General features: G+C 43.7%; 4 protein-coding genes and 2 long non-coding RNA genes across 21 annotated transcripts in view; 4 read left to right on the top strand and 2 right to left on the bottom strand.

Moving 5' to 3' along the window:
- Positions 1-8,108, top strand: part of BRD9 (bromodomain containing 9) — a 19,180-nt gene extending 11,072 nt beyond the window's left edge. For all 6 annotated transcript variants that reach the window (XM_081166396.1, XM_081166397.1, XM_081166395.1 and 3 more), the window contains exons 10-17: positions 496-591; positions 1,220-1,352; positions 1,708-1,819; positions 3,877-3,915; positions 4,365-4,436; positions 6,184-6,286; positions 6,426-6,593; positions 7,269-8,108. In XM_081166396.1, the coding sequence (XP_081022522.1) occupies positions 496-591; positions 1,220-1,352; positions 1,708-1,819; positions 3,877-3,915; positions 4,365-4,436; positions 6,184-6,286; positions 6,426-6,593; positions 7,269-7,366 (821 nt within the window). In that variant the 3' untranslated portion in view covers positions 7,367-8,108. The remainder of the gene's footprint in view (positions 1-495; positions 592-1,219; positions 1,353-1,707; positions 1,820-3,876; positions 3,916-4,364; positions 4,437-6,183; positions 6,287-6,425; positions 6,594-7,268) is intronic.
- Positions 8,109-9,329: 1,221 nt separating this feature from the next.
- Positions 9,330-40,914, top strand: LOC308571224 (palmitoyltransferase ZDHHC11-like). Of its 9 annotated transcripts, none has more exons than XM_081166773.1 (11): positions 15,779-16,997; positions 18,039-18,162; positions 19,680-19,786; positions 26,250-26,462; positions 29,121-29,299; positions 30,910-31,011; positions 35,572-35,696; positions 36,832-36,987; positions 37,236-37,357; positions 38,190-38,242; positions 39,568-40,914. In XM_081166773.1, exons 3-11 carry the CDS (start codon positions 19,769-19,771, stop codon positions 39,581-39,583), a joined length of 984 nt encoding a protein of 327 aa, XP_081022899.1. In that variant the 5' UTR covers positions 15,779-16,997; positions 18,039-18,162; positions 19,680-19,768; the 3' UTR covers positions 39,584-40,914. The 9 variants fall into 9 exon arrangements, with proteins under 9 accessions (XP_081022904.1, XP_081022901.1, XP_081022905.1 ...); XM_081166771.1 differs by lacking the exon at positions 15,779-16,997 and adding an exon at positions 17,393-17,460; XM_081166778.1 differs by lacking the exons at positions 15,779-16,997; positions 18,039-18,162 and adding an exon at positions 9,330-9,531.
- LOC308571434 lies at positions 17,131-19,091 on the bottom strand. Its single transcript, XR_014001429.1, has 2 exons — positions 18,983-19,091; positions 17,131-17,496 (listed from the first exon to the last, which is right to left on the bottom strand). It is a non-coding gene; the product is annotated as an uncharacterized lncRNA (long non-coding RNA).
- Positions 40,915-63,045: 22,131 nt separating the features above from the next.
- TPPP (tubulin polymerization promoting protein) lies at positions 63,046-97,523 on the top strand. The gene is made up of 3 exons (XM_081167294.1): positions 63,046-63,397; positions 87,386-87,536; positions 92,578-97,523. Exons 1-3 carry the CDS (start codon positions 63,087-63,089, stop codon positions 92,770-92,772), a joined length of 657 nt encoding a protein of 218 aa, XP_081023420.1. The 5' UTR covers positions 63,046-63,086; the 3' UTR covers positions 92,773-97,523.
- A 7,582-nt stretch (positions 97,524-105,105) lies between these two features.
- On the bottom strand, positions 105,106-131,009 carry CEP72 (centrosomal protein 72). Of its 3 annotated transcripts, none has more exons than XM_081167283.1 (15): positions 130,759-131,009; positions 129,037-129,164; positions 127,361-127,553; positions 123,942-124,056; positions 120,457-120,635; positions 119,057-119,160; positions 118,066-118,117; positions 117,188-117,397; positions 115,161-115,225; positions 112,961-113,090; positions 111,740-111,939; positions 109,022-109,148; positions 107,579-107,690; positions 106,523-106,696; positions 105,106-105,384 (listed from the first exon to the last, which is right to left on the bottom strand). In XM_081167283.1, the coding sequence occupies exons 1-14, from the start codon at positions 130,829-130,831 to the stop codon at positions 106,555-106,557; spliced, it is 1,830 nt and encodes a 609-aa protein (XP_081023409.1). In that variant the 5' UTR covers positions 130,832-131,009; the 3' UTR covers positions 105,106-105,384; positions 106,523-106,554. The 3 variants fall into 3 exon arrangements, with proteins under 3 accessions (XP_081023409.1, XP_081023410.1, XP_081023408.1); XM_081167284.1 differs by having other exon boundaries at positions 105,106-105,379; XM_081167282.1 differs by lacking the exon at positions 105,106-105,384 and having other exon boundaries at positions 105,923-106,696; positions 130,759-131,008.
- An 841-nt stretch (positions 131,010-131,850) lies between these two features.
- On the top strand, positions 131,851-140,195 carry LOC308572382. Its single transcript, XR_014001749.1, has 3 exons — positions 131,851-131,876; positions 133,033-133,075; positions 140,109-140,195. It is a non-coding gene; the product is annotated as an uncharacterized lncRNA (long non-coding RNA).
- Positions 140,196-142,737: the final 2,542 nt, after the last annotated feature.

Raw genomic sequence — 142,737 nt, 5'->3', positions numbered from 1 at the left:
CCTCTCCCTGTTTGCTGGTCCCTGCTCCACAGCCAAATACACTAGAGGCTGAAATTGCAATAAAGTCCAGAGGCCTGCATGTATTGTAGTGGAATGACGCCATCTCATGCCTTACTATTACTCAGTTGAAGAAAAAAATGCACATCAGTGAGGAACTTGACTTGTGTTTGTCTGCTTATACAGTGTATGGACTAAAATACATCATAAATGCTGAGTGTGATAAAAAAAAATCCATACTCAGGAATATTATCTATATGTGTTCCTGATGTTGATTTTAGTGGTTTGTAAAATGTGTTGAAGGGACTTTAAGATCCATGCCAAATCAACCATGTGGTTCATGATGCCTTGGGCATGTCTCATATAATAAAATGGATTATTATCTTAGTTATAATTATTATTTTGTGTTTTTCATTGCCTTTTGAACATTGTGTCCTAAAAGGCAGGATAGAAATTAGTTACATAAATAAATGTAATGCACATTTCCTTTTAATACAGAGGAGGAAACCCATCCGGTGGATCTGAGTTCTTTGTCAAGCAAGTTATTACCTGGTTTCACAGCCCTGGGCTTCAAAGATGAAAGAAGGCACAAAGGTAGTTAAGGCAACTAAATATCGTGTCTTCAGGATTAATCATTTGTCCTCATATTAAACCATTCATTCAGAACCGAATAGTATTAAGAAGGTGATTTCAGTTAACTAGTTGTTTTCGGAACTTGATTAGTTGACTGTATATCTAAACCAAACAAGTAAAAAAAAATCATGTTGGGAGAAGTAATTGGCCATGTTTGGACACTCATACTTCGGTTTAACCAGAAGTCTCTAATTAAATGTAGTTCCTTGTTTTCTCTGAACCAGGAGAATATTAAACCACTTTTTTTTTCTAAGATCTTGGCTTGTTCTGAAGCTGGAAACCATAGTTTTCCAGCTGAGGCTTAATAGAAAACCATGGTTAATTTAGAGGCTTCCTGGTTTGCCTCCTCACACTGCAAAGGGAAGAGTGAAGACAAACAAATAAGTTTGTTTGTATCTCAGTTTAATACACCAATATATAATTGTCAAAGCTGGGTGATTATTACAATTCTGTTTGTGGTGTCTGATTCACACGTGCATTATCAAGAGATGTACATGGATCTGTAAACAAATCCTAAGAAATGCAGTTTGGTTTGGGAGGGGACGAGGTTGAGAAGAGGATTTTAAACACATTTTTCTTATATTTCCAGTCACGTTCCTTTCAAATGCTAATACAGCACTTTCGATGCAGCACCATTCTATCTTCCATGATCTGAAAGCAGATGAAATGGAACTGCTGTATTCAGCATATGGAGATGAAACTGGGATCCAGTGTGCCCTAAGGTAAAGAAGTCGTGCACATTGAACTCTTATATAGTTATATTAATTGCTTGTTTACTTTTGTCTGTCATCCATATCATACTCTCTTTCCATCTTGGTGCAACAGACCACAACACCAGCACAGAAGCTTAAGATTAGGATATACAAAGAAGAACAATAGTTCACATGGAAGCAAGAATAAATGGCATACAAAAATTCGTAGCTTCAAATTCCATCAGGGTGACAACTTTTTTGAAGAACCACGGAAGACAGCTTTTCAAAACCAAAATGTGTTTTGCTTTTTGCAGTGCTTATGTTTAATTTACAAATATATATGCAGCCGACTGAATTGTCACAACTTATGTCACAAATCTTCTAGTTTGCAGGAATTTGTGAAGGATTCTGGAATTTACAGCAAAAAAATAGTGGATGACTTGTTGGATCAAATCACTGGTGGAGATCATTCCAAAATTATTTATCAGCTAAAGCAGGTAGGTCTGCATTATGCAGAAATGCAATTAACACTGTTCGTGTGGGATCAGTAGTTTCCCCTTCAAAGTATTTTTATTAAAATCTTCAAATTATGTGCAGTAGAATTGGTCAGTGGCAGCACCTGAAACCCATAAAGCCTTTTCTGGAACCCATGAATATGGCTACACTGTTTGAACACCTTACACAAATCCTTGTCTTGACAAACAATCCCCTTCAGATCTAGCATAGAGAGGCTATAAAATAATAAAAGTGGCAGGGTTGATTAGTTGTACTTCTTCCTTGCAAACAAGGAACTGCAAGCCAAGGGAGTCCTCTATGCCTGTCCTTTTTCTTCCTAATTCTATCACCTGAGACAGGTGTGGGGCTGGAAGGAAAGAGAGAAAAGATGAATATCTTATCATAAAACAGAGTTGCATTTAATGAAGCACATTTTTTCAGTCATGTGGAGTGCCTTTAATTGGTAAAAACATTGCAACCATATATATTGTCTACAAACTCCAAAGGTTCAGCAGGCCTCTCCCTGTTCAGAATGCCTTTCTTAATTCCTGGCTAACAGTGATACATACCTTTTCTACAGTAACCAAGGCATCACAACCAAATGTGACTTGCATATTGGTTTTGTTGCTTAGCTTTAATAATGGAATAATCCTGTCTTTTCAGTTGGTGCTGGGCTTAGAGCAGTCCTTCACTCCCATGGGTTTGGTCTAGTTCTGACATGTCCATTCCAGTCTCCCCTTTTTTTTTCTTTGTGTCTCTCTGTTTCTCAGAGGCTCATGGGATAATAGAAACCATACGGTGAACATCAGCAAAAAGTGTTTGAAATTATTTATTAAAAATTACTTCTTCACCTTGCTGACTTAGCCTACTGCATTCTTCTTCAGCTGATGCAAGTTCGAGCACCTTAATTCAACAAGCTCATAACGGAGCAGAATGATCCGCAGAGCAACCTAAACAATTAAACTCTGCCATTTTGTGCCGGGAGCAGTCCCCATCAGCATAAAAAACTGCATCCAAAGACTGCTTGGCAGTGTATGATAGGGGCTCTGGCTGGTGGAAAACTCCTGAGCCCAGCAGAGCCTACAAGCACTGTCTCTGCCACACAGTCCCCACTTCCTACCATGGTTGGGGAACCCTCCAGAGCAGATTGGGGGGTTGGGAAGTAGCAGAAAAAGAATTTCCCTTGCATATGCTGGCATGACACTGGATCTCACCCATAACTGCTTCCTGATGGACACTGATCGCTGGAAAGGAGGGGTATAAACACTTCAAATAAACTAAAGAACAATAACAGAACAATAACAAGCAGAGGCTTGACAACCATATGTCAGGAGTGCTCTGATGGTGTTTCCTGCTTGGCAGGGGGTTGGACTCGATGGCCCTTGTGGTCTCTTCCAACTCTATGATTCTATGGTTCTGTGAACATTGCTCTCTGTTTTGTTTGAAGATCCTCAAAGCTTGTTGTGTTTAAGAAAAAAAAAGTTGGTCTGTATTAGTCCACACTCAAAAGAAGCAAGGTTTTGTCCCTATCTTCTTTCTTCACTGTCCCATATTTCTAGTTTGAAAGTAAATCCAAATTATGACTGATTCAATAGAAACACTGTTTATTCTGCAGATGTCTCTCTCATTGGCCTGGTTTGCACATTGCATTAAACCACTGTTTAACGTGCTGGTGTACACAGCTCAGTTGTTCCCATGCCACTTCTTCCTTGCGTCTTCGACATCACAGACAAAACAAGCCAGAATCTGGTTTGTTGGGTTGACCAAACCCCAAGGCTCATGGTTTGTTTCATGCGGGAAAACCCGCCAGCAGTAACCAAGGTTTGTTCTTCAGTTCTCGTGGTTGGTTTGAAGAAAACAAACCTGGGTGCAGGCAGCAATGCAAGGCAGACTCTGGCTTGTTTTGTCCACATTGTGGCAAGAAGATTGGTGTAGAAGAGTCATGGGAACTTTTGAGCATCATGCACCAGCTCACTGCTTGGTCACATAAAGCTATTAGTGTGCTTTACTCAAAAAAAGAAACAGGAAAAATGAACCATTTTAATATTCTGGTTTTCAGAGGAGAAACATTCCAGTGAAGCCACCAGATGAAGTCAAAGTAAGTCCTATTACATTTTATTTTTAACCAGCCTTCATATTCATATGTAATAGTGTGCTTTTTCTTGGAAACCGCCCTGGGAATATGATTGAAATATGCTTTAGTTGATATTCCTGCGTTGCATGGGATTAGACTGAGTGCATTACAATTCTCTAATTCTACAGTAAATACAGAAATAAGAACAGTGTGTTCCATAAATCATAGAATCACTATAATTTAGATATTTCAGAAACCTCAAGATTTGTTTAAATTGGGTTTTCTGTACTATTTTCTGTTTCCTTTCATTTTGTATTTATTTGTTTTTAAGTACCAAAGGAAAAAATAATCCATATTGAAAACTTACATTTTCTTCTTCTTACTTCATTGGCGGTGTAAAATAAAAGATGTCAAATGGAAAATGAATACAGATTGTAAATTACCAACAATCTGAATGTGCTTTGATGTTTAAGGTTCCACCAGTCCTCATAAAAGAAGAACACAAATTGCGCAATACTTGCCCAGATGCCTCCAAGCAGAGTATGGTAAGATTTCTTGTTTAGTCTGTGCCTTTTAAATGGCCTAGTGAACCACCAGACCACAGGCCTAATCCAGCCCCTGCCCCTCCCCCAGCTTTTTTATGGCTGTACCAAATTTGGCAGTGTGGGATCTGCAGGGATACGTGGTTGGAGAAGTTGATCAGACGAAGGTGGCGGGCCGGCTGCAGCCGCATCCGTGGTGTTGTCCCTGTCTGCTGCAACTTCTGCCTCTGTCCTGCTGCGCCCTTGTTCCTTTGGGCAGATTAAGGTTTCATTGGAAAACTCTGGTAACACCGTAAGGGCTTGCGTTTGATCAGAGCTATGCTTCTCCTGCCTCTCCCCTTATTGCTTCCTGTAAGTTAGCATGCAGCTGAACAGCCTGAAATGTTCACATCCAAATCTTGGGGAGCATTGTTAGATCTTTACATCAGTTTGTGGGTGATCTTTAAAAAGCCACTTGACGTGGTTGTTGCTGTCACAATTAAGTAATTGTTTATCGTGAGTATTACAAACCATGCAAAAAGGCATTAGTAAATCATGTTAGGAGAGGGTGCTCTGCTTATTAACTTATTTGACCTTTATCACAATATTAATTTTCATTCATTATGATGACTGCTAACTGGAGGATAGGGGTGGCAGGTAACACCCAGAATACACAGATGCCTACTAAATTAAGCTAACTGGCAAAAATATAACCTCACCTGCTTTTTGGGCTTGCACACTTTTGGCATTTGAGTTTGTCATGAAGAAATGCAGCCTTGAACTCTAGAATGTTGGCCATTATGAATTGTGGTTAGTTTTGCTTCAAGCAAACCACCATGATAAGCCGAGGTTCATTCTTGGGTTTCCAATTATGCTTTGTTTGAGCAAAACAAAGCACGATCCCTCGTTCAGATCTAACGCTAAGCCCAGAGATCATAGTTGGTTTCCTCCTAGCCCTTGCAGGAAGGAGTAAAGCAGCTGCAGTTCAGAGAGTCACAGTGAATGGTTTCCTGTGATGGGAATGCAGCCTACTGGATCAGGCCAGCCAGATGCTTAGGGAAAGCTCACAAACAGGACTGAGCACAACCACCACTCTCTCCACCTGTGATTCCCAGCCATCAGCATTCAGAAGCAGACTTCTTTGCATCCTCTTGTCTAATCCTCTTTCAAAGCCATCCAAGATGGTGGCCATCACTACGTCTTGTGGGAGTAAAACCCGTAGTTTAACTATGCACTGTCTGAGCACTTTCTTTTGCCTGTCTTGAATCTTTCAGTATTCAGCTTCCTTGGATGTTAACATACTCTAGTGTCATGAGAGAGGAAGAAACACTTTTCTCTGCCCTCTTTCTCTAAACTAAAAAGCCCCCAATGTTGTAACAGTTCATCATAGATGAGACGTTCCATCCCCTTCATCATTTTAGTTGTCCTTTTCTGAATCTTTCCGAGTTCTACAACCTCCTTTTTGATGTGAGGATAATCCTAGGAGTTCCTTCTTAAACCAGTAAACAATGGAATTGGGTGATAGCAGTGAATCCTTTTTGGAATGCTGCCAGGATTAAATGTAAAAATTAAGATTTTCTCCTTCATGCAGTACACGTTTTCAACATGGTCACCAGTGTTTGTCCATTTGACTTTCCAGTGAAAGTCATGAAGGGTGCGCTTAGCGTTGCTTGATAATGTGCTTCTACTGGAGAGGGGAGTCATGTCTGTAGCAGCCATATTTAACAGTTACTCATGTTGTGTAGCTGTCATTTTTCTCTTCTTTTTCCAGGTTGGGGAAGCCATTGGAGACAATACTAGTTCCGTTTTGGATTTTTTGTCTATGAAGCCATATTCAGACGTGTCCCTTGATATATCCATGTTGAGTTCATTGGGTAAGCATGTTCTTAGAGTAGTTCAGTGTTGAAAGTATGATTCAGTAGTGTATGATATGTAGTTTGGTCCACTAATCAATTTTTTTTCTAGGCCTAATCTAACATGGTTTTGCCACAGATGATGTGTTGTTGTTCTCAGGTAAAGTAAAGAAGGAGCTTGATCATGAGGACAATCATTTACACTTGGATGAAACCACCAAATTACTGCAGGACCTTCATGAGGCTCAGGCTGACAGAGTAGGATCCAGACCGTCCTCTAACCTCAGCTCCCTCTCCAATGCTTCTGAAAGGGATCAACACCACCTAGGTAAATCTGGTTGAACAACGTGAGGTCCTGAGCCTTCTCAGTCCCACTTAAAATTGAATAGTTTGTGAGATGCCCAAGATACTGACTGCATTGACAGTATTCACAATCACATAATTACAGTGGTGATGAGATTGCCCCATAAGGTCTTGGGAGGGCAGGATGCAAATACAAATAGGTTGATAGATAGGACCATTGCTGTGATTTATTTCTATTTAAAATCCTGTTTGAATACATTTGACCTTTCAATGACTATTAGAAATTAAACAGCCGCAAAAACCTAAGTAAAAACTATTTGCAGTATAAAACTGCCCCAAAGCAATTTTACAAAGATGGATTTCATGTTATGAGAACGTGAAATTCACACATGTTTTCGTTCCAAGTCTCAGGGCCACCGCAGGAAGTGTCTGCTCATACCCAACATCAATCACACTTCTAATAGAAGGGACTAAGTAGATAGGCCGGGTGCGGGGTTTTGCCACAAATGTAATGAAAAGTTGACGTTTCTAAAATCATTGATGGAGAACATGATTAAAAACCACCAACTATAATCATTTACCTATTTAAGTGAACTCGGTTAACTTGCATAAAATTGCACTGTGAATATATTTCCTGAGTGTATGGAACTGTTCAAACTTGTTAATTTATCCTTTCTGGCCCTCTCCTTGTTTTCCACAGGAAGCCCTTCTCACTTAAGTGTAGGAGAACAACAAGATATGGTCCATGACCCCTATGAATTTCTTCAGTCTCCAGAACCTACAAATGCCAATAATTAATCTTGCATATATTGTATTTATTTTGTGCTTTTTATACTGTGTAAACAATTTATGTAGTTTTGTCGAATAGCATGCATTTCTATTTGCCCTTTTTATTTTGTATGAAGATTGCTAAATAATAATGCTCGTGCATATTTGTAAATATTACTTGGGTTTATATATCATGGTATTTGGACCATTTCAAACGGTATTTTAGGTGTGTACAATAGATCTGAAGAAGCAATCTCAAATTACGTATTTAAGATACCTTATTTATATTTTAAAAAATGCTAACCAGCTGTTTATCATGCTGTCAATCGTTTAAAATTTTTTATTTAGTGTGCCGCTATGGCCGTATAGGAGGAACATTTTTTCCAGTGGTGATACAGTGTTAGTCACAGAGACCTATTAATACCAAGGTGGCTCTGCTCTATGACTGACTTTAGATATTACCCAGACATTTCAGAACCGTGGTTGTCTTTCTATTTTCTCCTTCTCTTCCTCCAGTTGCTCACTGCAAAGATGGCCACATTAAAAGTTATATACAGTCCAGATCCTCAATAGTAATATTGAAGATTTACAGCTTAAAAAGTTCAGCCCTTGCCAAATTATCTAGATTTTTAACACGTTTTAAATTTTAAATGAAGAATTTGAAATTTGACACTAAATGACTTTTTTAAAACAATTTATATTATGGATAAACTAGAATCATTTTGTTGTTCATTAACAATATTGTAAATATGAATAAAACTCATCAATGCAATTGTGCTCTGGTGTTCTTGGTACTTAGTTCTCCAGTTCTTCATTAACTTGAAATTTGGTGTACCAGAAACAGACCTGCCTATAGCTCTCTTTACACTTTACACATGGAAAATATAGTGTGGTGAAAGTGATCAACTAGAGTTGTGGACTATGGGGGGAGAAAGTCTCTCCACTGCAGCAGTTCTGTCCAGTACACCAACAGCAGCGAGAAAAGGAGCAGCAAAACTTTGGGATGGGGCTAAATATACAGCCCTGCAGTCCCTTTCGCTGCTTGTCCTCTACACATGAGTAACGAGTGAAGAGAACTAAAAATTAAAAATTGCTTTAAAACTTTGACCATGTGAAGTCCTATAGCAAATCTGTTTTCTGCTTGTGGTGATCCCGATTTTCTAGGCTAATGCTGTGTCACAAAATGTTCCCAAACAATTACCAAGCTCAGGGGAGCACCAACAACAGAACTTGTTAGTTTAGCATTTGACTAGGGTTAATACATCGAACAGCTTTGAGAGCTAATTCAAGACTCCCTTTTGTGCTGTGTTTCTAGGTATAGGTCTGGGCTTTAAAGGACTCTAAGCAAGTTTTCTGCAGATTGCTGTTTGTTCAAATTAATTGCTGTTTGTTCGAAGTAAAATGTGGGTTTTCTGGGAGAAAGTACTGGAACCAAAACAAAAACAAAACCCTGCTCAGAAACAGCTTTTAAAGCATGGACCTGTGCCTGGAAAACATGGTACAAAAGGAAGTCTGGATAAGGCCTAAATGATGAAATTCCGGCTTGAGGGCAGGCTGAGGAAGAAGCTGTCAGAGAAAACAACCAATGTGGTTAAAAGAGGCAGGGTAGCATTAAGGGTGAAAATAAGCAAAGGGGAAGGAAACTGGACTCCAGGAAATCTTAGTGCACATGAAACAGAAATAAGAATGCAGGGGATGGGGAGGGTGGGATCACAGTGCCAAGAGGACTTTGCTAGGGCCTGAATTTCACATATTTATTTGAACTAACCTACCAGTAAGGAACTGTTACTTTTCTTTTGGTGGCACAACTACTCCGTGCAGAATTGTAAAGTGACGCCTACACATCACACAATGGCAACAGAATGCATGGACAATTGCTTCAGTTGAAAAGTTGACCAAAAGAGTGCACGCTTTGGACTGCACATGTGACATGGATGGTTTAATTGAAATATGATGACCTTTTACTATATATGATTTTCTTTTTTTAAATGCATTTATTATTATTTTTATGAAAAGTAAAGCAGCTATAAGCCTGAACTTTATTACAAAACAAAGACTGTTGGCAACAGGGTCCCCACTCACGTAACAAACAGGCGACGGAGGAGAACCCAGAACAAAAGAAGATTCTTACATTTATACCTTTTAATTTCCATACAGAACAATGAAAATGAGACGTCAGACGAGGGATTAAACAGGTAAGTGGTAAGTCGAAAGAGGCAAATCCCTGATAATCGTTGTTTGACGACACTTGGTTCGTGTTATTGTTTGGCAGGCAGCGTACACCAAGGTGGAGTAAGCAGGGGCGGAGCGGTGGGTGCGGGCCGCCCCATGCGGCATCGTGGGGGTGGGAAGCACAGCCCGTCCCCTGGAGATCCCGGCCCCTTCCCCAAAACAACACCCCCAGTGCGGACCGGCACTGCAGGGTCCCCTCTCCCCCCAAGCAGCCCACCCTCCTACGCTCCCCACTGCTGCCCCAAATCTCAGCTGACTTCGTGTCAGCATCCCCAAGCCCTCACTCCCAGTGGCGTAGTAAGGTCAGGTGGTACAACAACAGTGAATGCAAGAGAATGGGCCACTGGGGGGGGGGAGAGAAGCCCCACAGCGCCAACCCGCACCAAAGGTGCCACCCTGGGGAGGGGAGCGGTCGACCCCTCCCCCCCCAGCTCCAGCGCCCGCCTGCTTCGCCTTGCCCAGTCCATGGAGAGGCGGCCAGCTGCGAGCGCCCCTGGATCACTCCCAGCTCCGCCGGCCGGCACCCACCATCCCTGTCCTGGGGGCACCCAGAGGGCTAGTGGCAGGGGAAGTAGAGGCGTTTCCTCATCCTCAAAGTGCCTCTGGATGCACGCAGCTGCTGTGTTGGCGAATCCTCAGCCGCATGCCGAACAGCCTCCTCTCTGCTTGCACCCTGCTGGTGCTGGGTTCTGGTGGTGGCGCTTTTTTGAAGACCTTCCAGACGCAGGAGACGAGGGAACGGGGGCCAAGGCGCAAGGGGGTCTTCTGAATATTCTTTTTCACACTGGCCTCATTCACTCTGGGCTCCAGGTCTTCTTTGTTGTCGCCAGACGGGGGCCACAGACCCTTTGCAGCATCTGCAAGTGAATTATTGTGGGGTGGCCTTTGGCTGCTATTATCTTCTGGGATGCCAGGCTGCTCTTGTGGAAACCCCATTTTCTCTTTCTTTTCCTGCAGCTGCTTCGCCTCCTGGGTCGTGGGGCAGAGAGCTCTGGTCTTCTTCATCTGCCCATTGAAGGTGTTCTTTTCTTTTTTTCTTTTTGCACTTTCATGCTTGGAGGTCTGCTGGGGGGTACTTCTCCTGGCATCCCCAGCAGCCTCCATGCTGTCAGTGTCACAAACTTAGATGGCCTTCTTCCCTCGGCTGGGCAGAGGGTGCTGGTTCTGCAGCTGGGACTTCAGCTCCCCTCCTGTGGCCGTCTCCTTCTCCAAGCCCCCTTGATTTCCCCTCTTTTGGGGGTCCCTTCCGGCCCACGTTGGCTGCTGTGAGAGGCGACGGAGGCCTGTGGTGGGGTCCCTGCCCCTTTCTGGGGGGATCTTCTTCCTGCCTGGTTGGGGGTCCCCACTCTCTCTGTCCTCCGGGCACCCGGGGGGCTGGTAGCCGGGGAACTCCTCATCGGTCCCATAGCTGGGGAAGTAGCCTGTGGAGGTGCCTGAGCCACTCAGGGGCGTTTCCTCATCATGGTCATTGCCCAGGTAGTAAGCCTTGTGATCTGCTGCGGCACTTTCCGGGCGCTCTGGCTCGGTAGTGTCAGAAGGGAGGCCCTCATTCACTCTGGGCTCCGGGTGTTCTTCTTTGTTGACACCAGACGGGGGCCACAGCTCCTCTGCAGGTGAATTATTGTGGGGCGGCCCTTGGCTGCTATTATCATCGGAATGGTGCCAGGCTACTTTTGAGCTTTAATGAGCTCACAACTGAGGCAGACTGGGAACACAGAGAGAAAATGGCTGCCACTTATAAGGAGAATGAGTCACATGTCAGAGCGACTCAGCAGTTGGGCCTGAATAACTTGACTAGGTCCAAATGATGTGCAGTCCCAGCACTTCCCAAGCCTGCTTTGCTGCTTCTGCTCTCATGGGTCTTTGTCCCATGACAGCTCTTGTCGAGACCCCTCTTCTTCTTCCTTTTCCTGCAGCCATTCAGGACTTAGTAGATCTGTACAACGTGGCCTCGGGTCTCCTTGCTTTCGCCTTCCTCCTCCGGAGGCTGCCTGTTGGTCCTCTCGCCATTTCCCCAGCCATTAATCTTTTTTTTTTTAAAAAAAAATTATTAAATTTTTTTGAAATATAACAGTAAAAATGAAAAAGAAAAAAGAAAAATACAAAATAAAAACAGTTAAAAACGTACATTTTTTCTTTTACTTATTTTCTTTTAGCTTATTTCCCGGACCTCCTCATACCTCCCTTTTTTGTATTCCACTTCAATTTTTTGGTTCAGCAAATCCTTACCATTAGATTTTAACCCATTTATAACCCTTTTTTCATATTCTCTTAAATCATTACAGCTGGAAACCCCTTAGGTGCTATCCAACATCATTCTATCATTCATTAATTTTACAATATTTCTGTAGATAGTCTTTAAATTTCTTCCAGTCTTCTTCCACCGACTCTTCTCCCTGGTCTCGGATTCTGCCAGTCATTTCTGCCTCCCCAGCCATTAATCTTCAGACTTTGCTGATTGTCACTCCCGCTTTCTCGCTGTCTAATATTGTCGTGATTTTTAAAATAAATTTAGGCACCAGTTTTCCCGATTCTGTCGCGGCTAAGCCACCCAAGGGCTGTTGAGCCAAGGCTGGGAATCAACTGCCAAGTGAGGTTGGGATTCTGCGTTGATGTCATAGACTGGTTCCGATCAGGCCATTTCCTCTAAGGGGGGGACCTGTTTCCCCTGAGGGTGACCGCTGAACACACCACCCAAGAGAAAAAGGAGAAAAGCAGAGAAGTCTTTTAGTTCTGTAGCAAGAAAGAATGAGTGCCAGGAGTTTTCTTTCCCCTGCCCTCCTCCACTGCAACACCTTTTCATCATCATCATCATTAAAGTTTTCTTGGTTTACAAAGGTATGCGCAATGTATCTTTTTTTCAAGTTACCTTTTCCATAGGTCAGTTTCATTTGTTGAGACATTAGGGTTAAGGGGGGAAGAGGTGGAGGGGGCCATGGGGGGTGGGGTCAGGAAGCGAGGTTTCTATTTTGCTTCATGTATGTGTGGGGTTTTGTGTCAGCATCACTTGTGTGGGTTCTCTTTACTATTTGTGTTCCTTTGGTGGTGAGAGAGGTTGGGGTTGGCCTAGGGTGCGGTTGCTTGTTTGTGATTGGCTGTGGTGAACTTTGTTTTCGTGGGGTGGGGTGGGTGTTTTTGAATCGGGTTAAGCCATATTGATTTGCATGCTGTTGGCGCTGTGGCATTTGCCCAATCTTTGGGGATACGTTTGTACTGGGGGGGAGAAAGGGTTAATAGGTTGACCAGTAAGAAAGCCATTTTTGTCTGTTAGCTCATTGGTTCTTTTGTGGTGGGGGGAGATAGAGGAGGGACAGGGACAAGACTGAGAGGGAATAGAGTGACAGCGTTTTGAATATACAGTGGTGCCTCGCAAGACGAAAAGAATCCGTTCTGTGATTCTCTTCGTCTAGCGGTTTTTTCGTCTTGCGAAGCAAGCCCATTGACGGAGTAGCGGATTAGCGCTATTAGCGGCTTTTAGCGGCTTATCTGCTGATCGGATCAGCTGATAAGCGGCTTAGCGGCTTAGAAAGGGGGGGAAGGGAAAAAAACCCGCAGGAACTCGCAAGACATTGTCGTCTTGCGAAGCAAGCCCATAGGAGATTCGTTTTGCGAAGCACCTCCAAAACGGAAAACTCTTTCGTCTAGCGAGTTTTCCGTTTTGCGAGGCATTCGTCCTGCGGGGCACCACTGTATTTTAGAACTTGTTTGTGTTTGAAATAAACTTTAATCTTCATTGTTAACTCTGCCTGACTGAGACTCAATACTTCACCGGGGAACCCTGGGGTTTTTTCCACAAAATTGCTGTAAGCGGAAGGATAAAATAGTGGTGTACAGGTCAATAGTCCGTGAAAGGACCGGGGTCTCTGTGCGAAGGCCACAGGCGGGTTCTTGTCATTGTCTTGTTGGGCTGTGCATGTGATAAAGGGGAGCCATACCGGGGTGAAGGTATCTTCTTCTATTTGTTCCTGTGTCAGTTTCAGTTTATTGGTTAATTATTCTAGTCGGGCTGTTTCCCATACTATTTGGTACCATTGGTTCATGTTTACTCCTGACAGGTCTCTCCAGTGTCTGGCTATAATGCTTTTGGCTGCTGAAAGTAGGCGGGTTATGAGTTCTTTGTGATGTGAATGGGCATTATTGTCTTGGAATATGTTTAGTAGAGCCAGTTCTGGGGTGGTTCCTAATACTTGCTTAATTATTTGACATATTTTAATAATAATAATAATAATAATAATAATAATAATAATAATAATAATAATAACAACAACAACAACAACAACAACAACAACAACAACAACAACAATAATAATAATTTATTTATACCCCAGCCACTCTGGGCAGTTTCCAACAAAACATTAAAATACAGTAATCCATCAAACATTAAAAGCATCCCTAAACAGGACTGCCTTCAGATGTCTTCTAAAAGTCTGGTAGTTGTTGTTCTCTTTGACATCTGGTAGGAGGACGTTCCACAGGGCAGGTGCCACTACCGAGAAGGCCCTCTGCCTGGTTCCCTGTAACTTGGCTTCTCGCATGACTGTTGTCCAGAATAGTTGGATTTTGGGGCATTCCTACCACATGTGGAGGTATGTGCCCGTGGAGGTGCACCCTCTCCAGCATTTTGGTGAGGTTCCTGGGCATATTAGCACTAATTTCCTTGGTGTTAGTTGCCACCTGTAGGTGAGTTTCAGAGAGTTCTCTCCTTCTCGTTGATATGGATTTAAAGGAGGGTTTAGACCACATTCCAGTCCACTGAATGGAGTTAATCTCATAGCCTATGTCATCTTCCCATTTTTTTTTATTATGTCTAGGGGGGTTGTGGGGTTTTGGAGTAATATTTTGTATATTGCAGATACCATCCCTTTGCCATGTCCCTTTGTTGTTAGGAGGTTTTCGAAGGTTGTCAGGGGCCTAGTTGCTGTCGATTTTACTACTGGGTTGTTTAAGAGGACATGTAATTGGTGGTGTGTTAACCAGGGCAATTGGGTGTCCTCTAGTTTGTCTTGCATTTCTTGTGTTGACAAGGGTTTGTTATTTTTATAAAAGTCTGTTAGGTGATATAGGCCTTTGGTTTGCCAGGTTTTTATTTGGAGGTTTTGTGTTGCGTGATGGAATAATGGGTGGTATGTGGATTAGTGGGGATGGTGTTGGGGACACTTTGCCTATTTCTGTTTTCCATGCTTTGAGCGTGGTCTGTGTGTACCTGGTGAGTGTTGTGGGAATTTTCCTTAGTTTGTTTGGAAGGAATGGGTATGCTGTGGTGCAGGTATTTTCAATTGTGTCCCTCTCTAGGTATATCCATTGTTTTGTCTCATCTTCTAGTATATATGGGATTATGTGGTGCATTTGGTTGGTAATGTAATATGCTTCTATGTTGGGGATTCCCCATCCTCCATCTGAGGAGGGGAGATGCAGATATTTGGGGCTTATTCTTGGTTTTTTGTGTGAGAAGATAAATAAGTGTAGTTTTTTCTGCCATTTTCAGAGTTGGGTTGGGGGATCCAGATTGGGAGGGTTTGGAATAGGTAGGTTAGTTTTGGGAGGGTGATCATTTTGATCATGGCTATTTTGTCTGAGAGTGAAGTTCGTGTTGTTCTGTCTCTTTAGGTCTTTGTTAATTTGCCCCCACAAGGGGTTGCAGTTGTTCTCTAGAGCTTCCACTTTGGAGGTTAGATCGTTGATTAATATCTGCAGGGGAGCCGCTGTGGCCTTCAGTATTTCTGCTAATCTCATTTCCATTTCCCTCAGATCTCGTTTCGTTGTTGGGTGGTCATCATCTTGAAGGGGTGCTGTGGTCTCAGCGCTGTTTGCCATCTCCCTGGTTGGTGTCACCTCGCTCTCCCATATGGTCTTGGCTTGGGATCTGCTTGGCGTCCTTTTGGAGTGGGGTGTGTTATGGTTGGGAGTTGTGCTGATGATGGTTCCTGGGTGTTGTTGGGTTGCTGAGCTGGACAGGCATTGTTGACTGATGGCTTTTACAGAGCGTTGGAATTAGGTGGTCATTTTTGTTGCATCTGGGCTGTGTTTTAAGGGCTTCTCTGGGGTTTTCCTAGATGCCTCAGTGGCGTTATCGAAGCAGGGAATAGACAAGTAGACAGACAAGTGGACTAACATACAATCAGTTAATATAAAAGGGGTAACAGGCTGAGATGTAAGAGACCGGGGGTGGGGCCAGGGGGAAGATGGGGGGGGGTTATTTGTGGATATCCCTGTGATGTATATGATTTTCTAATGGACTTTCTAATTATTAGCATCCGCCAAATTCACAAATGATAAACTGATCATCTGTTCTGGGAGGAAAGGAGAAGGGAAGGGGAACAGGAGAAGTTATGTGCTGTGTTTATAATCTGCTGAAAACCAATAAAAGTTAACACAGTATAGATGTGACATTTTAAATGCAACCTGGTACTGTACATACCAACCTGTCTTCAGTACAGAATTGCATGAAGGATTATTAGATGGGGGGAAAGTCCTGGATCTGCAGTTGTTGACATGGGAATTATTTATTACTTTTTTGTAAATTATCTTTATTGAGTTTTCTTACACTTAGAAAATTGAACCCCGTCACACATTGAGTAGCAAACAATTATAAATCACAATAACTGATTCCAAAATACAGTGCTACCTTGGGTTACATACGCTTCAGGTTACATACGCTTCAGGTTACAGACTCCGCTAACCCAAAAATATTACCTCGGGTTAAGAACTTTGCTTCAGGATGAGAACAGAAATCGTGCTCCAGCGGCACAGCAGCAGCAGGAGGCCCCATTAGCTAAAGTGGTGCTTCAGGTTAAGAACAGTTTCAGGTTAAGAACAGACCTCCGGAATGAATTAAGTACTTAACCCGAGGTACCGCTGTATAACCATAGGGCTGTGAGTTTGTAGAGACGCCTAGCCTTTTAGCAACAGGTTGTGGAAAGTGAACCGTTTCTATTCCTGGAAAAGTGGAAGGGCACATGTTTTAAGTGTTGCGCTGTTAAGGTTTGTGTAGTTTGCTGCCTTCCCAGCTGTGTGATGTCATTTAGCCCAAAGTCAAACATTATGAAGTCAGCAGTGAGGTCAATGCACTCTCAGTGGGAGGTGACCTTTCCAGTGCCTTTGATTTCCATTTCATTTCTGTGGGACACAGCAAAGTAATCGCGATATTGGAGGAAAAAGGAATAAAGGCACAACGGAGAGAAAAGTGACCCAAGAGGACATAGCAGAAGAGAATGATATAACCAAAGCTCCGATAGATATCTTAAAGTGGCGTTTTGTGATTAACTTGTGGAGCTCAGTGAAAAATACCGCCTGTCTGTGTTTGAGGAAGGGAATCTCTCTAAATAAAAGTGAAGGAAATTAGTATTTCTAATTTCTAAATTCTATTAGTATGGCTGGGAATCAGAGGACTGGCGGTTCACTTCTTTGCTTAGGAAAATGCCATAATGTGGTAAGAAGCACAGTTAAAAGTGCTACTTTGCTGTAGGCACTTTTTATTCTCAAGGTAACTGTAGAGATTTTTGAAATAGCAAGTGGTCTATAAACGCTTTTAAGTAAAAACAAATACCGTATTTTCCTCAATCTAATTTTGAAAGATCTTCGTTTTTGTTAATGCAAAATAACTGCCATGTAGTCAAGGTGCCCAAAGTGTCGCACTCCTTCATTTTGAAAAATACCAGTATTCCCAAGTTATGAGGAAACAGCAAGGTTTGCAGGACTAGGTGCGGTGTAAAGATTGAGGAGGTTTTTAATAGGTCACAAAATGTCCTGACCTTAACACCTTAAGTTATTCAGGTAACCCGGTCCCTTGTCAGTTGGTTGCCAAGGCGACCACTCCAGTTTTCACAGCTCCAACATTCCAAAAAGAGGCAGACACGGCCCGTCCGGACCAGATGGAGGTCTTCCAGTCACAGGTTGTTTTTATTCCACATTCAGTAAATTTTGGATACCTGGGGAGAGGAAGATTAGCTTTAGAGGTAGTATATAGGAGTTGCCTGGTAATACTACAGCTGGTGGGAGGATTAATTATGTCTAGAGACTTTTTTGGATCATTATTTGACACCTGCATTTCTTTCAGTGCACTTAGAACATCATACATGTATAGAGGTTTATTATCGTGTATCACTAACAGATGCCTCCAATCCCAGAGTTAAAAGTACATAAAGTGTCAAAGAAAATAAAGGTTTTATTCATTCAGGAGGCACAAACTGTTACACGCAGGTCCCGCTTCCAAATGCTCATTAAATGAAAATTCACTTAATGGAAGGCAAGGAATTAGTACCCGAGCCTTGCTATAGACGCTGTAGATTCAGATATCCAAACAGGTGGACCTGCATGTAGTACTTGTAAACAAATAAGCAGCCTTAAACCAGCCTTACTTCTTTTGTGTTTTGCTGGTCTGCCAGAAGCAATGGTGGGAGGGAGGGAAGGAGGGGAAAGAGATTGGACAAATAACAGAGCATTTGTTCCTTCCTTGTTTGCCTTTTGCAAGGTTTCAGAGGATTTTCCAAGGTCTGCTCACCAGACAAATTTCCAGTCCATATGTTGTCTCCAGATATTCCTGATATGTTACTGTGAAGCCAATATGATCGTCCTATAAACCTCATTTTATTAAAGTGAGCAGCTTTAAGAATCATTTTAGCTGAAAAGTAATACCTCCAGTATTGTTACTGGACTGATTCTGGATGAAACCCGCAGGAATTGGGAAAGGTCATAGCTCAGTGGTGGAGCCAGTGCTTTGCATGCAGAAGGTTCCAGGTCCGACCCATAGCTGTCAACTTTTCCCTTTTCTTGCGAGGAATCCTATTTGGACTAAGGGAATTTCCCTTTAAAAAAGGGAGACATTGACAGCTATGGTCCAACCCATGGTATCTCCAGGCAGAGGCTGGGAAAGATTCCTGCCTGAAACACTTAGGAGCTGCTGAGCAAGGGGATCCAAGGGTCTGGCTGGGTAGAAGGAAGCTTCCCGTGTCCCTGAACCTCTTTTGGGGCAGCTACGTGTTGACAGGGTGTGAATCACAAATGTTTAAGTGGCCCTGTTAATACCGCAGTTCACAACCTGTGTACACCGAGGTAGTTCTATTAACAATAATACAACTACTCCATAATATGAATTATGGGTTTCACCTCAAGATTCCAAACATTTCTCAGAGTTACTTAGGTGGGAACCCAAACTATGTAAGTCCTATTAAATTCAATGGGGCTCACTCATAAATAAGTGGGGTTGGAAAATTGAGATGGTCATAGTCCCTCAGCAGAATTAATAGGACTGAGGCTATGATCCCATTTGCAATTATTGGGAAGTGCTGGACTGCAAATCACGCCATGGCACAAATCCTTAGCAAATACTTGCAGAAGTCAGCAATGTATATTATTTTAAAGAACGCCAAAACAAATATTTAAAAGGGTTAAAGGCTTTAAGGCCCCACAGCTCACCTGTCGTTGCTTGAGTGGAAAACTGGTGAGGAAAACACAGTCAGACTTACTTCTATGCCTTTAACAAAAGCTTGATCTTGGGGGGAAATCAGGTAAAGGTCTTCACAGCACTCTCTTCTAATATCTGCATAGCATGCGGTTGTTAAAGAAGTAGAGCCTGGTAAAAACAAAAGAAAAAGCTAGCAGCTCCCCCTGCCTCCAGTCGTGGGTCTCCTGTTTGAAGAAGTTCATTCTGAAAATCTTGCATCAACTAATGTTTGTCTGATTTCGTATCAGAGAAGCACGCAGAAACCGGACTTTGGTGATGTGGGTATATTCTGCTATTTTGTATTAGGCAGTTCCTCTATGGTCGTGGTGGTGGCTGGCTTTTGGTTGCTCAGAAATTTTATTAAAAGTTTGTTTTTCTGACAATGACCTCTAATAGGAGGTCTGGGTTTCTGTCGTAATCCTGACAAACCAAAGTTTTGCAGGTAAGATGACAGCTGCTTGAACCACTTCCTCTGTAGGACCCAGGAGAACCCCTGCCATGCCAAGAAGTGGAGTGGAAACTGTTTCCATAGCTACAAAGGGAGTTGCTCTGTTAAAAAGAAACTAAGCAAGTCTTTCTAAAAGTTGTTAAAGGCCATGCTGACAGAGACAGATCCTTTAAATGCCCAACTTTCAGGTAATAAATACTACATGGCATTTCGACCCACAGGGGGAAAGATCCCACAGGAGTAGAGCTCATCCAAACCTCTTTCTGCACGGCCCTGGGAAGCGAGGGAGCAGCGGCCTGGCCAGGAGAACATGCTGAACATCGCAGACGTAAGTCGCAAGGGAGAAATTATCCTGAACTTTGGGCTTTTCACTGAATTACTGGCACTGCATACTGAGGGCTCTCTTGGGACAGAAGCAGAAGAATTAGCATTTTGCCAATTATTTCTGAAAGTAAGCAAGGGAGACTGAAGGCAGAAAGTTGGGAAAATTCTGCTTTACTTCATCAACAAATATGTTTCACTCAGTAGCTGCTCACTTATAAACTTTATAAACTGCTCACTTATAAACTTAGTTACTCTGAAACATTACCATCTGTTTGTGGGCAGATACTGACATTCCCCAGCTTTTCCGTATATTTCAACCATCAAGGAATACTCTCACATCAACTTGCTTGCTAGGAAACAGAAGCTGCAAATGTTACAGAGGATTCTGGGAACAGATATACTAGGAGGGGTTAATATGCTGAAATAGCTGCCTTTTCAGTTACATTTTAAAAAAATTTGTGAGCTTCCATTACAAATACTTGAGGAGTACCTGCGCTTTCCTTAATGGTTTACCATGCTAAACTGCAGATAACTTTTCTGCCATACCAAGTTACTAGCAAAGGTTATGCAACTGACACCGGGATACTTTTAAAGGTAAGAAGGTGCCTATTGGTAAGATTCCACAAAGAACTAGAGAAAATTCTCCCAAAACTCCCAGGGTTTTCTTTTCCTTTCATTCTCTCAGCAGTGAAAAAATCCCCTTTCCGGAAAATAACACCTTCCCTCCAGAAAGACAGGTTCCCAGGGCAGCTTACAGAGTCAGAATACAATAAATATGCAACAAAACGTACAAAAAGTAGACTAGAAAAATAGCACAGAAAGCTTCAGAAAAGGTACAAACAAGCTAAGATACAAAGGGCTGTGGAAATAAAAGTGTGTTTGAAAAGCAAGTTGGTGTCAGACAAACCTCCAGAACAGAGGTGCAGGATTACATTTCAGTTTTTAAAAGCAATTAGTGAGTGTTGCAGTCGCTGTAGTTAAGAAACAAAAATGAAGTTCCTTGGAGAGCGGGCTTTGTATTGAAACTATCATTCACGAGGACAAAATGCTTCCTTGCATTTGGCTGTAGCAACAATCAATAACTTCCTCCATGCTCTTAAGAGAAAGACATAAGCTAAATGATCATCATATTTGACTACTTTTATGAGTTTGAAAGAGCTCTTAATTGGGGCAGAGCTGATGGCTTAATCTTCCCATAACTGAGGAATGTATGACTGACCCTTTCTAAGATTCTGTAGTGTTCTCATCTCTTGTGTTCATAATAACTCTGGATCTTTTTTTTGGGGGGGGGAGGATAAATCATGCATCATCAGCACTTGTACAACTGCCTGCCAGATTCTTGTATACGGAAACTGAAATGGCATCTTGGGGTGGAAGTGGAGTTGAGCGTTGGACTCCCTAAAATGTCTGGTGCTTATAGCACACCAACAGTCATCTGCCAAGTTCCAGTTAAAGCACTTTACTCAGAACTGGCCTGTTACCTGTTTCAGTGCAGACCACAATCAAAGTATTTCACCTTTCCTGATGTTTAACCATGCTGTGAGGGCATTTTTCACCTCCGTACACCACATGTTTGGGCACTGCTATGTGGTGTCAAGTTAATGTGAGGCATCAACACTACGGTGGTACCGCTGGTTAAGAACTTAATTCATTCCAGATGTTATGTACTGAAGTTCTCACCCTGGGCCAGCAGGGGGATACTGTAGATAGTTATGCAAATGAAGGATCGAAAAGTGACATTCAGTGATTGGATAGTTTTAGAAAATGGTAACAGTTGCATTGTTCTGGAGCTCTATATAAGCAGGCTGACTGAGCTCCTCAGCCTAGTTCTGTTCTGGCATCTGAATAAAGAAGAGCTGTTTAAAGAATCGCTGTGTCGTCTGACATGTTCGCCCACAACCTAACACCGGAGGTCCGTTCTTAACCTGAAACTGTTCTCAACCTGAGGTACCACTTTAGCTAATGGGGCCTCCCGCTGTCACTGTGCTGCCGCCGCACGATTTCTGTTTTCATCCTGAAGCAAAGTTCTTAACCTGAGGTACTATTTCTGGGTTTGTGGAGTCTGTAACCTGAAGCGTCTGTAACCCGAGGTACCACTGTATTAAAAACTATTCTTTCTTTAAAATCTGATCCTGTGGTCTACATAATTTCATTTGCCAAGGATGAAGGGAAATTTCTGCCCCTTAAACAACTTATTAAAAATTGTTTTCAGATAGAGTCAAATGCCAGGTAGGGTTTCTTTTGTATTTCCGTTTTTTAACTAGACACCTTTTAAACCTATTGATTATAGGACAATAAAGGCTCACCATGTCAGGTTCCTATTGGAAGACCGGACAAACGCTAGAACATTAGCAGTGGCAAAGTTTTTATCGGTGGTTGCAAGAACCAATGATCCCTATCTTTTGAACAAAATGCTTGTTTAACCTGGAGGTAGGCTGTATGAATTGTGCATTGCTTTGTAACGATTTGTTGGGTTTCTGGACCATAATGAAGATTGATTTGATTTGATAAATGCTAACCAGAGTGTGAGAGAAAGAGGTGAGAGGCAGGGGGCTTGTGAGACCAACACTTGTCCGTGTGTAGTGTTCAGTCATAGTTTAACATTGTGTGTGAACCAGCCCAGTGACTATTAGGGAAATTTTAGGTATTTCACTTGGAGTGCTGAGACCCAAGTCTGGTTTGGGGAAGCTTTGATGACAAGTAGAACAGAGCTCTTCTGTCACAAGAGACTACAGAAACCATAGTGGTATTAAAACATGCATTTTATGCAGGAGATTGCATATAGTTACACGTTAGATATAAGAAGTTTTAACTTCTGCATTTTCATCTCTGTGTAGCACGTGATATCTGTCTTGCAAAAGTTCACGCAGCTCACCACTGGAGGTCACTAGCTCGCACAATTTACAGTTGTATGAATAGATCTCTTTTGCATTTTTGCAAGTGCTTTTGTGCAAGCTGGAACAAAACCAGTATCACAGGGATTATTTATTATGAGAACAATCTATTATTTTACATACGTGATTACCAAACTGGGTTGTACAAGAATTACTTTTCATTAAAGTTTTCTTTAACATTTTCACAATATTATAAAAGACACACCAACCCACACAAAGAATATTGAAATAGGGAAAAGGAAAGGAAAGAAGACACAAGATTCTCTCTCACAAGTATATTCCAACGTTTGTCCCATGCAGAAAAAGACGTGTGTCCCCAGCTCTCACCTGGGAGCATCTCCCACCCTAATTACAACAGATGTAATTAGCCACCTGACTATTCCTAGTAAATTACTGTGGTATAACACTATAATTAAGCATTCAATGGAACTCTTCTTTTCTAAAATCATATATGTATATGTACTACAATACATCTGAGACATCAATAATAATCTATCACACATAACCTGAGATATAAGCGAATTTTGTTGGTAGGAAGTTACTTTATTTTATTTTCATTCCAGACCCTCCCAAGTGTCTCTGTTTTCCAGGGATGTCCCAGATTTAGAGAAGCCATCCGGTTTCTGATTTGATCCAGAATGTTCCACTTTTCCTTAGGATGTCCCTATTTTTATTGGAGAAATGTTGGAGCGTATGGAGTTATACAGCCTCTGAGCTGTCTGAAGGCAAACCTGTATAGGGAAGGTTTTTTTTAATGTTAAATGTTTTACTATGTTTTATATATATATATATATATATATATATATATATATATATATATATATATATATATATGTTGGAAGCTGCCCAGAGTGGCTGGGGCAACCCAGTAGGATGTGTGGGGTATAAAATAGAAAAATTATCATTATGAAATGGAACGTCCTATGTTCACTGAAGAAATGTTGGAGGGTATGTGATTCTTGTTCTCTTATTTGTATTAAAAAGGGGGAAATGTTTTTATGAGAATCATAGCTGATAATCAGGTAATGTTGTGTATTGTAAACAATAGAAAAGACAGTGAATGTATGTTTGGGCAATGCTTTAAATAAGAGAATTTTTGATAACCAAAAAGTAAAAGAGAAAACGCACCACACCACCAGGGGACATTTGCTGCATTCTTGACTGCAAGTTCGTTATGGTGAGAGAAATTGGCTTTTGAAGACATAGTGCAGGATTCAAGCAGCGTAGGGAGAAGAGTGTTGCAAATGCTCGTTCTTTATTGTGCAGTAATTGCATCGGAGACGCATCTCTTGTGCTGTGGGGAGACTTTCAGCAAATGGGAATAACGTCATGTCTTATTGAACACAGAACAATGCAGGTATAGGTTTTAAAAGCACTGATGAGTCCTTTGGTCACTTCCTTGCATTATGCACCCCAAAAAAATCTTTGTTCCCTAGAGCTACCTAGGCATGCTTTCTCGTAGATTGTCTAATGCCATTATGTAAACGGGAGAGAGCGACTCTCAAAGGCTTGCTGGTGTTCATTGATGAATGGTGGCAGGAAATTTAGGACTAAGAATGCAGCTAAGAATCCTGCGCTGCTTGTTTAAAACAGGCTTGGGTTGCATGAGATGCTAGGCTCTTTACTACACTTCTCAAAAACGTTTGATTACGTTCTGAAAAAAGCATTTGGTTACCATTTTTGTAGTAGCATGCACAAGGAAGAATATATTTATTGCAGGAGAGCAGAGGTAGTCCGCATGGTGCCTTCCAGAAATTGCAGGACTACATTTCCCATCATCCATGACTATGATTGGCCATGCAGGATGATGGGAGTTGTAATCCACATCTGGAGGGCATACACTGGCTGTCCCTGCAGGAGATAATACAATGATTTATGTAACGTTTCAAATATCTTGTGATGGTGAGTGAATTTCTTTGACAATTCTTGATGGAAAATGTGCTGCCTTGATGGAGTTAGCAAGTAGTGAGAGAGACTAGGAAGGAACAAAGCAGCTGCAGGTTCCCTTCTGGAAGCCTGTCCCTGTAAGCCCTAGTTCACCCTACCAAGACGTGTGAACCAGGCCTCCAGGTCAACTTCCTGGGCCATCTCTGAATTCAAGAGCTCCACCAGGGTTAGCTGGAAAAGAGGCATCAGAAAACCATCCAGATTCATTAGCCTCTAGGGGTGGACCATCCTAACCAGCGGTGGCACCCTGCGCCTAAGATTGTGTGGCCCTTGCGTGTGTTTCACTTGTGTGACGTTACGCGCACACACCGTCATGTGCCTGATGTGTGTGACATCATGCATGCAACATCACATCATTGGGAGGAGGCTGATGGCAGAGCCCAGCCCAGCGCGGCTTCCTTTCTCATGCTCAAGAGGAGTCAGCCGCTGAACTGCGCCACCCTCCGCTCCATGCTCGGCCTTCTCTATGCCCTGCCAGCCGATATGGAGGGGGCCGAAAACACTTCCACCCCTAGCACTTGGCACACCTAACCCTAACTGGGCTTCCACAGCCGCATAGGACTTAAACCTAGCGTATTTTTCGCACCATAGGGTGCACCGGACCATAGGGCGCACCCAGTTTTTAGGGGGGGAAATCAAGGAAAAAAATATTTCCCCCCCCCAGCCCCAAAGAGCAGCGTACAGGCTGCACACAACCTCTCCCTGCCAGAGGGGCTGTGCGCAGCTATGGAAGAAGGCAAGGCAGCGAGCGGGGTGGATCCCGCTCACTGTTTTGGCTTCCCCTTTAGCCCCGTGCAGCCTCTCCTTGCTGGAGGGGTTGCGCACAGCTATGGAAGCAGGCAAGGCAGCGAGCAGGATCCATCCCATTCGCTGTTTTGGCTTCCCCTTTAGCCCCGTGCAGCCTCTCCTTGCCGGAGGGGTTGCGCGCGGCTATGGCACAAGCTTGCATTCGCTCTATAGGACGCACACACATTTCCCCTCAATTTTTGGAGAGGAAAAACTGCGTCCAATAGAGTGAAAAATACGGTAATCAGGAAGTAAATCTGATCAGGAGAAGGGCAGAGTTGACCTTGAATTAATGTGTGACTTAAGATGACTACTGTGCAAATCACAATGAAACTTTTTATTCCGTAATCTTGCATTTATATTCTTACACTCGTCTTGGGAAGGAGCACTGCTTAGCTTTATTTTGCCATCTGCTTTAGGAAAGCAGATTTTTTTTCCTTTCTGGATTAACAAAACCACAAGAAAATAATTAACTTTTAATTGCCATATCTCAAAAATTTTGCATTTACTAGAGATTTGAAAGCTTGACAAATGATGCGCCTTTTTCTCTAAGGGTAACCTGCCACATCAATAAGCGCATTTTGTGTGTCTCTTGGTGCAAATGATTTATTTCTTAAAATTTGTATACCACTTGGTTGGGGAGGGAAACCTCAAAGCAGTGGTGGGACGTGGGTGGGTGATGTAACATTCTTGCAGAATTGTGAATGAGCAAGATGCAGTGGCTGAGATCTACTTCCCATCCCACAGTGTACCTCTTTGTGTCGCTGTCGTTTCTTTCTTTCTCGGCCTAGAAAGCACACTGGCTATTTTTAACAGGTGATTCTGGGTTCTGTCTTGCAGATGACCTGCTATGACAAGAAGCTGAGGCAGACAAGTCCTGAGCAGCTGAATGACCACATGGTGGTTCCACTGCACTCCAGAGTGAACGGCTGGTCTTTGCCACTCCACTCGTTCCAGTTGATCACCCTGGTGCTTTATTCATACTTGGCCATAGTGGGCTTTGGTATCTACATTCCTCTTCTCCCAGATGAATGGAAATTGGTTGCCTATGCTGTATCCTTTGCCCTTCCGTTTAAAATCCTGTGGTAAAACTAACACTGCAAATGAACTGCATATGTCATGCGTGGGGAGAGGAATAACCAGTGATTTGCCTAAGCCGCAATTCTGGATCCGGTTACTTCTGAGTAAGCTCCATTTAATGCAAGGAGACTTAGGCTGCAATTCTCAGCAAGCTTACTCCAAAGTAACTCCCTCTGGAATCAGAGGCACTTACTTCCAGGTAAGTAGGGTTACAATTGCAGCCTGCATAGGATTGCACTCTCACTCTCTCATTGTATTCTGAAAACAGGGGCAAGTTGTGAGTTGTTTTGAAACGTGACTGATCTTTTTTGCTATCCAGACCACATGTTGGGGGCGAGCAGGGCTGCTCTGTTTTCACTCTCTTCTCCACCTCTACCTTTTCCACTTCCCCCTTCCTTCTCTCCTTCTGGGTTTCCCACCCTCATGAAATTAGGCCAAGCTCATGGGCCACGTTTTGCCCACCCTTTTCAAGCACAGAACCAGGACATAAATTAGGTGGTTTATTTCCTTAAGGGAAATATCAAAATGTTCATCTCTCAAGCTACTAAACGTTTTCATGGGCAACTAATGTCGGCAAACCTGCAGTGAACAGCAACGTTCAGTAGTATTATTACAGCATTATTACAACCAATGGGCCTTTTTCCCAGTTAAGTGTGTGCATAGGATTGTAGCCTTATTTGAAACTTGTGGGGTTTTGTCTTTCAGAGGAGTAGGGTCTTGTCTGGACTGAACTTTTGGAGGAACCAAAATGTATTATCCCTGTGTTTATACTTTTAAAACTTGATTGTGATCATTCAGTAATATATTTTAAACCAACAGTCATTTGTAGTGTGCTTTGTGTAATGTGGCTCGGCTGCTTCATTTAGCTGCTCTTTTTAAAAGGCTCAGTAAAGTGTTTTTTCCCCCTTCCTCTGTACAGGATGAGGAGTCCAGGGGTCAAGAAGGACACTAACATTGTGAATAGGAAACTCATAAATCCTGTAATTGATACACTGTTTGTGTACTAAACACATGATTGTTGCTAGGAAGACTTAATGGTGCCCTCAATTATTCTTGCACACGATGATCCAGTTTAAAGTGAGAATATAATTGTCAAGTTAGAACAAGTGTTCAAGTATTGGTGCCAGATGCAGTTTTTGGCCCTTCTGCTCCATTTGAGCATCAACTAGAAAAACAATTATTTTAGTAATAAAACTTTAAATCACAAATGAGAAATGAGAACCATTTTCCTGAACTTGAAATATCCTGTTCAAACAGATTTAAACATGACTGCCAGTTGATTTAATGGATTGATTAGTGAATTGTAGAACCATAAGATTGTAGCGTTGGAAGGGACCCCAAGGGTCATCTAGTCCAACCCCATGAAATGCAGGAATCTCAACTAAAGCACCCGTGACAGATGGCCATCCAGCCTCTGCTTAGAAACCTCCAAATTGCTTGAAGATGAAGTTGTTGTAATGCTTTCTTATAGATGATCTGCTTCTAGGGTTGGCATCTTGTTGATCTTGTTTGATCAGGGTTCTCCCCTGATGTTGGAATAAAACTTGCATCATCTCTGACTGTCAGCCAAGCTAGCTGGGGCTGATGGCCATATAGAAAGGAATTAAAACATTTGGTGATAGTTGGTTGTTATTGTATGAGTGGGAGCACTTTTAGAAGCTGAAAGATAATGGGTAGATTTTTTTTTCATATCATGCATGGCTATTGAAGGACCTTGTCTTTCCTTTGTAAAAATGTTCATATATGGAACTAGTAAACTTTTAAATAAAAACTATAGTACACAAACAGGAATTATCCTGTTCTGGGGAGAGTAAGGAGGGCATCTGAGATTGTTTGAGATTGCCTTTCCTACAAGCAAGGGAGTCTCAAGACGTGTTGTCCAGCTGTGGTACCTTTTCAGAATAAATTATTGTACTGCTTTGATGTCTTCAAGACACTCAGTTCTATTTGTATAGAACTGTGGTACATGGGAAATTCCTTTTCCTGACATCACTGGCGGAGGAAGAGGGGGGCGGGGGGAGCGCACCACCCCCGCAGCGCAATCATGGTGGGGTTCCATCGCGGCTGTTCCCCCCACCTGCGCTGGGTGCCCCGCCCCCACCGGTGGCACGCCCCACCCCCAAAATGCATGCCCCACCCCCCAGGACAGTCGCCAGCCCCTCCCCCGCCTGCTTTCCGCCCCCAGTGCCAGAGCATGAAGCTCCTCCACTGCCTGACATGTCCTGGTTTTCAGGTGTAAAAATGGTGTCAAGGGGAAATTTTGCTGAATCTGCAAAATGTCAGGGAAATGTCAGGTCTCCCCAAAGAAAGCTCAACGGCTTTGTGGGTGTCAGGAATTTTACTTTTTGAAATATGGCAAAAATGGTGATGGTGCAATACTGAATCTATGACAATCAGACATAAACTAGTATTTTGCTCTTCCGGAGTCTTGCAAACAAATCCACTAAAACTAGTATCCTTTCTTTGTGGCATAAGAGAAAAGAATACCAGTGACAGAGCTTTCTACCTGGCCATTTGAATACTGAAGCACCTAAGCAAATCTGGTGACTTAATGTAACAAATGTAAAAAACATTTCCAGACTCTTATATTCTCTTGTTTTTTGACTTTTCCTTAACCTCATTACAATGCAGGTGATTGGCTTAATTTTTGTGCATCACTTAATCACTCATCTTGTTGCAATCACTATCGATCCAGCAGATCAAAATATACTGAAGAAGAAAAATTACAAGGAACCAATGCCAATTTTTGACCGAAGCAAATGCAAGCATGTTATTCAGAACCAGTACTGCTATCTTTGTGAAGCTGATGTGTAAGTCACTCCCATTACAGCACAGCAAAGAAGAGACCTACTTATTTGCCTGCACTGGTTTTCCTCTGCTATTTGCCTCTTGCTGCTTAAACTGCTCCTTTGTACTAGGTTTTTGTCTCTGTGCAATTACGCATATGCGTTCTGGACCTGCAGGAAGCTCACTTGAGAGAAAATTCACCACCTAGGCTAGTGTTTTGCACAACCATAAAGGGCTATGACTGTCATCCTCCTGCTCAGTTCACTTTCTGTTATCACAACAGTGCAAATCATAGCTGTCAACATTTCCTGTTTTTTAAGGGAAATTCCCGTATTCCGAATAGGATTCCTCGCAAGAAAAGGGAAAAGTTGACAGCTATGGTGCAAATCTGTATCCTGATTTTCTGAAATATTTCCTCACAAGGCAAGCAAATGTACTGCATAAAACTAAATATATAAGAACAATATAAAAAAAGGTAAAGGGACCCCCTAACCGTTAGGTCCAGTTGTGACCAACTCTGGGATTGCAGCGCTCATCTCGCTTTATTGGCCGAGGGAGCCGGCGTACAGCTTTTGGGTCATGTGGCCAGCATGACTAAGCCGCTTCTGGCGAACCAGAGCAGCTCACGGAAACGCCGTTTACCTTCCCGCCAGAGCAATACTTATTTATCTACTTGCACTTTGACGTGCTTTCAAACTGCTAGGTTGGCAGGAGCAGGGACCGAGCAACGGGAGCTCACCCCATCGTGGGGAACAATATAAATACATATAAATGTAACTTAAAACTTTGAAACACCCAATAATGCGAAAATGGCCAGGACATTTCCTGTTTATAAACTGCTTTTGTTGTTTTATTGTACATCACCTTGAGATGATTGCATAGAAGGCTAATAATAATAATACATGAAAACCCAATACGCTTGTAAAAACACCACATAATTAAAATAAAAACAGCACCATCAATTTCAGCAGCCAAATTAAAAGCATTCAAAAAGAAAATTAAAAGCAGAAAACTTATTGGGATGTGGCCTGAGTTCAGATGGAGGCCCTCTGCCAAAAAAGCCTCCTGCCCCTTGCCTGCTAGCTTAACTGATCCCACTGGTAGATAGGCGTCAAGCAGGGCCATGGAAACCGATCTCAAAGTGTGCAGCGACCAGGGTGAGTGAAGGCAGGGAGGTGCTGCGAGACGCACCTTGTTTCGGATCGGGTTGCACTCCCCCTAAAATTCAAATACCTACTCCGGGAGAACTCTGGGAATTTTCTTTGTTTTTGAAGGTTCAAGGAGCCACAGTGGTTCGGAGCCTACAGCTTTCCCTGCTCCTGGATAAACTTCCTGGTTAGCTACTGTGATGAACTCTGTGTGAGGCTATCCTTAAAGATGGTTCAGAGACTTGCTATTCCTATCTGTATTTCTAATCCAGTGCCGTACTTCCACATTAAAAAATAAATCTCTGACTTCCTGCATGGTTCTTCTGGTTGTGCATGGATGGCTCATCAGTTCCATGTACATTTTGTGAATGCAATGTATAAATATTTAGACTTACCATAAACATGAGACAGCCTTTATTTATGTGGTCTATTTTAGTACCTGAATTCTATTGTATTCTATTTAATGTATCTCTTCTTCTCCTCAGAGGGCCAAAAACCAAACACTGTAGTACCTGCAATAAGTGTATTGCGGACTTTGACCATCACTGTAATTGGCTAAATAACTGTGTTGGAGGCCGAAACTACTGGTAAGCTAAGAGCCGCTAGCTTTGGAAATATGACTCTAAAATAAAGGCCCTATTTAGGAAGGCAGAAGTGAAGCACCCACCCCCATCTCTAGGAACACCTGTACTTTTAAACAATCTGTTAGTTTTGCATCCAAAGTATCAAAACTGAAGTGGTTTTATGCACTAAATAAGCATCCCAGAGGAACTAATCCAATTACCTAAAAGGCTAAATGTTTGCCCTGAGTAAATAACTTTGATTGCTTCCAAACTGGCACTTTTCAGAGGGAACAACATCCTTTGTTCGCGCACTCTTTATGTAGCATCTAGACAACCTATTTGGCAGCTTCTGGCATTTCAATGTCTTCTGTGTTGTCCTCCTGTCTTCTCTGAGCCCTGGTTTGTATATAATTTTTTTTAATGAAATGCAGTTGAAGTATAGACATTTAAGGCTCCTGTGCCTTTAATTAAATACTTACTGTTTGTTGCTTCACCACATTTTATTGCTTCTTGTTGAGCATGGCTGGGAGGGTGTGTGTGGAATTAGTGGTGAATAGCCAATTAATTGCTCCTTGAATAGCCTCTCTCAATTTCTGTGCCTTTTGGTATCTGGATTCTTCTTATTCTGTTAAATAGCATATTAATGCTGTTTCTCAATAACAATGGAAGGCGGGGGTGGGGTGGACAATGCAATTGGTCAGTAAATCCAGGGGAACAGAAACTGAAATTAGAGTAATTAAGAAAGATTGTTTAGGGCAGGCTTCCTCAAACTCGATCTTCCAGATGTTTTTGGCCTACAACTCCCATGGTCCCTAGCTAGAAGGACCCAGTGGTCAGGGATGATGGGAATTGTAGTCTCAAAACACCTGGAGGGCCGAGGTTGAGGAAGCCTGGTTCAGGGGTAATTAACAAGCTTTTTATCACTCTATAGGAAAAGCAATGGAATGAGCCGAAACTGCAAGAAATAAACTTTTAAATGGACAGATTTTTTTTTTTTTTTTGCTGAATGGGACTTTTGAGTTAATATTATAAGAGGATGGCATGAGGAAGGATATCAAGTTAGAATAAAGTGCTGTATGTTCCATTTTTATTCCACTTCCAGCTCATTGTAGAAAAGCAGTGCCTGAGCAGCACTTAAGGGCTCTAGTGTGGAAGTAACCCGTCCTATTTTTATGAGTTATACAAGAGTATCCACATCAAAAACACACTCCAAATGTGAATATATCTAAGAGCAGCCCACCTCTATTGAACTCTTTACTCCACACCCTGAAATCTTGGCTAGTTCCCCAGCTGGAGTGTTTTTGCTTTCTGCCTTCAAGCCCTTGGGACATTTTTACTCCATGGCATAGAGGTGCATTAATTAGGTATTAAGAGAGCCAGCAAGATCTTAATCAACTGGACGGAACCTACTTTCAAATACAGCCAAAGTATTGGTTTGCTTTATGAGAAATCAGTTTTAAATCTCCCCCCAGTTTTTATATGCTGATGCTGTACTGCATTTATTATAAATGAGCTGGCTGAGGAAAAGCTCATGAAAGGCTATTCATCCCTTGTGACACAGCTCTGGGAGCTGTGTAAGTCACTCATTGCATGATAATTAATGTCTCCTCTCCTTATGCTAGCTTTCATTTTATTAATGCAAGTATTAATTGAAGGCTTTTATGTTGATGAAGATAGCCCAAAGTGGTCTGATCCAAGGCCCCTACACTGTGGCCACCTCCTTTAACAAGCTAAGCATTATTGCTCCAATTAATGCACACCACAGATGGAGAGCAATTGCCTCATGCTAGAAGACATTCAAAGCAGACTTTCATTCTTTGAAAGTTTGTTGGTCTCAGTTTCTTCATTTATTGGCTTTCAGGCTGTCTGGACCACAAAGTGGTGGCGGTGGGGGAATTGTATAGAAGGGACAATTTCCTAGATGCCAAAATCCAAGTTTGGGATAAGTATTCCTTGGTGAAAGAACCCCAGCACACAATATGTAGCAAAGTAAAGTATGGAAATATAGGTTGTTAGACCTTTAAAATATGCCTTTTCAAGTAAGTGCCAATGTTTCCTCCTTCCCCTAGCATAGAAAAAGGCGTTTGATAAGTTAAAAATGGTTTACTTACAAACTCTCCAAAAGTCAGATTAATCTGCTTTTCCATGCAGCAGCCAAAAAAAGTTGTACAGGCAGTAAAACTTAGCTTACTTGCACAGTGGTGAAAGTTCTTAAATTATTGGTATAGCAACTCAAGAGCGGCTTGTGAGAGCCATGCGGTCTGAGCTGGAGCAATCAACTAAATCTCTTGGGAACTACTCTCGGGAGGAGAACAACGGCTTGAATACCTAGTTCCTCCCAAGGTGAGGGAGAGGGACCTAGGCTAAACCTGGCAGCACAGTTTATTCTGTGTTATTAATCTCTCCATGCATTAGACTTAAGCATGTCAGTTATATGAGACTGGTTATCCCACAAATGCTAGGTGGTGTGGGGAGCACTAGTGGCAGCCCCTCTAGCTGTTTCTCCTGAACACCCTAACACTTCCCCTTTGTTGGCTGACAAAGCTATGTGTGCCCCATGGTCTTCCCACCAGCGTCTAAGCTGGCCTGCTGCCACCAGGTGCACCAAAGGACACTGCCCTGTTGAAGTAAGAGTCTTTTCTACATGGAATGAGAGGTGCAATCTGCTACTGTGTCCAGGGTAGCAAAACAGTGTGGGCTGGCCCTCCTGTTCACAATCTGCCCTTCCAATTCCCTGTTCAAAATGATGTCTGTCCAACACTGCTGGCTTTCCTCACTGATATTTGATTAAATCCTAATCTGCTCATTCCCTAGGAATCTGGGAATTTGAAAGGTGTCACAGCATCATACTTTCTCCATGGGGAGGGCCAACGGAGATGAGAAGGCAAATAGCTACTTCAGCATTTTGGGCAAACTGTGCTGCGGCAAAATTGAGGGCCAAGCTAAGATTGTTAGTGAGGTCAGTCACACAGGCCAGCTGCAGAACCTTTTTTTGAGAAGCATAGTTATAGGGAGCAGCATCCTGAGCCAAAATCGGTTGGTTTTGTATACTTCCAGCTGTGACAACTGGCCCTGTGTGCCTCCAGATAACCCTTTCTGCTTAGATATCTATCCCACAGAATCCAGAGCAGAGTATTCTGGAACATGTTCTCTTGGGAGTTGGACGTACCTGTTCTAGTCAAAATAAAAAAATTCCTTCCAGTAGCACCTTAAAGACCAACTAAGTTAGTTCTTGGTATGAGCTTTCGTGTGCATGCACACTTCTTCAGGTACACTGAAACAGAAGTTGCTATGACTAAGCCATTCTTCACCTTCTCACCCCTTGCCTTTTCCTGTAAGACCTATTGCAGTCGTTAAGAGTCGTCAACAGGCTCATCTCAGCTATCTGCCAATCTCCCATTCCCACCACCTTTCTGAGTAATACCCCTCCCCACCGTCTCACTATATAGAAGGATCTGGCAACTTCTGTTTCAGTGTATCTGAAGAAGTGTGCATGCACACGAAAGCTCATACCAAGAACTAACTTAGTTGGTCTTTAAGGTGCTACTGGAAGGAATTTTTTTATTTTGACTATGGCAGACCAACACGGCTACCTATCTGTAACTGGTCCCTGTTCTAGGGCATTAATTTAGATGAATCACCAGGCCAAGCTCTTGGGCCTAGCTGTTGCCCTGCTTGGACTGATAGTACAATCTAAAACACACTCGCCACTTCCCTGCAGCTGCACATTTGTGGGAGAAGAGTTGGTAGTCATGGGCAAGCTATCTTTCAGGAGAGCTTGTTTGTTCATGGAGGAACCTCTGGTAAGTTTCTAAAGAATTGCAGAGTTCTCTGGAACACAGTAAGAAAATCATTCCTGAGCATGGATGGGGAACCCCAGGCTTGCAGGCCTCATTAGGTCTCCCAGGGACCCTAGTTTGGCCCACGGGGCCGTTTCCCCCCAGCCAGAACCCTGGATGTCATGAAGTAAAGCTACAGCTGCAAAGGAACAAGCAGAAACCTTAGGATGGGCTCCCAGGTGTTCATCTACATGAGACCTGCATTCAGCAGCACCTTTTAAATCCATCAAGGGTTAAAATCTAATGGAGGATTCCACTGTTAAACTAGCCAGGCAACTTTCTTGGTCAGTTAATGGCACTATCTTCTGTCATTAGTATAACAAGGGAGGTTGCTTTGGCCTGAAGACAAATGGGTGGGCTCTCCTCCCTCACTTGGTGAGAAAGATAAAAGCCAGAGTTGTGTGTGCAGCTGGCATAGAAGCAGAGAGACAGAGCCATGCTTGACTTCTGCTGGAATCCAAGGCTGTGACTGGATGAGAGAAGCAGGACTTTCTCGGGTGCTAATGCTCCATTGTAGTCTCAGGTTGTATATGTGTGCAAATGACCCAACTATCACAAAGTCTCTGTTGTTCCTCATTACAAGGAAACCAAACCCTGGATAAGCACTGAAACCCACGGAGTCTCACACCTCTCGGAGATTGGGGTGGCGTGAAAAAATACAATTAAATACATACATTCAATTTGTAATTGTACAGCCTTCCACAGATTATGGCTAACTGGAATCTTTCTGTTAACGTGTTCATAGGTTTTTCTTCAATGCGATTGCTTCTGCTGCTCTTGGAATCCTTCTGCTGATTATGGTGATGATATATGTCTTCATCCAGTATTTCGTGGACCCAGAACGGCTCCGCACGTCTCCTCAGTTTGAAAGTATTGTTCCACTGACTTAAAAAAAACTTTTTACACCAATGTGACCTAGTAGTACTTTTTCAAGGTAGTGCCTATGGTTTCTTAAACAGAAAGGGGTGGTCATTAAGAGGGGAAACCGGCTCAGGATTGGTATAGTACTGACTAGACAGGCATTTGAGCAAGGTCCTTCTCTCAACCAACATTTGTATATGCAAACATTAGGGTTCATTTGTACAACTATTGTAATTTTGAGGGTGGCCACACAAAGTGGTATAAACATGTACTTGTTCTTTTCAAAATATAATAAAGTAAGACCCCAGTTGAGAGGACTTTCACAAGACTAATTCACCAGGTAGGAAGGAAGATATCATTGAGGTGGGAAGGTTTTCATCTGTGAATTTGTCAATTCCTATTTTAAAGCCATCTAGGTTTGTGGCAGTCACTGCCTGTTACCACCCTGTATGCAAGATTTCTTAGTGCAGGCAACACTGCCAAATGGTTCACATCAATGCAACATATTATAATGTTACTACTGTCTGAAATCTGGAAATATTTTATGAGAGATTCACCATGTACTTCCATTAGATTCCAGTTTTAATGTTATAAATTTCTGAGTTTGTTAGAAATTTCCAATAACAAAGGATATAAGTTTGTAATTATGTTTTCATTAGTAAAACTGCCCAGAGTGGCTGGGGAAACCCAGCCACATGGGCAGGGTAGAAATAATAAATTATTATTATTATTGTAATAATTATTATTATTATTATTGTAATAATAATAATTGTTGTTGTTGTTGTAAGAATGTGGAGGAAAATCATGCAATATTCTTTGCTGAATTTTATTGTGTTATTATCTTCCTGAGTGGGTCATGGAAACTGCTATTCTGAATGATGCTTTGTATAGGGCAGAGGGCAGGGGGGATGAGTTTATGGAACCAAGAGGGTGGTAGCCCAGAAAACCTTGGGAACCACTGCTTTAAAAGTGTGTTTCAGTCAATATTTCTTTATTCATTGATATCTGGCTGTTTGACCAGCGTAGACCCTTAGGGAACAGTTTCGAAAGTCCTGCCATAGTATTAGTACAAAAGGGAACATCAATCATTTCATAATTGAAACCAGAATAAAATTACTTCTCCCCATTATTTTTTCTCCAATAGGTGTCACTAGAAATGGCACCTGGCTGGTCTTTCTTCCTGTTGCTCCAGTAGAGACGACAGCAGCTGGCATCCTGAGTGTAGCAATATTAACTGTGGTTTTGGGATCTGCTTCTTTCTTGCTGCTTGGACATTTGTTGACGTTTCATCTTTACCTCTGTAAGTAAAACAATTCTGAAAAACACAGGGTAGGGGAGAGCAAATGAAGGGCTCAGTTTATGCAAAAGACAGGCTTTTATCCCCAGTCTTAATGGTGCCCTGAGGGTACACTATTTTCTCACTAAAGGGAATGATGGTCAAAGATAATGTGAAAGCTCACTGAATTTGCTGACAGCCATCTAAGCTGCAAAGCTTTAGGGATTTATAGTTTTTAAATCTTAAAAAAGCACAAACTTCCATGTACGTAGTGAATAAAAAGATGAACACGTATGAATACATGACTCGACATCGATTCAGGCTGTCTACCATTTCTCGAGAAACAAGCACAGAGGGAACATCAGATACAACACACACAGTGGACGCTTTACAGGTAAGATCTTCTGCCCTCCTTAGATTTGCCTTTCCGCAGCATACCTGCTTCTAGTATATATTCATCTGGAAGATCAGACGTGTAGCCCTATTCAGGTGTTTGCCTGAATATGAGTGAATGAAATGTGCGGAGGAGACAGATGTGTGCATGAAAGCCCCACCTCCAACATCTGCACATGCCAGTTCCATTTGAAACCTTCCCACACTGAGAGTGATCTGAAAGAACACACTTAGAAACCTCCCCATGATCAGGAACCATATATTTTCAGGGTTCCAAAATCACAATGAGGATTTTAAGTTCACCTGAATGTGGTTAGAATGCCCCTTCAGCAAGAGCGCTGACTTGGGCCCCAGATTATGGATGCCCAATGGTGCCCACGACAGAACAAGACACCCTCTGTGAGAAGCTTAGGCTCTGTTTAGGTGGAGGAGAGGGGGGTCCCAGTGCTGTGGCCTCCTCCCCATGCTGCTGAACTCGCTTGGCTGTTCCACTTGCCTTGACACTTTGCCCACTGGGGCTCACGGTAGGCCATGGAGCTGGCTCCTCTTGCTCAATTTATAGGCGAGGAAAGGTTTAAGCCCTCTTTTCCCAACACCTTGATGCAAACTGCACCACTGCTGGGTATGTTCAATGCTTTGAAGCTATGAAACATTCATTTCATGGGTATCCTGGCTGATTTCCAGTTTGGCCTTTAATCTTTCAGCTTTTGCCGTGTGAATTCTAGACAACATTTAGAACCCCTCTTTAGCACGCATTTAAACTTAAATCATAAAAAGTAGTTTCTATCCGGCACAGGAGCAATCCTCTTATAGGTCTGTGTTCACATTCTTAGGATGTAACTGAAGTAAGAAAACCAGACGAAGTAGCACCCTCCTCTATATCAGGGTAAGTTAACAGATACATGGTTATCATTTTACTGAGCCCAGTGTCCAATGAGCAAGTGAAAATTATTGCAACCAGAAAGAAGAAATCGGGTTTATTTAGGAATTTGGCTTTCATCAAACACCAGGTAAAGAAAACCATAGTAATAACTGCTGCATACACCTGTTTTCCATAGAAAATATTCTGACTTAGGCCTGATTCATATGTAACACAAACCATGGTCAGACAAAACGCTAAGCAAACCCAGCTTAGCTTTGGGAAGAGTAAAGGCAGGAGGACTGAGGAGAAGAGAAGAGCTTTGATTTTTCCTTTGAGCATCTGCACGCCTGCCCATTCATTCTTAGCCACAGCTTGGCTTAGTGTTTTATGAGTACTGGCCAGTGGGTTATTTCTGTTCCAATTAAAATCCTCTCAAACTTCAACTGCTTAGTAGAAAACACAGCCATTATATATGATTGACAGGTTGTGACCATAATGTAAGTAATCCATCTTGGAGTTCATTGCTCAAAACACAAATCAATTAGGGGCAGATGAGAGCCATTTTTTTCCTGGAAACAGAACAACAGAAATATCAATCTGATAGTCCTTCTACCATCATCATAAGGTTGGCATACTTTAGTTGGGAGACTATGCACTCCCAACAGGAATTAAAACAAGGCATAATGTGGACACACCACCAAAATGCCAAACAGCATGGTGTACCAACCATGTCCCCTCATTAGCCATATATAGAAGAGGTCAACCCATGCCTGGTGATGGGCAAATACTTCCATGGTGAGGCAACTCCATCACAGTCCATAGATATAAATGATGCAACAACACCATCAACTTGTATGGATGCTTGAGTCTCCTTATCCCACACACACAGTCTGCAACGAACAAACCTTTAGACACCCACACAGCCACAGCTCATTTCAAAGAAGCATGTATGAAAAATTCTAGGAGAAGTTTTAAGTCCTGCCGGAGAGTCAGTGTCCCTGTGGATGGGAGGAACTTTCCTCCCAGAAAAGGGAAGGTGCAGGTGAGACCATAATCATATCTTCACAGAACCACTGCAGTAGCTCAGAATTAAACAGTGCTGAGACAGGAAGCTGGAGGAAGGGGTTTTAGGTCACACCAGGGAGAAGATGTGGTTGTTTTTAAAATATCCATTTTCCACAAGTTTTGTATAGTTCTGGACGTCTGCATGCAAACCAGCTGGAATAATTTCAGAAGGCTGCACGCGGTCTATTGGCTTGGTTGCTGCATATGCTCATAAGATGCCATCTCTACCCAAAGCATACCTGCAAGGGAATAACTTAAGTCTTTAATTTTGCTTTGCTCCCTAGAACTCATGCCAATTAACTGCACTTGATCAGGAACAGCAGGCTTCCTCAGAGACGGGATGTGGAGCATTTCCAGAAGATTGCTGTGTTTCATCGATGTGAAATGACCATTGTATGCACTTGATTCAGCATAGCTAAAGGGAAAGGTGGAATGCCAGTTCCTGCTCTCAGCTGGGTCAAAAGTGGACACTGAAATCACAAGAGGAGATGTTCCCTTCCTTATCCAAATCAGCATGCTTCTTTTGTCTCTGAGAAGGGGCTATTATGTGGAAGGCTGTGGCCAGTCAAAAGACCACATGTAAAGAACATGGTGGACTTAGAGGATGTGCCAGGCCATACTTCTAGACGAGGTCTGTGTGTACAGAACTGATGAAATTTTGGTCTGGAGGTTCTCCATTCTATGATAATGAAGGGCTTGAAGTGTTTTTCATCAGCTGGCAATGCATTATATGAAGACCAGCTGATAACAGCTAAGGAGGAGAGGGTGAGGGTAGGCAGAGGGTGGCTGGATAGGATTTCAGTGACATGAATCATTTTGAGGCCCATGCTGATGACCAATGTGTCTCCCAACTCGTCTCTATTTAATTGGAGCAGCATGTGTTTCCTGAAGTTGTACTTCAAGTGTGAATAATCTCAGCTGAAGAGCCAGAAGATATCCACAAGGCAAGAGTAGCTGTTCACAGGTTCTTCCTTGCACAGAACCAGTAACAGCTACTGTTGTGAATGCATTTGAGAGTCTCTCCCTAGTAAATAGGAAGCTAGTAAATGGGTAGCAAAATATGTAGCAGATCACAGGATATAGAGAAGATAGCTTGGAGGGTAATCATTTGACATTGCCAAAAAGAGAAGTAAGTCTTAGAGTCAAAAGTATCCTCCACGTGGCATTGGGAAGGCTCCAATAAATTAGACTGATTTCCCCAAAATGTATTTATATAAAGTGTCCTGCTTATTAATGCCAGTTGGAAAATACTTTCCTTTTTGTCTCTACGCTGAAAACCAGTTTTTTTAAAATAGAAAATGGATTGTGTATTTGATCCTTTTTTAAAATGCTATTTCTTATAAATAAATTATATGTTTTTGTGGCATTACAGGAACATTTTAATAAACTCCCCTATAACACAATGCAAGAGTCTGTCTATCCTAGTTACATATGTAAGATTGGGTTTACTTGACTAAAAATTACAGAGGTTGATTCTCATTTGCACTTTACATGGGGGAGCGATCCTTTAGATTGGAAAGTTTTCTAGGTTTTTAATATGTGTACGATGAAAGGAAAATGTTATTGAATGAAATGTACTTGTTTTTTAATCCTCATTCTTTTCATAAAAAGCATTAAAGATAATAAAATTATTATTATTTTAAAATTGCCTTTTAACTATGGGGAGGAATATCGTCTATGAAATATTGGTGGCATATAAGGCAATTGTGTCATAAAGAGCCTAACACTAGGCTGCTTCATTCTGGAGATAAAGGTTGGAAAGCACATTTCTGAAAAATGAAACTCACCCAAAGCTTATATTAAAAGAAACACAGGAAATTAATTGTACAAGTGCACGATGAAGAATAACTAGCCAAGCGGATCTACGTGGCTGCTGTCAGTCTCTGGGAGCTTGTGACCAAGAACATGCGATCAGGGCTAGTAAACGGGCTTTTGCGAGGGTGTTTAGTGAGCTGGTTTGAGGGGAAGCCTGGAGTGCTAGGACACGAGTGTATGCAGGAGCAAGAGACCTGGGCAGTGACTTGGAACACCTGTGCCATATTTGTTTTCCTGCCTGAGGGTGTATGAAGTTACACCTGCAGCAAATGTAAGCTGGTTGCCTTGCTGAAAGAGAAGGTTAAACAACTTGAGGCTCACCTCTCCAGGCGTAGAGTCATCAGAGGAAGATATTCTAGATGGAGCAAAGCAGACTGTCCTGGATTAGTGATACTGTGGGGGTAGGACACCCTTAGAGAGGAGGAAGATCACTAAATGCAGGAAGCAAACCCCTGGAGGAATGTGACACACAGAAGCAGGACTGTCAAGAAACGTGTTGTGTCTTTGGGGCGGTACAACTGATTCCAGGCCCTCCCCTTGGACCCTTAATTCTGGGCCACAGGAACAAGGACAGCAGTTGCAGGTCTCAGAACATACAGAGATGGCTAGAGAAGGAGCCGTATATAGAAGGATTCCTGCCACTGCCCAGAGGAGGATGTGATGTGTTGTGGTGGCAAGTGACTCCTCTACTGATGGGACAGAGGTTGCAGTGTGCAGGTGTAACAAGACGCCCCAGGAGGTGTGCTGTCTTCCAGTTGCAAAGATTCAAGATGTGACAGAGAAGTTACCAAGTCTTATAAAGCCCATCGACCATTACACCTCCCTCCCTCCCTTGTATCCCATGTGGGTACAAATGATACCACCAGACGCAGCCTTCAGCATATATGGGACTATGAGACTATGGGTAGGAAGTCCTGTTGAGTGATGGCCCTCAACAGGATGACCCAGGAAGAAAGAGGAAGATACTGGAAGTAAGACAGGAGGGCCTGGCGTGCTCTGGTCCACGGGGTCACGAAGAGTCAGACACGACTAAACGACTAAACAACAAAAACAAAACTGGCTGTGCAGATGGTGTTGGGGAAATATTGGCTTCTTTGATCATGGTTCTCACTTCCATGAAGAAAGACTTCTGGCAAGAGATGGGTTGCACCTCCTAGAGGTTGGCAAGAATGTGGATTAAATTAGGATTAAATTTAGGTTTGTTTCATAATCAAATGCCCAGCCGAACGCTATTTTCTCCCATCAACTTGTTCTAATCAGATAGTTGAGGGGCAGAGTCCTTTGCCCCATTGTCAAGAACAGGAAGACTTTGCAGAGGGTAACTATGCAACTCAGTCATAACTTTTGATAACAGCAGCCTAGCAACTGGGATTTATAAACAGCAGCTGGAAAACACATTTCTTTCACCATTTTGCTGAATTATTTGTTTTTAAGGCAGGGAACCTGGCACTCATTTTACATGTTTGTTTTTAAAAACACGAATGTCTTTCTCAAAAGCTGATAATACAAATATTCAAATGTGAATGGGGAACTTAATCTTGGAGGTTTGCCCTGTGCAGATGTTGAGGGAAAACACAGAGCTTTATCTTCTCGGGAGGAGGAATGATCTCAACGGTAGCTGTGTTTAACAAAGAGATCTATAATGACCAGTAAACATAATCCAAACAATTGAATAGCTGAACAGGGAAACTTTTCAGGGGAGGAAAAGACATAGGCTTTCAAATCTGTTAATTTCCCCCTCCCTTCTTTGGAATCTAGTGGTTTGGCCAAAGACAAAACTGAATTTTGCAATTAGCAAAAGCAATCAGGAAAAAACCTAAATAATAATTAGTATGCAAACATTTGTATCGCCACCATGATGTTTATGCTTGCCAGTTCCCAGACTGAAAGTTGGAAATCTGTCAGGCTGGGTTGCTACACTGCCCACCCAGTGTTGCCTGCCTCAAGTTCTGAATTTTTTAAAACCAGAAGATTATGCAGCTGAAGTCTACAGAGAACTAGAGAAGTCTGCTAGGGTTCCTGAGCAAAGTGACTATTCATAGAAAAGGGACATAAGCCCTTTTGCTAAATAAGTGTAAGAGCTGGTGTAGCATACTGGCTAGGAGGCCAAAGATGCAATAACCCCACTTATTCAGGAGTAATTCTCACTGAATTCAATATGGTTTACTTCTGAGTAGAAATGGTTAAGATTGGGCTATACATACATGAATCAGAAAGTCCTTCATTCAAATATCTCTTTGGCCACACACTCACTCGATTGCCTTAGGCCAGAGGTTTTCAATTTTTTGAATCCACGGCTTGCCTGCAGAACTTGCAGCCTCTCACCCTTTTTCAAACAGCCTCCCTTGTGGAGTCTTCCCTCAATCTCTCTCCTCTTGGAGGAGATTAGCTAAAGTGGTGCTTCAGGCTAAGAACAGTTTCAGGTTAAGTACGGACCTCCGGAACAAATTAAGTACGTAACCAGAGGTACCACTGTATTGGCTTCTGTTTGTGGGGATACCCCCAACAGTAGCTTCTACCCACCATTCCAAAAACTGCAGCAAGGAGGGACAACTCTATCTCATCCAAACCCCTTCCAACATTTGCTCTCCCCATTAAAAAACTGATTAAAACTGCTTCACTTCAGATGGGACAGAATCCTAGCTTCCTTTTGGGGGGTGGGGGTCCTGTGGTCACTGATGATAGCAATTTTTTATCAGTTGTCTCCCCCTTGTTGCTGAGGATTATATTGTAAACTGCACCATGGATGAAGGGCAATATATAAATTAAAAAAGTAACTAAATAAAATAAGATTGCTCTTCAGTTCCGTGTACAAGAGGCTCCCTGTTTTATACATATGCAAAACTGCATCTGTCTTGATGTCTTCACAATAGCTAGTGCCAACAACTGGGCAAAAAGCATTCTGCTTAGGATAACTCCCATGAATTTTTATATATTTCAGAAGTGTTGGTAAATAAATAGTAAGCAGAGCATGCATTATGGATGAGCTTCATTAATGTTTTCTAATCCCAATGGATCCCAGTGAATTGCGCCATTAACAGATGAGTCACAGCAGGTATGGGAAACACTGATCAGATTTTTGTTTGCTTTAGTGTGTTTTAGTGTTCTCACTTTGTATTTTTATGTTGTGAACCACCTTCTGATCTTTGGATGAAGGATGGTGTAACAAACAAGCAGACATATACTGTAGGTACAGGCAATGCCGTTTTCGTGCCAAGCAGGGAAATTGGCATTACTTCAGGGAAAACTGAATACTAGCTTATAGAAAGTAGGCATTGTGGCCTTACCAGTGCCATGAATGAAATTACAGTATGTTTTTAATTTTGCCCTGTTTCCAGGAGGAAAACACTAAATCATGTGAAGCCTGACTCCTCCCACCCCACCACACATCACTGGGTACCCTTGTTAAAAAGGTAGAAGTGATTCCGGCAAGGATTCACAGGACACAGTTTTTTACTTTTTGTAGGGAGGTCCCAACTGGTGGCTACTTACCCATTTCCTGCCCCCTTTCCCACGTGTGTTGATGGCAGATTAAAAACCACGTTCAATTGGTTTTACAAAGTCAATAAAAGTACACCATGTTGCATATAACCTGTAAATCCCGCCCCCCGCCCCCCACTCGGGACGTTCGCTGTTTGTCTGGACAAATTAAGTGTTTTACAATGTTGCATTCCTGCAACCTGAGAGATTTCCACTTTTTTGCTACCACTAACTCAGCTGCTGTTAGCAAGTGTAAGCGAAGATCTTTCTTGCTTTAATCTCGAATCTGCGGAGTAAAGATAAGAGGGGCGCTTTTGGGTCTGGGCTGTCAGGCTGGTTTTTGCGGGGTGGAACTTCCCTCCAAAGGGGGTAAATTCGGGGCTGCGCCACCTCGCAGGAAGAGGCCAACACCCAGGTGAAGGCTCGGCGCTCGTGCGGTAGGCAGCAGTGGCGTAGCGTGGGGGGTGCAGGGGGGGCCAGCCGCACCGGGCGCAACATCTGGGGGTTAGGGGGCGCAAATCCACGGGTTAGGGGGCGCAAATTACTTGCCTTGCCCCGGGTGCTGACAACCCACGCTACGCCACTGGTAGGCAGGTATGCAGGTGTATGTAGTCTGCCGCCCTATACGCGTGGATCTCAGGGCGGTTCAGGACATAAAATTACAAGATAAAAAGCACCCCCAAACCTTCTTGGGCCTCATGGCTGGAGAGGCTGGAGACGCTCCGGGACGCAGCCACCTGCTGCCCGCGTGGAGCGCGCTCCGGGCCGAGCTCCCCTGCCCGCCGGGGGCCGCGGGAGGGCGCGCCGAGCAGGGGCCACGGCAGGCGCCTGGCTGGGCGGAGTCCCGCGCCCGGCCCCTCGACGGCCCTTCGCCAATGCCGGGCGCGCAGGGCGGAGCCGGCCGGCCGCCTCAGAGCCGCGCTCGCCGCGCCTCGCTCAGCCGCCGCGGACGCTTCTTCTGCTGGGGGCTCCGCGCGCCCGAGTCCGGGGCCGAGAGGGGGCAGCGCGGACGGGCAGGAGCCGAGCGGGGAGGTAAGCGGGGCGAGGAGCGGGGCTTGGCGGGGCGAGGAGCGCGCCTCAGGCAGCGCCGCCTTCCCAGGAGCGCCCGCCAGTTCCGGGTCCCCGGTGGCCTTTTTTGGGCTGCGGCGGCGGCGACGGCCAGGCAGCCGGCCCCCCAGAGCTCCGCGCCCGCCCGCCCGCTGAAGGCTGCCGAGTCAGACCGGGCGGGAGGGAGAGGCGCCGGCAGCCCCAGCGCGCGCGGGTTGCGCCGGCTGCTGCTGCCTCTGGGCGCCCGCGCCGAGGAAGGCGCTGCTGGCTGGCCGCCTCCCGGGCTGCAAAGCGAAAGCGCAGAGGCGGGAGACGGCGCTTTCCTCCTGCTGAAGTTGGCGTCTAAACATTGCCGGGCTTTGCCTCTGACCGCCCTCGTCGAGGAGAAATCCCGGCTGCCTGCTGCTGCTGCTGCTGTGTTTGCAGCCCTCCCGGCCCCGGGCGAAAGGCTCTCGGAGCTCGTGGAGCGGTCGAACCAAACAGGCGCCTGCATGCGAGGAGAGAGGTGGCATTCTTTGAAACTGCAGGAGCCTTCTTGCATTTAAAGGGACGGGTCCCTGTGGACCTCCTGCTCGGAGATGTGCCCCCTTCTGCTCTAATAGATCTTGCTTAAAAAACCGACTCCCTTTCTGCCCCTCAACCCCAGAGAAATCTGAAAGATTTTGCTGGCAAATAAACAGCCTCTTCCTGCAAACAGAAGCTGCGCACATACACGAGGGGGGTGGATGGTGCCGCCTGGGGGGGATGTGTGGATGTGATGGGGGAATCTTTAGGTTCTTCCTAGTTATGGCTTCTAGATTTTTCTGGTGTTTTTCTAGGTGCTTCAGTGTTACGTAATAGATCTTGAAAACTGGAGTGTGTGTCAGACTCGCCGAGGACCCCTTCTCTTTGCCCTTCCATTGCAGTGTTTATCTTTCATTTTCTGGGGAAGAAGGTTCCTGAGAAGCAGTTGTCAAGCGATAACTGGGTGGCAGCAGCAGCAACTGAGGATCCTTATGCATGTGTTTTACAAGGGAGAATAAATTATGCACCTTCCCTGGAGGTAGCAGGTGCAATGGAAATGATTCACACTGGATCCTTCGGTTCCACTTTCTGATTTCATTCCCGCCAGAGGGAGAGCAATATTTACTCATTTCCTCATCATGTTGCTGTCTGTGCACAGCGCCTGATCTGGGCTGCAATCCTCAGACCTGGCCATTTCAGAGCAAGCCCCTTGCGTCAGTCAGGAAGATTGCAGAGAGAGGGAGCTGGAGGGCTGGGACAAACCCCCAAAGCACAGGGGCTCAGGTGGTCTTGTGTCCTCTGCAGCAGGGGGGGGGGAGGCAAGATCTGTTGGCACACAATCCCTGAGGACCCTTCCCTGAATTTGCCGCTTTCATTCTTTTACAGCCTTTTGATTTACACAAGTCAATAGAAGGGAAAGGCAGGCAGGATTCTACCTTGTTATACAGTAACACTGCCCCCCCCCCCTTCTGCCTTCTAGTAGGCTAACCAGTGAGGACAAAAGCACTGAGGTGACTGGAACTATATCTTAGTAAATAACTGTAAAGGGTAAATATATCTTGTGTTTTGATGTGTCATGCCCTATCTCGGTGTTCAGAACCACATCACAGGAAGTGTGTGGGGGGGCTGCGCATGTCTGCACTGTGTCCCAGCAACCCCCTCCCCCCAAAGTGCTCTCTGTGTCTTCCGTTGGGTCTGACCCTCTGACTTGGAGGCTCTTTGTACAAGTAAAATAAACGATGGCTTGTTGCGGTTATCTGGGTGCTAAGGAGAGCCACTCTGCACAAGCTCAGAATCTCTCTTATTTCAGGACAGTTGCAGCACTGGAAAACCTCTGGAGATTAGATTATTTTTATTCTGCCTGTTACAGTTTTGGCCTGGTGCTTGCTAAGGTGGCGAAACCTGTGCCTGAAGGGTACCATTTTATAGTGTAGGTGGAGGCTTGTTAGAAGGAATGCATCATCTGCACATAGAAAACTGGTATATCAAGGAGAAGACTAGCCTAGAGCCCTTCTCTCATTGGCATGTTGGTTTTCTGTGTGCTGTTAACCACCTGCTTGGTTTGTTCATAGGGAAAGAAGAGCAATTTCTCAGTACTTTGTAAAATTAAAAACTTTGCAGTTGATGAATCTATTACTAGGGAGATCTAAGTAACCAAAATTTCCATATGATCTTAATACAGATTAGTTTTTGTCTACATGGACAAAGTGGTTCCTCCACTCTTTCAAATGACACTCAAGTGTGGTAGTTCTGATTTCTATTGTCTATTGTGTCTGGAGACAATAGTTATTTCAGAGAGCTGAAGAGTGATCTAAGACAGGCATCATTGCCAATGGCGTGCATGCTCATCCCACTGTAATGTCTCTTCATAGGTTTGTAACTTTTGGGGGGTATTTCAGAAACCTACAAACTCTTTCTTTTTTATAATCATATTTATTAGCATTTCCAATAATAACAGAATAAGAAAAATAGAGAAGATAAAGAAAAGAAAGAAAAAGAAAGACAAATTTACATTCTTGCTTTCATAACCTTCTTTCCAGGACTCCCTCCTTCCCCTCCCGACCGTATTCCCCTTTCCCTAGGTTGGTTCCACAAGCTCTCATTCCCAATTAAAACCTAATATGTTTAACCCTTTAGCCAATTTAAATTTATACAATCTTACCATCACTCCTCATCTTTAACAGAAATAGAAAAAAGATTTTTCCCCCAAGATCTGCCCCAATTTCCTTCCACGAATTCCCCCTTTTTTTAAAGAAAACATGTTAAATCAAGATACCAAAGTTATATAAAGAAATAGAAGATAAAAGATATAAGAAGATTCAAAAAGTTGGTTACATAGCCTTCGGATTCCAAGATTCCCCCTCCCTTCCCCGGTTTGAATTCCCCATGTCCATCAGTCTGTGTGTTATCGGCCTGGAGGTCTCAAGTCAACAGCCAAATTTTTCTCATTCCACCTTGCCGGTTTTCTTTAAATTTATTTGTTTTATTGATGTTTAACTTCAAAAATCCAGTCTAATAGAGGCCTTTAGTTTCCTTGGTCTTTGTTGCTCCTCCCATTGTTCTTTCCGTGTCGTAGTTGGTCCTTTGTTCTTTTTATTCCTTACTTTCTCAGGTTTCTTGTCTTGTTCAGCTGCTAAAACGTTCTTATTCCAAAATCTAGTATCTCTACAGAGGTTTGTTATTCAGGAACAAAAACTTACGTCCAGTCCCTTCCTTTCTTCAATAGAAAATTCTATTGTCTCCTTTTAATATAAACACCTCTGTAGACAAAATAGTATTTCAGTTTTGCAGCTTTCCCAGAAGATAAGACCTGTGCACATCCCAGAGTAGTTTCCCACATACGACCGCTTGTAATGTCCCGAAACCCCTCTAGGGGGATTGCAGTAACTTTGTATCCTCTAATCCAAAAGTCAAATTGTTGTTTCTTTTTTCCCCCAACAGTTTGTATCCATATTATATCAAATTGTAACAGAATTAACCAGCAAAATACTTGTAACAAAGTCCTCTTTATATTCTCAAGATTTGACAGCTACTTTTCTCCTCCAGCACAATTCTTGTAATTTCGCATCGTGGAATAAATAATTTTTATCAGCAATAAACTTCTGGATCGATCTTGGTTGCCCAGTCCTTGTTTTAGCATGTTTACAATCAGGGGGGGACTGACTTCCTTTTTAGATCGCCCCCGCTCGTGCCGAATCCGAAAAAAAATTCTTTTTTTCTCCTTTTATACCCGGTTACCCAATTACTCACGGGTTGTTGTTAAAAGTCCGAATTTCCAATGGAAGAAGCCAGCGCTCTCCGTCGAATGGCATGTGGCTGCGCTCGGCAGGGGAAGCGGAGGACTCACAGCACCACGCCGCTCCCCGGCACCCGATCCGAAGCCTTTAAAAAGGCTCCTTCACGAGTCGGGAGGGCGCTATCGGTGCCAGCCGAGTCACCATGTCCACGGGCTCCGTGCCCGTGGTTTTTAAGGGTCCCCGCGTCGCCGGCGCGGTAGGACCCAGCCCCTGCCGAGCAGACTCCCTCCGGAGCTCGGAGGGAGTCCGCCATTCAGCGATGGCGCCAACCCGGAAGTCTCCAGAAACCTACAAACTCTTTTTAACCAGAGACAACACTGGGTGCTTCCATGCCTGCCTTTCATGTGAAATTGCTATATGTACTAACTTTTAATGAAGTATCCCATGAAGCCTTCATGCAATCATTGTTTTCCTGCATTTTCCCATGGTCCTTCCACCCTTTCCCAGGCAGAAGAAGGTCTTCCTTTTCCCAGAATGGAAGAGCTTGCGCTGTCTACACAGTTCTGGATGCCTTCAGTGTTACTCTTCCATATTTTTAGAAGTGGGGTGACACATCCAGAAAGGGGGCCTATTGCTGCTCAGCACACATTCATAACAGGATTTCTGGCAGGTGCCATTTCATGACCTTATCTAACTAGGCCTAAACGCATGCCTCTCTGGTCTCTTTAAATGAATGAGAAAAACCGTAATGCCTTCACATTACGGTAGTGCACTTGTGTATGTGAGTTTATTGTGGGTTTGTTGCTACTCATACTTGCAATTTAGTTTTTGCAGCATCTCTATGATGTCCTGCTCATAAAAACGCCGCCCCACATCTCCTCCCTTTAATTCGGATTTATCATTTCTGCCAGTTGTTTTATTTAAATGTATTAGGTATTCCTCAGATTTCAATGGGGAAGAAAATGGGTTGCCATTTTGGTGAGGGTGATACTGTGTGGACACTGCAAACAAACACGAGTCCAGAGTACTGATGAATCAACAATAAACTGACATAGCTGTATTCTTATTTTTATTTAAACTATTTATTACATTCTCTTGGGTCCATAGCTCCATCAGTGTTGGTGCTGAGTCTCAGTGCCACTATAGAGAATGCCCTCTCATGTCACCTCGTACTGTATCTCAGAGGATAGAGGTGCAAGCTTTCAATCTTCTCCTGGCAAGCAAAATATGATGAACAGCACATGCAAGCTTGTTAATGTGGTGGGAATCCATATTCTCCCTGAAAAACTGATCCATAGGCCCAGGAGCTGCTTACTCACAACTCTCCTCATCCCTGGCCTTTGGCCATGCTTGCTGGGCAGCAACATCTGAAGAGGCAACTTAAGTACTGGCACTTAGTGAGACCATATGAATGTTTGGGCTCACACGCGCTTTGCCCTGCCCAGTCCTTTTTGCTGCTGCTGCACTGCGCTGTACCAAGGTTTGGCTTGGCTCATCATCCAACTAGGATTCGTGGTTAAGCTCTCTCCTCACTAATCGCAAGCAAGAACAAACGTTCACGATACTGTACAGCAGCAAAAAGGACTGGGCAGGAGCAAAGTGCCTGCAAGCTCCTCTCCAGGAGTCCTCATGCTCCTGTAATCTTGCTATGCTGCAGTTTGGTGTAGCTCAATGTGCAAAACAGGCCACAGAGTAGCTATAAGGATAAGAGGAGAGATGCCCATTTTGGCTGCTTTGAGCTTTATGGTGGTTACCTGGAACATTATTCTTTGCTTGCTAAGACTATGCAAACTACAATTTTGCTTTGAAGTGCTCGAAATGAGTTTTTGCAGGAGCCGAACAAGCACTACCTGGAACCAAACACAGGATGTTAGCTCTGTACCTGAAGATATTTTGTGCTCTGTTATCTCAGCCTCAGAAAGGCACCCAGCTAGAGAGGATGGTTATGTAGGAGGGGAGAAGTGATGCAGCATGTGAGCATGAGACATGTACAAACAAAATTGTTTAGAGAAAGCTGTCATGACGAGTTCTCCCGAGAACAGGGGGCTACCTACCTGCCCATCAGCCGATATAGAAATAACGTCTGATGACTTTCGTGTCTTGCATAGTGCTCTATGAGACCCCCTGAAGAAGCCCCTTTCAAAGCACGGCAGAAGATAGAACTCTGAAAGGGGCTTCCCAAATCCCACCCCTTAATTGTAGTCTCTTCCCAAGTCTCTTTCCATCTTTGCCAGCACTTTGAAAGGGACTTAAGCAAGACCTGACAATCAGCTGATCCTATAGAATCTACTCTCCATTTATCCCCCTTGTTTTGTTTCTCTGTGTGCATTTTTTCCCTCATTGGTTATCTTGGTGCTGAGATTTGCTATCTTAGGTAGATGACTGAAAATGTAATTAGGATTGGTGTCTTGAACTGCAAAACACGGCTTGCATATTCTGTATCCCACTGCAGCTCAGTGCACCATTTGATTCCTGTTTTCTATAAAGTCCTGAAACATTTAACACTATCCTATATTAGAATGCTAACAGTAGCAGTTTGGAGACTGAGGTCGCATTTACCCCTGTGATATTGGTATCTATCACAGGATAGATGATCCGTCTGTACAGTACTGTTGCTTGCCCTCAGGCTTGCAAATAACCACTAGCCTGCTTGCCTGCTGGAGTGAAATAATATTTTCCAGCCAACCAGGTTGGAAAGCTTTTGCAAATGAGAGGGCAGTTTATTCTTCTTTTATTTCGGGCTGTCAAAAAGACCCAGCACAGGTGTGCATGAGCTGGTGTGCTAGGAAAGCTGCTTTGTGCCTTTGCATTTACTCCTGAGAATAGATGCAGGCCTTTGCTATGTTTTGCTCTACCTTGGTCTGACCATTGGAGTTGTTTTATATGTCATTATCAGCACCATTTCTGTTCCTCCAAGCAGCTGAGAATATATGGTCAGGTCAGCTGATTTATTTAGGCAGTTTGAGCTTCTTTCCTCTTGCCTCAGAATAATTCCTGTGTGTTTTGGAAAGAGGCCAGTAAAGTCCATATAGCAAATTGCTATGATGCTGCCATTTTTACTCTTATTTGCAGTGTACTTTTTAAATTAATGTGCTTTATGTATTATTAGCTTGTTCTATCTGAAAGATACTTTTTATAGGCATTTAACAGCATAGATACTGTATGGTGGAGTTTATGTAGGTTGATTTTTTTCTATTTAAAAACAACAACAACATTTAACCTGAAATTGATTCCACAGATTTTGCATGTAAATGTGTAATATAATTTCAAGTTTTAAACAACATTTCCATTTCCATTTTGTTGGAGGCCTATGGGGAATGTGTAGCATTTGAACAGTAAGTTACTTATTTTAATTTTCTAAGAATTTCTGTTACAAAAACGAGAGAAGACTGGCCAGTTTTTCAAGGAGTACTGTAGCACCTTGAAGAGTGAACATTTTTGTGTGGCATAAGGGTTTTATATTTTCTACTTGTAGGGTAGAGTCTACTTCTTAGATGCAGCTTTTTCCAAGCTGAATCAGTGAAGCTTCTGACTGTGGTTTATTTTTGATCAGAATTCACCACAAGACCACATTTTAGGCATGTTGGCTCCTTGGTTTAGGATAGTGGCTTGTTTCCTATTTCCTTCAACAGCCTTCATGACAAAAAATCTGACCTGATTTTGCTAAAACAAGAAACACTACTTTGCTCTTAATGCCTAATGAAAAAACCCAAAATTTGCCAAGATAAAAAGTTTATGTGGATTATTCATTAACACTTCCATAAGCTCAAAAATGTTGGGGTTTTTTAATTTTAAAAAATGAACAAAGGTTCACAAGGGCAGGTTGTGGAAATGCTTGTGTGTGAAATCATATGAATCACCTGAAAACTACATGGATTGGTAGGGTAGCAAGCTAGCTAGGCCAAAATCATTATTCCATTTGCAGACAGGAGATACAGAAGAGCCCTAGTGACCACAGTAAAGCTGAGGTCCAGTTCACACATTGTGGTTTTTCTGGTGTACACCTAAGATGCTCAGAGTGTGCACCTATTGCCTGATGTGTTTCTGCAGACACATATGTCATACATTTGTCAGATTGCAGCTCCCTTTTGAGCGGCAAATCCAGGTTTGTTTCTTTGTCAGACATGAAGCTGCCTTGAGTGTCCCTATCGGACTTCTAGTCATAGATATCAAACAAATGCCACATCCCCTGGGACTGTAAACATCACCTATTCAGCAGGTTGGATTCTGACAACCAGTATTCTTATCTAGTGGCAACTGGTCACAGACCTCATGCAGTTGAACCCATGAAGAATTTTGGCCTCCACCAAAGAATGGCTCCCTTCACTCTTGCTTGCAACAGCCGTGCTCAGCACAGAGTGAGAGAAACATCCCAGCAGAGGCAGTCTTCTCTTAAGACTATAGGAACTTCTTTGCTGGATCACATCAAGGTGCAGCTTTGAAAAGAGTTCTGCTTTCAGCAGTGCCCAGATGTCTAGATGCTCACAAGCAAGGCATGGCCTCCACTTACTGCTTGCCTTCAGTGTCACCCCTGAAGATAAGTCAGGCATGTCCACTTTCAACTTGTGTCCGGCCCTGGCAGCCGCAAGAACAAACTGGGATAACAGACTGACAGCGCTAGCTGGGTTTGGATTGCAGGGACCAGACCTGAGAGTTATCTACATCAGCCTTGGGTCATCTGGAAGGGCCAAGTAGTCCATCAGCTGATAGGCCACCAAACCATTAGAAACCTTTCCCCATCTGACATTGTCCCACAATGTGGTGACTCTGCAAAACTGACTTGTCCCTTGGAAAGCTGGTTCTTCACTCCGGGTTCACCCCCAAGGCACGCTTCATGCAATCTTGTCAAGCTTCACCAAAAATTAAATTTGGGTATCAGGTCTTTTTTCAGCCCAAACTCACTGGAACTCAGTTTGGCACCTTTCAGAGGAAAAGGGAGGCAGTCGTGGTGAGTTCTGGCACCTCTTTTTCTAGGAAAATAGCACTAGATTTCAGAATTTTATGGTTCCTAGCCCCCCACCCCAGCTCTACAATTAGAAAAAGGCTTGCAAACAGGCACTTGCCTGGTCACCTGTGGTGAGTAAGGATCAGTGGCAAGTACGTGATCAGGCAGGGAAGTGCCGCAGATATTGGTGGCTCTTCTTCTTCAGGCTGATTAAGGCAATCACACTTCAGCTTTGTGTTCATTTCCACCTCAGTGTTGAAATGAGATAGAGCACAACTGTTTAATTAACTTGTAACAATATTCCATAGAACTGAATTTAACAAGGTGGGGACGGAGTGGGGGATTAAACGGTCAGATTGCAGAAATTTAATAGAGCCAGGAAAGTGAAATTGACACCCTGAAATCTCTCTCTGATGTCTTCAAGCAGTCACCACCTCTTCAATTTGCCTCTGACACACACACACACACACACACACACACACACACACAACGCAGCAGCTGTGCAGCACCCTAGAGCTGTACAGGGCAGCTGTTCAGAGCTCACTAAAAGAAACAGTGATCCTTTTCTTTATCAGTGCTAATGTTTACTACGAGACCCAGGGATGCGTTTAAAGTCATCCATGTAAATGCTGATCCTTTGTGACACCATTTGGCTGCAACAGGGGATGGCTGCTCTGCACTAGTCCAGGGCGCACACAGCATCTACTTTCATGCAGGATCTTCAAGCAAATCCTGAAGGCCTTTTGGTGGTTCCTTTCTAATTTGCCATCTAATAAAAACCAAAAACAGATTATGTCCAGTTTCGGCAATGCCTTTATCTGGAAGCTCTTTGGAGGCCTGTGTTCATGGTCCTAAGGTCAGCTTTCCCTCTTGGACCTGGGCAGAGTTCACTTACTGCTCCATTCGTCTGCTGCCATTCCTCCAAGGAGCATGCACATTTCCCCCCTTTCATTCTCACAACCACCCCTCGAGGTCGGTTAGGCTGAGGCAAAGTGACAAACTCAGCTTTACTGGCAAGTGACATGGTTAAGCAAAGATCTTAATCCTGCAGCAGCAGGGCTTCCTCCTCACTGGCCTGCAGTAGCTCTCAGGATCTTTCGTTGTTTCTTATTGAGCAAATATCAGATTCTTTGCCTTATAGGCACTTAGGCCTTTGGCATGTTTTGTTTGGTGCTATTTGCTAACCTCACGGACAGAAAGTTTATTCAGACCGATCTCGGATGGACCACAGTTTTATTTGCACAGATCAACCGATCCTTTTCCCTTGCATGAAGCACCTCTGTTAACACCACATAGGTAGCTCTCAGAGTAGTACTTTGGGATGTTTAGCCGGATACGGCAATGGGAACGTGCAGTCACACTCACAAAGTCCCACAAGCTTCAGTCTTGTCTCTGACGTTTAGCATCTCCATGAAGCTTCTGGGTGGCGGGGGCAGGGCAGAAATGGGGGGGGGAGTGTTACCAATATGCAAATGACCCCCAGCTTTGTGCCAGCATTTCATCAGAATTAGGAGATGCTGTTGAAGTGCTGGACCAGCATCTGGTCTCAGTTATGGGCTGGATGAGGGTCAGTAAGTTGAAAGTAAATCCCAGGAAATCTGAGGTTCTGTGGATCTGTGGTTTATAGGTTTGGGAATTAGGGAGTTGGCCACTTCTGGATGGAATGGTGCTTTACCTGAAGGACCAAGTTTGCAGCTTGAGAGCGCACCTTGATTCCACATTATTGCTGGAGGAATGCCCATGACCAGCTGGTCTGTCCAGCTATAGTCATTCCTGGACTAGAACATCTTGACCTCAGGTACCCATGCACTAATATCCTCCAAATTTGATCACTGCAATGTGCTTTACGTGGACTGCCCTTTCTGGCTGCTTGACAATGTGAGACAGGGCATTGTTAGGGGTGGCCCCCTGATTATGAAACCATGACCTCATTTAGCACAAGATGAAAACTCTTTTGTTTACCCAGGCCTTTGAAATGTAATCAGCCTTATTGCTGACAGTGTTACTAGGATCATAGTCAGCTGCCTCCTGTAGACCATTGCTCTATTTAGCACAGTTTTGTCCATACTGAGTGACAGCAGCTCTCCAGAATTTCTGACTGGGTTTTCCCCCTGTGCTGCCGAGAAATGCCTAGGGTGGAACTGTGTGTAAAGTAGATGCTCTACCATTGAGCTACGGCACTTCCCATCGTGCATGTTGTTTTTGTGCTAATGCTAGTTTGTATTGTTGGGCTGTGTTACTTTGTGCAACCGTTGGGAGAAAGGGTGGGAAATAAATACCATATTTTTCGCCCTATAGGACACACTTTTCTCCCTCCCAAAATGAAGGGGAAATCTGGGTGCTTCCTATGGGGCGAATGCAGGCTTTTGCTGAAGCTTGGAGAGCGAGAGGAGTCGGTGCGCACCGACCCCTCTCGCTCTCCAGGCTTCAGGAACACATCCGCAGCCTAGGCAGCCCTGCGGGAGGTCCCGCAGGGATGTCTAGGCTGCGAATAGCAGCCTGCTGCCCTGCGCGAGGGGCTCCCTGAAGCAGAGCGCCCCCCGCGCCCGGCAGACATCCGCAGCATGGGGAGCCTTGCAGGAGTTCCCCGCAAGGCTCCCCACGCTGCGGATAGCAGCCTGCCGCCCGGCGGGCAGGGCACCCTGATGCAGAGCGCCCCTCGCGCCGGGCAGACATGGGCCAGCCCCACAAGCTCGGGGGACAGCAGGGAGGCACAGCGCCGCCATCCCGCTGTTCCTCGACCTGGTTCGGTTTCCCCGACCTGCTTTTGGGGGGGGAAATAAAGGGAAATTTCCCCCCCTTTATTTCCCCCCCAAAAAACTAGGTGCGTCCTATGGGACGGAGCGTCCTATGGGACGAAAAATACGGTACATCTCTTGCAAAGCAGATATAGTTTCATAGTTGTTTTTTGCAGTGTAGGGGAAAGCATGTTATGTAGGATTTTTTTATTTTTGATTACTCTCTGCAAATGTCTTATACAGTGGTACCTCGGGTTAAGTACTTAATTTGTTCTGGAGGTCCGTTCTTAACCTGAAACTGTTCTTAACCTGAAGCACCACTTTAGCTAATGGGGCCTCCCGCTGCTGCCGCACTGCCGGAGCACGATTTCTGTTCTCATCCTGAAGCAAAGTTCTTAACCTGAAGCACTATTTCTGGGTTAGCGGAGTGTGTAACCTGAAGCGTATGTAACCCGAGGTACCACTGTAGAGAGCTTAGGCAGCTGCAGAGCTGGTTCTGTTTTGCCCCCCCCAGAGTGGTAACAGAGACAAGGCAATTTGGAAAGAGGTTCTGTATAGAACTACAAAACCCCTATGTAAACTAACATGTTGTATCCACCTCCCCATCTGCCCTCTGAAAAATCAGTAAATTCTCTTTAGGATTTCCTTTCCTAAAGGGAGCCTTGGATAACCTGTGTTCTGAGAAGAACTGCAGCAGCTGACAGTAAAATCAACTGTGTGTGTAGCGTAGAAACATGTCTCTTAATTCAGCCCTGAGCAGAACTGAGAAACAGGCTGCATTAACGCTGATTCTTACTGATGCTTATAAAAATTGGGGCAGAGATGCATTCACAGTGATGGCCTTAAGCTAATCATCCTCTGAATTAAGAGAAAACAACTATTCTCCTGCGCCTGCCCAGCCCATCCAGTTTTTCTGAGTATGCTTTGTCAAAAGATGGGAAGAAAATACCAATATACTGTAGGATACTGTTATCAGGAAACTTCTCTATGCAAGCCCTCTATGAAATGAGCAGGAGCTGCTGCACAAGGACACACAAACCGTTGCTGATTAAATTTGATGCCCACATCTGCATTGGGTGGGAATGTCTGTTCCCATTTAGTACTGCAGGAACACATACAGTAGTAGTAGTGGGACCCTCCAGTTTTTAAACATATGGGGGGGGGGAGAACTAACCATTTCTTTCCTCTCCCTGTATTCTCAGCAGCCAAAGCAATGGTGGGAGTTTTCACTGGAATACGTGGTCCAGGCTTCCTGTGTGTTCAACCACAAACTTGAGGGGGAAATTGCCAAAACTGAGCAAACTGCTCATTTTTCAGAATTCCCCATCTCTCCTGCCTTTGCATATTGCAGAACTGGTACAAATCAGGGTGTAGCTCTTATTCTGATAGATGTCTGAAATGGAACTTTCCTTTATTGCGCATTTCCTGATAGGTTCTTGACTATTGCAGACTGACATTGAGGATGACAGTTCAGAAACTTCAGCTGGCCTCAAATGCAGCAATGTGGCCTTGTCAGGAACTATCTATGAGGAGCACACTAGTGAGTTGTGACCACAGAATGGGATTATAGGTTTGGTGCTAAATTATAGCATCTGAGGCACAGTTGACCTGTTCCAGAAACAAACTTAGTTTGGAGGCGGCTCCCCTTCTAGCGAATTCTTTCCCCAAAGTAGATTTCCTGGTTGATTCAATTAGTGCTTTAAGAGAGACATTAAATGCATTTATTTTCTACCAGGCCTTTTAAGATTTCAACTGAATATTAGTTTTAAACATGGGATTTGTAACAAATATTGGTGTGTGGAGTGTTTCTGTTCAAGGTTTCCTGACTCTCCTGTTCTTTTCCAGGATACCCTTTTTTCTGTGTTTTGTGGCCAAAGCATAGAATCATAGAGTTGGAAGAGACCACAAGGGCCATTGAGTCCAACCCCCTGCCAAGCAGGAAACGCCATCAGAGCACTCCTGACATATGGTTGTCAAGCCTCTGCTTAAAGACCTCCAAAGTAGGAGACTCCACCACACTCCTTGGCAGCAAATTCCACTGTCAAACAGCTCTTACTGTCAGGAAGTTCTTCCTAATGTTTAGGTGGAATCTTCTTTCTTGTAGTTTGGATCCATTGCTCCGTGTCCGCTTCTCTGGAGCAGCAGAAAACAACCTTTCTCCCTCCTCTATGTGACATCCTTTTATATATTTGAACATGGCTATCATATCACCCCTTAACCTCCTCTTCTCCAGGCTCAGCCCTCGTTGGGTTGCTGGGTTTTTTTTTGCTTTTGCCGCCTTAGGTTACCCCAAAAACTTTTGTACTTCTTCAAACCTTGGAGCCACCTGGTCTCTTTCTTAGCTACATAAGGATCCACACTCAGAGAATGTGTTTGCTATTAGCATATATAGGATCCTGTTTTATGATATATAGTGTCCTTCCAGCTGCATCGTTCGCTTCTTCTTGGCAGTTTTTATTTGTGTTTTATTGTGCTTCTTTTTATCTAATGTTGTGAGGCACTTTGAGGACCTTGGCTGACAGAAAGTGGAAATTAAAATCTTTATATATGAACTATTTCACTTGCAAAGGTTTGCAATTCTTGTCAGTTGAGTAATACTGGGGAGAAAATTGTGTGACCCTAAATTGCTGCAGTCTAAGCAATTTACATACATTGTGCTTGATGAACCCTGGCTGGAACAAGTATCTGTTGTACAGTGACTGGAATAAATTGTACAACCACTATCCTTACCCGGCCGTTACCCACTTCCACCCTTATCTGTCCTGACATGATCTCTGTAGTTGAACTGTTGATGGACTGGTTGTCCTCTGTGCCTGTCTATGCTGAAAACAAGACTTCCATTGTACTCCTGGCTATGCTATGTCTGCTCTGTCTAAAATGGAAGCCTGTCACTTGACAGGTGTCATCAGACGTGTCATCTGAATGTCTTCTTCTTGGGCAGAATGCTTTGGGAGGTTTTAGGTGGGAGAGGGCACCAGGAAACCCATACTGTTGAGCATCAGGATTACTTCCGTTGCTGGTTGTGCTAGCAAAGATGATGGCAACAAAATTTAAAAGCAAGTGTCATGGCATTGGGGAGACAGAATCTTCCATGGGTGATAATTTCTAGGATGAAAAGCTCCTGGCAGAAATAGCAGCTATGGTGAATCAGCAGTACACCATACATTATTAGAGCAGAGAGGTGAATTAGAGCAACTTCCGGGAGTTTGTGGGAAGAAGAGTGATAACTACCATATTTTTCTGTGTATAAGACTAGGGTGTTTTTCTTTTAAAAATATGTTTAAAATTGGGGGTCGTCTTATACATGGATACAATCTCCCCCCATTTTCTTTATTTGGAGACCCCCAAAACAGTGCGCGTCTTATACACGGAAAAATATGGTAATTGTGGTTGATAAGGTACAGAGACTAGAAAAATACACCAACCCTATAAACATACTGAAATTTTAAAAGCCATGTGGAATATTTGCAGTAGGTGCACATACATTTTTCTTGCTTGCCAGATATAAAGGAGGGAAGAGTAGCTCAGAATAGCCACTTTCAAAGTGGCTAGAGTTTTGGGGAGGGGTTTCCAAAGCAGGTGGGGATGTTGTGTGGCTCACCTCGTAAAACTGACCCCTGCTTAGCAGGGCAGATTGCATGATGGTGCTTTACCTGAAGATCATAATTGTTCTAATGCTGGGAGACACTCACAGAGTAACCCTTACTCAGATGTAAGTCCTGCTGAGTTTTGCATGGTGTACTCCCTGGGATGTGTACCCAGGATAGTAGCACCTACAGTTTTTGAAATTTTCTGAGGATGTCGGTGGACCACTTAAACTTCTTGTTGTTCAAAAAGATCAAAGTACATGCTGTACATAACACACTTTCCCACCCCACTCCTTCAGTGCTGGCATTGTCAAAACTAGTGATGCTTTATGAAAGTGTGGGCTGGTGAATGCTTAGGGAGAAATTGGCAGACTGTTCCAGTGCCATGTTATGAACATGACAGGCCATTGCCAGGACCTTGATCTGTATTTTCAGAAAAATGAATTAAGTGAGGGCAAAGTGCACATATTCTTGACTGTTCTACAACCTTCTTAGGTTCCTGAATAGAATTTGTAGGATAGAGCTTGCTTGAGAACATCTGCTTGTAACATAACCAGTTTGAGACAGTGGTCAGATTGCTGAATCTTGCCTTCATCTCCCCTATGGTTTCTTGGGCAGTGAAGTGTTTTTAATGGGCTAGTAATGCCTGTGGATTTATTTTCCAGGCTATCTTAAAAAAGAATAACAAGCTGATGGTGATCTTACTGTTGCTCAGATACTGGTATGAATAATTTGATCCAAAAAAAATTCCTTTTTTTATATAAAAAAATACATTTCTTGTAAACAGATTTTGTGGTTTGGACAGCTGGCATGACTGCCTCCCCAGAGTCATTCAGTGCCACTGTCACTTGTATGGGTGGCTCTCACTGCCTCCTCCTCCTTCTCATTCTGCTGCTTTTGCTGTTCCTGCTTGTCTGGGAAAGGCTGCTGTGTCATCCATAGCTTCCCCCCTGTATTTGGAGTGTACAGGATGAGACCCCATGGAGCAAACTGGGAGACGGAACAGGGCTTCCCCCTCCCTTCTGTTCATCTGCCTCATGGGCCTTTGCACGGGCCCCTATCCTGCACTTTCCCCCCATATACTGCTGCTCACACGGCCTCACCTGGTGCAGGTGCCTACTTAAGACTGTTTGCTTGGGCTTACAGAAGTAGAATAACAATTCCCTTGAAAGGAACTATTGAAATTGTTAAAAATCTGAATCGTTTTCCCCAAACTGCTAATGATGTTCAAAATTCACCCTAAATGCCACCTTAGGCTTGACACTCACACATACATACTTTGCTTGATCTCTCCTTGCTTGAGCTTTCTGTCCATGAGAGTTCTGTCCATGGTGTTAGGTCTCTGAAGGCTGAGGCCTGGTCTACATATCTGGCCAAATAAAGTAGGAATGAAGATTTTAGCCAGGGTGTGCATGCCTTTTTTATGTTGTTATTTTTCAGATTACATTAAGTACATTTGAGAAAACAGCTGTTCCAACAATATACAACGAACAACTTGACCTGGTCTTTTTACAGATTTGTGTTATGCTGGATAATAAAGTTCCATTTGATTATTCTAAAAGGTCACACCATATTTTTTCATGGGTAGTGCATGGTTTCCTGCCACAGTCCAAATAATTACCGTATTCAATAAGCATTTGCCATGTGCTGTAGAAAGAAAATGGATTACGCTTGCCTCTGGCTGCTCCAACTTGTCATGCCAGCTTCTCAGCCAATGCTATGGACCACACTCTGGCATACCAGAGCCCATGCTGAGACCAGCGCAAGCGGCTCGTGGGAGTGTGACGGGTGTGGTTGTACTGGGCATGGTGCTTCTGAAGCGCCGAAGGAGGCTCCACCACTATTGCTCCAATGGGAGGCGGAACAGGGAAACCAGATTTGGGGGCTGCACAGGGTGCCTCTGAAATTTGAGAGGCCAAGGTCTGCCATAGAGACCAGTCCCAGTTCGCCAGCATCTGGCTATCTCCATTTGTGCTGCTGTTAATAAAAAGAGGCTAAGAGAACATTGTGGGGGTGGCAGCAGCTCTGGAAGTAGAAGACTAGCCGAGTAGGGAGCGGCTTAGTTTAGGACATTTTACGCTTGACATGCTGGTTTTCTTCTGCCTGACAGTTTTTACACAGGGAAGTATGCAATAATGTCCTTCTTTACTGGCATCCTGAAATGGCGCAGGCCACTCTACTACCTCAGACTGCAGCATATGTAGACTGGGCCTCATTCACTCATGCCAACAAGCCATCCCTCACCTGACGTTGAACATCTGTTTTGGAATTAATACTTTTCAGTTGTGAGAGCAGTTTAAGAGAAACAGAACAAAAAATTGCATATTGGTTTATTTTCTGAAAAGGCCAAAAGCAGGGCAGTTTTGTTTAGATGTGGTCTGGTTTTTGTTTTAATGCAAGCAGTGGCCTACAAAGAATCAACTTCCTCTTCTCCATCTTCTCTTTAGCACAATGGCTGACAACACAAGTAAACTCACCAAGCATGTGAACAAAACACCTCCAAGGTCTCCTGCAGATTCCGCAAAAGAAAAAGCAGCCAAAAGGTTATCCTGCGACTCAAACAGCTCCCACGACGGGGCCAGTGGGCCAGAACTAAGTGCTCTTGAAGAGGCTTTCAGAAAATTTGCTATCCATGGGGATACGAGAGCCACGGGGAGAGAGATGCATGGGAAAAACTGGTCCAAGTTGTGTAAGGATTGCCACGTGATTGATAGCAAGAACGTGACTCTCACCGATGTTGACATCGTCTTCAGCAAGATCAAGTAATTTCTCCCTCTGCTTCTTCACCTTACATCTCCCCCCCCCCCCGATATTTGTATTGCTGAGTCTATTTGTGAGTAATAATAGGTGGAATATGATGGTTACATATACCCCAGTTACATCATAAACATTGTTTTTAAGTTCTGTAAAACGAGGGGAACACCATGGTATCCTCAGATATTGTTGGACTTCAGCTCTCTGCAGCCCCAGCTAGCATGGGCAGTGATCACAGGTGATGGAACTTATAGTCCAGCAGTATCTGGAGAGCACCAGGTGAGCTCGCCATGCTTTACAAGTTTAGATTGCACACCTGAGTTTCTTTTTCTATACTAATTAGCATTCACAGGTTACACATTCCAGGCTAAAATAGATTGAGTGATAGCCAACAGTCATACTCAAGAGTCGACACATTGAAATTAATGGCCTTAAGAAAATTAAGTATATTTTAATTGACAAAATGTATGTACTGTTTTAATTAATAACATCAAAGCATAAAAACATATTAAATTATTGATTAAAAGACCAATGAAATCAAGCATTAACACCAAGTTGGCATAACATTTATTAAAATATAAATAAAATCAGTAGTTTTAAAACAAATGCACAAAGTTAAAATTATTTGTCTGGATAGACTTGTCTTTAAAAATGCTTTTAAGAGGTGCCAAAAATAATTCTCCGAAGTGTAGGTGCTGCTACACTAAAGCATCAGTTCCTTGCAAGTGAGGAACAAGCATTATGTGGCAGTTGTAAAAATGTCAGTTCTGCAGATAGAAGCAGTTGAGCGGGTGCATACAGGGTAAGGCAGTCCTTCAAGTCAACTTAAAGGCTTTATATACTAATAGTAATATCTTGAATTTTACTTAGAACTTTTAAAAAAATATTAATTTCAACGAGACTAAAAACATCTAACCTTGTATATTGGTCAATATTAGCTTCACTTCTGAAAAGCTCTCTAATACTATTTTTATTCTGGGACAATTACTGTGCACTAGATATTTGTGTGAGAAAAACTGTTTTGCAGATTATATGTATGGTGCCTGGTATGTACACTTCTGAAATGTTTTGGAGTCTGGCTTTTGCTGAATATTGTTACCTTTCTTAAAAAGAAAAGGAGAGATAGCGAGTGCCTGGCTACCTGATGCCCTGCAGAAGGAAGGCCAAGGGGAGCCCAACCGCCGCCCTTCCCTTCTTCTGAATGTGCTACTTGAAGACAAGGCCTGGCTACAGTCTGAAGGTGCTTGATGGAGCAACCTAGCTGAAGCTGAGCTAAGCTGAAGCTAAGCAGGCCTGACTTTGGACAGGACCTCGATGGGAGTAGGTTGGGGGACGTAGCTTAGCAGCAGAGCAGTTGCTGAGCAGGCAGCTGGTATTGGGTTCAATTCCTGGCATGTTTCCAGGTGGAAGGTGAAAGAACCTCTGAAGAGGCTGCTGCTGCCAGCCAGAGAAGATGGACCAGTGGCAGGGCTCCCCCCCCCCCAACTGGAACTCAGTTCTGGCACCTCTCAAGTAGGCGCCATTGCCATTCTAAGAGAAAGAAGGGAGGTACTCGTGGCAAGTTCCAGCACTGACCAGTGTTCTGACCAGCTGTAAAGCAACTTCCTATAAAGGAGAATGAGATAACAAAATGGACTGTTCTGCCCTGGCTCTGTGCTAGGAATGAGTTGCCTGAATCCCATTTTGCCATTATAATAAGAAATTGGGGGGCAGTAGGTTCTTCGGGTTATGGTTAGGAAATAGTTCCTTGGGTTGAAACTTGGCAGTGTAGGAGAGGCGGGTTGAGAATGGTCCATGCCAAACTCGGGTAGGAAATGACTTATTCTGAATTAGCTGAATGTTTGATGAGTGATTCTGGCATTTTGACGGGTGGTGTCCATTTCTGCCCATAGAGTTTGCTGAGGTGGACTAGGGAGAAAATGTCTGTGTTTTTACTGGGTCTTTTGGGGAAATGTTTCGTAAGGTCAAAGGGGAACATTTGGTATGTGCTGTTACCTAGTAGCAGTATAACATATTTGTAGTTTTTATTTAAAAGGTACTTTCCTGGCAAATGTTACTCTATGCAGGCAGTAAGAAAATTCTCACACATGCTCAGTATGAACCAGTGTGGTCTTGCAACAGCATATACTTCTGAAAATGGAAAGCTGAGTCATATTCCCTCTCAGAACTAATGCCTGTATTTCACTCGAGGAAAGCTGAATTAGGGAACTCCTTGCTGCAAGGAAAACACTGTTTCAAGTCTCAAACCTTGTCATGGAATTTGTTTCAGGCTCTGTATACCCTTATGTTTTTCCCCCTTAGCCTGTTAAAGATGATAATATGATGGAGATCAGGATTGCAATGAGGGGTTTATTAAGATAAATGCTTGCTGCTTATATAAATTATATGCAGTTGTTTGGAATCCTTTATATATCTATTGGCTTACCTAATTACTTAAAAGGCACGTGTTTTTACTAACTGCTAGTGACACAAACCAACACCGCAGTGTTATGCAGAACTACTCTGCTTGGACCTCAGCCCTTCCATAGTTTGGCTTGTAGTTAACTAAGTTTGCAAATAGTTACAATTCATTTCAGCAACCTATTAAGTCCAAAGCGTGAATCCTATCTGTGCCATAAGCTCAAAAACTATTTAAAAGGAAGACACTCTTTTTCTCTCTTTTGCTGATTCTGCACTATGGAAGAGTATTAACTTACTGGACAGGATTTTTGTTTCAAAACTATTCCCATCCCTGTGTGGGAGAGGAGTAAGGAGGAATGTTTCACCTGCGGCTGTCCTGTACTAAAGCAGGGGGCTGGGCTGGAATCACTAGATGGCCATCAAGATCTTTCCCACCTCACCATTATATGTGGATGGTGGTTATTACCAGTTAGGTGCCTGCAGCATGGAAAGAGTGGCTTCAGTTGCATAGGCTCAATGTGTTAGTGCAGTGAAGAGGCAAATCTGGGACTTGAGTTCAGTCTGTCACTATCAGCCATCCAGCTCCAAGGTGGTACAGAAGCTGGAACTTCTGTACCACAGACCAGACACCATACCATATCTCCTGAATAATGCATTTTCCTGTAATTTCCCACCATTTTGGAAAAAAAAACCACAAAGAATATATATTAACTAGATGTTGAAACTATGAATTTGCATGAGTCTCCTTCCTCTCCTATTGTAGTTACTCCTTATATGGGGAGAGAATCACATGCTTAAATGCTCCTCCCATGGGAAAAAATCACTGCACATTGAAAACTAGCCTGTCAAGAGGGGGTGGGTGGGTTCTGGCCCAGTCTCTATCCTGACATGCTAGTTTTCTATCTGCAGAGCCCTTTTATATGTGAACAAATATTCAGATATACCTACAGTGTAAAATGGCGCAGCCTAGTAACAGCTGGTGCATATGATTCGCTGAAAAGGTTATTTTTTGGTTTACTCCTGCCCTTCTTCTTGTCATCCAGTGTGTAGTAAATAGTTGGATTATGTTGCCATCCTCCGTTTAACAGATGTCAGCAGCCTGGATTAAGCAGTCTCAAAAAAGTGTTAAAATAGCCGTCTGTAGCGATCAACAGATTGAGGTCACATATTTTAATATTACACCATTAGTGCCCCATTAACCAACTTCACCCATCCATTGTAAGATAACACAGTATATGCTTCCATCATTTCCCCTCTCTTAAAGCAACACAGTCAATAAAACCTCAGTTTGGGTTTTCTGGTTTTACTCTGTGGAAGGAGAAATAGGCAGAATCTGACTGTTTTTTTAAAAAATAGTTATCAAGGAATAGCAAGGAGAAGAGGATAACAAGGTGATGCACAGCAGATTACAGGTGATTTGTGATGTTGTGTGATGCTGAATGAGAACACCTGTGCAGGAGAAGAGAGGGCCACCCAAGGTATTCTAACCCTTTATGCCCAGCGCAATCCTGTTACTCAGAAACAAGTGTGTAGACAGTATCAATAAATAGTTGTGTCAGGGTGGAGCTAGGAGTTTCCTGTTACTGTTCTTGTTTAAGAGAGACAACAAAGTTCTTGTTTAGCTTCCTCACTGGTGTGTCCTCTAAATCTTCCATAACAGTAAGTCCTCCTTGTTCCCTGATAAATGTGCTTATGATTGCAGACTTCATTGCTATTTTGATTGTGCAAACAATGAATTTGGTACTAGACAGAGAACTAGGCATCCTAAGAAACTAAGCTTTCCTTAAAAATAATATAAGTTTCTAGTCCCTAAGGTTGCAGTGATGAACATTTGACCAATATTTGCTGCTCTCAGAAGCAAGATGACTCTGCACATCTGGAGGGCACTGGCTTCAGGGTTTTGCATGGTTCTTTCCATCCCATAACCAGCAAAATGTGATACAGATTTTGCAAAACAAAATATGTACAGACACAAATGTATGGAAAACGTCATGCAGGTTGCCAACCAAGCTTTACTCAGAGTAAACCCATTGACATTAATGGAGGTGAATTAATTGTGGCTATAAATTTCAATGGGTTTACTCTAAGTAGGACTTGCATAGGATACAATCCTCGGCTTTCCTTGACTCAGCTGTGCACTCCTGATAATACACTGAAACTGACCATGTGTGTATTTTATATCCTGATAGGGGAGGGAGGAGCCAAAATCTTCTAAGAATAGATATGAGGAGCCTATGACATATTGCTTTGGGCATATAAATTTTCCTTTTTATCGGGGTCAGCAACTGTTTGCGGGAATTTGATACTGCAGATATGCCATAAGTCATGTTGCCTGGCTGGTTGTAGTAATCAAATAGCCTCCTGTATAAATACTTTTTTTTATTTTCAAAGCCACAGCCATGGTGGATGCCACTGAAAAATATGGCCATAAAGTTGCTCATTTGATGCCATTCCTTGACAGAAAAAAATCCAAATATTGCTGCGCATACTGGCATGTTGCTATGGCCACAGGAGGCCTGAATGACATCATGCCCTGGATCTCTTGTGAGCATTTATTTAGAAAGATGTCTCCATAGAAACATTTGTTTGTATATGTGTTTTTCTCTGATGTTACCAAGTGTTACCTTTTAAATGTGGGTTTCTGTACCAGATTGCGAGCAACATTAATGTTAACATAAAGAGACACTATAAATACACTTAGGTCTCTTCACACCCCAAATTAGATAATTGGGGGAAAGAACCCATCAAAAGAATAAATACTGGGGCTTTTTTTGGGGGGGGAGAAGTAGTTCTTGGTTTTCCATGGAGTGCTCCTATGGCACACTGTGTCTCCACTTGTGAAAATTTCCACCCATGTTGTCAACAACACAAGTTCCAATTGCCAGCTGCTGTAGCCTGGTTCCCACTGCACAGGTCACACGGGTCTCTCATGTGAGAGGCAGGCATGTCTGCATCATGCAAGTAGCCACAGCAAATCAAGTAAGCCAGATGTAGCTGTTGTCCCTGACATCTGGGTAGGTGGATTTTAGGCAAGGAAGCCTCTTCTGCCCTCCTTCTATCTTGTTGCTTAAAACTTCAAAGGGGTGATCATTTCACACTTACCATTCCTTTAAAACAAGACCTTTATGAAATTAGTTGTTGGAGGAAAGCTGTACTGGTTGATTGCTTCCTTATGATCTCTGGAAGCTCTGTAAATGCTTCATCTAATAGGGTGAGCCCTTCTTGTGGCTAAATGACACACACTGTCAGCTCTTGAAAAGATGTGCTAACAATGTTTTTGGTGATCAGTCACCTGGCTTTCAAATCAATTGATCATTAAACAGATAATCAAAATCTTAGTAGAAATGCAGTTTTAAGGAAGCATGAGAAAAGCTTTGGATGAAGTTGCACTATACCTTTTTAATGTGTTGGGGCTATAGGTTTGTTTTTTGTTTTGGTCTTTTTACTATGTATTTTGAGTTCTCATTTTGCCACCCTGTGATCTTCAGATGAAGGGGGGTATACAAACCTAATAAATAATAATCATATCCCTGAAAGATCTGGTCTGAGATTGGGGGTAATTTTAGAAGCCCAAATGGCCTGAAGGGCATTTCAATAACTGCGGTTTTTGCGCCAGATGTGGTTCTTCCTGAGAAAATCGGATCTTGCCATAGTTATACCTTTTTGGCAGGGCCGGCCCACTTGTGAAGCAAGGTGAGGCAACCGCCTCAGGTGGCAGGAACCTCAGGGCGACAGATCTGGCCTCAGCTTCTGTCATGGTGGCAGTGACACTTGTGGCGCACTCCCACCCCCGTTCCCGATGTTCGTCTTTATTTTCCACCTTGTCCTTATATAGCTCTTAACTCCCCTCTTCTTCCCTGGCACCATTTTGTGGTTTGCCTCAGGTACCAAACTGTCTTGGGCCAGAAAACAGAAGTACCGTACTGGCCTGAATATAAGCCGCACCCACAAATAAGTCACACCTTTAAAATTCAGGGGGGGGGGGTAGAAAAAAGGCAATACCCGAATATAAGCCGTTCCCTTAAAATTGGGTCACAGGCTGAAAATTGCTGCGGTTGGTAGAATTGTAACTCTGAGCCAATTTAAGTCTTTGATCTTGCAAGCCCGCAAAAGTTATCGTACAGTCGCTAAAATTGCAAATTGCTATTCAGTTGCTACAATTCCACAGGCACTCACACCCGTAAATGGCAAATGAACAGTCTCAAGCTTGCAAATTGGCAATAAAACTTGACCACTACACAGTGCGGTGAGATCTTTCAAAAGCTGTTAGACAAATCAATGGGTGTGACGTCTCTCAAAAGCGATTTGCCATGATAGGTACAGTGGTGCCCCACAAGACGAATGCCTCGCAAGACGGAAAACTCGCTAGACGAAAGAGTTTTCCGTTTTGGAGGTGCTTCACAAAACGAATTTCCTATGGGCTTGCTTCGCAAGACGACAATGTCTTGCGAGCTCCTGCTGGTTTTTTCCCCCTTTCCCCCCTTTTCTAAGCTGCTAAGCTGCTTATCAGCTGATCCGATCAGCAGATAAGCCACTAATAGCGCTAATCCGCTAATCCGTCAATGGGCTTGCTTCGCAAGACGAAAAAACCGCTAGACGAAGAGAATCACAGAATGGATTCTTTTTGTCTTGCGAGGCACCACTGTAAATGGAACCTCCAGGTTCAGAGGCACCATATCTCTGGGTGGTCGCTCTCTAGTTTGTCCCCAGAATCTACTAATCTCTTTTCCATCCTGCTTGTCAACCTTCCAAGAGTATCTGGTCAGCAGCTCTTGGAAACAGAATTCTCAAGTATCTGTGTCTTTGATTTGACCCGTCAGGAAAGTTCTCATGTTAAGGAATGGCTATTTATAATATTTATTTATTTTTATTTCTGTATTAAAGTGGTGCTAAAATACCCACCTCCCAGCTGATCAATTTAAAGCCTATATCCCTAGTTTTAATCCTGGAGATCCTGGGTGATCGCATACTGCCTCCATATAGTTGGCACCTGCACAGCATGAGAATTTCTTTTGTATTCTAACCTTGGGCTATACAGTAAATAGATAGATGAGAAGAACACAGTTCTTCTCTCTCTCTCTCTCTCTCTCTCTCTCTCGAGAGAGAGAGAGAGAGAGAGAGAGTTTGCCTTTTGTGCCAGATACTAAGTGGACTGTCTTTTATAGGGTCTATATTCTCTCCTGGGCTGTGTCTGGGATACTGATGAATGTTGACCTGAATCCGGGAATGTCTGCGATGCAGCTGTTCATGCTATCCAAAGCTGTTTCATGTGCATATAAATCAGGCCTGGATGATCTGAATGCCTGAAAGCAGAAAGCAGGCTGGTCAATTTGCGATTGGTTTTCCCTGCTGAAACCAGGTATATAGAGAACTAGTCCAATGCCAGTTTTCAAACACATTTGGAGCGCTTGAGCATGGGGACGCCAAGGAAAAATTTCCCCGACTGGCATTTTTGCCAGTTCCAGGAGAGGGTCATTAGCAACCAAGACTGCAGTCAGCCCCAAATTTTGTTGCTGGAAAACAAACTGCCTGGACTTCCACATGTGATGACAGCAGGTTCTGATGCTGTGGTCCAGCAAAGGAAGTGCAACATAAAGAAGCGCGTAAATACAAAATTTATAGGAGAATTAATAAAAAGAAGCCAGCCAACCTTCACCCAGTGTACTGAATCCTTTGCTAAAAGGCTGGCTGTGCCCTGGAATCGGTAGGCTTCCCTCACTTTTTTGATAAATTTTCTTCCACACTATTTTGTGGATGATTCTGAAGAACTGCACTCATTTTGGGAGATCCGTTTGTTGGCTCACAACATTAGTTCTTGGACAGAAAGGATCACAAGGGCCATTCTAGTCCAACACAGGAATCATTTGTCCAACGTGGGGTTCAAACCCATGACCCTGAAAATAAGAGTCATGACAGAGCTATGTGCTCGTAGTCACTCTACTGTGACAAGTATAATTGGGGTGGGACTTTTTAATCTTTTGCTTTTAGTTTGCAGATGACAAAGATGTATGTGTGGACAAGCTGGCTAGTTAAAAAAACAACAACACCTTGTATGTTACCAACTTTGGGGGACTAATTTGGGAGGCTTCCAAAGAGCTTTGCTCAGAATATCATGGGGGTTGCACATTATACTGGGTTTTTTGTATCAGTGATGGCCAGTTTTATTTATTTGCACTGCTGTCGTTATTATGTGGTAAAGTGAGGTGAATTGGTTTGTGATGTGCTTCTTATTTTGCAGCATATTTCAGTGGGGGGGTAAGGGAGCATGAGTTGTTCAAACCAGCACATCAAAATTGCTTCTACTCGTGTAACATTTGCTCAGCAAATGTGACGCTGTGTTGTGGATACAGGTTGACCTGAAGGCTGCTTTCAACTGCAGAGAGAGTATCCATTAATCATGATGCTAGGCTGCAACAGCTACATGCCAGGCAAACAGAAATCTTGAGAGTAGAGTTACGGCACAAGAATGGAAACATTGGCTTGTTAAATGCTAACCAAGCAACAGATGAACTGAGCACTTGGAGCTGCTTGGGACATGATTAAAAGAGGTAGCAAGGGATCTGGGCCAAAAGAGTACAGTGCAACTTATTAATTGCATCTTGTTACAGAATGGACTGCCATCAAAAAACAGTCTTTGCATGCTTTGACAGAGACGATAATTGGTGTGAAATTTATGTACTATATATAGATAAAGGGAGACTTGTATTGCTAAAGGAGCCGAAGTTGATGTTACATGAAACCATTCCTCTTTTGAGTTTTCACGTTGACTTCAATGATGTGGTTAATATCTAGGATTTTATTTTGTTTTTAACTCCAGAAGGGGTAGGAAATGCAAGCCTGCACCTCTTGCCCTTTTTCATCTCTTGGTATTTTACTTATCCCATTTGAAAGTTGTAGTGATGTGGGAACGAGATTTTAACTTCTAAAACCATGTACGTAGCACAGAAACTTAGTTTTACGCACTAAGGCCTATTCTGAGAAAGTAGAATAGTAAATAGGACACCTCTAAAATATTGTCCAATTTTTGCCATTTCTACTTGTTGGGCAATTTTGTGAAACCCAGGTCCTCATATGTAAGATATCCAGAAGTAGCCCATAGATCAGACCGTAATCCCCTGTTGCTCTCTTCTTTCTGCTGGGTGCTGGTTTGCCTAGGCAATAATTGTGCCTGGGGTCCACCATTGGCCAGACTGACCAGGGTTGCTGGCAATCCAATGATCTTGGAGGTCCACAGATGGACCATCCCTACCCTAGAGCACCACTTCAAGACCCATTGGAGACCAGGGTGTCACTCATTTTCAAATACAGTATCCTATTTCCCTGACCTCCAGCTGTGGACACCAGTGAATGCTGGAAGCTCTCTTTGTTTTTGTCTCTGTTTGGACTTCCCAAAGAATAACTATGTGGGGTTGGGTGAGGTGAAGCTCACAAGGACATGATTTTTTTTTTTTTTTTAAAGAGCTCTTTAATTATAATCATGTTTCCTGCAAAACACTCCCCTGCAGAACAACTGTAGAAAAATCACCATAGCGACCAGTGCCGAGGTGAATTGTAGCATCTGTTTACATTTTTAGGTTGCTAAACAGGAGATTAATATAGGAAGTGAAGGAAGCATGGCTGCACTTTTCCTCAGTGGGAAAATGAAGAGGCTGAATACAACAATGGCATAAACTGAATTTAGCCAGGACACCTGAGTTAGATTAAGTTCCCTGTTTCCATCACAGCATTTGCCTGGAAACAAAAGCTTGAGGATCTGAATATCAACACCATTGCCTAACTTTTTATGGGCAAGGTGATTTTCACACTACAATGCACTGGTAATATTTGAGGGCTTGTTCATATGGTGTTGTTTAAAAAAAACCCAACAAAAACTTACGCAACTTTCAGTGTTGAATATTGTTTTTCTCTAGAGAAACCATTTGGTTTGTAAAAAAATGTTGTTTCACATTCTCTACTTCCCTGAGGGACAGGAAGTTTCAGTGAAGCTGTTTTAGAGGCTCAAGTTCCTTGTGAGGACTTTGTTCTGGGACATGTGCTGCCTTTTGTTATAAACTACTTATTTATAAAATGTGTGGGTCTCTCACATGGGCAACTACAAGTTTCAGAGCAACACCAGCTTGCTACCCTAATGTTTCTAGAAGTGGTTTTTGCCGGCCACAGGTCTCTTGGCACCTTTAATAAACAAGCTTTACTCTCACATTATTTTTGTTTGTTCCTGCCTCGGGGGATGGAGTCAATTAATAATTTACTTTATTGCAGGAACAAATGACAGGAAAGATGCCAGTTTGATCTGAACAACCCTTTATGTATGTGCTTTATGTGTTTTTATCTTATGCTGGTCTATCATAATTGAGAGAATGAGTATTTGTACGCCCAACTTCTACAGTTGTTTTATTGACTATTTAGCATGTGCTACTTATGGAAGTAGGGATCCGGGTGGCGCTGTGGGTTAAACCACAGAGCCTAGGACTCACCGATCAGAAGGTCAGCAGTTTGAATCCCCGCGACAGAGTGAGCTCCCGTTGCTCGGTCCCTGCTCCTGCCAACCTAGCAGTTCGAAAGCACCCCAAAAAGTGCGAGTAGATAAATAGGTACCACTCCGGTGGGAAGGTAAACGGCGTTTCCGTGCGCTGCTCTGGTTCGCCAGAAGTGGCTTAGTCATTCTGGCCACATGACCTGGAAGCTGTATGCTGTCTCCCTCGGCCAATAAAGCGAGATGAGCGCCACAACCCCAGAGTTGGCCGCGACTGGACCGAATGGTCAGGGGTCCCTTTACCTTTTACTTATGGATGTAGGTGCTTTTGACAGAATGTCTCCTGATACAACGGGGCAACTCTTTGGTGCAAGATTAGCTGCAGCTCTCTAATTGCCACACTTTTACCTTATGCTGACCTATGGCCATAATAAAGATTCCTCCTCCTCCTCTTCTTTCTTCTTCTTCACTTTTTTTAAAATTCTTCCCCAATTTAAAGCACACATGCGTGTGTCCGTACACCCTTCATGTAGAAATTTAATAGACCAGGTAGAAGCATTATTGTAATCCTTAATATGCTAGTTTGTACATAAGAAAGGTTTTCATGCTGTTTTCTCTCCCCAGCTTCCCGCCAGCCTGAAGTGAACAGCCAGAATTTTGATTCCTCCTTTCGCACAATTTGTAGAATGGTTCTTAAAATTTCCAGGTCCCTGCATTGTGACATTGGCAACTAACTCTCTCATCTAGGCCTGCTAGAATCCTGTGGGTCTGGTTCACTGCGCTCCATTTTTAATCTTCTGGGTGTTATAATTTCACTGGCCTGATAGATGTTCCTGTCCTGTGGGTTCGTCCCACTGTTATGGCTCCACTATTTTTAGAAGATGTCTGAGGCTTCTCTTGGTGTTTCTTGCTGTTCAGAATGGATGAGTACTTGTCTTCTATTTGTTTGCAGATTCTTCCTAGGCCCCGGCTCGAGATTAGGATGTAGCTGGCCTGGTTTATGCTAGGTTCTTTCTGGGCTCACTTAATAATGCTGCTCTCTTTAGTTAACAATAAAGCCATGCCAGCTATGGTACCCTGCAAAAGTTACTTGGCATCCCCACTCCAAAACAAAAACCACCCAGGTATTCATATATTTAGAAAGTCTTTAATTAATGTTCATTTTCCTTTCCTCCTTATTGGAGGTGTCTTTAACTGCTACTCATTGTGGCAAATGAGGAAAGGTTTTATAAGCTGGAAAAGATTCCAGTTCTTCTTTTATTCTTTTCTAGGCTCTCGGTGTGCCAGTGATATCTGACATATTTATAGGTTAGCAATGTTTGTGGATTCTGGAGCACTTTGCTGTTTCACAGAGGAAACAGCCCAAAGTGTGCAATCATCGGGGTATTATATCTCATGGCTCCCTGAATATGTACCTCTCCAATAAATGTGTTTACAAATATACTGAGGCTTTTTGGAAACAAATATTATATTTTAGTTGTACACATAAAGCATCTTGGATATGTACACCTTAAAAAAATGTGATGTGCAAAGCAGCTCTTATTTGCAAGATTGATGGAGAGGCTCAGGGAAATAATAATGGGTCTAGCTCAAGAATCAACATCTTCAACTCGAAGGGCATGTTGGAACTGTTAGCGTGACGAATACAAGAGGCTTAAGCAGGTTCCTTGGAACGCTCACATTTGACATGGATGACCAAGAGCTGCCCAGGTTTTACAGAAATGAACTACCCCCATTGTTGGTGCAAGGGAGGAGAGCGCTGGGGCACGGACATCTGGTTACCGCTGTGAGAACCGCCCTGTGATCGGACCAAGGGCGGTATAGGAATTAATTAATTGAATTAATTAAATAAATACTGGGCTGGATGGGCCTTTGGCCCGGTCCAGCATGTTCTTTTCTTCTCAACTCAAAATTTTATATTTATTTCAGAGATTTATATCCCACCCCAGGCAGCTCCTACAACATGGTAAAACAACGGAAACTTAAATAGAAATGGAAAACAGAACAAAACCCATGTGTGTTTGTAAACACCCCTGGCTTGAAATTTTCTGCTGCTCCACAGAATAATGTGCCTTTTGCTCAGCTGAAACGAGTGCCAGCTTGTTCCATTTATGGAGGTTATCAGCTTGTGCTAGGTAGGCATCTAGCATAGCAGTAAAGTGCTGTTCCTTGCAGTGATTTGTGGTACCAGCCAAACGTTCATTTTTTTATTCTGATACACTCAGCTGTAAGGATTATAGGCTTATTAAATTAAAGAAATCAGTGCATGGATTGTTTTTTTAGTCAATGACAGCCTTTTTCTTATTCATTCATATTTAATATCAGTAGAACTCCTAATTTAATGTCCCACAAGATAATGCCTCTCTTACAAATATATAATAATAATATAAATAAATAAATGGAAACATGAAAACGATGAGTGAGTGGCCTTGTAACAGGACAGCAGGTCATTGTGCTGTTGTTAATCCTGTTCAATTGCTGACTTGCTCTGTGCTTAACAATAGTGGGAAACTATATTGTTTAAAGAAATGCTGCGTTGTTTGGATATACTTCTCAGTAAACACAAGAGGCCACAGGGCAGTGCGTATGAGGCATGGCTTGGACGCTTTCAGCAATCCCTCCACTGGCCTGAGAAATGGCTTCATAGCAGGAAGACTGGCTGGATGCCACTCGGATGGTAGCTGGCCATCATCAGCTCACGTGCTGCTGCATATCTTACAAAGGGATGTGGCAGAGAAATGTGGGGAAAGGGTGTCGTGGGGGAGAGTTAAGAGGGTCAGGAATGGACTGCAGTAGCAGCTTTCCCCCCCACTTCCTCCCTCTCAAGGGGTGGAAACAGCCAACAAGCCAGTAGTGAGCCACAAAATTCCCAGTTAGGAACATCCTATTTAGATATAAAAACTTTATCAAATAATTGTTATGCTAACAACAACAATAACATGACTGAAGAATCTGAAATAAGATGTTCACACCTGCAAATTCCACCATGATTTGAGTGTTTTCAGTACTAGAGTACCTGAGAGCAAACCGTTCATCTGAGAAAGTGATTTCAAAAATGGAGAAAGTATGGATAATTTAAGAGTATACAAACCAAAATATGAGAGCAAGCCTGAGCAAGTGAGCTCAAGATGTTGGACATATTATTTCCATAGAAGTCTGAGAGAAACTCTGGAAGCAGTTCTCATTTAAATGCAAGCTAAACAGAAAATTGCTTTAAGGTAATGTTGAAATGGCACCTAATTCTAGCAATGACCAATAGAAGAAATAGTAACTATCCAAAAACATGTTGGGAAAGAAGCAGGAGGCTAATATTGTATGTGGTGGAAATACTGTAGAGTGCAGAAATATCTAACAGGAATCAGAAGTGGGGAGAGCGTGTTCCACCTCCCCATGTACTTCCAGAATGGTTGGTTAATAAAAGGATGTCACATAGAGGAGGGAGAAAGGTTGTTTTCTGCTGCTCCAGAGAAGCGGACACGGAGCAATGGATCCAAACTACAAGAAAGAAGATTCCACCTAAACATTAGGAAGAACTTCCTGACAGTAAGAGCTGTTCGACAGTGGAATTTTCTGCCAAGGAGTGTGGTGGAGTCTCCTTCTTTGGAGGTCTTTAAGCAGAGGCTTGACAACCATATGTCAGGAGTGCTCTGATGGTGTTTCCTGCTTGGCAGGGGGTTGGACTCGATGGGCCTTGTGGTCTCTTCCAACTCTATGATTCTATGGTTGATTAGGATGGGGAGCCTGTGGCTGGAATACATTTCCTAACATCCCTGACCGTGCTGGCTGGAAGTTACAGTCAAGCAACATCTGGAGGGCCACATCTGGAGGGCCATTAGTGGCACAATGCAACAGAAACAGGCAATATCCATCTACAATGCACAGTCGGAGCCAGCCGTCTGAGGCATCTCTAGACTTCTTGCTGGAGCCCCTTTCGCCCTCCGTTGGGCTCCCTCTGCCGGCACGGCCCACCTGACACCCGAGCCCCACTGGGGCCCTCGCAAGAGCAGGAAGCCCTTTCCACCCCACCTCCCCGCAAAAAGCCCTATGTTGCTGCCCAGTCCTGCCCTTTGAACGGCTGCTGCCCTCAGCCAGGGCTTGCTTGGAAACCTCTAGTCCTGTGAAAAATAAACTGGGCTTATTTACTTCTGAGTTTAAAAATAAAAATAAACCTTGCCCTCTTCTTTAAGCCTCTTCCCTCCGTTCTCCCCTTCTGCATGTTTGTGTGCGTTTGTGTCTTCCTTCTCCCTTCTATTATTTTGTTCTGTAAAATTTTATCCATTCTTTCTAGTTTGGCTTGGTTTATAAAAGAAAATAAACAATCAAATAACTGGTGTTCTGGGATATACACACACATTCAACTAAAACTCGATAGTGAATTATATTTGAATATCTAAAAGCGTGACACAGAATTGGCTTCTTTAGTAATGTAATTAAAGTTTTAGGGAACATCCTCTTAGAATAACTTTGATATCTGTGCTACTAATTACTTCTGCAGCTTTAATTTTAGAGAATATGTGTTAATTTAAAATTATCTCTATTATAAAATTACAGTTGTAGTAATATGCTAAAGGTAATTTAAAACATTATCAGTTTTAGACTCCTAAATATTAGCAGCTGCCAAGATATTACCCCGTTCTACATAGATCCATCCTTATTTCAGACATTGTAATATATTGGTATATCAAAACGTTTAGCAGGTGATATACAGTGGTACCTCGGGTTACAGACGCTTCAGGTTACATATGCTTCAGGTTACAAACTCCGCCTACCCATAAATATTACCTCGGGTTAAGAACTTTGCTTCAGGATGAGAACAGAAATCATGCGGCGGCGGCGGCGCAGCAGCAGGAGGCCCCATTAGCTAAAGTGGTGCTTCAGGTTAAGAACAATTTCAGGTTAAGAACGGACCTCCGGAACGAATTAAGTTCTTAACCCGAGGTACCACTGTATCACGATGTTGAAAACCGGACATTGCTCAGCCCTAGCATGAAATACGAGTTTGTGCATTTTGGCAGATGTTTACTAATAAACAGCTGTGGTGCCTTAATAGCAGCAAATGCGTTGCAAGTGAATGTCAAGGTCTTCCCCCCCATGTCATCTCCCCCTCCTCCTTCATTCCTTTCATGTTCCTCCAGCAAATTATTTTTCTCCTCCTCCTCTTCTTCTTTTTTAAACACCAAACAATGTGGCTTCTGAGGGGCAAAATCATTGAAGTTTATTGAAGCTCTAAACATTTTCTCCCCATGGGAACCAAACTGACTTCTTTGTCCTTTGATCCCAAACAATAATTTACGCAAATTGCCACAGAGTTGGACATGATCTGTTTGTGTATAAACTGGGCCTTTAACGTTATATTTATGAGCGAAATGAAGGGAAGTTTCTCATGAACTGAACTACTTGAGGCGAGAGAGTCACAGGATCCTCCGCAACCTCCACCCCCCTCTTGGCATGCAGAAAATGTCCGGGAGATTTCTGGGCTGCACCTTTTCCTTTCCTGGTGCATTAGTTTTCTACGTGCAGAGAGTTGGGAAACATTCAGATATGTGGTCTGAAGTGATGCAGACCAGGAAAAGCTGTATCACACATTTGCATGTTCTTGGATAAATGGTCTTCAGTCTGTCAGCACTACAAACAAGATAGGTCCCCAGGCTAATTAGTCTGTGGCCCAGTTCGCATGTAACATTAAGCCAAACCATGGCTTAGCTGCAGGTAGCAAGGCGACATGACAACCAGGGGCAAATTGAATTTGTCAATTTTTTTACAACGAGTCCCCACATGTTCATGCATCACCATAGTTTGGTTTAGTGTTATGTGCAAAACAAGCCGATATAACTCCTGTTTGAATGTGTTATACAGGGAGCGAGTAAATGAGGAAATAGGGTGCAGTTGGAATGAGGTAAGATCATGAAAACTGAGCTGTATTCAAGGTGCATGATATATCTACCTGCTCTTCTCTCCTACCTTGTCTGTAAAAAGCATACCTGCTGTATGTTACAATAACCTGACTAATTGTCCCTGGAAGATAATCAGTCTCGCTGCAGGACTGCTCAGGAACAAGGATGGAGTAACTTCTTCTTTGACGATCACTCATAGCCCAGTAAAGGGACGTGGGTGGCGCTGTGGGTTAAACCACAGAGCCTAGGACTTGCCGATCAGAAGGTCGGCGGTTCGAATCCCCGCGATGGGGTGAGCTCCCGTTGCTCGGTCCCTGCTCCTGCCAACCTAGCAGTTCGAAAGCACATCAAAGTGCAAGTAGATAAATAGGTACCGCTCCGGCGGGAAGGTAAGCGGCGTTTCCGTGCGCTGCTCTGGTTTGCCAGAAGCGGCTTAGTCATGTTGGCCACATGACCTGGAAGCTGTATGCCGGCTCCCTCGGCCAGTAAAGCGAGATGAGTGCACAACCCCAGAGTTGGCCACGACTGGATCTAATGGTCAGAGGTCCCTTTACCTTTACCACAGCCCAGTAAGGTTGTCTTCTATGAACACGGTTTTAACAGTGTGTCCGTAAGTGACCATGGAGGCCAATTCTGGATCCACACGTCCTTCCACATTGGGGACATAGGTTTCCGGGCAGGAGTTGATCAGGGTGAGGGTTTGCCAAGCGTGACTTCCTCTTAGCACGTTTCTCCCCTGCATCCTGAGTTCGAGCGTCTTCAAAGCCCATGACACCTTTGGTAAAGGCTGTAACAAGGGGGTTTAAAAAGGATGGAGTAACAAGGGGGAAACCACTGAGCCTCTTGGCCCTGCTGATCGGAAGGTCGGCGGTTCAAATCTGTGCGACGGCGTGAGCTCCTATTGCTCTGTCCCAGCTCCTGCTAACTTGGCAGTTCAAAAGCACACCAGTGCGAGTAGATATGTAGGCGGGAAGGTGAACATGTAGATATGTGGTGGGAAGGTAACAGCGTGTCTGTGCACTCTGGCTAAAGTCACGGTGTTCTGTTGTGCCAGAAGTGGTTTAGTCATGCTGGCCACATGACCCGGAAAGCTGTCTGTGGACAAACGCCTGCTCCCTTTGCCTGAAGCAGGATGGGTGCTGCACCCCATAGTTGCCTTTGACTGGACTTAACTTCTTCTTTTTTTACCTTTAAAAAGGATGGCTTTAAAATCTGACTCTTGGACCATTGGTGTGGAGTCACTAGTCCAGGTCATTCTCCTGTTCATTTTTCACTCTCATGTGCAAAATAGTAAGTCGATAAAGCAGCAGAAAATTATTGAAAACAGCAGCTGTTGATGCTTTTTGGTTTGAAGAATTTTTTCTGCTTTGTGTTTACTTTTGGGGATGTTTCTGTGGTCTGTTTATATCACAGTTCTTTGTTGCTTGGAGTGACAACACATTCCATACTAGTTGGAGTGCTTTGCTTGGTTATTCTAAATTGGCCTTTCTTGGTTAGAGGTTAATATTCCAGATAGATTCCTTCCAGCACTGTTTCTCTTGAACATGCTGGTGTGTCCACAGGGCCCCTTTAATTTAAGACAACAGCAGTTTGCAGGCTTTTATAGGAGGTGGGACAAACTGCCAGCTAGGTTCCTTTTTCCTTTCTGCCACAACAATGTGATTTATCAACCAAACAGCTTTGGCTGGGGGAGGGTGCAGCTTTGAGGTTGACTCCCTTAATGCCAGCCTCTGCTTCCTCCTCTTACATATTTGGAACTGGAATTCTTGTTCAGCTTGATTGGCAGACAAAATACAGATGTCGTTTCCTGGCTCTGTCATTTGCCTTTGCAGGCAAAGAAAGAGCAGTTGTGAGAGCAGTTGCAACCAAGCCAGTTTCATAAGTTACAAAGAAATGCAGCCCATAGCTTGTATTGCTGTAGCCTGTTCACCTCTTAGCTGCAAGATGGTTGAGAAACTTCAGCTGAGGCCCTTCTTTGTTGTCTCTCCCCAAGGAGCCTCTCCTGGCATCTTCATTATATGCCTTTAGGCGCCAGGCAAAAACTTTCCTTCATAACGAGGCCTTTAGCAGATTAACATGGTGGTAACCTAGTCCCGCACCCTGCAAACAGATAAAGAATATTTCTTTTTAGCCAATTAAGAGAGAGAATTAACAGGGTTAACCAATATGCCAGTGTCAGCACAGTGTCATACATGGATGTATCATAATGCAGACATACACATTATTTGGTGCAGAGGATGATATTTTATATGCTAAGCAGCATATTCCATAACCTCTAAACCTTTTTATGTGACTGTTGAATATATAGATTTTTTCCCCTTAAAATGACAATTTTCCCCCAGGGGAAAGGGGGGGGGGGAGAGAAAATCTATGTTCCCCACAGCTTCAGAATTTCCCAGTTCTATTTCTCTTATTTACACAGCTTTATTCATTTTGTCCTGTTGTATTGCTTTTCAACTTGATTTTCATTTTCTGGTCAGAACTACTGACCATTATCACTGAGTTTATATCCTCAAAGCTTGGTGTAGACTTTCTTTACACCATAACTGTTTTTGTTCTCTTTTCTCCTGTATTCCCTTTTCTTCTTCACAATGTGGTACATTTCTTAAATAGCTTATATTTGCATTTTGTGTTTCTGACTGGCTCTCTAGTTCCATTCATTATTTTAAAGGAAAAAACACAGGCGAACGTTCTCCCCCTTTTTGTTTTGTTTTGAAAAGAAGTCTACATGTGATCTAGCATTTGCAGGCTGGAGCCTTCCTCGCTGTCATACTAGTTCTTGTTCCTTCTGCTGCAGAACTATAGAGTGTGTTTTTCTGAATATTTAAACCTGCATTTTAGGAAAACATAATATTGAGAGATAAAAATACTTTGATGAAAATGGTGTGATCTTCTTCTTCTTCCCCCTCTCTTCCTCCTCCTCCTCCTCCTCTCTCTCTCTCTCTCTCTCTCTCTCTCTCTCATTTGTACAAATCACACAGAATAGCCTGAATTTAAAAGCATTAGCAGGAGACCTCTGTACTGATCTGCCAGGGTCTTTGCAAAGCTCTGTTCACATTCAACTCTGTTCAGCTATAGCATTAAACCTCCCTTGAATGTATTTTTCTTAACCTGGTTGCTCTTGAAATGATCCAGTTTTCATTCATCTTTTCTACTTCCCAGCAAGTCACCAGATATTCTTCCACCCAGTTTTAGCCAAGGTTATGTCCAATCACTCCTTAATTAAGACAGGTTGGTTTAATGAACTGGAATTAGCATCTTCCCTGGACGGATAGCCCACTTACAACCTAAGTTCTCCAAACACTTGGGTGTTGTAATGTGATATAACATTCAGTCCCATTTGAGTAAAATAAATTGCCCTGAATTAGAGATGTGTGTAGAACCATGGTGAGTATTTGGTGAAGATATTGCTCAATATCTTTTAGGATTTATCTTAGAAACTGAGTAATTAGGTCAGGCAGTCACTGCCTAACTGGCTTATGCTCGTGTTTCTATGTGGTACGACTATTGACGAATAATTCTGAGCCTGAGGCAGATTCTGCCTCTTTCAAATCCCTGAAAGTGTAGAACTGGAACAGAGTATTCAGCCTTTGCCTGTCGTCCTCAGTTCACCTTCAGTTCCACATCCTATAGGAGAGTTGGATTTTAGCTCCACAACATGGGGGGGGGGGCATGGAAGGCTGAGAAGCAGTTTGTGAATTTGTGTGACCATGTTAGATGCCACTACAGAGAAGGGAGATTCCTACTAAGAGTGAGGAGAGATGTAAGACCATTTGGAAGTGAGGCCAATTTGGAAGTCCCCACAATAGTATTTATTATTATTATTTTTAACTTCCCACTCCGGGGTCAGAGGAGAGAGGGAGGGGAGCTATTTTAAGTTTCCAGGAAAATGGACTAAGGATGGCACAGATTGGTTTAGCAGTATGCTTGTAAGCCAAACCACAGCTTAGGGAAAGGGGTTTACATGCATTTGCAGCAAACCATGGTTTGGTTTAGTGTTTGTTATGCATGAGTCTGGTCTGATCATTATGTTTGTGGGTGGGTGGAGAAAAACCATGTGTGTTGAGTAAGTGGACATACAGAGCAGTCAGACTGGTTTCCCCTGAGTTTGGAGCTGAGAAATGCAGTATGTTTCAGATACTTTTCAAAAGCCATTGAAACCAGAGAAATGACAAGGAAGAGAATATACAGAGGACTGATTACTGAAGTAATAACTCAGCTAAAATAACTGTGTCAGTAGCTGGTAACGGATTAACTGAATAAAATGTGTAACAAGGATGACAAGCTCATGTGTGGCTCCTTGGTGCGAGAAGAGCAGGGGTTTTAAAACTCCTCTGTGAAGTTGGAGAGTTGTGTAGCTGCAGCACAGAGCTAGGGCACAGCTCCTCTGCTGAAGTCATTGCTCTAAGACCAAGGTCATGACTTAACTGCTCCTCGCAGATCTCTTGGCATCTGCACAAGAACGGGGATGATACTTGATTAGCCTCAGGGCAGATTTCCAGGTGGATAAATTACCTGCCAGTCAGTGACGACACAACAAAAAATTACCGTTATGCGCTGTAATTTAAGAACACAGCAGAATGGGAAAGGTGTGACCTGTATGTTTTTGTGTGTGAACACTGTTTGCTTAAAAAAATGGTCACAAAATGCTCAAGATGACCATTTCTGTTGCATATCAAAAGTCTCCCCAGAAGGCCTCCTGGCACCCCCCCCCCTTTTATTGCTGTCATCTTGCCATTTTACTTTCTTAAAAGCCAGTTGCCCCAAGTTCCTTGTGTACCTTCTTCTCATTTTTTGATAGTAAGCCCCCCAACTGAGCATCGCGGAACTAAATTCTAACTAAACCACCATAAGATTGTGTTGGAGGTCCCACTGAAAGCAACGGGATTAAGAAAGTTGCAGCAAGCTTGTTCCATTGGACAAGGTTACAACCCGATGTCTCTTACCAGTAAGCCCCATTGAACTGAACTCACTGGAATTTACCGTATTTTTCTCTCTATAACACGCAGATTTTTTCTCCTAAAAAGGAAGGGGAAGTGTCTGTGCGTGTTATTGAGCGAATGTGTGGTCCCTGGAGCCGAAAAATCAGGCAAAAATCAAATCGCGCTTCACGGAGAAGGGAAACCTGAAAAGAGGAAGTGGCTGCTTTCCTGCATTCTGCCTCAGGGTCTTACTGCCCACCCTTTTCTGTTTCGTTGCTGTGTTTGCTCAAACAGAACAAAGAGCAGGGAAAGCCCCTCCCCTCCAGGCAAGCAGAGGGGAAAGCAGAGTGTCGTTCCTTCCTCTCTGTGCTCCGGTGCTGCTGAAAACATGCAGGTGGGAGAGAGAGAGAGAGAGAGAGAGAGAGAGAGAGAGAGAGAGAGAGAGAGAGAGAGCTGGCTGGCTTGGGTGGGTGCGTGGGGGAAACTTTTGCCTTCCTTTCCTCCCTCCCGTTATACCCCACTCCTGCATTCTTAGCCCTTCTGTGTTTTTCCTTCCCTCCCCACTTAAAATGTGGTTAAAAAGCATGGATCCACATGGATCCTCAGGATTTTTGCACTGGGTCACCCCAAATTCACCATCAGAGCACATAGCATGTCCATGGCTACATCCTGCCCCCCAAAAATCATGCACCCACTGTTGCCTGGGGCTGCAATGGTGCAAAAATGTGGTTAAAAAGCATGGATCCACATGGATCTTTGCATTGGGTCACCCCCAAATTCACCACCAGAGAACATAGCATGTCCATGGCTACAGCCTGCCCCCCCCAAATCACGCACCCACTGTTGTCTGGGGCTGCAGTGGTGCAAAAACGTGGTTACAAAGCATGGATCCACATGGATCCTCAGGATCTTTGCATTGGGTCAGCCCAAATTCACCATCAGATCACATGTCTGTGGCCACAGCATGAAGCACAAAAATTATACATCCACTGTTTCATTCAGAATGTTTTTTCCCTTGTTTTCCTCCTCTAAAAACGATGTGCGTGTTATGGTCAGGTGCGTGTTATAGAGCGAAAAATACGGTATTTTTCAGTGGACAAGAATAGGGTTTCACTGTAAGGCCTGCGATTGACTTTAGCTAGATCAAGGCCAATATTCATGCACGTAGTTAAGATAAAAGAATGATCCAAGAGCACAGCTGAAAAAATAGCAATACTATTTAAGACAGCTAAAATAAGTTCTTCTTGAATACAAATTTGTTCCCATTTACACCACAAAGAACTCATAACCCACCTGCTCTCAGCAGCCAGAAACACCATAACCAGACACTGGAGAGACCTGTCAGGAGTAAGCATGGGCCAATGGTACCAAATAGTATGGGAAACAGCCCTCCTAGAAAAATTAACCAATAAACTAAAACTGACACGGGGACAAACAGAAGAAGACGCCTTCACCCCGGTATGGCTCCCCTTTATCACATACACAGCCCAACAAGACAATGACAAGAATCCACCAACAGCATACAAATCAATATGGCTAACCTGATCCAAAACACCCACCTACCTCACCCACACACGAAAACAAAGATCACCACTGCCAACGATGAACAAACAACCACACCCTAGGCCAACCCCAACCTTTCTCACCACCAAAGGAACACAAGTGAACAGCACAAGCAACGCTGACACCAAACCCTACATACATTAAACATAATAGAAACATCGCCACCCGACCCCACCCCTATCCATCTTCCCTCTCTCCACCTTCCCTTTCTTTTTTCTTTTTTCTTTTCTTCTCCCCCTAATGCCTCAACAAATGAAATGGATTTGTAAAAATGTTACATGGAAAAAAAATACACGAGGCATTACACTTCTGTAAAACAAGAAAATCCTTAATAAAAAAGAAAGAAAAAAGCAACAAATTTGTTCCCATACTAAGACCTAGAGCCTCCTGCAGATTTGAGAAAATTAGCAGAGCAGCGATGTCTTCCCAAAGTATTCCTAGAGTGGCACTACACTGTTAGTAACAAAGATTGATAGCAAAGGGGAAGATGCCTCTCACAATCTACTCTCTTTCTGACATCAAATGGATCTTCGACGTCTCCGAAGCATTGAAGGCAACCTGTGGGGACAGTAAAACTGTTTTAGAGCAGAAACCTAAGTTTAGATGTTCTGTTAAGAGTGGCATTAGGACATGGAAACCAGGAGATTGAGTGGCCCACATGGTAAATACTGTTTGTGCAGTAATCCTTACAGGTACATTGAGATGTTTCTGTAACGTCTCCCATTTTTGTTTTGTCTGCTTTAGGGGGAAATCCAGGACAATTACTTTTGAGCAGTTCAAGGAAGCACTTCAGGAGCTGTCCAAGAAGCGTTTCAAAGACAAGAGCAACGAGGAAGCAGTGCAAGAAATGCACAAGCTCATCGAAGGGAAGGCCCCCGTCATAGCTGGAGTCACGGTATGGGAGCCTGACGCTCAGTAACTCTGACATTCTTTTCTAAGGCCTCTCTTCAAATCATAGACTTCTCATTTTCTCTCTCAGGAAGAGTCCTGAAGTTTTGATCAACCCAGCAGGATGCTCATCTGGTTTCACTCTAATGTTCTCTGTGGCAGGGCAGCTTTTGCGAAGCCAGAACATTCCATAAGAGTTGTAGCCTAACGACCAATATTCCTGTTCACCTAATGCTTAAAGATTTTGATTTCTGCTAGAAACTTATTCTTGTTTTCAGTTAAAATCTGTCTTTCCTACTGCATAATTCTCAGAATGTGGGCTTTCTGGCGTCGTAGGACTTTGATAACATGCCACTTGCATATGAGCCATGGAACAGTTCAGAACAAAGATAGCAGCCTCCACTCTGTACCATGGCATTGTGTGGCTCCCACTGTACCAGCAAATATCACCCCCACCCCACCCCCCACATAACGTGGCAAAATGAAATAAAAAATAAAAAATAGTCCAGTAGCACCTTAGAGACCAACTAAGTTTGTTCTGGGTATAAGCTTTTGTGTGCTTCTTCAGATACACTGAAACAAAAGTCACAATTTTTTTTAAAAAAATTATTTCAACTGCGTCAGACCAACACGGCTACCTATCTGAATCTAGAATTGTGGCTAAATGAGTGAATGATGCAAGGGTGGAAATGGATGAAGCCAGCTTCTGACTGTCTTCAGCGAGAATAAAATCAGCTCTTTCACTCTTGCATCTTTCCCATTCTACTCCAAGCTTAGTGACTGTGTGTGTGTGTGTGTGTGTTTGTGTGTATGTGTGTATAGGCTGTCAGCGATGTCAAGGGGGGCATGGTACAGCCTCCAAATAGTTGGATTTGGAAGGATCGAGCTGCCCAAGCTTAGTCAGTTGATCATTCCTTTTTTTAGAACAATACTCCAGCCATTTAGTTTCCTTTTGCCACGTGTATAAAGAATTTTGCTGTAGTCTGCATAGTGCTCATCAACATACAGCTAAATGGAAAGTGAGGACTTTGAGCTCTTTCCAAGATGGGGCAAATTCCATGTACCCTACTGTATACAAGTACGAAGGGGCAATCACTGTGGCTTCCTTTGCTTACCTATCCCCCACCCCCCAAAGGCTGCACATTCTGGGGCATTCTAAGCCACACTGCGTATTCGATCACCAAGCTGCAGCCCAGTCCTAACTGTGGAAATGAGTTGCTTGCTTCTACTCTCAAAATCCAGGGCTGATTCTGAAGATTAACAAAGCAAGATGAGCCATCGCCAGCCCATGGCATTGCCAAGTGAGCAGTGGCACTACCTCTTTCACACTAGCTTTATCAACAATATTATGGGTTTAAGGGCACCAAAGGCTCACTTACCAAATACCATGGTGGTGTGGGGAGTAAGCAGCAGTGGGTTGCCACTGCTCACCTGACCTCTGGTCAGTTGTGTTTATGCGACATACCAGACGGTAGATGAGGAGAAAGGTTGGCACAGTACAAATATGCCAGCCGAGCTGAGGTGGTGCATTTGCAACACACTGATGTCACCACTGACTCCATCTCCTGGTAAGTGGTAGCAACCAACTGGTGGTTAGGTAAGCCGTGGCAGCCCACCCACCCACCCCCCATCCACTACTGGGAGAAAGCTATGCCATTATTCCTGGTTCAAGACCCATGGCACTTTATAGAAATTGAACTGAAGCTGAGAAGTTTGCTGAGGTGATGGCTGAGCTGGAGGGCCACGCTCGGCTCCTTACCTCAGTGGAACTTAATATGATGAAAGCCTAAGATTGATCAATGAAGGAGGACAACCTGTTCCAGTGCCTGGGAATTGAATCCCCCTAACTCATGTAATGTGGTCAATGCCTCTTAGGACCTGTGTACACAAAGGTGCCCCAAATTCAAAATGCAATCTTGAACAGTGTTTTCTGTGAAGCAGGCACTCCCACCAGAAGCCTCTGACTGCACAGCTACTGGACAAGCTGAGATTTGACTTAAGAATAATGTGACATCTACATGGTTGATTGGTATGGATTAGGAAAACTGCAGAGAACTGAATCTGTGGTGTCTTAAAGGCTGACCCCACTGTTGTATCGGAGACCTTTGCTGTTTCTTTGATGCCTTGGTTGATGTATATGCAAAGCGTGGTGGACATTAATCAAGTTTAGAACAGCTGACACTTTAACTCTTCCATCCAACCTATAAATTTCACAGCATCCACAATGAGCGGTGAAAAAGAAAGGAATGGAAACTCTTACGCCATTTGCATTGTTATCTCCAAGGTTCTTTTGAGCACGTCCAGCAGAGCCATGGATTTTCCTAGCTCAAATTCCATTTTTCTTTTGAAGTAGATGCCTTTAGAGGCAGAATGTTCAGTCATCCTGTCTCCCAGAATGATTTGTGCTAAGAGGTGGCCAGAAAGGCTTGCAGCCACCAGCTTTGAAAAAGGACATCATGCCTTTGGGTGGACTTTGGAAAGCCCAATGTTGACTCAGTTAGGAGCAATTTGGAAGGAATCCCCAGTCTTTAGGGCAAGCCCAAGACATTTTGGCACAAAATGGCGCTTCCTTCCCTGGCCAGGCAAGAAGGGATGAGTGAAGATCCTACATCGGGAACAAGGGGGGACTAAAGACCTATATATGGGATCTGCTGCCCCATGGATCCTGCCTCCTAAGGCAGTTGCCTCACCTTGCCTCATGGCTTGGTCGGTCCTGCATCGCTTACTGTTTTCTCGGCACTGGCAAAATCTCTACTGGCACCAGTCCGCAGTGAAAATAATAGCATTTGCTCAAGTATCAGATATCCCTCTTAAATTTCTGCCACATGCTAAAGGGGAAAATTGTTTTAGTTTTTTAATAAATTAATTATTTTAAACCCAAATAAGTACTTTCCCTTTCAGTATTGAAAGCTGCAGGGGAGCCAACCTGAACATAGTGGACTGTGTGCATGGTCACCTCCCATAAATGCACTGAAGACAAATGCAATGCTTTAATTCAAAAACCTTTGACGTGTCCTCCTATATGATGGCCAGATAGTAAGAAAATGCTGTGGCAAGGTGAGCTGTACTACACAGGCAGGCAGGGCTGACCCACCCATGAGGCAAGGTGAGGCAGACACCTCGGGCGGCAGACCTGGGCCCAAGGAGCATGCTGCTTGCTGACTCCTCTGCTTGTGCAACTGTGCTTCCATCTCTGCTGCCACACCTCCACCACCTACTCCTCTGTGGTCATACCAAAGCCATCCCCTGTGGCAGTGGCAAGGGGGTGTGCGCGTGGTGGCAGGGCACACCCATTGTGGAGGAGGCAAGGGCATGGCAGCAGCATGCTGTGTCCGTGGAGGAGGCAGCAGCGCATGCTTGCAGTGGGGTGCAGTGGGGTTTGCCTCAAGCTTCAAAATGTTCTGGGCCAGCCCTTCAGGAAGGTTAGTCTTCCCCCTAGGGCAGGATGGTTAAGGTCTAGCTATCAAGCTGAAAGTAGTTTCCTTGTCCAAACATTCATGCTTAGACGTGGCCAACTCTCCCTGTGAACTAAGTGTGTCCCACAATACTCTGCAGTGGTGTAGAAGCAACTCTGTTCACATTAAAGTCCAGTCCTAATATCCTACTGTAATTAAACCTGTTGCTCTCACTGAAATAATAATATATTATTCACACAGTTCCATCTCCCACTCTCCTTTCTATTTTTAGATAAGACCTTTCAGACAGAGATCTCTTCACTCATTTTATGCTACATAGATGACACTATGTAATTTTTTCAAAACACATTTGGATTGATTGCATAATTTGTTGTATCAATCTATTTTTTGTTGTTGTAATTCTCCAAATAAAGTCACAAAAATAAAAATTCCCAAGGATGACATCATTTGGAAGTAAAGGTGAATAAATTAAAACTGGGCTGAGAGCTTTCCAAAATATTTGCCAAGAGGTCAAGAATACCTCACAGTGTAAAAAGAACATAACAGTTACAAGAACAATGTCAAGATTTTTACAGTACCCTTTTTCAGGATGTCCAGGGCAGTTTACAAAGGAAATATAAAACATAAATAGAACATAAACATTAAAAACCATTATTACATTAAAATATATTCAAAAGCCTGTGCAGATAAAAATATATCTGCCTCGTGCCAACAATGTTAACTGTTCAGCATCTGGCAAATGTGTGTTAATTTTCCCAGGCCCCCTGGTTTGGGGTGCCACCACTGACAAAGCTCTCTGTCTCTGGTCACCTTGCCTTGGGTGGTGGAGGGAGCTAGAGGAGACCCTTAGACAATGACCTCAGTGCAGGGGCAGATGAGTGTGGCCACAGCTGTTATTTCAGGTCTTAGGCTGAGTAGGGCTTTAAAGGTAAGCACCATTGCTGTAGTTTTCTGCCTATGCTTTGACCACAGAGAGGACACCTGACCCATTTCTTGGTGGAAGCTGGGTTATGTTTTAAAACTCATCCCAGAGTTCTATTGATTCTAGACACAGGTCTTCTAAGGAGCTAAATCTCTTGGGATGTTTACATCACGGGTGGTTCAGCTGTCAAACAACGTGGGCATTTCAAGAAGCAATGCCTACTGTATTTGAAAGCACCAGCAAAACTGCTGACTGCCATTTGATCATATGTTTTAGAAGTGCTCATGTAGACCAGGGATAGAATTTACTCCCCCCCAAAACTTATGAATATAAACATCATTTCCCCACCACCACCAGATTTAGGAGGACGGCTGAAAACATCACATGGCAATTCACATCTCATTATGCTTGAGGAACTGCTGGAACATGGAGCTATAGAAGATTTGAATAAAACATGTCAGCACTGTGGGGGTTCATTTGATCCCAGTTATTGACCAAGCATTAAAAACCCCCATCCTGTCTTGTTTAGGATAGCCAAAACCCACGAGCCAGTCATGGTTGATGGTCTGCAAGGAACAAGCAAAGCAGAACAGAGGTCCTCAGGACCATGAAGTTATAGTACCTTGATTTACATATATATTCATGCACGTGTGTGTTATTTACATTGTTAATGCTCTCTTCTGTCTGTCTTTCTCTCTCCCCATTAATAGAAAGCCATTTCATCTCCGACTGTCTCCCGGCTTACAGACACAACACGTTTCACTGGTTCCCATAAAGAGAGATTTGATCCCACTGGGAAAGGGAAAGGCAAAGCAGGACGTGAAGATCTGGTGGATACGTCTGGCTATGTATCCGGGTATAAGCATGCTGGCACATACGATCAGAAAGTGCAAGGAAGCAAGTAAGCCTGAAGGTTCAAAGCCCGAAGGTTCACCTGTGAGGGGTGAGCAAGACGAGCCTCACCTGTTGCTGTAAATGCCAAAAAGACTGTGTTGGAAAGCTGTGTTGTAGGATCCACTTTTGACATCGACTGAGACTCTTGCAGTGAAGCACCACTTCATTACATTCCTCATGCTTTATGGCAGTGAAAAGGAAGCAGCAGAGCAGTCTGATCAAGAAACCACACCAAGGGCTCTCTCACCAAACCTCGTCTGTACTGGTAGCAGGTCGCAAACATTCCTATATGCCTAATTCTCTGTCTTGTTCTGCTGTCTTTTTTTCTACAGTGGAGGCTACACGTGCTAGTAGCTTTGCTAAAAAGAATCCAATTGCTCAATTTGATTATTTATTATTGAACAATGTCTTAATATGGAACAGATGCACCTCAAACGTAATAATTCAGCCTTTAACTGAAGCGAATTAAATGGCTATTGACTTTTATTTTTGAAAAGGTGCTATTCTGTAAAAGCCAATACATTTATTTCAACCATTTGCGAACAAGAGCAGAAACAATAATTTAAAGCAACTTTCCCCCTCCATTAGTAGAAAACTGAGACCCCACTTGTCCCTGTTCTCAAAAAAAAAAGGGAAATTGCAGCTCTTTCTCCTGGCCTCTGCAAATTTTCTTTAAAGAAAAAAAACCAAAACAGAAACCAAAACACTATGTGTCATTGAAGTTATGTATTACTATTTCTTTAAGATTGCAACAAACATGAAATATGGCAGTTCAACCCCCCACCCAAATATATATTTGAAATACTACCAGTTGAAATTATCTACTTTGTCTGGATCATTACCTTAAACAACATTTTGATTCATTATGTTGGTTAAATAGTTCCAGAGTAAAGGAAATTTGTTGTTTTCTTGTTCACTCAGTGTAAAGCAGACATAATTTAATTGTCAGATTGTTTGCTGATGGAAAACAAAGGTAGAAAAGATTAAATACAGATTCATTGTTTTACAAATGATGTCATCAACCATCATGTTCCAGTGAGCCAGAGTCTAAATAGTGCTGAAATGTTGCTTCTTTTAAGGGAGAAAAGGGATATAATTAACATATTTCCTGAAAAAGGACAACATACGTAATGTATTTATTTATTTGAAAGATTTCTATGCGTGTATGCTGAAGAGTAACTGTCTAGTCAATGAGGTGAATTTTATGTGTCCTGTCTTTATTATTGAGTAAATACCACACTGTGTTGAACTTACACTCCAGTAAAATAATAGCTGTAATCTTCACTTGGAGGTTTGCCAGCAATTGAGTCCTCAGTCTTGTTTTCTGTGGAATACAGGTCAGCTGTATCTTCTCTGTAGAAGAATAGAGATTGATCAACTTTACTGCCATTCTTAATAGCTGTCTCTTTGACAGGCCCAGTAAACGCTAAAGAGGTGGCTGCACTGATTTGCTTGCAGTAATTCTGACTGTTCCTTCACACAGGCCAGCACCTTGAAGTTGGCCCTTGTCCGAGCACTGGCCACCTGTCATTTGCAGTTGTCTTTATCCTCGTTGTTAAGGAAGGTATTTATTGTGACTTACAACCATGCATTCTTCAGCATGCACTACAAGCATGAATCCAAAATAATAATAATAATAATAATGTTGTTAAGCACTGCCGTTGTATGTCCGGAACCTTCGTTTTTTGACATGTTGAAATGTCAGGCTTGGGAAGAAGGAAGTCTGTAGAAATTTCAGCATGTTTTTGCAGGATGGTGGTTTTGGTGGTTGCCAGAAAGGGTCTGTGAGTGTGCCAGGCCTGTTGGTATTGAAATAGTGATAGTTGGTATCAGTTATATATCCATCTGCTTTCTGGGGACAAGCTCAGTGTCTAGAGTGTTGATAGTAGGGCTGTTTGCTTTGATGGAACAATGAGCACTGAATACTTTAATGCAGACTCTCTGGAGCCCATTTGTCAACCTTAAAGCAAGGCTAGGCCTATGGGGGAACCCCATGTTATTACACGGAACTTCATTACATAAATAGAATATTCAGAACAAATCCAGCTACGTCCTCCAGTGGCAGCTAATTAACACAGTGGATGTGAAAGACTCCATTGCTGTAATATGAGCAGATAAGCACACCAGGAAGATACCTGATTTGTTGATCCAGTCTAGCATGTCTCTTGCGTATTTTGCTTTTCGGGAAACATTTTTTGTCCGAAAACCTAGCAGCTATTTGCTCACATGAATTGGCCATGAACACTGATTACTCATTGTAAGGAGGAGCTTAAGGTCACAATAATGCCACCATGTTCTGGGGAAATAGTAGTTTTGCTTTTGATAGAAACCTCCTTTAGCACTAAAGTCTACTGCAGAACTCTCATCAAAAGATTTTAAGGCAGGCATTACATATCAGGTGGCCTTCTAGAGCCAGGGAAAGCTACTTTTAAAATGAGCAGTCCGTGTTCATTTTTCATTTATTTTAACACAAAAAGACAAGAGGTGCTACCATTGAAGCGTGGATGTCTAAAAAGCAAGCAGTTTTGTGAAACAACGAGATGCTCTTCTGACATCCCAGTTTCTCTTCCTTTCCCCATCCCCATTCCTTGTTCTGAGACTGTTGGCTTTTTCTATCCCTTTTTCTACCACTGTGCCACTAAAGGAGGAGGCTGTGTCAGAAGAAGCAAGGCTGGGTGTCCATGCACCAGACCGCAGTTTCCTCCAGTCTAGTCACCTGATAACACAATCCCATTCATGTCTACTCAAAAATAAGTCCCACTGTGTTCTTTGGGGTTTGCTGCTGGGTTAACGTGCATAGGATTGCAACCTAAGTCACTGTTTGCATGCAACAGTGTACTTGGAATATTCTCACATCAGCTGCTCTCATCCCTGTATATTCCTTGTCAGTGACTTCTGCCCCCTTTAAGTATTTATTTAAGTGCAAAACATACTGTAAACGTGCAGTGATACCGGCCTTCATTATCTCCTTTCCATACAATAGGTTATCATCAGGCCCTTTTTGAATAAATAGGGGGAAATGTGAAACAGTTCTCCAAATGTGAAAATGATAGAGATCCGTATCTGTAGGTTTTTTTTAAAAAAACTATTTTACTACCACAATGTGTTTACAATTCTTTGCTGATTGAATAAATCACATTAAGCACATAGTGTTCTCTTTGCTATGTGTAAATCACTCCAGGGTATATTATGTATATATAAATATGCAAACGTGCAGTTTTATACAGCCTCTTAAGGGTGCACACTTTTGTAGCATCATGCACGCTGGGACTGCCTTGTTATCTGCTGCGACCTGGAAAAAGGCTCCATGTGCCCAGAATACAGCCCATTCCTCACCCAAGAAGGCAACCCAGCTGTCTATGTCTGCAGCTGCATATGTATATCGGACCCTCAGTGAGTTTCCGATTATTGCCTGGATTTCCCTTCCAATTTTATAGACATACAATTTATGGAGTCAAGTCAATCTTCTTTCCCCCCTGCTTGCATTTCTGTTCATGTCACTGGAATTTGTACAGGAAGTTGTGGGCTGAATCTGACTTACCTGCACCGCCCAACCCCCCCCCCCTACTCACTTCCTTTGTGTTTAGTTGACATCTGAAACAAGTCTAGAATAAGGTGGGCAATTTATCTGGCCTCCTAAGCCCATGCATAGCAATTCAGGCAGAAGGGCCGGACTCAGGGAAGAGCAGCAGGGACACTTTAAGAGGGAAGGCCTTCCCAGGATCAGGGCCGGCCCACCCATGAGGCAGGCTGGGGCAGCTGCCTCAGGTGGCAGAACCCCAAGAGATGGCACCCTCATAGGCTCCCCACCACGTCTGCCACCGCTAGAGAAGTGGCGGTAGCGGCAGTGGCAGCAGCTTCCAGTGCGACCTTGCAGAAATCTCACCAGACCTTGTGTGCTCTGCAAGATCTTGCTGGAACCCACCGTTCTTGCCACCGCTTTGTGGATGCCGCCACACAACCCAGCCGGGTGGCACCTTCCTGTTTTGCCTCAGGCCAGCCGCCCCTGCCCAGAATGGAGCTTTTTATTACCAACTCTGCCTTAGACCTTGATGTATGAAGTCGCCTTATCCTGAGGGAGACCATCAGTCAGTTTGGACTCCAGCCCACAGCAGTTTACTTTGATCAGGAGGCAGCTCTGTAAGCTCTCGGGCAGAAAGTGGCATTTTCTACCGTTGCCCAAAGATCCTCTTGGTAGGAGATGCCAAGAAACAAACTTGCATCTTTTTAAATGTGCAAAGCAGATGTTATAACAAGCTTTAGCTTCCTCTACGGGGGGATGCTTAGCTATGCTTTTGTTTTTGTGTGTGTATATAGTTTATTCTTAAGCCTCCCAAATGAGATTACTTTGCAAAGGACTTTGAAGTCTCCCAAACATAAAGCTATTATTCCTGTCTCAGTTTCCAGCAGTGTGGGGTGCCCTTCTGCTTCCCCAGGGAGTAGCCTCTTGTGCTGTTTGACCCCGTCCCCCAACATACAGTAAGCCACAACTTAGGCACATTTAACTTGTGTGCATTCAGCTTTACACGCATGGCCAAAAATGAATAAATAAAAGTGGGTGAGGATCCAGGAAATATGACTTTGGCAATCCCAGCCATCAATGGGTTTTGACTATAAGTGATTTTGTTTTTAGGCATGATCCCCAGAACGTATCCCCTGCGTAAGTTGTGGGCTTACTGTATCTTAAATCAGAAATTTTTGAAATTCCCGTTTACTTTGTGGGATATTGTTATGGAATAAACTTTCAACTCTTTGTGCCTGAGCGTACTCTACTGTGTGTCTTGCTTCAAGTCTCCCTATGCCTTACATGTGCAGCTGTGAAGGACACTTGTGAGTGTTTCATGCCTATAGATAGGTTCTGCCACTATTGGTTTAGAAGCCACTGCCTCAAACTTCACAAAAAGGAGGAAAATGTGCAAACTGTAATCATGGTTATCCTAAGGTTACTTTCTAAATCAGTATTTGTATGTTTTAAATTCTGATCCAAATCAGTATCTTACTTGGCGGGGTGGGAGAGCTGAAAACAATGCCAATATATTTCACATCTGGCAACCATTGCACCCCTTTGGTTTCAGACAGTCTAAAAAGCCCTGGATTCTGACCAAACTAAGCTGCCTGATGTATATTTTGCTCTAGAAGGCTTAATTTGGTCAGAATAGAGTATATACTTTCAGATTTAACATGAAATACATTACTTCTGGTAAATGAGCCACCATAGCCACTAGAGGGCCATGAAAATTTGTGTCCTGGACTTTTGGGACTCGTCTACCCATGTACTGTCTGAAATCCAAGGGGCGCATTGGTTGTCAGGTGTGAACTTCCCCCCAGCTCTCCTATCCCACCAAACTTTGCGTGCATAAGTGGCTTAAATTTGCGTCATGCTGCCCATTTAAAAGCATTAACATTTATCTAAGCAAGAGAATATAGATCAGATTGAGTGTTTCCCACTATGTACACCTTATCCCCCCAACAGTTAGCTTAACTGTTCACACAAGTCACCACTTTGGTGTATGTGTGAGAGCAAAAGAGGCTCCCATGATACCTACTGTATGTTAGGACACTTCTCCACAACAGCCAGCATGTCGGTTTCACAAACAAAGCAGGAATGGATATTCACAATATCTCTACTACAGATGGAGGCTTGAGTTAACACCTTTTAGAAACTGGACCATAAAGAAGGCTGATCGCCAAAGAATTGATGCTTTTGAATTCTGGTGCTGGAGGAAACTCTTGAGAGTCCCATGGACTGCAAGAAGATCAAACCGATCCATTCTGAAGGAAATCAGCCCTGAGTGCTCACTGGAAGGACAGATCCTGAAGCTGAGGCTCCAATATTTTGGCCACCTCATGAGAAGAGAAGACTCCCTGGAAAAGACTCTGATGCTGGGAAAGATGGAGGACACAAGGCGAAGGGGACGACAGAGGACGAGATGGTTGGACAGTGTTCTTGAAGCTACCAGCATGAGTTTGATCAAACTGCGGGAGGCAGTGGAAGACAGGAGTGCCTGGCGTGCTCTGGTCCAGGGGGTCACGAAGAGTTGGACATGACTAAACAACTAGTTTGAGTTTGACCAAGCTGCAGGAGGCAGTGGAAGACAGGAGTGCCTGGCATGCCCTGGTCCATGGGGTCACGACTAAACAACTAAACAACAACAATCCCTGCATTAGTTAGGAAAATGCCCTCCTCCTAACAGTAAATAGATAGATTTTTTCACACCTTTAAGATGCCAAAGTATATTTCTGTTCTCTCCAGTGTTATGAACAGTTAAAGATAAGGAAGCAATAATCCATGAATAAAGCAGGGTATATTTTGCTAAAAGGGAAACTACTTTCCGTTGCTGTTCTGTTCCTAGCAAACTAGGGTCATGGGCTAACAGATATTGATAGAACTAGGGGAAACTACAACAGTGGTTCTGCTTTTAAAGATCTACAAGACCTGCTTAATATACTGAGAATATGAACTGGTTGACATATGACCAAGAGTTCATGTAATTGTTTCACTGCGTGGTTGGTGTGATATAAATGTGGAGCTGTACATTGGAGGTGTGGTGGAACAATCTACCATTCTGCATGGATCACATCAGTTTGGACATGGGAATGAACTCTTCCATCTCAGAAGCCCCAACTGGTGAGGGAGATTGGGAGGGCTGACGTTGCGCATGCAACATCACACGCGCAACATCCCGACGTCAGGACATTGGGAAGAGCCAGGTGTGGAGCTAAAAGCGATGGCAGCGTGGCTTCCATGGCTGGTGACTCCTGCTGCTGCTGCCACTGCCCAGGGGGCTGCTTCCCCTCACCTTCACCTCTGTGGCAGGAGGAGGAGGAGAAAGATCCGGCCAATGAAGTCACTCTGCGCTTGGCCCTGACTTTTTTAAACATTGCCCCCCTCCCCCCCAAAACCCACCCAGGGTTGGGTCCTCAGGAACTGGCACCCCATCTGTCTGAGAGCAGCTACACAATCATTTTGATGTGCAGAAATCCTTGTGTGTCATTTCCCTGCCCATGGCCAGTTGGTTGTGGCAAATAGTTCTGAGGAAGAGCCAGATAGACTTGAAATTGCAGTTTAGGTTCTGTGCTCCCAACAGGAGACATATTCAAGTCTATCCTGGAATTGTCTGTAAGATGCAAGGGTGCATAGAAATGAAATGTAAATGACAGCAAACGTTTTCAGGGTTATATATACTAAATAGACTCCACAAAAGTTGAGGCATATAACAAAACGTCCATTTATTTCAGTGGTCTCAGGCTTGCATTGTGTGAGCATGATCCATGCGAAGGACAGATCCTGATACTGGGAAAGGGCAGAAGGGCTACCCCAGAAATGGCACAGGGATTGGGGGACCATTCCATGACCAAAATCTTAATGATTTTTGTTATGAAGTGTCCTGACACTGGAAGGAACTGGTTCTGGCTGCAGTCTTTGCATTCTTTTAAGGAAGGCTTGGTTATGTTTAAAATCGTCAGTGCAAGTCAAAACTTACTCAAATCAAAATTAAAATGAATAAACAATAGTTGGCAGGGAGGAGCGTAGAAACTTGCATGGTTCATAAAATTCTTAAACTAGCTGTTATTTTTAAAGTTAGATGGGTTTGTATGTATTTTAAAAGTAAAGATTGAATATGGGTATAGTTGATAATTAGGGTAAATATGAACCACAAAATGCAGCTGTTGCTTTTTCCTCTATGCTAAACATCCACTGTGCAAATGCTATTAGGCTATTAGATGACTGGTATATGGAAGCCATTTCACAACTAACACAGGTCAACTTTATCACGTGGTTCTATGAGGTTTTGGCGGTCATATTTGCAGGCGAAAAGGTGCATTAGGCACACTTGGCGAAGACGTGTGTCAACCATTACATGTGTTCCACCACTGCCTCCTCTTCCCTAACTTTGTTCATGGGTTGGGGGGCATGTTCCTCAAAAGCTTACGGCAGCCTTCCCAAACCCTGTGCTCTCCAGATGTTCTGAACTTCAATTCCTATCAGCCCAGGGCAGAATGGTACTTTTAAAGTTATAGTCCACAACATCTGGAGAACCTACAGGGACCAATCCACGCCTCTGGGTTATATCTAGAATAACCATGCATTCCTACACGTCTCCTCCAACGTAGGCCTTGTTGAGTTAAATGGGACTTACACCTAAATAATATCTACTTGGGACTTAACCCCATTCAATTTTATCAGATGTACACCTAGTTAAGTGTGCATAAATTTGCAGCTGCATTTAGGTGAACTTTGGTGCCACTGAAATAAGTGTAACAGCCTCAGACTGGATCCTAACCATTGTCTTCCAATAGCCATCTTTCTCCCTCAATTCATAGCTAAACAAAAGGGGAACTGGTATGTTTTGGGGTCACTTCTGGTTTAGTGGGGCACAGGAGTCTGGGCCAGCCAGGGCCAACAAGAGCAAGGACTGTCTCCTAGGAGCTGCTTGTGTGTCTTCTGCGACAAACTCGGTTTCTGTGTCAAGTGTAGATGTAGAAGGTTCTCGGAAGGTAGCAAGTTATAAAACTCCTGCTCTGCTGTGTTAACTGGAGAGGGATAAGTAAATCAGTTTATCCTTGTTGAAATGTAAATGTTTCCACGTACTTTAAGCACAAGAGGAAGATTATATATTTATATTGAAAACTATTTTTGACTAATACTGTGAGCATGTTTTGTTGCCTCTTTTTTTGTTTTGCACAATTTAAGGAAACGCAGGTTTGGCTTACCTTTTTTGTTGAATATATATATATATATAAAATATTGGCAAATGGCCAGGGAAGGGTTATTGGATAACTCCCAACCCTGACCATTTGCCGTGCTGGGAGATGCTAATGGGAGTTGAAGATACCACATTGGCTAACCCAGCATATGACAACACATGTTTTGCTTTCAAATTGCTTCCCTTTGGCTACCTAGAGATGCAATTGCATCATATGCTGGTTACTGGTGGAGAAAGTGAACTTGCTGTTATCTCTCCCGGAACACTAGACAGCATAATAAAAGCTGGCATGGACTCCACCTGTTTCTTTTTCCTCATTTGACACGTCATGCATTAAAACCAGTGAAACGGCAACCTGTACAATGTACTCTCAGATCTCAGAAGGCGTAACATTTGGCTGCTCTGAGCCCAGCACAAACTAGTCAAACTTAGAGCAGCGCCCTAGGGTGTGTTTTTTTCTGGAAGTCACTCAGAATGAAACGGGGTGTGTGCCTTGCTGAGTAAGCCTGCCTAGATGTGTACACCAGCAGCAGCCGCTCTCTCGGGGGAATGCTTTTTGGAGGTGCAATTTTTGTCAGGATGCAAGCGTAGCGGGTGGTTACTCCTCTTCTAGCAGTGTGAATTCTTACTGGATCCCCCCCATAGCTGTTATGATAGTAACATGTTAAAACACAACCCTGCATTTTAACATAGTGCCCATTTTGCCAGATTATACGTGTTGTTCCCACTGAGATTCGAACGTTATGAAAGTCCTATGTAAACGTGGAGTGAGATCAGTTACTGAGAATTTCTAGTTTGGAAAACATCTGGTGTAGCTTCAGACTCAAGCTCTGGGGCGCAGGGTGAGGGGCTGATGGATGTTACGGAATTCACCAGCAGGGGGAGCCTTTGCAGTTGGAGGCTTCCCAGGTGCTCCACCACTGCTGCTGGACCACAGTTGGCCCCCAAACAGGATGCTCTAGGGCAGGGGTTGGCAAGGCTTACCCGGTATGGGCAGGATCACTCCCACAGAGATCCTCTGTGGGCCAGGCCGGCGCGACGCCGGAAATCGCTTCTTGCACATGCCCAGATGCCGAAAATTGTTCCTGCGCAGAACTGATTTCCGGCATCTGGGCATGCACAGAAGCGATGGGAGTCGCCATACCACGCTGGTTTAGCGCAGCGCGTGGGGACTTGCTGAGCGGGCGGCTCTGTTTGGGGGTGGCTCATGGGCCAGTTAAGTCACCCTCATGGGCTGCTTCCGGCCCATGGGCCTTTGGTTGTCGACCTGTGCTCTAGGGGGTGAGCAGCCTTTGGTCTGCGTGCTCCAAAGCCTCTCCTGACGTGCCCTCAGAGAGGCCAAAGAAACTGTGTCAGTCCTGGAGCTTGACTAATTTGCTCCCAAAAGTGAGGGGAGGTGGGGGGGAATTTTAAAAGGCAAAATGAGGCTTTTAGAATTGCCCTGAAAATGGCAAAAGAAACAGAGAACTAACATTGGCTGATGAAATTTCACCATATGCTGGCCAATCTAACAGTGGAAAGTAAAGCCCAGGCAAAATCTATTCTGATTGCAGGTCTTTATTTTTTATTAATTTATAATACCAGTATTAAATATTTACACAAGTAAATTAAAAGAAACTTGAAAGTGAGTTATATACTACTAGTTTGTACTAGGCTTTTTCAGGAAAATGAAACAAATTTATATGTGTGTGTGTATATATGCAATATATTTTTACACAATTTATTAATTCTAGAAACTTAAATGTGTTATCACTTTATGTGTGAATGTTAAAATTGTGATAAGTGTTCCAAATGCTGAAATCTTCTGCTAGTTGTCTTTCTAATTTCTAAAACCACATTGATGGCTTCTGTCAAGTAAACATTCTTCATTCATTAGAAAAAATCAAGTTCATCAGTTGTTCTAATAGTGCTGTAAAAAGCTTGGCTTGAGAATAGATGTCAGTTTTCATAGTGTTTTATAGCTGTTCTTTAAAAGCAGACTTTCTGTAATATATATATTATTGCTGTTGAGAGTACAGAATTGTATCTTAAGTTGGTAAAGTGATCAATAAATGTATTAATATAAACTTCTTAATTTGCTTTTGCAAGTGTCTTGTGTGTTCCTTTCTAAGGGAACAGTCTTAATGTGGTCAAATCACTGGGTAGCTCTGTTCAACATACCTTCATGGTCAGAGCATTTTTTGCTGCTTTGTGTCACATGCGCTACTGACTAGAATGCCCTCCATGATTGCCTGGCATCCCACCCATATGCTGTTTCCTCATGGGTGGCTACCCTGTGTTGCTGGAATGCAATTCCCACTATTCCCATCTACCATGCTGCCCAGGGCTGATAGGAGTTGCAGTCACCATTGGAGGGCCACAGGTTGCGTGACATAATGACATCACAATGCTAGTGGACAGATACCATGGCCACAAGTGGCTAATTGAAGCCATCACCTGAGAAGCAGCATTGGAGCTCATGTCATTAACTTTCACCTATCTCCAGAGGAAGAAAAGATCAAGTGCATTATCTGAAAGCTGATTTAGCAGGCTAGCTCCTTTGCTAGATCCCATTCACCTTCTGATCTCATCTACTGGAGTATTTTTAGGCAGCTTAGCATACCTTGCAACTGTACAGTTTAGTGGCAGCTGCGTTTATCCTGCCTCATACGGCATTCAAGGTGTACTTGCCCTACTTTCTCCACAAAGCAGTCAACAAACACTTCACACACCCTTACATTTCGCTCATCATTCACACCCAGCCAGTTCCCTGCTGTTTACGATGGAACCAACTTAATACAATACTACCCAACTTGCCTACTGGGCTAAAACTCAGATCCTTATAGCATTAGAACTCTGGCTGCATTCAGGAATCCTTGCATGAAGTCCCTTCTTAGGAGTTTCTTTTTCAAGACTGAAAAACTGCACAGTTTCTGAAATGAACAAACGGCTATGAAACCCTTGGTCACATGGCCATGAAACCCTTTCCACACAGGCAGCAGGGGGAGAGGCAAGGTCACTTCACTGGGGTTTGCCCTCAGCGTGCACACCACCTGGCTCAACGGAGACCGCGACTGTCTGTAAAAACATAAGAACAGCCCTGTTGGATCCAGCTAATGGCCTGTCTAGTCCAGCAGCCTGTTCTCATAGTAGCCAACCAGTTGCCTGTGGGAAACCAGCAAGCAGGAACTGGTATTTGGAAGTATTGCTGCCTCCCAGCTGTGGAGCAGAGCAGAGACATCGACTGCCCTCTCCATGACTTTGTCTGTTCACTTAAAGGCATCCCTGATGGTGGCCATCACAGACTCTGCTCTGCATGAAGAAGTAATTTCTTTTCTCTGTCCTGGATCTTCCAAGATTCAGCTGCATGGGCTGTCCACGAAGTCTAGTGTTAGGAGAGAGGGAGGGAAAAACTGCTCTCCTCACTTTCTCCCTGCCAGGCATAATTTCACACACTTCTATCATGTCGCCTCTTCCTCGACTTCCCTCTAATCTAAAGTGTCCCAAATGCTGCAACCTTTCTTTGCAGGGGAGTTGCTATGTATCTTTGATCATTTAGGTTGCCGTTTTCTGAACTTTTCCCAACACTGCAGTATCCTTTTTCAGGTGAGGCAACCAGAAATGTATACAGGACTTCAAATGTGGTCACACCAGAGATTTGTATAATGGTATTACGATAGTGGCAGTTTTATTTTCAATTCATTTCATAAGGAGCCCTAGCATGGGATTTGCCCTTTTCTCTGCAATTCTATGATTCAATTAGAATGCCTTATCTGGAAAACAAGATAAAAAAAATTGTTGGAAGTTTTAAAATTAAGTGCATTTAGAGAGGCTTTTTATCTGGTCCACTTACATTTCTTGAGTAGGAAAAGCATATATTGCATGGTTTCATTTTAAAACACACACGTGCAAACACTGCACAGCCAAAAGTCTGTTCTGGAATGTAACAACAACAGTACTACTATTATTATTACTATTTTTACTATTTATTACTATTTATAACAACAGTACTACTATTATTATTACTATTTTTATAGTAATAATATATAAAATACTATTTTATTTGTACCCCACCCATCTGACTGTGAAAAGGAAGGTGCTGTTTCAGCAGGGAACATATTACCATAGGAGATGCTTTTTGTTCAAAAGTAGTACCAAAGGAATTTGAGGCAGCAACTATGTGGCTCTGGATGCCACCCTACAGGGATCAGTTGGACTTGGAAAGGCACGTTGACTGGCAAATCCTTTACTTGCCATTCCATCAGCAGATGCAAAATTTCAGTGGTTTGAAATCCAGAAATAATTGTCCAAAATGTTAAAGAAAACAAAAGGTCACTTCAGTAACAGGAAACACACCATGATATTTTCCACCAGCAGAAATTTGGAACTGCCAGAATGCAGAGAGAAACTGGATCTCAGTAAGCAATCAACCTAATTAGTTGATCAAATGGTATCAATGAAGATGTGGACAGTATTGTTGAAACAGCATCTTTTTAATGGAATATAGAAACAGCAGCTACTGATCTCCTATGCCAAAGGTTAATTCTTGATCCACAGATAACACATTCAAGGACAGGATAAGTGAAAGAATAAGCTAGGATTATTATTTTTAAAGCACCTGTAGGCTGCAGTCCAAGAAAACATGGACAGGATTGCAATGCAAGTCACATTACTGCTAAATTTTATTCCATGAGCAGAAGTGCTCAAAGTTGAAGCATGTCTTAATGCCATGGTTTTGCAGCTCTTCCTAAAGCATCAGCACACAGCTCTGCAACAATAACTTGCTCAATGATAAACATGATCCCTATTTGAAAAAGTTTGAGGTGAATACAAAATTCACAGTAGAAGAGATCAATTTTATTTTACTTAAAAACGCCATATAAATTGCCATTGATTGAATAATGCAGTAAAATCATTCAATTTAATATATTCACTCCTGTATTCAAAAACCATGGGGAGGATGTCTAAAAAAATGAGGTACAAGAGAAATCAGCCACAGTGTTAAAAGTTGGTTGGTTCATGGAAGTAAATAACCCCAAGGGTTTGTCATCCTTTATAAATCATTTACACTCACATGCCTTTCACTGTTATTAACATCTGTTGCTGTTAATTTTGGGTGATGTTGCTAGGAGGAAGCGTTTTCTTTAACTGATTGTAGTTCCAGTGTAGTTGCTCCACTTCCACCTTGTGTCGGCAACGTGCCTCTTCCAGTTCTTTTAAGAGACGTTCATTTGTAGAAACCAAGGTTCTGCAAGAAAGCGTTGCATTTTTTTAAAAAAAGAAAATAAATTATTACGTTACAAAATAAACTATGGAACCTACAGATGTGAAGAACAGCCCTGCGCGCACACAGCTGCACTCAAACCTGGAGAGATCACAGATAACATATTTTGTTGCTTGAAAGCATGTCTTGGCTGCTGGGCTGTCAAAAGGGAGCCAGTTCTTTCTACCCCTTTTCTCCAATGGTTCAATAATGGGGAGGGAAAATCCCTTTCTCTTCTACAGGATAACAAATAGATGCTCATGTGCATTTTTTCACATGCCTTAAGGTAGCCTTCTCCTTACTTGTCCATTTTGTTTGAGACCTGTTGGTACTTTCTCTCTCTCTCTCTTAACACCAAGGGATTGCAAGTGCAAGAACTGGAGGTAAAAATGAGAAAAACGACAAGACTTTTTTTGAGGGGGGCAGTCAGGGAGGAAAAATTGGGAACCAAGTTTTTGGGGGTAAGCAGGGTGGAAGGGAAAAGAGCCTGGAGTGAAATTACACTTGTATAAGAACAGCTGGTTCTGGCGTTTGTGATTCAGACCCTGCCTAGGCCTTTCACTCAGTTTGTCTACTTGTGCAATCACTCCATTTCCATTTCCTCACTTTTCTCAACGTTTAGTATTTAGACGTTGAGCACTGGAGGCTCCAGGTGGCCAACGTGGCTGCGCAGAGCTTGGGGTCAAGCAAGGAGGAGCACTTCTGTGTGGAGGGAGATGGAAGAACATGTGCTGGAAGCAGCTTGGCAAAGACAGTGACCATACATTGGGAGAAGCGGATGCCATTGAACACAAGAACCAATTTTTAAAAGGCCAAACGTTTGAAATCTCGAGAGCTTCCACTTAGCATCCAGTACTAAGCTTCTACCTGTGGCTTTCCTGCAACATCTCTGTGAGTTCCTGCATCTTGTCAAAGTGCTGGAGGCGCTGTTTCAAACTGGCATTTTCATCAGCCAACAGCTTGTGGTGGTTTTCAAGCTCTGGGGAGAGAAAGAATATATGAAAAAGACGAGGAGAAAGGGCTTGCTTGTTGCACTCCCATCCATTGCATTCCCTCGAGCCATATGAAAAAGATCAGAAGGAATGGTTATTTGTCGGCTGAGCCAAGCAGTTGAGCGTGTCATGGATCCAAAAGGCAGCACACTGGCTGCTTGTGAGCTACCAAGCCCAATTCAAGGTTTTGGTGCTGGTGTACAAAGCACGAAGCTTGGAGGCCCAAGTACTTAAAGAAATTCCTCCTCCAGTGCCAGCCAACCTGTGCCCTGAGGTCAGCAGGGGATGCCCAGTTAGTAGTACCACTGATAGGTATTGAATTATGAGAATTGATATAAAACTGAAGCAAGTTTAACTCTACTTGTATAAGTTATAGTGATGTATTTTTAAAAAGTTTTAATCTTTGCAAGCATTGTATTTTAATTATGTTTACCACCCCCAGTTCCCCTGAAACAAAGGGTGGGGTTAGAAAGGGGACCAAAAAAGGTCTTTGGGGTAGCAGCTGCCAATTGATGAGATAGTGACCTTTTCCAATGAGCAAAGCATTGGGATCTCAACACGATCTAGCACAACAGGACTGAGACAGAGAGCGAAATCAGTTCAGACACGAGGGTTAAGAAATTTTGGAACTTTTGAGATTTACTCCTCTGAAATGCCGTTTTGCAAACCCCAATAATGCATATATTTGATATGCTTTTTTATATCACAACTCAGGTGGAAAGTGTGGGCACCTTAATCCGAGTGAATTGTACACAGTTATCATTCTGAAGATCAATCAGCATGAATTTAAGGGAATTTTAAATCTTATTAGCAGGCTTCTTATGTGACCAGGTTTTCGTGTGACAATGTGCTTGAATATATGACGGCAATATTTGTTAGTGTGTGTGTGTGTGTGTGTGTGTGTGTGTGTGTGTGTTTTAAAAAACAGCCCAATATGACATCACAGCCCTGTTTCTGGTGACCCCCCCCCAGCTGGCCTGGTAGCCCTGCCAGGTTCACGGTCCTTTCCAGCCACCAACAGTTACACTGTGCCCAAAGCATCTTTGCCTATACACTAGGAATAGGCTCATTTCCCCCTCGCACTGCAGCAAATGCTATTCATAAAGAGTCTGCAGTGATTAGTGCAAGGCTAGAAAAGACCAAAATGTACATGCAATGTTCCATATGCCATTTGCAGGATCTCTGCTCTAGCTTGCCCCTCTCCCAACGGCTATAAACTTACAAAGTTGCCCTTTATTGGATGGAGGATACAGAATCTTCATGTGTTCAAACAAACAAATGGACTACTTTATTCAGATACATATTTTTAGAAACTTACTGATTATCTGCAGTGGTGCTGCCTGAGTGGCCTCTGCATTCTGGGTCCTTTGTTCCATTTTGGGACTGTGCACTTTCAGAGCTGCATGTTCTTTCAGTAATTTATCCAAATTATGCTTCAATATATCCTAATACAGTGAGGGAGGGGAGGTGTAGAAAGGAGAAAACGACGAGACAGAGAAAATGATTAAAGTAGTTATTACTTCACCAAACCTTTATTAGGCATTACAAATGATTAAAGCAGCATTTCAGATTCTGTTATATTGTCTACATAATTTTCCTTGAAGTAGTTTTGGAGAGTTTTTGTGAGACTATCTCTAATTTGTTTGTTTGTAGTTAGGATGGGACTGAAGAACCATGATGAAGAACCCTCTCCTATTTTAACGGTGACTTCTACTGGGGTGTGATCTGTGATTTTTGTGTTACCTATGTTTGTTGATTCCACTGAAGGGGATAAGACCCTGTGTGAGCAGAATGCTGTCCAGTCTGGACACTGTATCATGACGTCCCGATTGGAATGTATGGCTGATGTCTCTTGGGTTTTGCTCACCCCAAATGTCGTAGAGACCCCTGTTTTTTAGCATTTTTAGTAACTTGTAAGAGTTCCTAGTTGTTGGGGGTTTCCTTCGGAGGAAGGCTGCCTATGGGGTTGTAGGGTGGATGTCTTTCAGGGATATACCTTTCATATTTAGATTGAGGTCCCCTCCTAGGATTGCTTCCCCTTCAGAGAAGGAGAGGAACTTGTTTAGTGTTTTTTGGGTGAATTCTAGTTGTTTCAAGTTTGGGGCATACATGGAGCTGATTGATAGTTTAATTTTGCCATCTAGTGTCCCTTTAGCAAAAATGAATCTGCCTCTTTTGTCCTTTGTTGTGGCTTTGAAGTTCAGGTCTCTACTAAGAATTATGGCTACTCCACGGGCCTCCCTGACACTCTCTATAATCTATCCCCCACTCTTTAACCCAAATCTAATCCTAACCCCACTAGTCCCCCACCCACCACACTCTAGGTCAGCGCAACCCCATTGGTTCGTTAAACAACACAAAGTGAGAGACACAGGACAACCCAGACGGGTTGGCAAGGATTCACCCTACATTTCAGACTCTGTTGACAGGCCTACATTAAGACCCCTCACACAGGCGAGGATGAGAGGCTCCTCCGCTGGCGTTGGTGCAGGGAATCACCTGACTGGGTCACAGGTCAAGTAGCTCCCTCTCAGCTGTGCGGCACGAGGGGCTTTGGAGGAGGCAGCATCACCAAGGGAGTAGAAAGGGGCAAGCTGGTTGGACCAACGTCTTCACCTGCTTAGCCATGCATGGCACCTGTTGTTCCCATTAACCCTTGCTGACTTTTACATTCTGTACCAATTTGAGCAACCAAGAAAGTGAAAGAGGAAGATCTGAGTTCAAGTCCTCCATCCAGCAGGAGCCAGGGCATTTAAAGGCCAAGGCCAAGGCTTCATGCAGGTGTCCTCTTCCTGTCCCCTGTTCTGACAGGGCCACACTCCCAGGGAACACTGATTTGATGTCAGTGGTAGCAGGCGAAGCATGTTCATATGACTGAACTGGGAAGAGTTTTCAGGAGTTAACCCTATCCTATATGCTCTGCTGACAGAGAAAAAGTAGTCGGGTAGATGTGAGACAGAAATCCAACAAGATGAGGAAAGAAAGAGGGATTTGTAGTGACTAATTGGCAAGACAGACTTGACTGTATTTAGCTCAAGCTGCTGACCAGTAAATTACAGTAAAATGAAGAACAAGGAATTCAGGCAAGTGTTACCCAATGTTAGTGGCTAGCAATACTGGCCAAGTACACCAATAATTCCATAAAGGGGCTATAAACCTTTCAATGATATGCCCTGCAGAGCTCTGACAGAAGCAAATGGGAAGCTCCAGCTGCCAGTGTGGGTGCAACCTCTGAGCACTCCTGCCTACAGATTCTACCCAGCAGCTGCTCCAACTACTGTGGGATCCCAGTGATCCTCTGAGCTAAAAGTAATCAGAATAGACCCTGCGGATCAAGCAACAGCTGCTACAAACGCAACACCAGAGGACAAAATAAATTAGAATGGTCTGAATTTCAGTGTTTGCTTTGTATTTTGAAGGAATTATAGAGCTTCTATAGTTAAGGTGGCTTAAACGGAAAAGAAAGAAATCTCTGACTGGCAGACAAGTTTGGAGAAATTCTGCCCTGAAAAGTAGACCACTGCTGCCTGGTGAGAGATTCATTAGGCAGGATTTGTGCTTTTCGTGGCCTTTAGTGATGGCTGTGTATATGCAGAACTTCCACCAAAAGGACAGAATGTGACATTGGAAACAAAAACTCAACTTTCCTTTTAAAAATAAAGCAAATTTCTACCCCTTTGCCTAGGAGTACATAGTCAATGCTTGCTGAAACATCGGAAACCAGAGTGAATTGCTGAACTTGTCACCAATTGCTGAACTCTTCCCTATGACTGGCAGAAGCAACATTAAGCAAAAAATGATAGAAGACAAATCTGGTAATCAGCAATACAGGAAAACTAGTATAGCATCCTGCACCCTAGGTCCTTTGGATGGGTTTTAAGTTCGAATAAATGCATTTTTTAAAAAATCTGAAACTGATTGTTGGGAGTTTGACAGCTGCATCTTGCCATCCCAGATTAGAACACTGTTTATATGTATGTACATACCTATATGCACAGGGAAATCATGGGGTTGCGGAATACTTCATTCTACTTACCCTGTCTTTCTTAGCACTATTCAAGTCTGATGCCAAACTACTGATCTTGGCATTGTACTGCTCTTCTTGCTCAGAGATACGCTTTTGCAAAGCCTGTCTCTCTAACCGAAGGTTATTCAGCTCTTGGTGTTCTGCAGGAGGTCTCTGTTGCTCTGTGGGTGTGGATTTCTGAATTGCAGACAAAACAGTTTCTGCCTGAGCTAGGAATTAAAGGAGATTTTTCTAAGTTCATATTTAGTGACCAGGTTTTTTTTTGGGGGGGGAGCGGGGGTGTAATTTTCTTCAAACTACCTGCTCAGTCTTTACAAATTCACTCTTCCAGTAGAGCAGCATGGCTTTTACTTGCAAGTAACCTCAGCAAAATTGATCCTAACAGAGCTGATTTACTATGAGAGCAGAAGGCGATGTCCGATGGACACGCCTTTGTATTTTTGAGTTCACAAAGAAATTCTGCTGCAAGAAAATTTGTTATTTGCTCCTGTGACCCATGGCCCTTTTATAGCATCACTACTGAGCCACTCAACCCCTGGTTCTCCAGGCCCCAGTTTAAACAGAAGCCCCTTTTCAAATTCCTTATGCTGAGCCAAGTACCCTCAAGTCTATCTATTGAGACATGGGGTCACATTGCAAAACACAGTGTTGATCACATGAGACCTCTTCAGAGCATTTTCTTCCTGTGATTATTTCCAGGCAGAGAGACTAGGCGTTGGGATCCCCCACTCCCTCCCTTGCCCCACTGTGCTTCATAGCATGAAGAAACCGAGGTAACCAATGCCAGTTTGGGAAGATGCCTTCGCCCAGGTAAGCGCTGCTCACCTTGCTTCTCCTCTGGCTGACACTCCTCCCATCACTCTCCGGAGTAATCTCCTGCTTCCCAAGGAAAGGGACCACTTTTGTCTTGCTAACAACAGGTGTCCATCCCAGCAGCAGTTCAGAATAACCTCATGAAATGGCACAATAAGCCTTTAAACTGGGCAAATGCAGTGAATAGTGCTGAAGAGGCCAAAAACACGTGAGGAAAAATAAAAGCCCACCTCTCATTTCCCCACTGGGATTATTTCTGCCAGGTGAAAAGCAGTGCACATCTGTCAAACCTGTTGCCAGGGTTGGAGAAATCAATGGGGGAAACCGATCTATCGTTACCTGCAAGTCACCTTGCAGGAGGAAGGAGCCCAATTATCACGGAGAAACACACATCCCCAACAAATGACTCATACTTACATAAAAAAGTTTGGTTGCAATGAAGCGATTTGCAACCATTCCAGTGTTTATCAACCAAGTCTAGAAGACATTCAAGTCCTGTTTCATATAGCACTTCATCCGCCAGCTGAACTGCTCCTTGAGGTTTGCACTTAAAAAAAATATAAAATATTTACTTTAATGTTTACATGGTTTTAAAAAGAATTCTTACTGCTTTTAAGTGCTTTTAATTGTTTTAAATATGCTTTTGTTTTATTTTTAATAGTGCTATTTTACTACTTGGCGTTTGCTACCCTGGGCAGGATAGAGTAACAGGCACTGCACACAGAAAAATGTTGTGAGCTCCCCAATCGCTATTGTGCAGGACCTAGACACAGCTTAAAACGAGGGGCTGCATGCAGCCTGCGGCCTGGCACAGTGAGCAAGCCTGTGCTTTCCCATTAGCACTGCAAAATGAACAAAGTAATGTGTTTTCACCTTATCCATAATGCTCTGGAGTTGAGAACTGCCTGGAATGCTGATATGCACATGTGCTCCAATTAGCATATCTAGTCCCCAGCACTCACCTTTGTCGGATCAGTGCACAGGGCTCTTTACCGGAAGTAAATGGCATATAGACTAGCTTATTAGTCAAACAGCTAAAATCCAAAGGGTTGCTTAGCATTCTGCTGCCCCCGCTCACTCCTCTGGTAGTGATCAGATGCATATGGCTGCCATGTTTAGAAGTGATATTTTCAAGCTCATGGGCAGAAGAATAAAGATAAATCTATTCTCTGGCCATAAAGCTCTTAATCAACTAAACTGTTAGTCCTAGGTTATATGCAAAGGAAGGAACATACAAAGCTGCTAGTAGATCAGAACGCTGGGTTAGAAATGGAACAAGGAAAAGGAACAAGGATGGAACAAATGGAAATGGAACCAAACACACCATGATGCAAGGAGGCAGGTGTGCAGCAGGCGGAAAGTGCAAACTCAGATTTGAATCTTTGCTAGCAGAAAAAGCAAGAGGCAGGTTAACTCAGCTAACAGGGTTCAAGCATTGGAGGAGCATGGTCCCTAAATCTGAAAAAGAGGGAAGCAACTATTTTAGGGAATAGGACAAATGGATCAAGAAGACAATTGGGAAAAGATTCTCTTGGCACCTTTTTCAGGCAATTTTCTTGCCCCATTATTAATCCATGTTCATAGAAAATAGTTAAGTTGCCAAGTCAGCTATGGCGAGAAGAACTGCAACCAGCCAATGAGTCACAGAAGGTTTATGAAAACTCTTACAGATTACAAATTACTAATAATGTATGACTGGCTAGTAAACATTTTGTGGGTTACTGACTTATGTAAGAAGGCATTGCTATCCTTAACAGGTTGCCTTTGAAGATGATGAGCTCTTGACTGGCTCACCAATACACATAAATGTATTGGTGCACTCATGCCTATCAAATAATCCTGAAGCAGGGAAGAAAACAAGGAGGGGATTTTTCTGAAACATTTCAGGAGAATTTCAGGAGAAACTTTTCAGGAGAATTACAAACCAGGAATGAAAACTTAAGGTACGTTGTCTATGTCAAACTTTTTTAAAAAAGGGGAAATTACTGAGTTGTGTGCCTGAGTCATGGGGAACCACTTAGAGCCACTCCCACAAAGACGGGAGTGATCTAACAGGGATATAACACATCAAACAGTATTGAAGATATCCTAGACTCAAGTTGTTAAAGGCTTTGTAAATTAATACATTAACTTTGTAGTTGGCCCAGTAGCATATGGGCAGCATGTGTAAACTGTTAAACACTGGAATTATGTGCTGGGAGATAAACATCATTTCCATATGAATACACAGATAGCTACCAGAAAAAAGGGGGGGGAATTACTTCACTAATGAAAAGGAGATTAATATGCACAGATTTCAGAAAGGAATTGGGATCCTATTATGGAGGAGTCAGTTACCAGGATAAGGAAAAAGAAGGGAAACTTAGTGCCTCTTTAAATGAAGTACTAACTTTCATTCAAAAAACACACACCAGGAAATGGAATGCTGATAAGGGGGGGGGGGGGGACTTAGCCAAGCCATGCTAGTATCAGTGATCAGGTGCAAACACATATCCTTAGGAATCTTCAGTGTACCCGTTTTGTTATAACTGATCCACTAGAGATCTCAAACTGACACATTTTTGACATTATCACCATTCTTTAGGTCTTTGCTCTTTAGCCTTTCACGTTCAGGTACCTTCTGGCCATGTCCCGTTGTTGTCTTCTGAGAAGTAACTACTATTTCATTGACTTCTGGTGGGGCTACAAATGGAAAAAGTATTTGAACATAATGGTTTCAGTCTAGGTGAAAAAACACTAAACCATGAAATAGCAGAATTCTTAATAATAAAAAGCATTTATATTCCTCCCCTGTGAGGTCGGGCTAGGCTGAGAGGCAGTGACTGGCATCATAGCTGAGTGAAGATATGGACTCTTGTACCCCAGGTGCTAGCCTGACACTCTAACCAGAACACTGCACTGGCTCCCAGCAACTTTCATAACAATAAGATAATCTCAGTATAAGCGAACTATATTCCTTTTCCAGTTGTGTACATTATGTCACGTGCAGGAGTTACATCTGCTGCTCTGTGGGTCAATGGAAACCGTTCTCATAACAAATGCCGGATGTTTCAATATGTAGGTTCTCATAGGCCCAGTTCACACATAATACTAAGCCAGAACACAGGTCAGCACCAACTAGCAAATGCATGGGCTCCTGGACAGGTGATCATGTCTACTCTGTTCCTACCTGGCCATTTGCTGCTGCCCTGTGCTGAATTAAGTCATAGTTTGGCTCGTGGCTTAGCTCTCCCAAGAGAAACTGTGAGATACAGATAAGCTCATTTTCTCTGCAGAGAAATAGCTTCAACTGAAGCTGAATAAATGAAGTACCGTATTTTTCGCTCTATAGGACGCACTTTTTCCCCTCCAAAAATGAAGGGGAAATGTGTGTGCGTCCTATGGAGCGAATGCAGGATCCTCGGCTTCGCCGCGAGGCGCCTGACCTGGAAGCCGGAGGAGGAACTGAAGGGACTCCTTCTGTTCCTTCTCCAGCTTCGCTGAAGGGCGCTGTGCCTTCTCCCTCTCTGTGCAGCACCTCTCCTGTGAAGGAGAGGCGCAGCGCAGAGAGAGAGAAGGCGCAGCGCCCCTTGAGCGGCGTGGCTGTCATGCGAAGCTGGAGGGGGCACAGAAGGGTCTCCTGTTCCTTCTCCCGCTTTGCAGCGACGCGCCTTTCCAGGAGACCCTTCTGTTCCTTCTCCAGCTTCGCTGAAGGGCGCTGCACCTTCTCCCTCTCTGCGCGGCACCTCTCCTGTGAAGGAGAGGCGCTGCGCAGAGAGAGAGATGGCGCAGCGCCCCTTGAGTGGCGTGGCTGTCCAGCGAAGCCCGAGGAGGCACAGAAGGGTCTCCTTCTGTTCCTTCTCCTGCTTCGCTGCGATGCACCTGTCCAGCGAAGCCGGAGGAGGAACAGAAGGGTCTCCTATCTGCGCAGAGAGAGAAGGCGCAGCGCCCCTTCAGCGACGCGTCTGTCCTGGCTTCTGCTTTAGCCCTGCGCAGCCTCTTTGGGCAGGGGGAGCCTTCATCCCGCTGCCCTGAAGAGCCTTGGCGCGGTTATCCCAGAAGCCAGAACAGCCACACGGTATCCCAGAAGCCAGATCCCTCTTGCTGTTCTGGCTTCTGGGGTTCAGAATAAGTTTTTCTTGCTTTCCGCCTCCCAAAACTAGGTGCGCCCTATGGTCCGGTGCGCCCTATGGAGCGAAAAATACGGTACATAAATAACTAGTGAAATACTGGGCTAATCCACATGGTGGCACTCTTATCATAAAGATGGTTAGGAATTAGCACATATGTTTGAGGCACAGAGTCCCAGATCTAAGACATTCCCTCTATTTCAGAAAGACAACTGCCACAGCCAACAATCTTTGCTGAAAACAGCAGCCAGACATCTAGCTCCCACATTCCTCTTCATACAATCTAGCAGAACTGATCCCTGTCCCATATCCCTGAGTTTCCCCTGGCCTTGCTCCACATCATTACCTGCCTCTTGTGGTGGGTAGGGAGTGGAGAGTCATGGACCCTGACTGAGACACCAAAACGCAGGTTAAGTTTGACAAGACAGGGCTGGGAGGGTGAGGGAGGTAGATGCATGGCTGCTGCTGCTTTCAGTGGCAGCTGCATATTTAGATGTACAGCAAGGCCACAGAAACACTAAATACACAATTTTACCTGGATGGGGTGTGAAAATAGCATGGCTTGTGATCTTTTCATATGCTTCAGCCTCATTGTGGAACTTCAAATTAGGGTCTGTCTTGGGCAGCTCTTGTGATTTAGCTCCTAAGAATGAAACTCTAACGCCGATTTTCTTTTTCTTGTGTCCTTGACCAAGGGCACTGTGAGAAACTTGTAGAGTTGGTGAAGCAGGCAAGCTTCTATATTCTGGAGGGGGAAACCCAAATTATTGCAACATACTGACATGAAATGAGACTAAGGACCAGTTTATTCGATCAGCAGAATCACAGAGCAAGGCTGGTCCAGGACTAAACCACTTTAATCGGCAGGTGACAGAGCTTGCTGACAGAAACTTCCTTGAACATTTAAAGTTTTATTTCCCTGCCGAACAATATATTCAGCTTAACCATTCAGGCGCAGTGCACAGTTTAGGCCACAGTCCAACCGAGATAGTCGTGTTTTAGGCCATTTATTCCCAAAGTATTGAAGTGTGAAGGCTGCGGTACAATGCCAAAGAGTTCAGTCCCACTGAAGTCAGCAAGATTTACTTCTAAATAGTTATGCACAGCACTGCGATGTCACTCTCCATGTTGGATTCTGACCATTAACTGTAAAAAGGTACAAATCTAAAGCCAAGTTGCAGTGCAATTAAGTGATACGTGTTCGCCTGTATGCTGGAGGAGTGTTCCATATAAAAACACAAAAGTGAGGATTATAACGGTATTTGTTTTAGTCACTTCACTTCTGTTGCTTGTCAGTTAAACCTATCTATCAGCATGCAAAGTGACAGCTGGAACCCTGCGCAACAGATGCCTATGGTATTAATGACCAAACTCTGCCATTTAATTAGCACAATAACATTTGTTATAACATACCTTTATTCGTTTCTGAGGCTTTCAGCATATTTCTATTTTGTAACTGAGCAGCCTAGAAGGAAAAAGAAAAAGAGGACTCTTCTACAATTAGGATCTCTGGACTCAGCTATACAGCTGCAAATAAAACATTTTAGGTGCAATATACAATGTGACACTAGATGGCGATGGTGAGCCTTATGGAAAATTCAATGTATTTTTAAAAACGCTTTAAAAGGCATTTTCAGAACAGTTTTTATATGTCTGTAGATTCCACCTCTGTAGCACAACCGACACCTGACAAAAGCAGGGCTTAAGTCTGAACCCACCAACTGAATGGCAGTCCTGTTTGGATCTTCCTTTGAGGTATGGCTTGGCATCCGCTGCAGTAATTTGGAGCCCATGTTGCTGTCCTGTTGGCTTTGGGGCTTTTTGAAAGGGGGGAGCTGTTCCCATGAGAGTGGGAGAGGTACTCACTCCCTCCTTTCTCCAGCGCTTGTCCCCAGTTCACACCAACTTATGTTTTGAAGCCTGGGGACTTCCTGGCCTTACAGCTCCCCATCACTCAACTTGCTGCTCTTTAATGCTATAATGCTCTGTTTTGTACCTGGCCCCTATGGAGACTCCCACTGTCTCACACCTCCTCTTTCAAGCTCTTCCTGGGTGGTTTGTAGCCAGGCAAACAGCAGTAAACCGCCAGGTCTCCTGCTGAGGTTCCTACCCCTCTAGGAATCCCTTGTGAGTCCTGCAGTCCCTTGTGCATGCGTCAATGGGAAAAATAATTTGGGATGGGGAGGGCAAAACAGAGAAGCAGATACAACATTTAAAAGCTTTTGTAACAAAGCTAAACAGCTGGGTTTTTAAGAGCTCCATCTAGAGCATGCTGGCTTTCACACTGGTTATGTTAAAGGCAACCAGATCCTGTATGGTTTGCCTTGAGAACCACACACTGAGTTGGAGGCATTCTTGACATGGGAAGAATGTACGACACGGGATTTTAAATGTTTTTATTTACCTTGGGCAGGTTTTCTTGCTTCCAATTCTGCAACAAGGCAAGCTGTGGTGGAGACGCTCCTGGCTTCCAATGTCTCTTAGTATTATCTTCTATTTTGTGAATACCTCAAGAAATAGATTTAAATAGTAAATTAATCTACAGAAACCCATACTATATACCGCAGCCCTATATAGTTTCCATTCCAAGGTTGTCACTTTTACTATAGCTCCGCCTTTGTGAGTTTTCTGCCTTTGTGAGTTTTCTGCTGTCCTTTCTATTTTCTGCGGTGTGTTTCACTCTTTTTGCCTTCCTACTGTTGTTTACTTTTTTAAAAAAGCTTTTTTCTGTCCTTTGTTTTTGGTTCTTGCCTCCTGAACTAGCTGCCTTAAGATAAGGCTCCATCAGCTTGGTTGAAACTGGAAAAGGGGCCTTTTTAGTAGTGGCCCCATATATTTGGAACACTCATGCAAAGTAGAATATTCCACGCTACATCTGTTTTTAGGCAGACCTTTAAAATCTGGTTTTTAAAATGTGTTTTAAAGTATCTGGTTGGCTACTGCTGAAAACAGGATGCTGAACTAAAAGGACTTGGGCCTGATCCAGTCGGGCTCTTCTTCCACTCCAAATCCCAACCTTGGCTCAGTGGGGTAGAAATACAAAGGCAGTGGTTGAGTGTTTTGAGATGGCAGACTGCAAAAAAAAAAATTCCATTTATCTCAACGGTATCACAGGATGGTCTAAGGCAGTGTTTCCCAACCTTTTTTGGGCAAAGGCACACTTGTTTGATGAAAAAAATCTTGAGGCACACCACCATTACAGCCCCGTGACGTCAGCGCGCAGCGTCACGCCGGGAGGGACGCACGAAAGTGTAAGTTTCAATTTTTTTCCCTCCCCCTTGCCGGAGAACCTCCAAGCTTTGGGGGTGGGGGGGGAGGAGGCAGCAAAGCGAGGCAGGAAGGAGAGCGCGGCTTGGCTGGGTGAGCTTTGGCAGGGGCAGGGAATGAGAGCCGCGAGGCGGGCGCTGCGGACAGAGGCGCTGCCCGCCGAGCTCGCAGGCAGCCAGGCAGGCAGACGGCGAGAGCCCCGCGCTGGGCGGCCTCTCCTCGCCGCCGCCGCCCCGCCTCTCGCCGCCCGCCTCGCCCGCCTCCCTCCAGGCAACATCTCGCGGCACACTAGTGTGCCGCGGAACAGTGGTTGGGAAACACTGGTCTAAGGCCCCAAGCCTACATTGTGACATCATCACATCAGAATGGATACTGAAGAGAGGGATTTCTACCAAACAAGTAATAAATTCCCAACTATGAAATAGATCGGTGAGCATTTAAAACTACTATACAACCCAGAAGCCTGGGGATCCACCCTGACATGAACTAGCCTGTTATTGAAGAAAACATGAGAAAAGTAACAAACAAACCACATACTGTTTAAATCGTGGAATTCAACTTTGGGGTGACTTTCGGTCGATCCAGTTATTCCTGGAGGCTTACTTAAGTCCCATTCACACTTTGTAATGAGGTTCAGGACCGCCTCATCATCTTTATCCATCACCAAGCACTTTTTTGACATGAAGTTAATGTATTCAACTCTTGGATGGGCAGAACTGCAGCGAGAAAATGGCATGCTTTTTTATACCTTGTTTAAGTTTTCATTTGAGAGAAAAATGTATCTCAAGAAACAAAACAAGAGAAGAAGAGTTTGGATTTGATATCCCGCCTTTCACTCCCCTTCAGGAGTCTCAAAGCGGCTCACATTCTCCTTTCCCTTCCTCCCCCACAGCAAACACTCTGTGAGGTGAGTGGGGCTGAGAGACTTCAGAGAAGTGTGACTGGCCCAAGGTCACCCAGCAGCTGCATGTGGAGGAGTGGGGAAGAGAACCCGGTTCCCCAGATTACGAGACTACCGCTCTTAACCACTACACCACACTGCTCTTCAGGCACTGCTGCCCTGAAAGGGTTGCAGGGATGTTAGCTTAGCCCCCCCCCCCGGGCCATGCATCCAACACTCAGGTAACCTGAGCGAAGCTCTCAAGTGGGGAGTCTGTGTGCCCATAGAGGCTTCCTGCATGACTGAGGAGCTTCTCTGATGCAGAAGACCACTCAAAGCACCTGAGTAGCCAAGAGGACTTGCACGCCTCCAGGAGAGAGGCTGAATGTTGGCCTCCACAGGGCGGCTGTACCAGGGTTGCTTTTTAAAGTGGTGACATCCAAAGGCGGCCATGGAGAGCTCATAATCTAATTCTAATTAACACACTTTTGACAAGGGAAAGTAGGTCAGTTAGCCTGATTAAGGATTAAGACTCAGAAGATCTAACAGAGGTTTTAAGCCTTTCAGAGACTTCCTGTGCCACAGAAAGCAAACATAGTTACAGCTCAAGCTGTAAATGAAGCCCAGGTCCTTGGATATTCGCCACGTCTGCACAGCACATCCCTACATTCCTGGCTTTGCCTGAAGGATGAAACAGAAAGGAACCGCATGGCCTGTAATGGCTCGGTGCCAAGGCAACCCTCAAGTAAGACCAGATATGCCAGAACTGTGCCTAACTCTGTCTTCGGCACAGATAAACAATGAGTGGCGCTGTGGGTTAAACTGAGCCTAGGACTAGCCGATCAGAAGGTCAGCGGTTCGAATCCCTGCGACAGGGTGAGCTCCCGTTGCTCGGTCCCTGCTCCTGCCATCCTAGCAGTTCAAAAGCACGTCAAAGTGCAAGTAGTAGATAAATAGGTACCACTCCGGCAGGAAGGTAAACGGCATTTCTGTGCGCTGCTCTGGTTCTCCAGAAGCGGCTTAGTCATGCTGGCCACATGACCCGGAAGCTGTATGCCGGCTCCCTCGGCCAATAAAGCGAGATGAGCGCCGCAACCCCAGAGTCAACCACGACTGGACCTAATAGTCAGGGATCCCTTTACCTTTACAAGCTGCACATGAATCTTTATTGAACACTGTTTATCAGTTATCATCACATTTTCCACTGGCGCAGGTGACACAGAAAATCTGCCCTATTTGTAGATGGTGGGTTTGTCGTCTTAGGTATGCAGAATTGCAGGAAGGAAGCAGGCTGCATTAGCTAAGGAAGGAAAAGCTTGTTCGCTCTGCCACACGAATCAAAGCACACCAGACTTGCACAAGTCTACCGATGGTGTACTACCTAGAGTGCCAATTACATTTAGTTTCCGGGGGGGGGGGGCACACATAGACCAGGCTGCTTCTACCCTTTTGAATCTTCATTAGCAGTTCAACGAAAATGCTTAGAAAACCAAAACCAGGCGGCTGATACTGATTTGCCTTTTTGCCAGGTGCTGCTGGCAGAGTCAGGCCAGTTGAAAAGCAGAGCAGTGATGCATCCTCTATCCTGCCCATAAGCCCCACAGACTGCAAGCCTTCGCCAAACCCCTTCGGCCAGCCTTCCTCCAGTCTGGTCTAAGGAAATTGAGAAATCCCCGCATTCACGTGAAAGTAACTGCTTGTGTCTAAGGCCGCACCTTACACCTTCCAGTTGTTCTGGACTACAACTTCCATCTAGCCAGCATGACTGATTGTCAGGAATGATGGGAGCCATAGTCCAAAACATCTGGAGGGTAAAATGTTGAGCAGACTACCTTGCAAGGTTGCTTTACCCCACACATGCTCTCCTGTCAACCACTTCAGGCTGCAGAACTGGCAGGGCTAAGGATGCCACGCAATACCTGGTTCCACACTTGTAAGAAATAGCTATTTTAGTGTGGCAGCACCTACACTTTGGAACTCCCTTCCTACTGACACCAGACACGTGCATCTGCTGTATTATTTCTGGCGCCTGCTTGAAACCTTTTTGTTTAGGCAAGCTACAGACGTTGACATGATTTAATCTCATTTTGGTTACTAATGATTTAAATTGTTTTTGAAATGTTGTTAGTTAATTGTTTTTAACTGCTTTATTGATAATTCTCACATTTCTTGGAAAGCACTTGAAGGTTTTGTTACAATATACAAAAATTATATAATTTTTATATTTTTAAAAATTGAATAAATAAAGTAAGACACAAGCAAATAGTTTCATGTTTGTTCGTGCTAAGATTTCTCCATCTTTACACTGCAGCTATTGTGACAGGGGCTGCTCCCCACAGACGATTCTCCAGTCCCTTAGATAGTATGGGGCTGGGGTACTACACTCAGAAAGGGCAGCCTCAGACACAACTCTGCACATGTATCTCTTTCTGTGCAGGCCTTGGAATCCCAGCCTATTACTTTTCAAATTCAAACCACTTGGTTTCAAAACTGATAACCTGTAATGCCTACAAAGCCAGTTTGAGGCCCTCTCTCTACAAAAAATTATCCCAGGCAAGAGCTATTAACACACAGGTAACTTCATGCAACCTAGCAGTTTGAAAGCTTGTCAAAGTACAAGTAGATAAATAGGTACCACTCCGGCGGGAAGGCAAACGGCGTTTCCGTGTGCTGCTCTGGTTCGCCAGAAAGCGGCTTAGTCATGCTGGCCACATGACCCGGAAGCTGTATGCCGGCTCCCTCGGCCAGTAAAGCGAGATGAGTGCACAACCCCAGAGTCATCCGCGACTGGACCTAACGGTCAGGGGTCCCTTTACCTTTACCTTCATGCACCTTGCTGAGCCTTTCAGACTCTGGAGATAAAGCACTGAAAGTTGAGGGCCAAGATTCAAGTGAAAAGCTGCATCCAAAGCAGCACAGAGAGTTTCAGTCAGGAGAGGCGCTCAGAGAAGCGCAAGGGCTTCACCACACCATTCTAGTGCTATTCCAGAGAGTCCTCTAATTGGCAGTGGGGTTGGGGCAGCACAGTGACAGGAAGGGGCACACGCAAATTCCTCAGGCAGCCCTTTGGATCCTGTCCCAATTTCCAGATATTTCCACAGTCACATGATTACAGTTGCTTGAACCCTTGTTCTGCTCCTACCTTTCCATTTCAGTCCATCTTGTTACCAGTGGAGGCTTCCTGAATCTATAAGCATGATCTGTAGAGAAATGTAAAAGGGATGCTTTTCGCTCACTGTCTCTCACAGGACGATCATCTAAAAAAAAGAAATACAACCCAAAAGGGAAGAAAATGTATTTATGATGGTCTGCATGCAAGGAGAACATTTGCAAATTCAATACTAGAATATTCCCAAATTTATAAGATGAAAGTTTTTTCTTAAAAACCCCGACACAATTGTGCGCCTTGTGGCAACTGCCCTTGTGCACCCCCCCCCACACTACACCACTGTCTTGAAGGGAACAGTGAGCGCAGAGGGAGGTGGTTTCTGAGATTCTGCAGGTACAGGGAGAAGACTTCAAGGGCACCTCTGCGCCCACAGGAACCATGCTGGCAACCCAGCTCCAGAGGGCAGAAACTAAACCAATGGGTTCAAATTCAAAGATGAAGGCTTAGTCTATACATTAGGAAGAACTTCCCAATAATATGAACAGGCTGCCTTGGAAGGTGGCAGTCTCTGCTTCGTTAAGAGGTTTCCAAACAGGCTTGATAGCCACTTATCAGGAATGTAGTAGATTTCCTGCACTGGCAAGAGGCTAACTAGATAACTCTGATGATTCTCTTCCCTCCCCCTCATGCCTAAATCTGGTGCAATCGACTGGATTAAGTTCATGGTGACCCTACATACAACATTTAAAATATGTGCACTGACCTATTTTGAACATTATCTGGGTTTTAATATTTAAGTTTCTTTTTTTACAAACTTTATTGAAGTTTTTAAAAACAATTACCAAGCATAAAGTGTTGCCTTCCAGGACAAAATACATGTACAGGTATTTTATAGTTCTATTCATTTAACTTTTGAAATATTTTCAAGCAGTGAGTCACTATAAGTCAAGTGTGAAAGCAGAGTATAAAATAATCGAATAATTCAAAGAAACTTTCCCCCAAAACTTGGGGAGAATGGCACAATGAAAAAGAGGGTACTGATTTGCTCCCTCAGGCGGAAATTGTCAGAACAATATCCTAGTGGCACAGAGACAGACGCCACCAAGAGATGCTTGTCAATTCAGCCCTCTGAGCCATAGCCCCTTCTGGTTAATAATGAAAATAAAGGGTCCAGGGTATCCTTCATAACACTGCGAACCAAGAAGGGGAGGTACTGCAAGTAAGAGAAAGAAATGGGAGACGAATGATTTCTTTTTAATTTTCACACCATAAAGCAGCTCTATGCACCAGGGGCATTGCATGGGGGGTGCCAGAGGGATGTGGCCCTGGGTGCGGATTTTTGAGGGGGCGTGAAGCAGGTGTCTTTACGCAGGTGCCCCAAGTGTGGGCTGGCACTCCTCTCCTGCTGTTGGAGGAACCAATGCTCATGGAAAGGAGAACTGGGCTGGGCTGCACTGGGGGTGCCAGCGTGGGGGTGCCTGGTTCGGCCTGCCAAGTGCCTTGTCAGCTGGGCTCCCCCAAGCAGGGGCAGCCAGGCGGCACAGTGCAAGCCTGTGGGCTACAGTGTGGGGCAGGATCACTGCAATGGGGTCAGAGGTGAGGGCTGGGGTGCTGCAACAGGCTCCTTCACTCGCCCTGCCCTGTCGCACGTGTACCCCCTTGGTGCTCCCAGCCATGTACCAGCGCACGTGCGCCCCAGCTGCTGTGAGCTCCCTCAAGACCGCAGCTATGCGCAGTAACTCAGAGCAGGGCTTTCAGCGCCACTGCTCCGGTTTAGTGCAACAGTATCTGCAGGTACCCATGATCTGTAACTTCCAGAAACAACTGAATACTGTACATTTGTTTCACCAGGTAGAAGGGTCTCCAAAACTATCCCTGAGTAAGACTGCCAAGAACTGCATGGGTTTGTGTAAATGTAGGTAAGTATCCTGTCAACAGAAATTAAGCAGGAAACAAAGAAGAAAACTATTTTCTTATCCAAGTATTTATGTATATAGCTGCCATGTAGAGCAAGGTGTGTGTTATGAGGACGTCTAATGATATCACATTTACAAAAAATATTGAAATGTAACCGTCAAACAGAATAAAGCTCCCTTTCATACCCAAACTACTATGACTGTGACATTGTTCAAATGATTGCTTTATGGTCTTGGTTTGGCTCTTTAATCATTCAGAATCAAGACTCTGTAAACTGAAGTCACCTTTGCCTTCCCATCGAATCTATGATAATCTAACTGTGCTAGCTTTTCCGATTCCAAATGAATGGTAGAACTCACAGGACCTTTGATAGGAGAACCATGATAAATTCTCCTAGTGGACCTACTCCCTCCCCCCCCCCATGTTAATTTATTACATGCTTTTGCCATTGCGCATACACATGCACACTGTAACTAAGAAAGTCAACCTCAAAGTCCTGATTTTTTTATACTGCTCTGAAATTTTTACCTTGCAAGGGAAAAGAAGGCAGGCTCTTTGCCAAGATTCAACAGCCATCAAGGCTGCCTGTTACCACTTGGAGGCTGGATTTCTGCCTCCCAGCCACCTCTCCCTTCTACTTCATGACTGACAGTTCCCAAACCCACCTTCAAGTGAAAAGCAAGCACTTAAAGGCACTGAAGTATTTGTGGGATGGGACAAGACAGGACAACAGAGAACAAGAAACAGAACTGGTTCCTTTGAGCAAATGCAAATAATTTGGATACAGTTTGCAAAGCTTCCCTATAAAAAGGCAAGAATATTACAAATGGATTTGGTATAGCTCCTGTTGCTTGGTCCCTGCTCCTGCCAACCCAGCAGTTCGAAAGCATGTCAAAGTGCAAGTAGATAAATAGGTACCGCTCCGGCGGAAAAGTAAACGGCATTTCCGTGCGCTGCTCTGGTTCGCCAGAAGCGGCTTACTCATGCTGGCCACATGACCCGGAAGCTGTATGCCGGCTCCCTCGGCCAATAAAGTGAGATGAGCGCCGCAACCCCAGAGCCGGCCATGACTGGACCTAATGGTGCCCTTTACCTTTATCTTCAGAATAATAGAGTTGGATAGAGTTGGAAGGGACCCTGCGTACCATCTCATCCAACCTCCTGCAATGCAGGAATATGCAGATCAAACCTGCAACCTTGGCATCATCAACACCACACTCTTGTCAACTGTCAAGTCTTGTCAACTTGTCAAACTATCTGTCAGTTTTTCAGAAAATGCATACATAGGAAACGAGAAAGAAGGTAAGCAGCAAAAGGGAATTATGGCACTTCGTTTAAACAGAGATTTTGGCCACACAGCAAAACAAAAACAAGAAGAAACAGCTTGGCCACAAAATGTACCCTCAACGAGTAGCAGCAGACATCCTTGTTTCCAGATGTGTGCACTGAAGGGGAAAAAATATTCTCATCACTTTTTACTTTTTTCTTTTTTTGCAATAGTTACTAACAAGGCTCTGTTGTGTCATCTTACTCACCCAACTGCCTGAGATTTGGGAGCATGTGAATGACAAAAAGACGATAATCAGATTCATTTTTAACAACAGGATTCAGCCGGAAATCCACATCCTTGAGTGCAGTTAAGCTGTGGAGTCGAAATACTTCCGACAACGAGGAAATATAATTGAAGTAAAGATTGAGTTTTTCTAGGCATGTAAGATATTGAAGGCCCTGTTAAGAAATGGTTAAAAAGCAATTGTATGTTTATTCCCATCTTACAACTCCAGTAAATTGTGCATAAATTAGTATTTCTTGCTTGCAGCCACAGACCATTGCAAACAGTACTAAGCAAGCTAAATAACTGAAGATAAGATGTAAAAACATGAGCCATTGAGCCACCCAATTTTCATTTAACAAAAGAAAGCATAGCTAAAATAAATCATTCATTGACTTATTTCTGCTTACTAAGATTAGTGAACACTTTTGCAATCTACTGGTACTTTCTTTAAAGCTCAAACTTTCCTAACTACAGCAGCAAATAATGCTACCTGATATACTCATATTGATCTAAAAGCAAGTATCACACACTGTCCTGTATTGACCACATATAAAGGTAAAGGGACGCCTGACTGTTAGGTCCAGTCGCGGACGATTCTGGGGTTGCGCCGCTCATCTCGCTTTACTGGCCAAGGAAGCCGGCGTACAGATTCCGGGTCATGCAGCCAGCATGACCAAGCCGCTTCTGGAGAACCAGAGCAGTGCACGGAAACGCCGTTTACCTTCCCGCCAGAGCGGTACCTATTTATCTACTTGCACTTTGATATGCTTTTGAACTGCTAGATTGGCAGGAGCTGGGACCACACAACGGAGCTCGCCCCGTCACGGGGATTCAAACCGCCGACCTTCTGATTGGCAAGTCCTAGGCTTTGTGGTTTAGACCACAATGCCACCCGCGTCCCATTGACCACATATAGTGGGATGGAAATTTCACTCTGAAAGCCATATAATGGATCAAACAATAAATAATGGGCTAAGTACTCTATGCAACCACATCCACAGATATATAATCTATATCCAAAAGAAGCAGTTGCTTAATCTGAATAGGGTACCTTAGATAATTGTTAAGTTATCCACTACTTGCCCCTCGACACCCCGCACCAGGTGCCAGACAGCCTTCCTTCACCCCTGGGTGCATCTAGCTCAGTACAGTGGTACCTCGGGTTACAGATGCTTCAGGTTACATACGCTTCAGGTTACAGACTCCGCTAACCCAGAAATAGTACCTCGGGTTAAGAACTTTGCTTCAGGATGAGAACAGAAATCGTGCTCTGGCGGCGCGGCGGCAGCAGGAGGCCCCATGAGCTAAAGTGGTGCTTCAGGTTAAGAACAGTTTCAGTTTAAGAACGGACCTCCAGAACGAATTAAGTACTTAACCTGAGCTACCACTGTATTGTCTAATCTGAATGGCAGTGGCATGTTTTATAACCTATGCTGGACCACTGAAATATGGTACTTTCCTTCTCAAGGGATTTAGATATCGTGGGTGAGCTTTTATCTTTTTACAGACTGTTTACAGTTGTATACCACAACAGGGTAAAATATCCAATCCTATGCAAACTGGGTGAACAATGTCTGAAATGTTAATTCGCTTACAAAACTGTTTAATTCAATAGATCTACAATGTAAAACATACAAAGCCCCAAATATGCCTTACCTCCAAGGTAGTCAATGCATTGCGTGAAAGGTCAAGTGATTTTAGATGAATAAAATTTTCCAATGAGTTTCCTAAATGACTAATCTTTTCATGGTAAGTTCCAGGAAGAGACAATGACCGGACATCAGCTAGAATGAGAAAATTATTGAGAGTTTAATATTTCATTGTGGTGGCACTTAAGATAAGGAACAACGTATTTCATGATAATAGCGTGGATCAAAGTGTTTAGAAGAAGTGTCCATCAAGGAAGAAAAAGAGAATAGGAAGGAAGCGGGGTGGCGGAAACCAGACTTGCACTGCACTGACAAAATATTAAGCGTAGCCTACATTTCAGACTGCAACTGAAGGTGGGTCCCAAGTCCTAAAAGGCTAAAAACAGAAAGTTTATTTTCTGATGGCTCCAGAGAACAAGAGATAGAAAATTGGCAAAGTGCAATATTGGATTGGACCGGATTTTTACTTTTAAAAAGGTATATGAAACTTTTGAAGTTGCGCAAAATCTTTTGCCCAGTTCAAGAGTTGGAACACAGATACAACAGAAGATGCTATCAACAGCAGACTCTTCATGTAATCAATCCAATAAATATATTGGTCCCATAATTAATGGTTCTTTTGAGTCTACTGCATCTCTGCTCTGGTCTCATCTCCTTCCAAATAGTCTCACTGGGGACAGGCAGTTATTGTCATTCTTTGCATAACTGGGGCATTGAAGTACTTCCAAATCAAATACCTATCCAGCTTCAGAATAAATTCATGTTGTTTCTTCACACAAGTGAGTGCTTTGGCTTTGCCTTTTACCAGTTGGGGTACAAAATACACTCCTCTGAGGCTGGGTGGAAGAGAGCTTAATTTTTATTCCCCCCCCCCCCACTCTCCAGGTGGCTCCCCAATGTCGCTAGCCTCCAACTCCCATCATCCCCAGCCAGCATGCCCAATCATGAGGGATGATGGAATATGGCGACAGAGACCCAGTTTAGTAATCTCTGTCCGAAATTATTTCAGGTGTAAGGATGAGCTATCTAATAACACCTGGAGTAGCACATTCTACATTTATTTGCAGTATTATTTCTATTTTAATTCAGAAAAGGAAGTGCATGATGGGAAACACTGCTGCAAAATATTGTGCCTTTCTCTTTTGAAGGAATTCTGAATGTGCATTCCAAAAGTGTGGGCTGATGCAAATGTTAACTCACTCTTGGTGGTGCCCTTTTGAACCCCAGTAAAGAGTGCGACCACTTCAGCTCGTAGACGCCCCAGACAGGAGGCACAAAGGTTGCTTCTGCACCGTGCAAGGGATCTCCTAATAAGACAAGGAGAGCCACTCCAGGGATTAACGGACCACAACTCCCCTACTTGGTGTTTGCTTTATTTATACACGACTGTATTTGATATTATAATGATTGCGAGAGACAAGAGCAGCAGCACCAGCAGCAGCAGCAGCAACCGCACGTTGCCTGCGCGAAGCCTAGGAAGATTTCCCGGTGGACACATAAACGCTGACACATACATCGCCCCCTACTGGACAGAGGATCGACCCGCCAATCAACAGCCTCCGCCTCTCCGATAGGACAGCGCGCACCCCTTGTCCAGCCCCCTCCGCGTTCAGTACACCAACCCGCCCTTTTTGCCGCCTGATTAACGGATCCAAGAGCCAGTCAGGGCGCCTGGTTTGAAAGCTCCGTCTGTCAGTTCTCCCCGCCCGCCCCCCCGCCCGTCGGTCACCGAGATTCTGGTGCGTCAGGCAGACTCTCTCGCGGATGCTTTCCTCCGTCAGCGGAACCCCGTCCGCCGCCATGGCTTTCCGTGCGCCCCGCTTTAAACGGGCGCTTGCCGCCCTGCCTGAGGGGAAGCCGGCGTCGCCGCAGGGCGCATGCGCCGGGTCATGCTGATCCCGCGCCGGGAAGAGGCCAATCGGACCCTCGGCCTGGGGGAGCGGAGCCGCCCCCGAGGAGGCCGCTGCCCACTCAGACGCTGAAGAGTCGGGCGCTCCGTTGCCCGGCAACGCCTGAGCGAGTTCCGCCTTCGGAGCCGCTGGGCGGGAGATTGTCTGAGGAGGCGCCTTCAGAAGAAAGAGAGAAAAGAAAAAGAAGCAGCTGCGAGGAGCAGGGCTGGATTTGTAGCGCAAAACACAACTACAGTGGTGCCTCGCAAGACGAAAAACGCGCAAGACGAAAGAGTTTCCCGTTTTTTGAGTCGTTCCGCAAGACGAATTTCCCTATGGGCCTGCTTCGCAAGACGAAACGCCTAGCGAGTTCTGGCGAGTTTGTTTCCTTTTTCTTAAAGCCGCTAAGCCACTAAAAGCCGTGCTTCGCAAGACGAAAAAACCGCAAGACGGGCTGAAATGACTGGCAGAATCCGTGACCGGGGGAAAGAGACGGCGGAAGAAGATTGGATGAAATTTAAAATTTATCTTAAGAAATATTGTAAAATTTATGAGTGCTAAAATGTTGTGGCTATAGAAAATAGGGGACTACAGCTGTAAAAGATTAAGTAAAAGAAAAGAATAAGGAAAAATTAGATAAAATTAAGGGGGAGGATTTGCTGAAACAAATTTGGGAATTGGGATGCAGAAAGGGGAGGTACGGGGAAGTCGGCGAAGTAAGTTTTAAGAAAAAAAGGATTTGAAATTATACATGTTTGTTTTTGTGTTTGTATGTTTGTATTGTGTATTGTTTGTGTTTATATAAATGGTGAAAAACCAATAAATTTTTTTATAAACCACAAAACCGCAAGATGAAGAGACTCGCAGAATGGATTAATTTCGTCTTGCGAGGCACCACTGTACGTTATATGTCCTATGATCTGGGGACATCCAGAAAGTACAAAATAAATGCAGCTGCGTAAGAACACGAACCATTCCCAAAATAGGATTATAAATGAACCTGTTAAATATATTTGTACATATGTGATGAGAGGCATGAGCTCACTTTGGCCGGGTGATACCTTGGTTTATAACCATAATCCGTTCCGGAGGTCCAGAGGTTGTAAACCAAAACAGGTTGTAACCCAATGGGGCCTCCAAAAAAAATAATTTGTTGTAATAAAATAAAAAAGGGTTGTAATCCAAAAAAGGGACACACTTCAGGGTTTGATGTGGTTGTAATCCAAAACGGTTGCAAACCAAGGTACCACTGTATTGAGTCTAATTTGAGATGAGCAATCTCTTTAAAAGGGGGGGGGGCGTATTGGGTTGATTATGTATTTTGCAATTTTTTATGGTGATTTCATCCCGTGAGCTATTTTATTCCTTTGGCCTGTGTAATTATGAGAGGATTTACTGGAATGTCATTCTTTTGCCATTGCAGCTGATTAATAATTTGTTATTTACACCTTAATTTTGCCTTTTTGAAATTGAGTTGTTTTTGCAAAGTATACTGAGTCCCAAGAATGTAGAAGCTGGTCAATCCTTTCCTAAATGAATAAAGAAAACTGGATTCTTTATAAAGAACACCGTAGAAATGCTTTCGAAACAATGGAAGTACAACAACTTCAGCACAGAGCATGATTCTTCCTCTGCCAGGACCTTTAAAGGGGAAAGTGGGATGTTCAGTTTTTATGGAAGTAGGAAGGAGAAGGATGTGTGTTACAAATGTCTTCTGGATGCTCTTGTACAAAATCTTGATTTTCATGAGATCAAAAGGTACAGAGGGAGGATGCTCACAAACTGACTCTTCTTGGGTGGAGTTTTGATGTCAGAGTTTTCCTCAGCATTTAGAACAAAATGTTAATAAACTTACATATCACAAAACAACAGATGTGTTGTAATCAAGCATAGGAATTGAGTGATGGCAAAAGTGTTTATCATTGGGAGCTGAGAAAGATTTTGTAATTTCTTGAAGACCATAACGTAAAACGGGTCTCTTTCCCATTGGTTGTAAAAACAAGTAGCATACTCTGAATGGTCTGCAAAGGAAAGTTGAACCTAGTGGCGATGAATTTAAGGGCAGAGTTATACATACACACATTTAGATTATTCAATTCTTTATTACTCTGTAGCCTGGTCTTCCCATACAGCAGAATGAAGATGTAGAATCCCAGGGTAGGTAGCATCATTTCTGAATCAACCCTTTAACTTACAAACTAGACTACAACGAACAAAGATTTTAGACTTCCTCCTCCCTGCAGATGATTGCTTCTTTCCAGAAGAGGTCAACAGGCATCAGGTACCCTCTCGTGACATCACTTACATAGGCCTTTTAATATTTTTGGCAAACTCTTTTCACATCTTCAAAACATGAGCAGATCATTCGTGTTATGCTAGGGGAATCTCTCCACTGTTGACCAGTCATCAAAGTTTGGTGGCAGTGTCACCCACCGACCCACCTGGAACAGACCAGCAAGTGGATCCATGTCTTTTTCAGAGCTACAGTTGCCAGAGAACTCTCCCTTTGCAGAGCTGTGGTCTGGGCCCTTGGCAATGTAATCCATTGATTAAATTCTTCAAAGTTTATAGTTTTACCTTTTGTAGGTATGAAACAGGCAAGAGAAAGTTAAATTCCCAAGACCACTGCAGATAAATCCATGAATTTGAACCAACATTGATCAGATTTGTACCCTACATTTTAGCAAATGGAACACGACTGCATATAAAGTGCATTTCTGAATCCAAAAAAAGGTATACAATATTTGAACATCATTTGCCAATAGCGTTAAATTCATTGCACCCCTAAATGACAAGCTCAGTATGTTTTTACAGTAAGAATACAAATTGGCATCCCTTTTATTAAACAGTTAAGAAAAGTGCTTTTATTTGAAGTCTGTTCTATGGGTTTTGGCAAGGTAACAGGGTAATAGTTTTAGAATAATGTGAGTTTTGAAAGAATGATGATGAATCTGTTGTCATGTGAAGCAAGCACAGAGTAAAGTATTTGGATGTTCTGCCAGTTTTTAGAAATATCTTCCTTCCCTTTAATTTTAACATAATGATAGCATTCATAGACTGTTTATGCTGCTTTTATTAGGGTTTTACAGCAAACATGTGCAAGCCAAAAAGGCAAATCATTAAATTAAAAATTGAAGCAGGAATTTCAATAGAGCAGATTTCTCCCCTAAGAGTGGTACAGTATCGTATAACTAAAGTACAGAGCCGGTTGTAACTTTTCAAAACACGGTCTCTTCAGTAATTTTCAAAGCTTTGAATGCTTTGCACTCTGCATTTTGTTTCATTGTTTTAGATGCAAACATGCATGCGCTGGGAGATTACAAGGGGTCAAAAAAATTGGATGTACCGTGCTATATTAGAAGCAAAAAAACTTGTTTTGATGAACTGGAAGAGCTGCAAAAAGATTCCATTGGGCACATGGATTGATAACATGGACAGATTAGCTACATACGAACGAATTGCATGTCGATGCAAATTAAGAATGGATAAATATAAATAAATCTTGAAGGAATAATTAAGCAATAAGGCGGATAGTGATGGGAAGTAGGGGGAGGAGACGGGGGGGAAATATTGTTAAACAGGTATATCAGTGTATTGAGATCTGAATTGTCAAATTGTGTTATTAGTGTTATTATGGTTTTTGTTGTATGTGTCTTTTGCGGTTGTTGTTTGTATTAAAAAAAGATCAAATAAATAATAAAAAAAAAAACATGCATGTGCTGATTGTTTAAATTGTCTACTTTTAAGATAGGCAACTAGCTGGCCGGCCTTTGACTCAATCTATCCCTTATGCAAATCAACCATCTTATCTAGTATAAAATGAGACACACAGAGGGGGCTCTTTTTTTATTCCCTTTATCCAGTGTGAATAGCAACAGGGACTGCTGGTTTTCCCTCTGTTTCTGAATCACATGCACAAGAAACATGCAAATGGGAGCAGGTTGCTGAAGTGCTTAAGGGAGAGTTCTACCAAAGCTTCCATTATTCACATAGAGTTGGGGGGCTAAAGACCCCTTTTTGACTGTATGATGAGAGTAGTAGATAGGTAGCCGTGTTGGTCTGCCATAGTCAAAATAAAAAAATTCCTTCCAGTAGCACCTTAAAGACCAACTAAGTTAGTTCTTGGTATGAGCTTTCGTGTGCATGCACACTTCTTCAGATACACATCTGAAGAAGTGTGTATCTGAAGAAGTGTGCATGCACACGAAAGCTCATACCAAGAACTAACTTAGTTGGTCTTTAAGGTGCTACTGGAAGGAATTTTTTTATTTTGTATGATGAGAGTAAGCAACTGAGTTGAATAATGGCAAGAGGACTCTTGGTTTTCACATGGAATTGAGAGACCTCTGCTTAAAATTCTGTGCATTCCTTAGGTGACTTAGGTATAGTTCCACTCTAAGGCAAGCTCATGTGGGCCATATTACTAGCATCCGTGGAGGTATCTCAGCAGCTTAGTGAGAAAATCTTAGGTAAAGGTACCCCTGCCCGTACGGGCCAGTCTTGACAGACTCTAGGGTTGTGCGCTCATCTCACTCTAGAGGCCGGGAGCCAGCGCTGTCCGCAGACACTTCCGGGTCACATGGCCAGCGTGACGAAGCTGCTCTGGCGAGCCAGCGCAGCACACAGAAACACCGTTTACCTTCCCGCTAGTAAGCGGTCCCTATTTATCTACTTGCACTTAGGGGTGCTTTTGAACTGCTAGGTGGGCAGGAGCTGGGACCGAACGACGGGAGCTCACCCCGCTGCGGGGATTCGAACCGCCGACCATGTGATCGGCAAGCCCTAGGTGCTGAGGTTTTACCCACAGCGCCACCTGCGTCCCTGAGAAAATCTTATACAGCCTCAAATGTTTCTTCCTTTCTCAGGTCTCAGAAGCAGCAGCATAGCGTGTGCTACCGTTGTCCGGGGCATGTGTGTGCTGGGGCGGAGAGGCACGGAGGCAGCCTGTTGCGGCAGCTTCAAATCAATCCGATCAGACTGATTTGAAGGGCACACTCACTCCACCCTGGCAGCCCTGTGTGGAATTGCAAGGCTGGGGTTGGACTCTCCACTGCTTCCACCCCCTGGGCCACGTGGTCTTCCTCCCTCCTTGATGGCCCAGGGGCGGGGTGCACACGGCTGTCCCTTCAGTGGCCATAAGGAGAAGGAGGCACTGCTGTCACTCTCTTGAAGGTCCAGCCTGGGTATGTGAAATATACTCGGAGTCGAGTGTGGATTTCATGCTCTTTATTCAGCTCATAGTGGTGAGGAGGAATGAAGTTCCCCCAGAATGTCTGCTTTATATACATTATTTACACAATGGGCCCCACATGATTGGCTAATTCCAAGATTCACCTGTAGGCCAATCAGGTTGCGGATTCACTTCCACCTGGAGCTGGATTGGGTGGCTCCTGTGGACCAATCAGACTGCTGCATTCTGGACCCTATTCTAGGACCAATCAGACTGCTGCCTTTTGGATCCTATTCAACTCGGTACATAACACCATGCAGCTCCAAGCTTGAGGAGGGAGCCTGCTGTGCCCCATCACCCAAATGTTCCTAAGGCCCCGCTCCCACCAGCCCCCCACGCTACGCCACTGCTCAGAAGACAGGCTAAAGAAAACACCACTATAGCGCACTGCTTAACAGAACTTAACCGCACTGACATTTGAGCAGTGAGAGGCAATGTTAAAGGTATGGCTGTGTTAGGAAGGAAAATCAAGAGACAGGAATTGAGAATCATTAAGCAAGCTTAAATAAGGTCCAAAAAAGATAAATGGCTAAAAATAACCTGCCTTGAATTTTTTTGGGGGGCACTAAAGATGTTAAAACATTTGAGATTTGGAAACATGCCCCACAGGGTTCCTGGAAGCAAAGTTATCAGTCACAATGGAGGAGGGGGTAAGGGTGGACAAGACAGAAGGATTAAGGGGGTCTAAAAATAGCTTCCACCCAGGAACATAGTGAATGATAAACACCAAATTGCTCCCAGACGCTGCGAGAACTAATAAATGTGGTTGGAAAAGGGAATGTGATTTCCCGCTCCTCCCTCCTTCCTGTAAATTGGGGTTTGTGAGTTCTTCTGTTCTCAGCCTGGAGCTCAGGTGTTGTTCAATATTTGCAGTTCATTCAACTTCTCTAATGATGGGCTTTAGTTTCTAACAGTATTTGAATTAGGAAGTTCTAAAACAATTTTTTGAGTACGCTTCATCTACTTCCTTTGCAATTCAAACTGCCTTGAAGAAATGCAGAAGGCAGGTTGTGTGTGTAACTACCAGATTGTGATATTTTGCAAGAGCTCATACACAAAACCATAGAATTGTAAAGTTGCAAGGGACCACTGCAATGCAGGAATCTTTTTGCCCAGTGTGGGGCTCAAATCCGTGACCCTGAGATTAAGATTTTCATGCTCTACTGACTGAGCTATCCAGTTGCCCTGGACTGAAGGCATTTATTTAATTCCTAGTTATTAGAAGCATGGTCAAGGGGGTCATTTAAAGAGGAAGGGGGTCAACTATCTCTGCCTCCCCCCCACCAATATTCAGAGCTTGTCTTCCTCAGGAGCATCTACCGTATATCTCTGACCATCTCACTACATATGCTTTATACTGGTCTATTATATGAACTGATGGCACACATTCTTGTTGCTTCAGAAACTAGGGGGCTGGGCTGTTTTTCCTGCAATAACATCCCAATGGAACTTATGCAACAGAAAAAGTCAATGATCACAACAAATGTGCTACTTTTCTACCATTGAACTTTCAAGGTATCTAAGAGTGGAGTTATGAACTTCTTCTTGCGTCTACCTCCCAGAGCTGGCCCAACCATGAGGTAGGGTGAAGCAGCTGCCTCAGGCAGCAGAAATGCAAAAGGTGGTGTCCATGCAGTCACCTCGCCTGCCCCACTGCTTCCAAACCACCAGAGAAGCAGCCCAGGTAAGGATGGAGGTGGTGGCAGAGCAGCTCAGCCTTGCTTGCTTCTCCCTCCCACCCCTGAGGGCAGAAAGAGACAAGCAGAAAAGCCCTGTGGATCACCCCCCTCTCACAGGGAGAGCCACTAAGAGGGAGGCGTTCTGTTGCACCCCAGCAGCATGGTGAGACTTTGCAACAGCTTTTCCTTGGAGAGCTTCACCCCCCCCCCCAATTGTGGGGGAGACGGCAGAATGTTTTGCCTCAGGGCTTAGAATAAGAATAGGAATAACAACTCTGCGACTCGTGCGCAGGGAAATGTCCCACTTTCTGAGTTTCCTTCTTCTTATATATCTTCTCATAGAATCATAGAATCATAGAGTTGGAAGAGACCACAAGGGCCATCGAGTCCAACCCCCTGCCAAGCAGGAAACACCATCAGAGCACTCCTGACATATGGTTGTCAAGCCTCTGCTTAAAGACCTCCAAAGTAGGAGACTCCACCACACTCCTTGGCAGCAAATTCCACTGTCGAACAGCTCTTACTGTCAGGAAGTTCTTCCTAATGTTTAGGTGGAATCTTCTTTCTTGTAGTTTGGATCCATTGCTCCGTGTCCGCTTCTCTGGAGCAGCAGAAAACAACCTTTCTCCCTCCTCTATGTGACATCCTTTTATATATTTGAACATGGCTATCATATCACCCCTTAACCTCCTCTTCTCCAGGCTAAACATGCCCAGCTCCCTTAGCCGTTCCTCATAAGGCATCATTTCCAGGCCTTTGACCATTTTGGTTGCCCTCCTCTGGACATGTTCCAGTTTGTCAGTGTCCTTCTTGAACTGTGGTGCCCAGAACTGGACACAGTACTCCAGGTGAGGTCTGACCAGAGCAGAATACAGTGGCACTATTACTTCCCTTGATCTAGATGCTATACTCCTATTGATGCAGCCCAGAATTGCATTGGCTTTTTTAGCTGCCGCGTCACACTGTTGGCTCATGTCAAGTTTGTGGTCAACCAAGACTCCTAGATCCTTTTCACATGTACTGCTCTCAAGCCAGGTGTCACCCATCTTGTATTTGTGCCTCTCATTTTTTTTGCCCAAGTGCAATACTTTACATTTCTCCCTGTTAAAATTCATCTTGTTTGTTTTTGCCCAGTTGTCTAATCTGTCAAGGTCGTTTTGAAGTGTGATCCTGTCCTCTGGGGTGTTAGCCACCCTTCCCAGTTTGGTGTCATCTGCAAATTTGATCAGGATGCCCTTGAGTCCATCATCCAAGTCGTTGATAAACATGTTGAATAAGACCGGGCCCAAGACAGAACCCTGTGGCACCCCACTAGTCACTCTTCTCCAGGATGAAGAGGAACCATTGATGAGCACCCTTTGGGTTCGGTCAGTCAGCCAGTTACAAATCCACTGAGTGGTAGCATAGTCAAGACCGCATTTTACCACCTTCTTTACAAGAATATCATGGGGCACCTTGTCAAATGTCTTGCGGAAATCAAGGTAGGCTACATCCACTGCGTTCCCTTCATCTACCAGGCTTGTCATTGCCAGACATTGCTACGCTTGCAATGTCCTCTTCTGTGAAACTAAACAAGGCGCAGGAGTCCTGGATTCTTTCCCATCTAGAGCCCCTTCATAACGTTAATGTCTCAACCCGTTCTGAGGGCCTGACATTGGACATAAACAGGAGAATGAGAACTTTGACAGACCAGCTCTAGAATAGAATGGCTTTGAACCTGTGATTGGAGCAGAACAGCACAGAGAAGAAAAGGGTGTGTGTGTTTTTTTAATAGTGCTGCCCTGGCAGGTGACCCCAATAACCCTAAGCCTTCATCTACTAATGATAAAGGCTTATATTTTGAAGAAGAAAAACAGGAGGAAAAAGGATATCTTGTTTCTGCCTTACAGTTTGGCACTCTGATCAAATACTTCTTTTTCAAACAGACGGTTGTTGCAATGCTTGTCCCAGGGAAATAAGAGATACAAATTATTGAAGTATTGTTTTCATTAAGCCACATCTGTTGGTGTAAGAGAATGCCAGCCACTTGCAGGATCTCTTGATGAAGAGTCATTGTGTAATTCAATAGCTGGCATGTTCTTACACCACAAAAATAGTCCAATGAAATCATAATCCTTTAACTATTTTGTATAATTTCCCCCCAATAACTCCTCTAGGGCCTCATATAACCTCCTGAGGCTTTTCATAATTCTGTGCCCTGGGTTCTCTTCCAAACTCACTTCACTGTGTTATGTAATATCATGGAGGCCTACAATGGTTTTGTTATTTTTGATAACCTTAGATGACCTGAAGTCTTCTCCTCAGTAGACAAGGAAAGAAGAGTCAAGACTCCATGGTATGCTGCTGATTTAGATGGGACCCCTGCAGGCTTTTATCTACTACAACTATGTGGGAAATTTGCATTAAAATGCTGCCCTTATCGCACAGATTCTTCAGTTTCTAGCAAATGAATTCTTTCACCAAGTTTTTGGTTGAGTCTAATGTCTTTTATTTTATTTTTTAAAAATCTTCCAAATGATCCCCATATTTCAGTTCAATGTGTCTTAGCTTCTTTAGTTTAGGTTCCATCGTTTTAATTAGTCTTTATATGATGCCATTAATCAATTCAGATTTCTGCATTAATTAAATACAGACAAATCACAAAATCCTGTGGCACCTAAGAGCAAGAGGGAAAGTAATGAAAGGGCATTTGGGAATAAAAAGAGATCTGAATCTTTTACAATGTGATGCCAAAAACGTGATGTTTCAACTGGTCACCCTACATATCACTGTAGGAACAGAGGATGCCAAAAGGGGCTGTTGTCCACCATGCTGGAAGTAGACACAGTGTACATGCAGGTGCCACAAAAAGTGCCAACTTCATGTCTAGTTTGGGGTGGCTAGGTGCAGCTTGTTATGTATTCTATTCCTATGGAAGTTTCCTTTTCTCCCCAACTATTAAAAGTGCAGGAACCCTGCTCACTTTCTCACCTCGCCTCTCTAGCCTAATTTTCCTCCTTTTCCTCTGTACCGTTTGGTCCAACATAAAGGGACCCCTGACCATTAGGACCAGTCGGGGCCGACTCTGGGGTTGTGGCGCTCATCTGGCTTTATTGGCTGAGGGAGCTGGCGTACAGCTTCTGGGTCATGTGGCCAGCATGACCAAGCCGCTTCTGGCGAACCAGAGCAGCACACGGAAACGCCATTTACCTTCCCGCCGGAGCAGTACCTATTTATCTACTTGCACTTTGAGGTGCTTTCGAACTGCTAGGTAGGCAGGAGCTGGGACCGAGCGACGGGAGCTCACCCCGTTGGAAGCCACTGCCATTTAGCAACAAAAGTCACAAAGCTGAGTTGTAGCTTCAGGATAAGGTATTACTTGTTTTTGACTCAGGTTGATACATAACCCACATTTTGTGCTCATGTCCTTGCAAACAGTACCTCACCTTTCATGGATTCATAAACTGTCATTTTGTTGAAGAGAATATGGCTTTTCCTTTGCCTCTGTCAGCCTTTTATTGTGTGCTTAAGTTTTCGATTAGGTTAGACCATCATTGATTTTTATGCAACTTAATGTTGTTTTAAAATCATCTATCATGCTTCAAATAAATGCAGAGTACATGGTTCCAAAGTACAATACCTGTTATCAGAATAAATGTCCTAGTGAAACGTCTTTGTGAAAGAGTTCAGATACCTTCCTGGCTCAGAGTCCTTTCACATGTGACACATTAAAAGAGGGGTGGGGAACGGTTTTGGCCCAGTGGGCCAGATTTTTATCTCCCACACCCTCATGGGCTGATTTTGAAAGTTGAGCAGGACAGCCTACCTGTTAATTACCATGACAACGTTGGCCTGAAGGGTGTGTCCCAGCAGGATCAAACTCTCTGCGCATCAGCTCATGTGTTAATTAATAAGTAATAAAATAATAATGCCTGGAGAGTTCAACCTTCACCCATCTCTGTGGGTCAACTTTGTAATGAACATTCCTGCGTAGGCTTAGCAACCATGGATCAGGAATTGGTTAAGTATCAGGGTGCAAAGAGTAAGAATAAATGGACAATTCTCTGAATGGAGAGGTGTAGAAAGTGAAGGTCTCCAAGGATCTGTATTTGGACCTGCGCTTTTTAATATAGAATCATGGAGCTGTAGAGTTGAAAGGGACTCTGGGGCTCATCTAGTCAAGGCCCGTCCAAGGCAGGCATCTCAACTAGATCATACATGACAAATGGCCATCCAATCCCTGCTTAAAAACTTCCAAGGAAGGAGAGTCCACCACCTCTCGTGGGAGTCTGTTCCACTGTGAAACAACTCTTACTGCCAGAAAGTTCTCCTGATGTTTGGCTGGAATCTCCTTCCTTGTAACTTGGATCCATTGGTTTGGGTCCTGCCTTCCAAAGCAGAAGAAAACACGCTTGCTCCATCTTCCTTGTGACAGCCTTTGAGATATTTGAAGGTGGCTATCATATCTCTTCTCAGGCTAAACACATACAATTCCTTCAACTTTTCCTCATAAAGCTTGATTTCCAGTCCCTTGACCATTTTGATGGCCCACCTGTGGACACATTACATCTTGTCTATATTCGTCTTAAATTGTAGTGCCCAGAACGACACAGGATTCCAGGTGGGATCTGATCAAAGCAGGACTATTACATCCCTTGGTTGGAACACTACTGTTGGTGCGGCCTAGAATAACATTTGCCTTTTTTTGGCCTTTGAATCACAGTGTTGACTCAAGTTAAGTTTGTCATCTACTAAGACCCCTAGATCCTTTTTACAGGTAGTACTGGCAAGCAGGTGTCCCTCCTCTTATATTTGCGCAGCTGGTTCTTCCTGCCTAAGTGCAGAAACCTTACATTTGTCCCTATTGAAATTCATTTTGTTAGCTGGGCCCAGTTCTCCAATCTGTTAAGGTCATCTTGAATCCTGATTCT

Source organism: Podarcis bocagei, assembly GCF_964188305.1.
Source record: "Podarcis bocagei genome assembly, chromosome: 13".
NCBI lineage: Eukaryota > Metazoa > Chordata > Lepidosauria > Squamata > Lacertidae > Podarcis > Podarcis bocagei.
Note: the sequence above shows the minus strand (reverse complement) of the source record. Positions and strands in the feature narration are given on the sequence as shown.

Bases quoted from the DNA above. Each gene is read 5' to 3' on its own strand.
- LOC308571224 (XM_081166778.1), top strand. The intron at 35,697-36,831 runs GTATTGTTCCAC...TTTCTCCAATAG, and splicing joins CACGTCTCCTCAGTTTGAAA to GTGTCACTAGAAATGGCACC. The intron at 37,358-38,189 runs GTAAGATCTTCT...TCACATTCTTAG, and splicing joins ACACAGTGGACGCTTTACAG to GATGTAACTGAAGTAAGAAA.
- TPPP (XM_081167294.1), top strand. From the start codon at position 63,087: ATGGCTGACAACACAAGTAAACTCACCAAGCATGTGAACAAAACACCT. The intron at 63,398-87,385 runs GTAATTTCTCCC...TGTCTGCTTTAG, and splicing joins ATCGTCTTCAGCAAGATCAA to GGGGAAATCCAGGACAATTA. The intron at 87,537-92,577 runs GTATGGGAGCCT...CCCCATTAATAG, and splicing joins CCGTCATAGCTGGAGTCACG to AAAGCCATTTCATCTCCGAC.
- CEP72 (XM_081167283.1), bottom strand. From the start codon at position 130,831: ATGGCGGCGGACGGGGTTCCGCTGACGGAGGAAAGCATCCGCGAGAGA. The intron at 127,554-129,036 runs GTAAGGCATATT...ATTTCTTAACAG, and splicing joins ATGCATTGACTACCTTGGAG to GGCCTTCAATATCTTACATG. The intron at 117,398-118,065 runs GTATGTTATAAC...TTCCCCCTCCAG, and splicing joins AGCCTCAGAAACGAATAAAG to AATATAGAAGCTTGCCTGCT.